This window comes from Triturus cristatus, chromosome 9 (assembly GCF_964204655.1).
Source record: "Triturus cristatus chromosome 9, aTriCri1.1, whole genome shotgun sequence".
In the NCBI taxonomy this organism is placed as follows: domain Eukaryota; kingdom Metazoa; phylum Chordata; class Amphibia; order Caudata; family Salamandridae; genus Triturus; species Triturus cristatus.
Window position 1 is genome coordinate 109542897 of NC_140592.1, and position 144179 is coordinate 109687075.

A 144179-nucleotide genomic window follows, 5' to 3' on the forward strand; every position below is an offset into this window, starting at 1 on the left:
AGAAAGGGGGGTGTGTAATATATATACTCTTTAGTTTAGACTTAGAATGTTGTGAGGTCATTTAGAAAAAGAGCTAAAATGTAGAATGGCAAGGCTGTGAAACAAATCTATGACGTTACTTCGCATGCGTTTAGTACGCATGCCATTACTACGCGGTCGTTAGTACGACCGCGTTTTTAGTTCGCATACCTTTCCTACGCAATTCGGAACAACGAATTGCAGTAGGGGGTGCTGGATGTTGGAATAGTATAATTTACTATTCCAACTCCAGTCTATGCGGACACTAGGGAAGGTGTTGGATTTTAAATCCAACACCTTCCCCCCCCTAACTCAAGTCGCTGTTCCGACTTGCTTAGGAAAGGTATGCGAACTAAAAACGCGTGCATACTAACGTCCGCGTAGTAATGGCATGCGAAGTAACGCATGCTAAGTAAACGCTGTTTACCCTGTGAAACAGAAGGAGACTGGAGATCAGTTGATGTGGTTGGATGAGACGTTTGAAAAGAATAAATCATCTTGTTATATTGAACAATCTTACTTCAAAATGACTATTTCCTCACCCTGTTACACCCCCCCCCCTCTATGCATAGCATCAGCATGCAATAGTATGGGTCACTGGAGTGTGTTAAACTAGTCAGCTCTGCTTTTGTGTTTCAGACATCCCAGAGGTCTGTGATGACACTTTTGTAGATGTAAATATTCATAGAGAATATATTTTTTGAATGTGATTTCCAGTTATTTGATGAAAAAGTTCAAAAGGAAGTCAAAAGGCCCGCACCATATTAATCGCCATGCCTTCATTTTCGGTCTGGCTATGGAGAGCTTTAGCTGTATAAAAAACTAATGTTATCCATTTTTCAGAACATACAAAAAGAAACACAGAGAGAGATTGGGTTTTGTGTCATCTCCCTCCTTCCATTGACAGTAGTGTGTTTTTCATGGTTTGTGATTGCTTTAATGGGCTGTGACGTTTTGATGAAGTTACATTGTTCTATTTTTCCCAATTAGGTTTCAGTGCTGGGTCATCAAGTAATCCTTTCGTTAGAATGTGTTTGTGACATGTAGCTTGGAGAACAGTTTGTGTTTTTTGATGTCTGATTTATTAAGTTTATAAGCAACACCTATTCACTGAGGCATTATTTATACATGTATCAAATCAGTTGGGCGACACTGTGTTTTTGTATAGGAATGTATAAATTACTCTTCACAATCATTATAATTGTTATTGTATCCAAAGAACGGCCATGAATGTATCGTTGCTCGTTTACTTTGATCGCATCTCTGTTCTTCCCCCTGCGCTGGCGCACACTTTGCCGCCATGCGCCAGTGCAGGCACCCTTGCACCATGGTGCAAGAATGCCTGAGTCGTGGGGAGATTGTTTTTGTGTAGGAAGGGACACAGGGAGGTTATTTCCTCTTCCAATGTGTACTGTAGAATGCAGCCCGCATTGAAAGAGAGAAAAAACGAGGAGAAATGAAAACATTTCTCCTCGTTGCACCTTGCTAGGGTGGCGTGGCATTCTGACGCATTTCCAGATTTACGATTCCTTGTTAATCTGGAAATGCATCTGCGGACATGGGTGTTGCGTTGGAACACCCACAGCAACATCCATGTCACACCCTTAACACGCAAAGTGTTGTGTGAAAAGGGGCGATATTTACAAGCACAGGAAAAGTCACGCAGGGTTGTAAATATCACTCAGCAGGTTGCGCCGACGGTGTGTCATGCAACGTGATGCACCGGCAGCGCAAGGGGCTTGTAATTCTGCCCCAAGGTATTTACTTTGTTCTCCCAACATTTTAACTGCTGATTTATGATTTTTTTGTTCTTTAGGAAGTGATTGCCCTTGCCTTAGACTCTCATTGAAACACAGTGTTTGCTATTCACCATTTGTCCTTCACTTTACTGTCATGAAAACATGTTGGGCTCACAGCTTTTTTGTTCACCAAGTAAAGATGTGCACGCTGCAGGCTTTCTAACAGCTCCAATCAAAGCACTGATTTCTTTTCATGATATTCTATTGAAGTCCGCTTACCTTTGCTAATGTAGTCTGTTCAACAAAGGAGCCTGATTGCCCGCTCCTTATTGTTGTAGGCAAAGATTTCGCTTCATTGTTGGATTGTCTTTCTAGGGCAAATGGGGACAATACACACAAAGTCGCCCAAGTACTCAAAAAGCACTTTCCCGAACTAAAAGCCAGACAGACGGGCTTTCTTTGCCCGTGCTTTGTAGAAGTGTGTGCGTTTTTTGCTAAGCTTGCGTTTTTGTCTCTACTGCGCAAGAATACTAAAGCAAACCACAACGCCTTTCTGCAAGAAAAGGTCATGTTATAAGTCCTGATAAATCTGCAGTGTGGCCCCTCCCAAGAGACATAATCCTTGGGAAAACACAGTGGGTCCCATTTCAGCTGGATGAATGTGGTGTAGGTAGAACCACAGTCAGCACTCGATTTCCAAAGCACTTAGGAGTGATTCCATTTGCGGACAATCACAACAGGCAAATATTGTCTACATGCTTTCTACAATGCCAATTAAGTAAAAATAATGACCAGCACTGTGGGCAGAGAGGAATGTCAATGTTGCTGGAGGGAGGGGGAGAGGTATACTTAGAACTGTCCATGACAGAGGCACTTTGCTAACACATGAACAGTAGGGCACACACTGTCACGATCAAAGTTAATGACCCGTGAAAGGTAGAGATGCAATTGACCACATCAACAGCTAATGCATACTGAGCTGTGAAACACTGAACTGAGCACTGCCTTCTGTCTGATGACTAACACATTAGCAGGGCACCCATCACAATCATAAGCAAAAAAAATGCTCCCTTGCACACTCATAAAAACACTGAAACTTTCTTTACGGAAAAATGCATTGATAATTACTCAAACCATTCTAAAACAATACTCCCAATTCAATTTAATATCAAAGCAAGAAAAATAAACACACAAATATGGCTAACATCAACCACTTACTTTACCAAATGGACAACTGATATCCCAAAATTAAGCTATTTGTTGCTAAACTCAATATCCAGGAAAAATATTTCAGCCTTCCTTTAGTTCTCAGTTTCACAAAATAATTCTCAGGATATGAAAAACACTAGAACTGTTGACTCCTGACCATCAGAGCAGCACAACGACCACAAACCATTCACTAAAGTTGACTTACAGCATGCTCCTAGCGCATTATCGAGTCTTGTGACTGTTGTTTGGCTGAAAGATTGTTCAGTCTTAGCCTATTGTTTGAGCAGCACATTCTGAACACTAACTGGCTTCAGGGTGGTCACAGCTAGGGTAAAGGAACTAAAAGCACAGAGCAACAAAGTGATTTTGTGATATTGACTCTACATGGTCAGGTAAGGGAGATAGAATTTTAATCACAGTTCCCTGATACTGAAGTATGCAACCTATTTCCACACTCCTTGAAAAAACTGTAGCATTTCGTTGCAAAAGACTACATTTAATATTTTCAAAATGAAATAGTGAGCAACTCACACAGAATCTGTAAAGTAAGCACCGTAACCATATATACAAAGGGACCGATTCCGATCCGGGTAGGAAAGCACTCCGACCGAGCCGGATCCGGAGTGTTTTCCGACCGAGCCGGAGTCCTACAGTCCGACCGAGCGATTATGATGCGGCCGTATGTTGCCAGACTCGGTTCGGTCGGACTCCCATAGAAGTCAATGGGAGCCGGTCGTACGACGCATACATGGGCTCCCATTGACTGTATGGGTACGTTGCGGACAAGTGCGCCCTCTACAGTGGGTACGCGTCGGTGCCATCCGCACCGTACATGCCTGTGTTGGGGAGACCCATGGGTCTCCCCCATGTGTCCGAGTTGTAGGGCTGCGGGTGTCAGGGGGTCCGACGCGGACCCCCAAAGGCAACCACCCAGATGTTTTGCGAGCCGGACACTCCGGCTCGCACAGGCTGTCAGACGCATGCATCATACTGGCTCGGTCATAAATCGCATCCATTGCACGCCACGGTTAGCTTCCGACCGAGATGTACGGAGCCGTCCGGACCCGAGAACGACTCGGTCGGTGAATTTCACGTAGCCCGCATCGTACTTGCTCGCTCGTACAGCTGTACGAGTCGGCCGGAAAACACTCGTACGGCTCATAGTTTTTACGGCCGGAGCGCGTTCGGTGCCCTTCCGACCCAGAGTGGAATCGCCCCCATAGTGTATTTGAGGAATAAAATAACCCGAAATATATACTATGAGGATAATACAAGTCACCTGAGAGTTGCACTCGGCTTCGTGCCTATAGATGGTCACTGAGCTAAAGAACGTACAGTGTGTGAGAGGTACATTATCGTATAAATTGTTATAACTATTGAAAATGCTGCTGATACTTAGTTACATATGAAGGTCTCTGATAACCCAAAGAATCATGGTCAGATGATGACTGCTGCACAAATGCTCAATGTTTAACATATAGTAACTTGTTGTGCTTGAATGCCTAAAGTGGTAGTAAAATGATACCTCACTTGTGTGGGTGGGCCAAGGGCCTGCGATTGGGAAGGACCAAAAACATAGAGATTGAGAGGACAACACAGCAAGCTCTAAACGCTATGTATTTTTTATATACGTTTTTAGGCGATTCTGCATTAGACACCCAAACAAGTGAGGTATCATTTTTATCGGGAGATCAAGGAGACCGCTGGGTGGTAGGAAATTTGTGCTGGCGCGGTGATCTTAGACAGAAATGTAAGGAAAATGTGATTTTCTTTTAGCTAAATTTGAGGTTTTCAGAGGATTCTGGGTAGGAAAACAAAGGGGGATCCACACAAGTCCCACCTCCCTGGAGCCCCCCAGGTGTCTAGCTTTGAGAAATGTCTGGGTTTGGTAGGTTTCCTTAGATGGCTGTCTAGCCCGGTACCAAAAATGCAAGTGCGCCCCTTGCAAAACCAGATCGTTTTCTGATACAAATTTTTGATGCTTCCACAATCCGTTTTGGGCCCTTCCCTTGGCCGACCCACACAAGTGACGCCCCTTTTTTATTGGGAGAACTGGGGGAACACTGGGTGGTAGGAAATACGTGTCGGCTTTGTGATTCCACAACTTTCCCACACAGAAATGTGATTTCTTTTTTAAAGCACATTTGAGGTTTGCAGGGGATTGTGGGTAAGAAAACAATGAGGATCCATGCAATCTACACCTCCCTGGACTCCCCCGGGTGTCTTGTTTTCCAAAATGTCTGGATTTGGTATGTTTCCCTTAGATGGCCGTCAAGCCCGGGACCAAAAGTGCAGATAACTCCCTTGCAAAACCAGGTTGTTTCTTGAAAAATTATTCTGATGTCTTCACAATGAGTTTTGGGCCATTTCCTATTGCAGGCACTAGGTCTCCCCATACCAGTGAGGTACCATTTTTACAAGCAAACTTGGGGGAATGCAGGGTGGGTGGAAGTTTGTGGCTAACCACAGATTCCAGAACTTGCCACCACAGAAATGTGAGGATTTTATTTTTTTTAACAAAGTTTGAGGTTTGCAAAAGATAGCAGAACCAGGTGAGAGCCACACAGGTCACCCCACCCTGGATTTCCCTGGGTGTATAGTTTTCAAACTTGTACAGGTTTGCTTGGTTTCCCTAGGTGCCGGCTGAGCTAGGGCCCAAAATCCAACTATGCACTTTGCAAAAAAAGGGTTCAGTTGTCTGTGGAAAAATGTAATGGGTCTATGTTGCGTATTGGACTGTTTCCTGTCACAGAGACTAGGCCTACCCACACAATTGGGGTACCATTTTTATTGGGAGACTTGGGGAAATGCTGGGTGGGCGGAAGTTTGTGGCTCCCCATGGATTTCAGAACTTTTCAACACAGAAATGTGAAAAAAATGTGTTTTAAAGTTTGAGCTTTGCAAGGAGTCTGGGCCTGGTGGGAGCCACACAAGTCACCTCATCCTGGAATCCCCTGGGTGTCTAGATTTCACAAATGTGCAGGTTTGCTAGGTTTCACGAGGTGCCAGCTGAGCTAGGGTCCAAAATCCACAGCTAGGCACTTTGCAAAAAAAGGGTCAGTTTTCTGAGGAAAATCGTGATAGGTCCATGTTACTTATTGACCCGTATCCTGTAGCAGGCACTAGGCCGACCCACGCTAGTGGGGTACCATTTTTATCGGGAGACTTGGGAAATGCTGAGTGGTTGGAAGTTTGTGGCTCCCCACAGATTCCAGAACTTTCCATCACAGAAATGTGAGGAAAATGTTTTCTTTTTTTTACAAAGTTTGAGCTTTGCAAGGGATTCTGGGTAACAGTACCAGGTGCCCAGACTGTACAAATGTACAGGTTTTCTAGGTTTCTCTAGGTGCCAGCTGAGCTAGGGTCCAAAATTCAGAGCTAGGCACTTTGTAAAAAAAGGGTCGCTTTTATGTGAAAAAACGTGATGGGTCTATGTTGCGTATTGAGCCATTTCCTGTTGCGGGCACTAGGCCTACCCAAACAACTGGGGAAGCATTTTTGTTGGGAGACCTAGGAGAAAACAGAATAGTAAAACAAGTGTTATTACCAACTGTCTTTCTATGCATTTTTCCCTTCCAAATGAAAGACAGTGGATAAAAAAGAAAACATTTTGAAATATGCCCTCTAATTCACATGCTAGTATGGCTACCCCCAAATTCAGAGATGTGCAAATAACCACTGCCTCTAAACTTCATATCTTGTTCCCATTTCTGAAATATATAGGTTTCCTTGGTGCCTATTTTTCACTCTGTATATTTTACCAAATGAATTGCTGTATACCTAGTACTCTATGGAAAACCATTGCAAGGTGCAGCTCAGTTATTGTATCTGGGTACCTCGGCTTCTTGGTGAACCTACAAGCCCTATATATCCCTGCAACCATAAGGGTCTCACAGACATAACGGTATATTGCTTTTAAAAATCTGCCACAGTTAGAAGTTACAGGTGAAAATGTAGCCACAAATGACTGTTTTTTTCATCTCAATATCATTATTTTTTTATTTCAACTGTTAGTTTCTATAGGAAAACCTTTAAGGATCTACACAAATGACCTCTTCCTGAGTTCCGAATTTTATCTACTTTTTTAGAAATGTATAGGTTTCCGGTATCCATTATTGGTTCCACACCTATTTCTACCACTAACTGAAAGGGGATTGAAAGCACAAAAAATAGGAAAAAAGCTATTTCACAGTAAAATTTCAAAACTGTGTAGAAAATGTTAGTTTTCTGAAAAAAGTGTGCCTGTTGCTGACAGCTGGGAACATGGTGATTTTAGCACCACAAACCCTTCGTTGATACCATTTGCAGAGAAAAACAAGATGCTTTCTTCAGCAGCACTGTTTTCCCATTTTTCCCCCCAAAAACCAAATTTTGCTGTATTTTGCCTCTTTTTTTGGTCCCGCAAATTTGGCGAGGGTACCTTATGTGGATAAAATCTTATGGGGGCCTAAGCGCAAACTACACCAAATAGTCAAAAAAAGGGCATAGCACGGGGGTAGACTTGGCAGTAAAGGGGTTAAAAAGCAATCACAGACATGGCGGTCTGCTGACCTCACCAGGCAACCATCCCTGTGATGGTGGCGATTCCTAATGGGTCCCAAACTGTGACCGACCTTATTAATATTCATAAGGTAGGTCAATTTGGGAGCCATAAAGAATCCCTAAATTAAACTAAAGTAGTTTCATACATTAGCAGTACCGATCTCCTGATTGCGATTCAGAGGGAATTAGGAAATTGGTATTCCTAATGTATGTACATCTGGCGCTAAATGTCATCATGCTTTGTAAAGTACTCTAAATTTACAAGTTTAGGAACAAAATGGAAAGCAGAGCTTTTGAGTTTCCCGAGACCATGCATTAATAGGTGATCCGGACCAGGATTTTGATCTGAATTCTGGCATTTGAAGTGTTGTTTATCCCATTATAAATCTAGGCTATTCATGTCAGGATGCAAATAAAAATCCTGGACTGGATGAGCTTTTTAATCTTGGACCTGAGAAAGTTGGCATGCTCAGAACAGCCAATCAAATGGGTTGTTCACATTGAAGACAGGGAGTGGGGAAGTGAGAGAGTGTCAGAGAAAATATTTCAGACTACAGAGATTGGATCGTGGGTTACCGGGGTCGCAGTTCTATATCAATTCAATGGCCAGTGATAATTTGAATAAAAAACCCATAGCTAGTGTAAAATGTGGATTGTGGACCCTGGCTCCCCTTAGCTGAGGTCAGACGAGGTGAAGTCTAACCTTAAGTGATACTAATAAAACTTGCTGTGTATTTTATTCCACTTAGCTGTGGTCACTGAGTCGGAATAAAACATAAATTCTAACTTCATGTTAGCAGCATTATTTTTGCTTCACATGCCCAAGTCTCTAAGACACTACCCCGGGGGCAGGAAACTAGATTAAGAGCTGCATTGACTGAGCACACGTGATAACAGGGTTTCAGAAATTTAAAAAAGAAACTTCAGCAGAAAAAAATCAAGCAGACTGCAGTTGGAGATATTTTGTTTGCACTGCATCTCTGCAGGAGTTTTTTCTTCCCAGGAGGTTTCCGTGCAGGAATTGTTGAGTATTTGCAGAGTGAGGAAAGGTGTATAAAAAGCTCGCCTGAAAACGCTGAAAGTGTCAGAGTGTTAGAGTGGACACTAAGGTGCCGATCACAATCCGGTAAAAAATTCCCCCGTGCGACTCGTATCGGGTCTTTTTACCGTACGAATCGTACAAGTGCCGTACGAACTGGCAATCACGATTCGCATGGTAAAAAGTCCATACGAACCGCACTGGGAATCATTCCCCACACGTCCTCGGGTCGGAAAATGTGTCCGACACGTCCTCGGACGATTTACCTTACAAACGTGAAAAGCCAAGTCCGACCGAGGAATCACGATCCATCCCGTGCGTCCGACCGTACAACCGTATGGAAAAAACACCGTCCGCACCGAACACCCATAGCAACCATGGAGACATGTGCCCGCATACGCGCCCAACACTCCCCCCAGCCCCCGTACGTCCGACACGTACCCCCTGTGTATGTATACCCCCACCCGTCTAGGTACACCCCAGTACGTTCCAGTCGAACCCCCACCCCAGTACGTGTCATACCCCCGTCAATGTACACCCCCCCACCCCTGTACGTGTCGTACCCCCGTGTACCCCCACCCCAGTACGTTCCAGTCGTACCCCCACCCCTGGACGTGTCGTACCCCCCGTGTACCTACACCCAAGTACGTTCCAGTCGTACCCCCACCCCAGGACGTGTCGTACCACCGTCAATGTACACCCCCCCACCCCTGTACGTGTCGTACCACCGTCTATGTACACCCCAGTACATTCCAGTCGTACCCCCACCCCAGTACGTGTCATACCCCCCGTGTACCTACACCCCAGTACGTTCCAGTCGTACCCCCACCCCAGTACGTGTCGTACCACCGTCAATGTACACCCCCCACCCCTGTACGTGTCGTACCCCCCGTGTACCTACACCCCAGTACGTTCCAGTCGTACCCCCACCCCAGTACGTGTCGTACCCCCCGTGTACCTACACCCCAGTACGTTCCAGTCGTACCCCCACCCCAGTACGTGTCGTACCACCGTCAATGTACACCCCCCCACCCCTGTACGTGTCGTACCCCCGTGTACCCCCACCCCAGTACGTTCCAGTCGTACCCCCACCCCTGGACGTGTCGTACCCCCCGTGTACCTACACCCAAGTACGTTCCAGTCGTACCCCCACCCCAGGACGTGTCGTACCACCGTCAATGTACACCCCCCCACCCCTGTACGTGTCGTACCACCGTCTATGTACACCCCAGTACGTTCGAGTCGTACCCCCACCCCAGGACGTGTCGTACCCCCCGTGTACCTACAGCCCAGTACGTTCCAGTCGTACCCCCACCCCAGTACGTGTCGTACCACCGTCAATGTACACCCCCCACCCCAGTACGTGTCGTACCCCCCGTGTACCTACACCCAAGTACGTTCGAGTCGTACCCCCACCCCAGGACGTGTCGTACCCCCCGTGTACCTACACCCCAGTACGTTCCAGTCGTACCCCCACCCCAGTACGTGTCGTACCACCGTCAATGTACACCCCCCCACCCCAGTACGTGTCGTACCCCCCGTGTACCTACACCCAAGTACGTTCGAGTCGTACCCCCACCCCAGGACGTGTCGTACCCCCCCGTGTACCTACACCCAAGTACGTTCCAGTCGTACCCCCACCCCTGGACGTGTCGTACCCCCCGTGTACCTACACCCAAGTACGTTCGAGTCGTACCCCCACCCCAGGACGTGTCGTACCCCCCGTGTACCTACACCCCAGTACGTTCCAGTCGTACCCCCACCCCAGTACGTGTCGTACCACCGTCAATGTACACCCCCCCACCCCAGTACGTGTCGTACCCCCCGTGTACCGACACCCAAGTACGTTCGAGTCGTACCCCCACCCCAGTACGTGTCGTACCACCGTCAATGTACACCTCCCACCCCTGCACGTGTCGTACCCCCCGTGTACCTACACCCCAGTACGTTCCAGTCGTACCCCCACCCCAGTACGTGTCGTACCACCGTCAATGTACACCCCCCACCCCTGTACGTGTCGTACCCCCCGTGTACCTACACCCCAGTACGTTCCAGTCGTACCCCCACCCCAGTACGTGTCGTACCCCCCGTGTACCTACACCCCAGTACGTTCCAGTCGTACCCCCACCCCAGTACGTGTCGTACCACCGTCAATGTACACCCCCCCACCCCTGTACGTGTCGTACCCCCGTGTACCCCCACCCCAGTACGTTCCAGTCGTACCCCCACCCCTGGACGTGTCGTACCCCCCGTGTACCTACACCCAAGTACGTTCCAGTCGTACCCCCACCCCAGTACGTGTCGTACCACCGTCAATGTACACCCCCCACCCCTGTACGTGTCGTACCCCCCGTGTACCTACACCCCAGTACGTTCCAGTCGTACCCCCACCCCAGTACGTGTCGTACCCCCCGTGTACCTACACCCCAGTACGTTCCAGTCGTACCCCCACCCCAGTACGTGTCGTACCACCGTCAATGTACACCCCCCCACCCCTGTACGTGTCGTACCCCCGTGTACCCCCACCCCAGTACGTTCCAGTCGTACCCCCACCCCTGGACGTGTCGTACCCCCCGTGTACCTACACCCAAGTACGTTCCAGTCGTACCCCCACCCCAGGACGTGTCGTACCACCGTCAATGTACACCCCCCCACCCCTGTACGTGTCGTACCACCGTCTATGTACACCCCAGTACGTTCGAGTCGTACCCCCACCCCAGGACGTGTCGTACCCCCCGTGTACCTACACCCCAGTACGTTCCAGTCGTACCCCCACCCCAGTACGTGTCGTACCACCGTCAATGTACACCCCCCCACCCCAGTACGTGTCGTACCCCCCGTGTACCTACACCCAAGTACGTTCGAGTCGTACCCCCACCCCAGGACGTGTCGTACCCCCCATGTACCTACACCCCAGTACGTTCCAGTCGTACCCCCACCCCAGTACGTGTCGTACCACCGTCAATGTACACCCCCCCACCCCAGTACGTGTCGTACCCCCCGTGTACCTACACCCAAGTACGTTCGAGTCGTACCCCCACCCCAGGACGTGTCGTACCCCCCCGTGTACCTACACCCAAGTACGTTCCAGTCGTACCCCCACCCCTGGACGTGTCGTACCCCCCGTGTACCTACACCCAAGTACGTTCGAGTCGTACCCCCACCCCAGGACGTGTCGTACCCCCCGTGTACCTACACCCCAGTACGTTCCAGTCGTACCCCCACCCCAGTATGTGTCGTACCACCGTCAATGTACACCCCCCCACCCCTGCACGTGTCGTACCCCCCGTGTACCTACACCCCAGTACGTTCCAGTCGTACCCCCACCCCAGTACGTGTCGTACCACCGTCAATGTACACCCCCCACCCCTGTACGTGTCGTACCCCCCGTGTACCTACACCCCAGTACGTTCCAGTCGTACCCCCACCCCAGTACGTTCCTGGCGCACCCCCAACACAACCTCCTAAGTACGGAGCGCACCCCATGCCCCAACATCACAACCGCATGTACGAGTCTTACAAAGCCACACACAAGGACAAAATCGTACAACCAAATGGCCCATGTACACACCGTACACACGCTCAAAACGCACGTACACAACCAGGACAAAATAAAACAACACAAGAATACACCAGTCGAAAGGCACACAGCCACTAAACATGGCCAACAACCACTTAAATAACACAACACTGACCTGCAACTGCCAAAAACAAACAGAGACCCAATACACCACCACTCCTTATAACACACCCACCCAAAATTCAAAAACTGCCACACCCACCCATGGACCAATAAAAAGGGCCCACACACACAAACCATGAGCCTTTCCAACAGACTCACTGCTGCCAGACACCACAGAACCAGACTACAAGCTACACCACACCTTACACTTGCACACCTTCAAACGACCACCCTCACAAACACCCTCTCATCACATTCACACACACACACAACCATCCACACCCCCCCCCCCAACATCCACACCCCCCCCACACCCACACCATCCCCACCCACACCCCTCACCATGCCCACTACCAAGAATCCAAAGTTCAGTCACCGAGAGTTGGAGGTCCTTGTTGATCAAATCCTCAGAGTCGAGCCACAGATCTTTGGAACATTGGTCAGAAGCACCAGCCAGGCAGCCAAAACAGCCATGTGGCAGACCATCGTCGATGCTGTGAATGCTGTTGCGGACACCAGGAGGACCAAGCAGGATTGCCAGAACAGGTGGTACGATCTGCGGAGGAGGGTCAGAGCCAAGAGGCAGGAGGAACACGACCAGGCCAACGCCACCGGAGGAGGGCCCTCCCGCAGAGCCGTACAGTACCATCCCTGGGAGGAGAGGGTGATGGCCATACTGCCGGTGGAGGCAGTTGAAGGAGTAGAAGGACTCCGAGACCCGGGTGAGTACACAAACAACGCACCTCACATGGGGGGAACTGCAACCACAACCAAAATCAATAACAGGCACGCAACCACCACAAGCCATCGCATTACTCAACCACACTCCATGAGCAGGCACATGCCACTGCTGCCACCATGCCCCATGCACCCAGCTGGACAATGTCAAGTCACAGGCCACAGAAGACAACAACACATGACACGGTAACCCGGATGGCGGGAGGCTGGGCACCAAGAATCACATAGTGCGACTCCAAAGCAGACAACAATGCCCTCTGCCCATATGGCCTAGGTCACAGCCAGACAAACACTGTGTCCCAACACAGGAATGACTTGCCAGCAAATGGCGGACGCCTTGCATCAACACATGGGGGTGAAGGCACTGTTTTGCACATGCCAGCAGCTAATGAACAGCCAACAGTGTGAAAGAGTGGCAGCACACACCACCACAGCAGCAGCGCACAGACACACAGCAGACAAAATGGGTGCCTGGAGATCAGAAACAAACTCACATCAACAGGCCAAGGGCCACTCAAAGATCTGCTAACAGTGTGTGCCCAGGAAGCTGGGCCAAGGTGACAGAGGGTGACACACGGAGGGAGGGAGAGGGGGACACAGAGGGAGGGAGAGGGGGACAGAGAGGGAGGGAGAGGGGGACTGAGAGGGAGGGAGACGGACAGAGGGAGGAGGCTGACACACGGAGGGAGGGAGAGGGGGACACAGAGGGTGGGAGAGGGGGACAGGGAGGGAGGGAGAGGGGGACTGAGAGGGAGGGAGACGGACAGAGGGAGGAGGCTGACACACGGAGGGAGGGAGAGGGGGACACAGAGGGAGGGAGAGGGGGACAGAGAGGGAGGGAGAGGGGGACTGAGAGGGAGGGAGACGGACAGAGGGAGGAGGCTGACACACGGAGGGAGGGAGAGGGGGACACAGAGGGTGGGAGAGGGGGACAGGGAGGGAGGGAGAGGGGGACTGAGAGGGAGGGAGACGGACAGAGGGAGGAGGCTGACACACGGAGGGAGGGAGAGGGGGACACAGAGGGTGGGAGAGGGGGACAGAGAGGGAGGGAGAGGGGGACTGAGAGGGAGGGAGACGGACAGAGGGAGGAGGCTGACACACGGAGGGAGGGAGAGGGGGACACAGAGGGAGGGAGAGGGGGACAGAGAGGGAGGGAGAGGGGGACAGAGAGGGAGGGAGAGGGGGACAGAGAGGGAGGGAGACGGACAGAGGGAGGAGGCTGACACACGGAGGGAGGGAGAGGGGGACAGAGAGGGAGGGAGAGGGGGACAGAGAAGGAGGGAGACACAGGGAGAGCAAATCAGTCCTTTGGTGTGTGGGAATGTCTGCTCGTCAGCAGGTGGACTGCGTGCATGTAGACAAGGGTGCCCAGTGCCAGAACCCCCCCTCTTCATCATGGCAAAACGCAGGGCCATGTTACAACCTATACACGAGCACAAGGACAGCCACCTGCATCATATGAGTGTGTGGATCCACTCCATGTGCACATGTACAGTGCTACAAGGAAGGCGCAAACGCATAGCTCGGCACACATGCACACTCCACTGCTGACTGCAGTCACACTTGACGCAGCAAGTAAGACTGTGCCACACATAGTTAAAGGGGCCAAATTGGTGCCCAAGGGACACACACATGCACAAGTGCACTGTGAGTGGAATGCAAGACAGATCCTAATTCCAAGAGGAAATGTGCCAACTTTGTAACGGATGAAACATGGATGTTGCATGGATCAAAATTAACATTGTCTCTCTCACACACAGGTCAACGTCGTGCTGCACCCCCCAACACTGGGGGGGAACACTCACAGGACCCGGATCTGCAGGAGACCGATCCCACCGGCAGCGACCACTCTCACCACTCTGCGGACGACCCCGACCGACCTGGCCCCTCTGGTGTCCAACCACCTGCAGCACCTGCGTCAGGTACAACCGTGCCAACCACCACCCCCACTCCTGCCACATCCCAGGAGACACCCAGGATCCCTGCCCCAACACCACAATGCAGCCAGGCTCGCCAGGAGGGACACGGTGTCCCGGGCACCCAGGAGGAGGCAGGCGACAACGCCAATGCCACCCCTCAGGGGTCCCGGAGACCCCATGTGCCCACAAGTGCAGGCCAGACGCAAGTGGGCAGGGGTGGTGGGAGTGGAGAGCGGCGGAGGCGCGAGCCTGACCAGTTGGCTGGGGATCCGGTATTTTCCCATGTCCGTAACATCCTGGACTCATACCGGCAGGACACCACGGGCATGGCCCAGGTTGTGTCCGTCCTCGAGGGGATCAAGGTCCAGCAGGCCCAGCAACATGCGGAGCTAATAGCCTGTCTACAGCTACACCAACGGGGGATGGAGGACAGACAGGCTGAGCAAGTGACGGCGTCCCAGGGGATTCACGCTGAACTCCGTCGGATGGCCGACACCATGGCCGACCCTCCCTGTGCCAGAAGGCGGAGAACATCACCACCCACAGGGAGGGATCATGAGGAGGAGGAGGAAACATCCGACGGAGCATCCCAGACGTCGTCACGGCCTGCTGCTGAGGTTCCCCGCAGGAAGCCGGGTCGTCCACGGAAAGGACCGTGAGGGTGGCTGCTACATCACCATCTCCCAGGACACCTGGCCTGGCACCTGGCCCACTGGAGCAACAGCATCACAGCATCAAGAGACATTCTCTGCCACATGGCCCTGCTGGTCACTGGCTGACCAATGTTGACAAAGACTGTGGCATGGACTCTGAGGATTTCCAATGGCAAGGACACCAACTCCCCTACTGAACTTTGGATTCCCTAATCCCGGAAAGCCCCTCACTTTGTCCCCCCCCCCCCCATAATAAATCACACTATTAAGAGTAGATGCCTGCTGGTAGCATTATTACCTAACATGTGTCTTGTACAGTCTAAACATGCCTGAGTCATCTGTTCACTTCAACCATCCACACCCTGGGGCCTGAGTCTGGCACAGGACACATGGGTCACAGTTTATTAGGCAAGACAGACATGGAGCACCATACACACCCGTGATGGTCAGAACCAGCTGAGGGGGTGGCCGAACAACCGTGCTGACAGACACATTGAGTACAGCAACAGTCATGCGCAGAGGTCAGGGAACCTGGCCCGTGTCCTGGGGGGCACCCAGGTACGTGTAGACAGGTGGCAGAACCATGTCCTGCAAGCTTGAGTCCGGTGGATGCAGAGAATGGGGTCATGGACAACGTTGGATGCATGGGGATGGCACATGTCACAATACCCACACAGTCATGGACATCATGCCCATTACACAGTCTCAGCACACACACACAGCTTGCATCTTGCCACTCGACACATTGACACATAGCCACAATCAGGGAATACCATGCCAGACATGCAGGATGCACCGTGCCAACACACCAGCATTGACTGAGAAGAGGCACCTTGGAGGCATAGGGACACCTTTAATAGTCATGTGTTTGGGATTGCAGAGGCAACTTGAAGTACACATGAACACATCATGTGGAGTAACATGTGGCTCCAACACTGGCACCCCCCTTCTGCAGCACAAATGCGTGATAGCCATGGAACTGGCACACAAGTGTCGGATAATAGCTAAATACCCACAGCTGCTCACGGAGAGCCTGCCATACACCATACATCCGCTGATGTGGAAGTCCCACGCCATGTCAAGACAATGTTAACCGTATGTGTCCGAGGGCAGTGTCACACACATTGATGCCTTCATCACAATCCACCATCCCATCACTGATGACTGACAACCAGGCAGCCCATCTATTCAGGTGTACCCAGCTGCATGTCGTGTCCCATGGGGATGCCACATGTCTGCAGAGGACCCAAACCCCGACCGGGGCAGTGTGCACACATCGTGAACAACTGCCACACCCAATACACCCCAGATGCATCCCTTACCCCATGGAGACTTCCAAACGTGTCCGTGCCTGTAACGCTGAGTCAGCCCACGATGCCATGTCCATGAGGAATAGCAGTGCCACAACAATGCAACCAGCAAACGGCATGCGCAGGTACCTGGGGAAGAGAGACACACAAGAAGTCAGCCACAAGAAGCACAGCCACTTGCATGTGCATTTACTCGACACATGTATGTATGACAACATGCTAGGTCACAATTATGCCTGGGGAAATACTACCATCACTGGCACCATCACTCCAGTGACACACCCACACACACCTCTGACCCACGTGCCATACATGCAGGTGGAGACACACATCACAACGCATGCCACACGGGGACCAATGCGTGCACACTCAGACCCTGGTACTCACCACTAAGCAAAGAAGTCGCGTATGAGCCGAGTCCGGATGTCCTCTTGCGGCTCCACATCCTCCACATCACTAGCCCCATTGCCAAGCCCTTCGTCCTCCACGGGTGGATGGTCCTCGTCATCTTGATCCAGGATGAGGGGCACAGCTCTTTCAACTGCCATGTTGTGCAGCATGCAGCAGACCATGAAGATCTTGCAGACCTTCGCCGGGGCATATGGGAGTGCGCCGCCGGTCTTGTGGAGGCACCGGAATCGGCTCTTCAGCATGCCAAACGTCCTCTCTATCACTCGCCTTGTCCGGCCATGGGCGGTGTTGTAGCGGAGCTGGGCCGGCGTGATGGGGTTGCGGAGAGGTGTCAGCAGCCAAGGCATGTTGGGATAGCCAGCGTCCCCTAAATGGAAAGCACATGGATATCGTTAGAACAGGCGAAGCGGTAGTGCTGCTCGGCCAAACAGAATACAGGACAGACAGACTGTACCCACCAACAACACATGCACGTTCGTTGCGCAGCTGCATCATCATATCAGGCATCCCGCTACGCCTCATGATGTAGGCATCGTGTGCTGATCCTGGAAAACGAGCACAGACATGTGAAATCACCATGTTGGACAGACACACCACAAGGGCATTGATGGAGTGGTAGTGCTTCCGATTGCGGTACGCCACCTCCCGTGCGTGTGGTGGTACCAAACCTACATGTGTCCCATCTATGGACCCAATGACATGGGGCATCCCTCCCAGGGCATAGAAACCACGTTTGACCTCAGTCATCTGTTCAGGGGTTGGGAACTTGATGAAGTCATCCAGGTGAATCAACATGGCCTCCAAGAAATCATGCAGCACACCGCTGAACATGCTCTGGGACATGCCACCAACATGAGCTATGGTATATTGGAAGGTACCCGTGGCAAGGAAATGTAGGGCAGCCATTACCTTCAGCTGGGGTGTCAGTGCCGTAGGATACCTGTGCTGCGGTTGCAGGTGTGGTGCCAGTCTCGCCGTCAGCTCCAGAATCAACGGTTGGGTGAAGCGGTAGAGCCGGATCCTGTCATTCTCCTGCATGGTGGCCAAGTCTGGAATTCTTCGGGCAACAGGAGGCGCTCTGCAGTAATTTGGAAGTGACAAGGAAGAGTGAGTGCACTACGAGAACAACTCATGTCTACTGAGCACATGTAAATCTGCCAATACACACATGCCACATAGGGAGTCAGGCATGTGCTACATGCCCAGGACACGTATGGATGCAAGGTGACACTCCTTCCAAGACCCAGCTACACACGGTGATTGAGAACCTCCCCATGCCACGCCATGGGAATAGCTGTGTCCCAGTGCAAGTGCACTGCCCGACGCAAGACAGGAGTGACATACACCCACACATCAGCAGAAGTGTGATGCTGATTGCAGAGACTGGCAGCGGAACACTTGAGCCACAGGTCACATGACATTACACTAGTCCAGCCCACACACCTTGCCATGAAGGTGCACATGTCATGACTCCCCACACATTCCTTGTGAGTTTGCTGACATGGCCTTGTCACGCTACTCCGTGTCCCTTGCATACATGTGCACCTCACATCCGGTAACACATGTGGCATGGTGTTGGGAACAGTGTGCAATGACAATCTACACACAGCCACATGTTGGTTGCTGCAACGGCTGCAGCTTTTGAGGGTGCAACAACATCAACCCGATGTAAATCCCGGACACATATATGGCATAGTCACATTGTGCACTGTGGGTAGTGATGAGTCATGTGTCATGACCCCTGTACCGGGCATCATGGGACACTTCCGTGTGTTGGTGTCCGTGCCATGCCAGTGACGCTCACCCCAAGTGCGCAGTCCCACATGCACACATGTCAAAGGAGTCAAGGGCATGCCTGGCACACATTGCACCCTCACACAGTACACATGTACACATCTCATCATACATCTGGTGCCTTCTCCACTCAGGAGGCATGTTCCACATCACAGCCTGTGACACCTGTGCCCAACACATGTGGTAATGCACAGACGATGCCTTGGTGTCCATTCCTGGACAAGTATGTCCATCCATGGACAAGTATGTCCGCCCTATTCCGACATGTGTGTCGCCTATCACCACAGTGATGTGTAAAATCCGCCGTACTGCTGCTGAGAGGGCCTGTGCATGTTCCCAAATCACTGTGGGAGTGCTGCCGTATGTGTACCCATCGTGATGGCGAGCGTAGATGCGAGTGTACGGTCCGTACCACTACGGGTACGCATACGCGTGCAGACCCATAGTGATAGTGAGCGTAGATGCGAGTGTACGGTCCGTACCACTACGGGTACGCATACGCGTGCAGACCCATAGTGATAGTGAGCGTAGATGCGAGTGTACGGTCCGTACCACTACGAGTACGCATACGCGTGCAGACCAAAAGTGATGGAGAGCGTAGGCATGCATGTACGGGCCGTTGCCATGCATTTGGGGTGCCCTAGGGCCCCCACACGCACCGTACCTGTGTGTGATGCTCCAAATTACATGGGGGACAAGTATTAAGGCCTACATGCATGCTGGTTGTCATGGAGACCAAGTTCAAAATTGGAAATTGTTCTGGAAGGTGCACAGCAGAAGTCAGTTGGGATTTGTCTACTTTGTTGCAATGTGTTTGTGGGGCTGACATCATGCAGGAGAATGAAACCGATAGAGAACCCACAGACTGCTAGGTTTGAAGGGATTGGTGGAAACATAGGATGCAAATGTGAGTGACCAATCTCTCTGTACTCCTGTGCATGAGACTGGGCAGAAGGGCACATATAAGGCAGCCAGGTCCCATGAGGGAGCACTTGCCTGCACATCTTTGCATTCGTCGACCCAGCTGCTGCTACTGATTCCCTGGAACCATGTCAAGGGCTGTGGAGAGGACACAGCCATTCACCCTGGAGGAGTACATGGCTCTGCTGGATGTGATCCTCCCACAGTACTCCATGCTGTATGGGCGACCAGGTTATCAGGTGAGTGCATAGGCCACTGCCACAGACTGTCCCTATGTGGTGACTGTGACTTCTGCCATTGCGTCCAGGTGTAACACACATGCCATGTACTGTCGGGGGGGTCCCAGGGGGGGGGTGCCTGATGTCTCCCAGCAGTGCCCTGAGACAGGAGGGGTGGGGGCCTATCACTCACAGCAGTGCCCTGAGACAGGAGGGGTGTGTGCAGAGTCCTCCCAGCAGTGCCCTGAGACAGGAGGGGTGGGTGTGGAGTCCTCACAGCAGTGCCCTGAGCCAGGAGGGGTGGGTGTGATGCACAGTGTGAGCCTAGATCATTGATTGTGACATTGCCATCATTCCACCTGTGTACCCACTGTGGCACGTACTGCTTTTTCCCTCACCAGGGGATGATGTCCCTATGACAAAGGTGCAATGCGTTGGCTGCATGACATGCCTTGTTGTTACCAGCTAATTTGTACCCATATGTCTCTCTGTGACATGTGGCTGGTGTATTGATGTGGTGTCACTTGTTCCTCCTCACAGGTAGGCGCCACTGCCAAGGAGCAGATCTGGCTGACCGCCGTCAGTGCCGTGAGGGGTGTGGATGGTCGGAGGCGGCGCCTGGCCCAGGTGAGGAAACGCTGGCAGGATATCCGGTGCTGGACGCGGAGGATTGCACGGCTCCTGCTGGGGGACTCACCTGAGAGCCACAAGAACCGCGGCCGCCGCCGTCTGAGCCACCTCCACAGGCGTGTGCTGCCGGTGGTCTTTCCAGACCTGGAGAGGCGCTTACAGGCGATGCAGCAGCCGGAAGGGGGTAGGTACATGTGTGTTTGTTGTGTGTCACCGGCATTTGTAAGGGCACAGTAGCATGAATCCACTGGCAGGGTTTAAAGGTGCTGTGCAGATCCTGTTTGGCCCAGTATAGCGCTGTGCCCCTGCCACCCTTCCCCTCCTTGCAATGTGTTCCCTGGTCTGTGTGTAGTCACTCCTTCCCAGGGTGATGTAGGCTGGCGCTTTGTCCACGGGAACAATGTCTGTAGCATCATGTGTGGGGGTGGTGTGTAACAGGTTGTGGGACCTTGCCTGTGCACTGTCAAGTTCACTGCATGTGGGTTCCATGTCAGTTGGCACTGATGCTGACTCCAGACATGGGAGTTGGTCTCTCATGTGTCATGCCTTACAGCGCGCATGTCCTATGTAGTGGCCTGTGACATGATGTGCATGACTGTGCGATACACATAGTGCAGGGATGGTGACGTGTGTTGCTGTCATTACCATTCAGTAGCATGTAGTTGCGTGCCCACTACTGTCCCCTGGGGCACCTTTTCCTCAGTGGTGTATGTGTCATCATGAACGTGGCCACTGTCAGTGTCTACAGCGTAAGTTGTGCTCTGTGCCATTGTCCCCTGTCACCATGTATATAGACGTGCTAATTTGTACAGGTGTCCACTGTGCAGCCTGACCTGATTGTCCTTCTTCATACTCACAGTTGCCAGTGCCTGTGTGTCTTGTTATACTCATCTGAGGATGGGCACTGGTACCTCATTATTTGTACAGGCGCACCTTGGCTGTTTGGCGTCCAATCTTGCTTTTTGCCTGCCCCTGTGTGTATCACCCAGACCATGAGATGTTGGTGCCACCTGTGTCTCCACAATTTGCCTCGTGTAGGGTCTTGTTGGGGCGGGCAATGCCTATGTGTTAAATCCTGATTACCACTTGCTGGGTCTGGGCAGTGTGTGATGTGCCTGGACACACACGCAATGTGCAGTGACCGAGTCATGTTGTGCATGTTTTCAGCATTACCTATGCAGCATGTGTCTCAAGTTCATGGATATGGTCCCTGGTCATCGGTATTTTTGCAAACGCTGTGTGGTGCAGATGCAGTGCTGGATTGTCCCCAGGACCTGGGTGCTATGTCAGACTCCTTTTCCTGTGTTTAGCTATTGTCTCATGCTCTCCATGGTATTTCAGTGGCATGGTGGCTCAACCAACTGTGTGTTGCATGCCCTACATCGGTACCCTGTTCAGTAGATGTTAGGGATCTTCCTTTTCAGGCCATGCAATGTTACCTATGTAGATTGGACTCATGTGACAGATGTGTACAGGTGTCTGAATAATTTCTGTCTCTCCACCCTGCCCACAGCATCGTCGGGGGACACAGAGGGAGACATGGACACAGACCAGGCGGAGGGACCGAGCACCAGTGCCAGCCGTGACATCGGGGCTGGCACATCGAGTGGGACAGAGGCGGAGGAGAGTGTGGCCGAGGACCTGTCGACTGGCACATCAGACTACGAAGCTGACAGGTCCGGGGACGATGTCTCCGAGTGGGCGGAGGCTGCACCAGCAGCTGGAAGCGGAACAACACCTCGCACCGCCCCCTCAGTTTCCACCAGCCGCCTCCCACTTGCTCGTGTCCCTTCCCAGCGTGCCCGGTCACAGCATGTCTCCTTCCTGCCAGGCACCGCGCCCCCTGCCCCTGTCTCCACTGCTGCCGCCAATGCAGAGTCTGTGGACATCCAGCGGCAACTGCAGGTTGGTCAGGCTGCGATCCTTAATGTCCTCCATGCCCACGGCAAAACCCTCACCAACATCGAGGCTTTCTTGGAGGGCATTCATTCATCGCAGGCTGACCAACGCAACTTGCTGAGGTCCATCGACTCCACACTGACTGCAGCAGTGGGTCTCCTGCAGCGCGACCTCCCCCCACCTACCCCTGCCCCATCCACACTTCCCACTCCCATGCCTGTCACACGTACACCCAGACGTCGGCATGCACCCACATCAACGGACACGGGCACCACACCAGCAGGGAAGGTCCACCGCACTCCTCCTGACACGCACACACAGGGTGAGGTAGGCACACCCACTGGGTCGGGGGGCAAACGTGTGACACGCAGCCATAGTGGGAGTCCGCATTCCACCCAGTCCACTCCCTCCAAATCCCCTCCCCTCAGCTCTCCTGGCCACATCTCCCCCAAGGACTCCTTCATGGCCGCTCTGTCCCTGAGCCCCACAGTTACACCACCACACAAGCGGTCACGGAGGTCCCCGGTCAGGGTGGTTGAGTCTCCCCCCCTGTCTCCACCCTCCCCCGGTGGCGCTGCGACCCATCCCTCTGACCCCCCCCCCTCCTTGGGGCCTGAGGTCCCTTCGGGTGCAGGGGACTCCCTGGATGACCTTGCAAAGGTGTGTAGTGCCATCCTGGCCTCCGCCTTTGGCACTGACCCACCCCCTGTGGTGGACTCCTCCATCCCTGCACCCACAACGCCGCCCCTTTGCCCTGATGTCCCTGCGGTGCCTGTTGCTCCCCCCCCCCCTGATGCCCTCACCAGTGTGGAAGACGATGCCATTTGACTGTGCAGGCAAGGTAGGGGACACGCATCCCACTGTGTCCCCCATCCAGCTGAGAATCATTGACTGCCCTATGGGCTTTGTGAAGATTGAACTGCCTGCGATCCACGGACATTGTGCTCCTGCAGAATAAAGCTTAATTTTGTTTTCATTATCACACTACTGCTATGCTGGTATTGGTGTTGGTGGGGCTGCTACATGGTTTTGGGTGGTGTGTAAGGGTTTGTGTGTGTGGGATATGTAGTAGTGTACTGCTCATTGGTGGGACCCTGTGATCTGTGTGCCATCACAAGGTGTTGGCTAACTTTCTTTGTTCATGTAGGCAGTTACTGCATGGTGCACTTGTCTAAGGGTGTATTCCTTCCTCTGTGTACCCAGCTTTCTTCCCTGCAGGGTGTTCCCAATGTTTAGCGCAGAGCTGTGTCTACATGAGCTGTGTGTGTGACGGAGCCCTTCTACTTTGGCCATGCATGCAGGGCCATGTCTCCACCTGCGACAATCGTGGCATCCTTGGTGATCACTGTACTTGTGTGTGGAGTCTGTTGACATGAGTTCATGGGGACATGTTCCCTTGTAGCCAGTATGCATGTGGATAATTCTGGCCTCACACACATGTGTTACACCCCTCCAGTCTCAGGGCACTGCTGGGAGGACTCTGCACCCACCCCTCCTGTCTCAGGGCACTGCTGGGAGGACTCCACACCCACCCCTCCTGTGTCTGGGCACTGCTGGGAGGACTCTGCACACACCCCTCCTGTCTCTGGGCACTGCTGGGAGGACTCTGCACACACCCCTCCTGTCTCTGGGCACTGCTGGGAGGACTCTGCACACACCCCTCCTGTCTCTGGGCACTGCTGGGAGTGATGGGCACCCACCCCTCCTGTCTCAGGGCACTGCTGGGAGGACTCTGCACCCACCCCTCCTGTCTCTGGGCACTGCTGGGAGGACTCAGCACCCACTCCTCCTGTCTCAGGGCACTGCTGGGAGGACTCCACACCCACCCCTCCTGTGTCTGGGCACTGCTGGGAGGACTCTGCACCCACCCCTCCTGTCTCAGGGCACTGCTGGGAGGACTCTGCACACACCCCTCCTGTCTCTGGGCACTGCTGGGAGTGATGGGCACCCACCCCTCCTGTCTCAGGGCACTGCTGGGAGGACTCTGCACCCACCCCTCCTGTCTCAGGGCACTGCTGGGAGGACTCTGCACACACCCCTCCTGTCTCTGGGCACTGCTGGGAGTGATGGGCACCCACCCCTCCTGTCTCAGGGCACTGCTGGGAGGACTCCACACCCACCACTCCTGTCTCAGGGCACTGCTGGGTGGACTCTGCACACACACCTCCGATTTCTGGATATGTGCGCTTGGCACATACACGGTGGGGTTACGCACACTGCATTAGAGGTGAGGGTACGAGTCTACTGACACTGGTGTGGTGGGGGTACGCTCCGTACGTCCGCGGGTGTGGGTACGGGTCGTACTTACACTGTTGGGCAGGGGGGTACGCTCCTTGCATTCGTGGGTGGGGGTTCGAGTCGTACTTACACTGTTGGGCTGGGGGTACGCTCCGTACGTCCGCGGGTGGGGGTACGGGTCGTACTTACACTGTTGGGCTGGGGGTACGCTCTGTGCGTCCGCGGGTGGGGGTACGGGTCGTACTTACACTGTTGGGCTGGGGGTACGCTCCGTACGTCCGCGGGTGGGGGTACGGGTCGTACTTACACTGTTGGGCTGGGGGTACGCTCCGTACGTCCGCGGGTGGGGGTACGGGTCGTACTTACACTGTTGGGCTGGGGGTACGCTCCGTACGTCCGCGGGTGGGGGTACGGGTCGTACTTACACTGTTGGGCTGGGGGTACGCTCCGTACGTCCGCGGGTGGGGGTACGGGTCGTACTTACACTGTTGGGCTGGGGGTACGCTCCGTACGTCCGCGGGTGGGGGTACGGGTCGTACTTACACTGTTGGGCAGGGGGGTACGCTCCTTGCATTCGCGGGTGGGGGTACGGGTCGTACTTACACTGTTGGGCTGGGGGTACGCTCCGTACGTCCGCGGGTGGGGGTACGGGTCGTACTTACACTGTTGGGCTGGGGGTACGCTCCGTACGTCCGCGGGTGGGGGTACGGGTCGTACTTACACTGTTGGGCTGGGGGTACGCTCCGTACGTCCGCGGGTGGGGGTACGGGTCGTACTTACACTGTTGGGCTGGGGTTACGCTCCGTACGTCTGCGGGTGGGGGTACGGGTCGTACTTGCACTGTTGGGCTGGGGGGTACGCTCCTTGCATACGGGGTGGGGGTAGGGTCCGTACATATCCGTCCCCACGCTATGTGATGTTTGTGCGGCCCGTACCCAGGCCTTTGCCACGTGGGTGCGATCCGTCCCGCCATTGTTGGGGTGACGTGTGTGGGCGTGGTCCGACTCGTACCCACGCTCTTCAGGCGTGGGTACGGGACGTACCTGTCTGGTTGTGTTGCCGGTTCGCGTGGTGACGGACTTCCGTTGTGGCGGTCGCTGGATTATCAGGACACGCCCCCACCCCCTCGTGGTGACCAGGGCATGGGAGTCAGGTATGTCCAGGCCATGTGTAGTGTGTCACTCATGTGGTTGTTTTGTGGCCTGCCCTGGTCGTGCCACCCCCACCCCACCCCACTTTCCCCCCTCCCTTAGTTATTCTGACCTTCTGCGGCGTCTGCGTCGTAACCTGTAGAGGAGGTGTACTGCTATGAGGGCAGGGATGACTCGTAGGTTCGGGTCCATGTCTGTCCGTCGCGTACTGGTACTCCTTGCTCGCGTCGTCCTGTCGCGTACGGGTCCTCCTTGATCGCGTCGTCCTGTCGCGTACGGGTCCTCCTTGGTGGCGTCGTCCTGTGTGTCCGTCACGTACTGGTCCTCCTTGTTCGCGTCGTCGTCTGTCCGTCGCGTACTGGTGGTCCTTGTTCGCGTCGTCCTGATTTCCCGGCAGTTTTTGGCTGCCGCAAAATATTCACCGTGCGGGGTGACGTCGGTGCGAATCGTGATTCCTGGGTCGTGAATGGCTGGCTGCGTGCGTCCCGACGTCAGGTCGGCGCTTTCCCGGATCGCATTGGTAGGTGTTTTTTGTTCGGTCGGTCTTTTTTACGATTCGTACGGTAATGGTGTACCCGTGCGAATCGTAATTCCATGTTTGTATATTTTGACGACCGGGTACGCGTCGGACGGAGAATATGCTCCGTCCGACGGTTCGTACCCGGTTTTTAACGGATTGTGATCGGCACCATAGTGCAGGCACTTAAGACATGTCCTGCCTCAGTGCCTCCCCAATCTCCATACAAGAAACAAGAAAGAGGTATGGTGGGCGGAATTTGCGTAATCGCGTTACGCCAATCTCCTCGAAACGGTAAAAAATCTCCGCGAACATGCAGAAATTCCGCGAACACGCGGAATTGCATGTTCGCGGTGCTTTTTTCCTGTTCGCAGTTGCTGTTTGCGTGCTCAGGGAGAAATATCTCGCGAACACGCATTTTGAGAACGCGAACAAGAAAAAATTTCGCAAAGTCACGGAAAGCAGAATTTTGGCCAATTTCGCGTTCTCTGCGGAACGCGAAATTACCGAAATTCCGCAAATTCCGCGAGCGGAACGGAGTTTACCGCCCAGGCCTATGGATATTGATTTGTTAAAACACCAGTGGTAGAGGAAGTGACATCACACACCCTTTGACCCACCAATGACATCACGATTGAACGCTTGTTCCACCTATAACCAGACGTGCAACGCCCATAGGGCTAAAAGGGCTTTAGACACCCCACCCCACCCTTCGTGTTGCTCAGCCCCAGCTGCTGCAGCTTGAGTTGCTGTATCATCGACTGGGCAGTGTCTGGAGTCTTATCTCCATCACACCCGAGTTTTTCACAGGTCTTTTAAACGCCATTTCCAAGCCTTTGTGAACTGGTTAACGAGGCTTTGTTTTTTTCACTGGTTACTATACCTCCTAGGTCTCCACTCTGCCTTTTCCTTACCTTTGTATTTTACTTTTACTGCCACAGTGGGAGAATGTACTTCATGAAACGGAATATCACCAGTATGGATGCCACCATTCTAAAAAAAATTTAGGCTATTTGTTTTTTAAAGATCCTGCAAAGGCATGGCCTTGACACTAAATAGGGTTGTGAATAAAATCGTATGTATTCATTTGTAACATTCCTTTTCTGTCATTGTTTCCTTTAATTATTAGTTATGGATCATTAATTCAGCTCTAGAATACGTTTAGAATTACTTTCAATTTATATTTGCTGTTTGAAGTATGCACAGATAAATGCAAAAAAATACCTGCCACTCAGATCTGACAAAAAAGGCCTAATCCTAGTCCCAAAGATCAGGAGATCACGAACGGGAGGCCATCTGTTTTCATATAACACGACCAAGCTTTGGAACCACCTGCCGGACCACATACGGCTCGAACCTAATTATCTGAACTTTAGGAAACAACTTAAAACTTTCCTTTTTCCTCGATCTGTTTAAAGCCTAGGAGTGCCACTGATAGCGCTGGGATGCCCACGGGTAACCATGCGCTCTACAAGGGCTTTTTCATTCATTCATTCATTCATTCATTCATTCATGTGATTCTGAGTATTTTTGTACCAGCTGAGATATAAAATTCTAAGCTAGCAACTCCAATCACAAGACTGAAAGATTGTTGCAGGATCAGCACATTATTTATTTCTTCCACCCTCCATCTCCGATTGATGCCATTATAGCAATAGTTAAACTTTTAGATGAAACCCTATGCCAGCCGTCAATAAGGTACTGTATTACTCCATGTGTCTGGGAATACATCCTGGATTCAGACAACTCACTCCTCATTCTCACTTCTCACCCTTCACTTTCACAGCCACCCGGCACTCACAGTGATCACACTGCACTCACACTGCTCACCATGCACTTATGCCATTCACCCTTCTCCTATCCTGCACTCATAAAAGCACACCGCTCACCCTGCACGCACATGACACTCCACTCACCTGTCACTTTCACCGCTCACCCTACACTCACAGTAATCACACTGCACTCACGCCACTCACCATGCACTCATCGTGCACTCGCGCAGTTCACCCTGTACTCACCCTGCAGTCACACAATCACACTACTCACCTTGCACTCATGTGACACTACACCCACCTGTCACTCTCACTGCTCACTCTGCAATCTCACTCAAACAAGCACATCACAAACCATGCATTAATCCGTCCCAATCTGCTCTTTCACCCGCACCCGCACCCAAACTCTTATGGTCACATCACTCACTCTGTAGTCACTCCTCTCACCACACCCAAACTCATATGGTCACATCACTCACCCAGCAGTCACTCCTCTCACCCTACTCTCACACTGTTGCATCCATCACCGTGCAATCACATAGACACACCTGTCACATGGGCACAGGACGGATGTATGACGATACATCGTCGGCCATTTCAACGCGGTCTGTTAAATCGCGGTTTTCACTACGCAAGTCGTTACATCGACTTGCTTTGGAGGGGCGCTGGACTTAGGAATAGTGTGAATTACTATTCCAACTCCAGTCGACATACAGTATCGAAGGTGTTGGAAACAGTAATTTACACTATTCCTTAGTCTACAGCGCCCTCCAGTGCAAGTCGATATAATGACTTGCGTAGTGAAAACCATGATGTAATAGTACCACGTTGAAATGGATGCGTGGTAAACGATGTCTCCCCACAGCATTCACCCCGCACTCCCACCAGGAAAACAAGCACAATACTCACCCTGGAGTCAAACCACTCACCCGTCACTCGCTCATCTCACCCTGCACTCACACAGACAAACGTCTCAGCCGGCACTCATACAGGCACTCTGTTCACCCTGCCAGCACATTGGGACAATAGTCTGCCGGAACTCATATGGACGCACCATCAACCTGCACTTACTCCTCTCACCATGTACTCACCAGTCACTCTCACAGATCACCCGTCACACTCGCCGCTTACCCTGCACCACACACAGGCACACCACTCACCCTGCATTTACACCACTCACACCACCCTGCACACACTCCTCTCACTCTGTACACACTACTCTCATCAAACATTCACATGGGCCCTATTCTCACATTGCATTCATGCAACTCACCCGACACTCACATCGGCACATTTTTCACACTACACTTGCACCACTCACACAGCACTCACTCACACTATTCACCATCACCCAGCACTTACATGAGCACACTTCTTAGTCTGCACATATAAAATTACACAACTCTCATGAATATGCACATATTTTTACAAAGGCACCCTCAGAATGCATGCTCTTTCCGTAGTACTAGATACCTACTTAGTTCCATCTGCAACAACAGGGCTGGTGCAACAGGACAGATTGGACTGATAATGAGGAATGGCACGAGAAGGGAGAATAGGGCTGAGGCGTTGGTGTATGGTGCTGCATTGAGGATCGTGTGTCACCTTCAGCCAGTCCTGGCTTTCCATTCACCAAAATACTTAATTCCGGGAAATGCAGTTTTTTTTTACATTGTAAGTCATGTCTAAAAATCCCAAAATGCAAAGTCTTACTGGATAAAATCCATGGTAGCCGAAGAAGTCAAGCATTTCAGAAGATCAGTTGGATGCTGTGTTATTACATGTTAGAAAGTGGATTAATTCATTTCCAATACTGGAACTGCTTGATCCGCATGTGAAACCAAATATAAGCTCTGTACAGCTATTCTAAGGAAGTGCACTTTCCATTCACATCATACTTGTAACAAACATTGACAAGGCAATATATTATTATTTTTGAATAGTGTATAGAACATGTTTTATTAAGCTGCACTAAAAGGCAAGACAGGTATAGCAGCAGCAGCACAGCAAGTTTTTCCAACACAAAGAAAGCAGATTGATTAATGGAAGTGCGAGTGGCAGTGTGTCTCTATGTGAGTGTGACAGAGTACAAATGTACAAAAGAGTGCAAGAGATATAGTGAGAATGAGTGTGTGAGAGAATGTGTGTGTGTGTGTGAGACTGTGTTTGTGTATGAGTGTATGTGTGTTATGAGTGCAAGGGTGCTGGTGGTCTAGCATACTGGAGATTATTCTTACCTTATAGACAGGGGCAATAATAGCATATGGATGGGAGTTGTTACCTAGGTCCTGACATGCTTCTCTTAAGACACCATCATTGGATGTGGGGACTCGAACTGTCTAATTGAGAAAGCTGCTAGCCCAGTCATACCCAGCGACAGGAACACAGAACACGTGCTGTTACTCCTGGCCAAAGACCCTCACATGATGCACGTGATTCTTAGCATATGCGGTGGATCCATAGAAAAATGTTGGAACTGATATTTGAGGGCACTGTTTTTCATAAGATGTACTGCACTCATTTTATAGGGGGCATCAATGGCAAACTACTGACTCTTGTACCGGAGGGAGTTTTTACAGGTACCCATGACTATGGCTGAAGTATCCATTGCAGACTTCTGACATTTGAAAAAAATGGGATCTACTCATAGGAAAGGACAGGATTCCTTGGTACACCATGAAAGTACTGGAATGCTTCATGAATGCCCGATACCGGTCTGCAGTGTTTTAGCAAATTTGACCCCAAAAGTTAACAACAATTCTCAGGGGAGAAGTCTACTCTCTCTTAAACAACCTATAGGAAGTTTATTTACTGTTTTGCTTGCTGGAATTTGGGAGAAGCATCACACCCCACCACTAACATAGATTTTTAATTTGTAGGGTGTAGGGGGGACAGTTTAAGAGTTGAAGAGTTGAGTGTGCACTGTCTCCGCAGAAAGGACAGGAGCAGAAAAATTGGTAATTAAATTAAAGCATTATCTGGTCGTAAATTGGATATAAATGCTTGCATTTAAAAAGTGGCTAAGCCTGTCGCTCTCTTAAGCTATCTGTGGCTTTCCCTAATTTATGCTCAAAAGTGAGCCTTGTAGTCCGGGCTTTCCCAGTAACTGTGTATTTGGCTCCCACGGCTCCGGGGAGCAGCATGTGTGCAGGCAGCTACAGTTGGGAGAGCAAACTGAGGCAGTGCATTGACGCAGCAGGAAGGATCAGCATGAGGCATGTTGGGGCTACAGCAACAGGCATGTCCATTTGAGTACTGAGATGGAAGGGCAGAACCGATTACTTATACTTCACAGCGCAAATGTAAATGGAGAAGAAAAGACCTGCACAGATGCCTTTGCAGCATTAATGTGGATGCCACAGCCAATTTGAATGAGGCAACATCATTAATGAAAACCTCTATTCGCTAATAGGATTAGCCTATCAATAAAAACAAGGTCCACAGGGAAGTTAATGCACACAGTGAGCATGTCACGATGGCTTAGGACTATTATTTGCCAATACTATTATCACATAGTAAAGAAGTCTTCCCATTGCAGACTGCCTCATCATTACATTTTTTATAGGTGACAGAACTTCCCTCAAGATCCAACAGGAGTACGACAAGCATTGCTTCTCAACGGCAGCACACGCCTTCTGCCCATCAAATATTGTGCTCAAGATAACCAACATGTGGGTGGAGACAAAGCCACTATCTTAAGTGAACTTCTTAAAGCTCTTTTTCGGTTGATCACATATGGTCAAGTGACTGCTGCGATGTGCATCCAGACCTACAAATTAAAACTCTGAATCTCAGAAGTTCTGAAACACATCTGTTACCCAAGGTGTTGTGAACAAAAGCGCATCACAAGACTATACAACTATGTTGACTTTTCCAGCCTGTGCATGGAGTTTTGTCAATGGTTGCAGAGTATTAGTCATTTTTCAGAAGCAGTGCCCTCGTTTGATCACACTCTGCTTTATTCAAAATCACATTGTTTTCAATTATTGCCAAAAATCTTGCACAGTTCCTGTCTGCACCAATTCTACCCTTGATTAATTGAAATCTTAGTATGTGGATGACAGTGACTACAAGGAGCTAGGTAGTGCATAGTTGTCCTGTCGGAATATTTATCTTTTCTAGTAGAGCATATTCATGCAACATTATATTTTTCCTAAAGTAATATGGGCTGCACTTATGGTTTGTTCATTCTGTATATGTTTAGTGGACTCTATTAAATGTGTCATTGCATGGATACTAAACTGATGCATATGTGTGCTTTTGTGTGTACACATTGAACGAATGTAGCACATTGCAAAGCGTGCTTTTACCACGAGGTAGGTAACAACGCGGTTGTTACAAAGACCGCGTTGTTACCATGCGTGGCATTACATCGCAAGTCCTTGTAACGACTTGCGCTAGGTGGCGCGCTGGATTTAGGAATAGTATAAATTACTATTCCTACTCCAGTTAGCGCAACAGCAGGGAAGGTGTTGGATTCAAAATCCGACACATTCCCTGGTGTTGCACGCCACCTAGCGCAAGTCGTTGAAACGTCTTGCGATGTAATGCCACGCGTGGTAACAACGCGGTCGTTGTAACGACTGTGTTGTTACTTACCTGCGTGGTATTGACAGCATTGTAAACGCTGTTTCCCTCATTGAACTAAATATATATTCTTTTCAACAGTTGCCAATGACTAAGCAGCAAACACCTACGGGAATAGCCACTGCTCAACCTTTATATGGTGAGCAGCATGGATGCTGAATTGTCTTTTCTTCTGAAGATCAACCCAGGAGCATGTAGCAGAAAAACCTGACTGGAGCCAGGAATGCCATGAGACCTAATGCCTTCCTTGTTTCAGAGTAACATGCCCAGAGTTGCCTTGTCCTGGAAAACTGACCTGTGGCCTGAAGAGTAGACAGTGGTCAAAAGACCTAAACAGGAGATCTGATCTGAACAGGGAGAGCTGATGATGGACCTCAAGGTCACAAAAACAGACCTGCTGGAAGAATTCACAGGAAGAAGGGTCCTCCAACCACGGTACCCGAAGTGGCAGTAACTTTGGACATTGTGATGCCTTGGCAGCACAGTCAACGGCCTTACCACTTGACCTTGCTGTGAACTTTCTTCTGCATCCAGTATCTCTCAGGCAACAATAAAAATGTCAATGTAACTCTCATCACTAATGTTCCTACTTGTGAGATTTTAGACTGTATAGTGGCAGTTTAGGCTCATTGTAAAGTAGCGCAGAGGGTTATCGTGCATGCTGCAAAGAAGGTGTACCATGCAGATCACAGAATTGAGTGAACTATGAATAGTGCTATAAAAAATGAAATGTAGGTAAGAGAGAGGCTACGGAGAGATGACGTGCACTGTTGAAGAGTGGAAGTGAGGGAATGCATGGAGAAGGAGTTCATGAGGAGGTGGCATTAAAAAAGACTATCGCACCGGGTGCCACCAGCGCTAAAGCTGGCCCTGGCTGGTAGTGTTAGCCCCCCGAAGTTCGGGTGTAGTTGCACCCCTGCCTCTAACCATAGTAGCTAAATACCCTGGGGCAGATTTATAATAACTGGTGCATCCCCGCATATTAGCAGGGATGCTCCAGTTATTTTGCGTGACTCAAAAACCCCCTTGCGCCACCATGGATACAATGCGGTGCACCATGGCACACGGATAGACAGATGCGTGATGCATCTGTCGCCGTAAGGGTGACGCAGTGCTTTAGTTGTGTCGCAAGCGCGACCCAACTCCAGCACTGCTCAGGGGTGCCCTATACCTGATATGCTGACTCAGTGAAATCTTGTAGATTTCACGGCATCACTTTTACGGGGCTTCCTTGCAACGGAACGCCCACCCTGTATACATTATTCGTGACGCAGGTATAATGTAGCTCAGGGCTTTACAACGTGACGCATCTCACTAGATGCGTCACGTTGTAAATATGTCGCATAGTGGCGCATTGTTTACGCTGCCGCTGTGTCACAAAAGTGATGCAACGGTGGCGTAAAACTGTCGCAAGGGGCTTGCAAATCTACCTCCCTGTTGTCATGTTTACACCTTCAGCCTGTCCTAGCTTTATTGCAAGCCACATGCTGCATTCGCGGATCGTAGTTTTTCTTTTAACATAGCTTTTCAAAGTGCTGTTGCTTAAAAAGTCAAGACTGGCTGAGGACATCATGCATGACAGGAAGCTTGTGGCAACTACGTCTTAACCCCTCAGCATTTATCTCAGGGGCGTAACACAGGCGCCCGCATCCCCCGCGGTGCGGGAGGGCCTCCCAGCTGCAGGGGGCCGCCTCAGCACAGCGCTCGGGTCTGAGCGCTCCGGATAAAATCTGGAGCAGGGGCCCCTCTGAGTACATTGCAGGGGGGCCACTTAAACTTTCACTACGCCGCTGATTTACCTACTTGATACCGTGGCACGAGGAAGAGGGCAGAGAGTGCAACTTACATAAAAGCAACAGGATCATTGGTGCCCTGTGCACTGTCTGTTCCTGTGCCTTCCTTTATGAACGTTGTTGCCATGGGTAGCAAGAGTGGCCTAGTGGTAGCAAATGTCAAGTCAGGGCTAGAGGCTGCTCTCCCAGGCTCCTCTGAGTGAAATGCATGACTACAGTGCCCATGAAGTGCCTTCATATTCGGCCGAACTCCAGGACCTTAGACTTTGCAATTACAATGTTGTATCATTTGTATGTGTTTTATGCTGACGTGCAGGGGTAAAGGCTGATGAACATAAACTTATAAAACTGAGGGGTATTTTTACAAGTCACTATCGCCACCACGTCGTACTTTTCACGACGTTGTGGTGACGCTAGGGGCTTCGCCTTGTTTACAAGGCAGCGGTATGCCACTTAATGTGGCTTAACGCTCCCTTGTAAATAAGGCCCCCTTTCACGCTATGGTTAGCGTGAAGGGGAGGGCAATGGGTGTTGCGGTGGGCATTTCACCGCACCACCCAATAATTTTGACGCTGCCCCCTATGTACAAGTGTGGCGTAAATATGGGGCAGCGCCAAAACTAAAACCAGGGAAATCCTGGTCTTACATTGGCACAACAAGGAGAAATATTTAATTTATCCTTCTTTTTGCTGTTGCCATGTGTGCGCCGTTGTACAGCACACATAGAAACAGCAAAACACCATTGATTGTTTATGTGCAGGAAGGTGCCCCTTCCTGCACATAAACAATAATTAAAAGCATTACGTTTTACAACTTCTATGTGTGCTGCATTAAGCAGCACACATAGAAGCTATAAAACGCCATTTAAAGATTTTTTATGTGCGGAAGGTTATAAACAATCTTCCCCTGCCTTGGCGCTAGCCAGCTAAAGTTAGCGCCAGCGCAGGTGGAAACGCAGGGCTGCACCATTTTGTTGTAATATGGTGCAGCCCTGCATTTCAGAAGTGGCGGAGCGTGGCGTTAAGCCAAGAAGGCTAACTCTATTGTAAATATGCCCCTAAATATTTCTAGATCACGGAATTCCGAAGTGCCACGAAGCTGAAGAATTGTGTCTGAAAATAAAAGGCATTTTACAAGTGTTCACATTTTGCAACATTTTTAAAATTTTCTTTTTAATTCTTTATTACATTAGTCGCTGTTGCTATGGTGGTTTTTACATTGTTTAATATTAATCATATAGTTCTACTAGATTGCCTGCACTCAAAGTTAATCTAATTGCCACTTCCCATCAGCGTTTATGGAAGGATATCAATCCATATGGCCTTCCGGTCCTGAAGGTGGAGACTGGCCTGGCAGATGGGTGGTCTGGCAAAGCTTGAGGTCAGTTGAACGACACACAGGTGGACCCACTCCATGCATCTATCAAACTCCCAAAAAATCAACAGCTTCCCGATACATAATAGTGCCAGTTCCATGCCTCAGTGTGTGCAGTCTTTGGAGTGTACTGTGCTCAGCACACCAATTTTAGGACAAAGCAGTAGCTAATATGATCTGACACCAGAGCAAAGGGATCCATCAGTAGTGAACAATTTTCTTTGCTAGACCCATGCATGTTAAACATTGAATTCCTGGCCATGGGAGGAAAGCACAAACTACTTGTGTCTTTAGAAAGACTCGTTTAAGATGACCCTTGTCTTCTAGAAGACCCCTTACCGAACCTGAGCCTCACAATCAGCCATTAGACTCTGACCTCCAGCTGTTGGCTATACCTCTAAAATACCACAGCTGACTAACTTCATGAATATGCCAACCATAACCAAAGCAAGAGAAGATGTGCTACCAAAAGTGTATCATAGATATTGTTGACAGAACTTGCTCCAAACAGGCTAAACCATAGAGCCCTAAATCACATTACTCAGTGTCCCTATTCAAGGAGAGGGCCTTTGTAAGGCCAGAGTATTTAGGGTGCTTTTCATGTGCAAATTTTTGACCCTACTGTTTCTGCTCTCTCTTAAGCACACATACTACCAGGTAGGGCCATGTTTGGTGTGAGATAGGAATCCACCCTCAGGGAGCCACACTCCTCTTGCCAATAGTGTAGGCCTGCCAGGTAAGTATGGAAGCAACATCACCAATGTTTAAGACCTCATGACCTACTGATTGGGTCCAGCGGTCAGGCTGGAGGGGTATCAGAGGTCAACTGCTCTCTAATGCTGCCCATGCGTAGTTGAGGGTATGCTGCACCACGCCAGGGCAGCACTTTGGACAGATAGTTCCACCAGCATGCATCACTCCAAATCACAGTTGCCATCAGATTTGTATACGTTGGAAAGGAAATGGAACGGAATACTAGACTCCGGGCAGTTCTACATGTCAGGTGACCATCCTGACATTTAGAGCACTCTTCGTCCAAGATGTAGCCCTCTCCGGTTCAGCTTAGTTTTTCGTATGATTTACCTTTTCCCTATGGTTGACAGTTTCCCCTGACAATAAGCCTAGACGTTGGAGGGTGCATATTTTCCCTGTGACGAAGGGATTGTTCTTAGCCTGAGAGGGTTTCTACATGGAGAAGCTGTGTAGCTAACCTTTTCTTCTGGAAGTATAGGACATGCACTCACTGTTCTGCTAAGAGCCTGAGTGGTGATGAAGAGGAATGAGAACCTCTCAGACCTGTGTGCCTTGCCTGACAGGGCACCCTTTTCAGTAAAGGGCCTGTAGATCACCTGGCTTTAGATACAACCTGTGCCACCAGCGCATGCTCATTTGCGTCTTCAGCATGATCCTCAAGGCTGCTATTACAGCCCGTATAAATGATCCTTTTCCTTAACTATGCGAAGGACTCACAAAGGGGAACTCTGACACTGGGCCCCAGTCAGCAGTCTCACCGCCCAGACACTATATGGATGTTAAGCTGCCTAACCTACCATCTTTGGTCCTCCAACTAACTTTGTTCCCTGCTTTCTCGGGTCTGTGGCTGAGACTCCTTCACCATCTTCGAACAAACACAATGTGGCTGTGCTAGCTTGCATTCTTTCGGTAAACAACGTTTATAACAAAAGTTTTTTTCCGCAGGGAATCACAACGCGGTCATTACAACGACCGCGTTGTGATTCCACATACCATTACTCCGCAAGTTGGAACAACGACTTGCGGAGGGGGGGGGAGGTGTTGGATTTAAAATCCAACACCTTCCGTACTGTCCGCACAGACTGGAGTTGAAATAATAAATTATACTATTCCAACATCCACCGCCCCCCCTCAGCAAGTCGTTGTTCCGACTTGCGGAGTAATGGTATGTGAAATCACAACGCAGTCGTTGTGACGACCGCGTTGTGATTCCCTGCGTAAAAAAATAATGCGGGATAAGGAGGCATATTCCATTCTTTCTGCTCTTCAGACTAGCCAGTCTGCCATGCCCGTCCATAGTGCCTTTATCATCCACCTGCGACTACACTTCTCCATTTATGTGCTGTAGTGTTGGAGCACCAACAAGCCTAACTGTGAGGGCAAGAGTCCATCCAGAGATAAAAATGAGTGCACCACAGACGCCTGGAATTGTGATGTGGTTGAACTAATATTGATAGGGTTGCACTAATATTGATGGGGTTGAACTAATATTGATGGGGTTGCACTAATATTGATGGGGTTGAACTAATATTGATGGGGTTGAACTGACATTGATGGGTTTGAACTAATGTTGATGGGGTTGAACTGATAGTGATGGGGTTGAACTAATATTGATGGGGTTGAACTGATATTGATGGGTTTGAACTAATATTGATGGGGTTGCACTAATATTGATGGGGTTGAACTGATATTGATGGGTTTGAACTAAAAGTGATAGGGTTGCACTAATATTGATGGAGTTGAACTGATATTGATGGGTTTGAACTAATATTGATGGGGTTGCACTAATATTGATGGGGTTGAACTGATATTGATGGGTTTGAACTAATAGTGATAGGGTTGCACTAATATTGATGGGGTTGAACTGATATTGATGGGGTTGAACGGATATTGATGGTTTTGAACTAATATTGATGGGGGTGCACTAATATTGATGGGGTTGAACTAATATTGATGGGGTTGAACTGATATTGATGGGTTTGAACTAATATTGATGGGGTGCACTAATATTGATGGGGTTGAACTGATATTGATGGGTTTGAACTAATATTGATGGGGTTGAACTGATATTGATGGGTTTGAACTAATATTGATGGGGTTGCACTAATATTGATGGGGTTGAACTAATATTGATGGGGTTGAACTGATATTGATGGGGTTGAACTGATATTGATGGGGTTGAACTGATATTGATGGGGTTGCACTAATATTGATGGGGTTGAACTAATATTGATGGGGTTGAACTGATATTGATGGGGTTGAACTGATATTGATGGGGTTGAACTAATATTGATGGGGTTGCACTAATATTGATGGGGTTGAACTAATATAGATGGGGTTGAACTCATTTTGCTGAGGTTGCACTAATATTGACATGATGTCCAGAGTTCCTAATATGCTATCACTGGTGGAAGAACAAATATGGTTTTAAAAAGTCTGAAAGTACTTACAGTTATTGTTGAAAGTAGGAAACAAGCTGGACAGACTAACTCACAAACGACAGGTGGGTTGGCAAAAGACCACTCAACAAATTTACTCTCAAATGCAAAGCAAATTCTGACCAACATGTGCATGCAGCTTTTCATGCATCTGGAGAGATTCTAAGAATTTTAAAAAGCATTGGCAAAACTAATGGGTATATTAATAAAAAAAAAACCCACTTCTTTATGGAGTGTCAATTTTGTTTCGGTGGTTGAGCAAATTTTTCAGTGACGGAATGTGAAGATTAGTTAAAGGGTAAATTGATGGATGGATCTGTGATTTGATGCATGGAAGGATCAATAATTTACTGCATATAAGAATGGTAGAATGCATGGATGGATGAATGAGTATGTGAATGAATGCACAGATGACTGGATGACTAGACGAATCTATGGATAGATGAATGAATGTGTGAAAGTCATGGAGAGATGGCTAAGGCTATGGTTGAGTGCATGGGTAGCTACAATCTTGTTGGTGGCAGGAGGTGTTCGCCTCTTCTGTCACTGCTGCTCAATTATCCATGCACTTACATAGTCATCCATCAATCCATACGTGCACTCACTCAATCATTCATCCGGCCACAATCACCCACATTCACCCACTCACTTACAGTCAGTGACACACCCATTCATAATTCCACATAAACACACACACATGCCCACCCATCATTTCCAGGCACTTTCAGTAACAGAAACCTGACCCATAAGCTTAGCCAAGGTGCGTTTTCGTTCATTATGTTCAAAGGTTCTGACATAAAACGAATCTATGAAAAAGCAAGAAGAAACACGCTGCTGTCAGAGAAGATAGTGCTCAATAAATCAAACTTATTATGTACCGAAAGCAACCACTCCAGTCTGACCCTATTCTGCGCATGCTCAAAACCAAACTCTCCAATACAATCCACAAATCTGTGCATGCTCACTGTTGCCTGTTCACTGTGGGCCCGATTCACAGAACTAACTTAAGACAAAATCCTAAACTTACTACCATTTTGGTATTCACAGAAGGCACTTACTCATTTCGGTATTCACAGAAGTTAGGAGTTCTAACTTTAGGACTCCTAAATGCCTTCTGTGAATACCGAAAGTCTTAAAGTTAGGATTTTTCTCAGTTTAGTAGTAGTATAGTTAGGACTCCTAACTTTAGGACTCCTAAATGCCTTCTGTGAATACCGAAAGTCTTAAAGTTAGGATTTTTCTCAGAGAAAAATCCTAACTTTAAGACTTTCGGTATTCACAGAAGGCATTTAGGAGTCCTAAAGTTAGGACTCCTAACTTCTGTGAATACCGAAATGAGTAAGTGCCTTCTGTGAATACCAAAATGAGTAAGTGCCTTCTGTGAATACCAAAATGGTAGTAAGTTTAGGATTTTGTCTTAAGTTAGTTCTGTGAATTGGGCCCTGTGAGATGAAACCTGTATTTGCTGTAGAGACACTAATCTCTGCATACACACTGACTCACGGCTTCACTTTACTCTATAGTGTTAAATCCAGACGTGTACAAACTAGAGAGATACTAATCATCGGACTGTGCTCAAAATATACCACCCATACAATCTGTTCAGGCAGTAGTTGGAGGAGATCGAAGGATGTATAATGCTTAAAGAAGAAAAGGCAATTCTGACCACATGCCTAGAGAAAACATTAAGCGTTAGATAGCATCAGCCCTTGAGAATTTGCAGATAATTTCAATGTCTTCTTGGCATGCATTTTTATGAGGCATCCTTCCTGAATTTAGGAGTGTGAGCTTTTCCAGAGAAAAATACTGAACATTTGTTCACGTTTTAAGATTCTGCAAAGGCCCGGACGTAATACTTGAATAGAACTTTATAGAAAATTGTTTGTACTCATTTCTAGGCATTGCTTAAGACATCACATGCACAGTTGGCAAATATTTTGTAAACAAAAAAAGCTTAAAATGGGTTTAGAACCTGACCATTACTTACCATTACTTAGCATTGGTTGGCTTCCACGTCACTCTCGTGTTCTTGCTTCTTATTGGTGAGCACCTCTTGGTTGTACGACAGTACAAAGCAGATAATTACTTCCAATGCCTTTGCCATGCATTTTTTTAGCGTGCATGTTTTTACCGCGAATATGCATTTACAACACATGCCAATACCACGTATTGTTTTTAGATTTAAAAAAAATGTATTTGTGGGGGGAGACATCCCCACTCCGCCAACTTACCTTAAATGCGTGGTATTGACAGGCGTTGTAAATGCATATCCGCGGCAAAAATATGCGTGCTAAAAAATGCATGGTAAAGGCACAGTGAGGTAAAAACCTTGTTGTAAAGGCTGTTTCCCCTGGGGCTTCAGTGTTTGTCCCTTCTGCCCTTCACTGGCTGTGCGCTTCTGCTGATACTTTTCTTTTTATTTTCTGCTATGCACTCTACAGGCCGTCTCCCTCCTCTGCCCCTCCCTCGTGCTCTTGCTTGTTCCACCCCGCCCTCCTCCTGCTGCCTCTTGTTGCTGCTCTCTTCCTCCCCTGCCATCCCTCCCTCATGTTGCTTCCCCCCACACCCTTCTCCTGCTATCGATTGTTGCTGATTCCTCCCTTCTCCCCCACACCTCCCTCGTGTTGCTTCCCCCCACACCAATCTCCTGCTATCCATTGTTGCTGATTCCTCCCTTCTCCCCCACACCTCCCTCGTGTTGCTTCCCTCCACACCCTTCTCCTGCTATCCATTGTTGCTAATTCCTCCCTCACACCTCCATCGTGTTGCTTTCCTCTGCCCGCTGTTGCTCCTCCCTCCCTCCTCTCCCGCACCTCTTTTGTGTTGCTTTCACCCCATACTTTTTTTATATATTTTGCAGCTTCGCAGGCAACTTGGCTCAAAGAAAGAAAAGTGCTAGGACACGGTTAACACTGGCTGTGTCATAGCACTTTTTCTTTACTTTAAGTCATGTTGCACAGTAAAGACAGACATAGACAGTGGAACCCTATGGGACACAGCACCTGACCCCGCTATCCCTATGTAGTATATTTACGCTGGGAATACTCAGAAATCTGTGTGCATACTGTTAACGCACCCACTGTCACAGTGCAATTCCAAGAACAGAAATGTCACAATTTTAAACTAAAGCAAAGGTGCACCACCCTAACATAAACAAGGAAGAAATCAGATCCGTGTTCAAAAAGTATGTTCTTTAAAGTTCTTCTTTTATTCACAGAGGATTAAAAGCGATCAAGATGAACTAAACAGCCGACGCGTTTCGTCCATACACATTGACTTCTTCAGGGCATAGTTTATTAACATATGGGGATTGACGTCATTCTGTATGTAACATCTCAATGCAGCAGGGGATATCACAAATTCCGTCCACTTCACTATTTTAATAGACAAGCAGAGTACTCTTCACATAGGTTATGCAATCGATTGTGGGTCAAGACATGTAGCGCTGAAACTCCGGACCAACCAAGATAGGGTGGGCCAAATATTAAAGGCAGAATGCCATATACAACCTCGATAAGTCGGCAGTCGCAGTCGGAGCGTCTCCTGTCAAATTGCGTCAGGACGAACATACTTTTTGAACACGGATCTGATTTCTTCCTTGTTTATGTTTGGGTGGTGCACCTTTGCTTTAGTTTAAAATCATGTTGCACAGTAGTTCGCACTGCTATGCAATATGGCTTTAAAGTACAGAAAAAAAGTGCTATGATGATCTAAATTTATATAGCTCAGCAAATGCCCAAACGTGCCAAGGCACTAATCCTGAGAGTAGACTTGACCCAAAATAGAGAGCCTATAATGAAGCATTTAATCTTCTTACAGAGAGAAGAGAATTCCAGAGCCTGTCATCCACAACCGAAAAGGCTCTACCTCCCCATCTCTTTCTTGGAACTCTGGAAATAACAACTAAACTGTGGGCTGCTGAGTGAAGGTGTCCGCTATGGGAATACCATTGGAAAATGGTTTTGATTCTTCCCGGGCTGGTACTGTACAGTGCTTTATGAACAATGGACATAGCTTTAAAAGTAACGTGCTGGGGGGCGTGGTCTGGCCACGCAGGAAGATGGCCGCCTGACGAGTGAGCTCCGCCGCGGGATGGGCTCTTAACAGAAATATCTTTCTTCTTACCTGCTTTGGAGCCCTCTTCACGTGCCCTGTGCTTGCTGGAAGGTGGGGGGGCACGACTTGAGCGTGTTCCAGGGATGTGACAGCGCAGTTTTCTTGATGTTGCTCATCTTGACGAGATTGTGCGGCGCTGCTCACCTGACGCAGCCCGTCTGACGTGCTTCCTTCGGCTGCATCATCCTCCCCTCAGAAGCCGCGCCTTTGTTGCTGTTGAGGAGCATCTGCTTCCTTATGAGGCCGGGCTCCTGTGGATGTCGTGCGCCCGCCTCCTTATGAGGCCGCGCCTTCGCTGCTGCTGTCAGGCGCCTTCCTCATGAAGTCCCGCCCTTGCTCTTACTGCTGAATGCATGCCTCCTCATGTAGCCGCGCCTCCTTCAGTTTGCCTGTTTTATTCTCCTCAGCAATATTACCTCACAGGAGTCATGGTTCTTGTCGTGCCGCTGGACTGCTGCTGGTAGGATTAACTCCTTTTCTAACTTTATTGTGGCGCCTTGTCATTTACCTCAGTCAGTCATTTTGCGCCACACTCTCTGCAAATTAATGTTTTTCTTGCAAGAACAAGCCACGACTGTCACCCACAACTGAACTTTTCGAATTTTTTTTTCCATCCTCTTATGACTGGCCTCATAGTTTCGCCCCTTCGACTGGGGACGTCTGGAAATGACTCTTTTAATGCAACATGGGTGACGTATATAATGGCATGTCTTAACTTAATGTTATCATAGTGCTTTTGTCAACTTTTTCAGTCAGGTTGTGTACTCTTTGCTCTGATGTGGCTCATGACCTCCCTGTTCATTCTGCAAATTCAATTGTGGTTTATATGCTGTTTCACTCTATTTATGCGTCTTTGAGCATGCCGACAGCTACACTTTTTTTCATCAATGCTTTCAACCTTTGCTTGTGGTTTTGGGGATAACTAAGCAGGGGGTTTTCCCCTTCATGTGATGTACTCTTACCTTTTAGTGTCTGGAATTGTTGTAATTTTATGTTTATACACAAGAACTGTCTACCAGCAAGACGCCCGCACGCATTTTCAAAGTTTCTGTCAAATATTTTCCTCAAATGCCTGCCCCTAGGCAAGGAAATAAGTCTTCTAAACCACTTCTCTTTGCTGAAGCTCTTAAGCAGACCATTAACATGCCAACGAAAGGTACTGCCTCCTCTCCTCCCGCTTTATCCTCGGCTTCGACCTCTAATGGGGGACAGACATCGGCGGTAACTCTGCAGCGAATTTTACACGAAATATCTGAGGTCAGTCGCCGACTAGATGACATGAAACTCACAATTACATCATTAGCTGAGGAGACCAAATCAATAAAAGCAGAATTCACCAGCTTTAATGCGAGGATTGACTCTCTTGACTCCAGAGTTCAGGTGGTGGAGAACCACTTGGACTCCCTTCCCAACAAGGATCGAGACCTCCTATTCTTCCGCAGCAAACTTATTGATTTGGAAGACAGAAGCAGGAGGGATAATGTTCGTTTCTTTGGTTTTCCAGAGCGTATTGAAGGGCAGAGTTCCAGTGCATTTCTGTGTCGCATACTTCCTCAGATGACTGGTATTTCTTTTACCCCACCTCTGGAGATTCAACGGGCCCATAGAATTGGTCCTCCTCGTGATGATCCTGCCGCGCGTCCTCGGCCGATCATTGCTTGTTTTCTCCGACATGACCAAACAAGACAACTACTGTCTGCTGCTCGACTTCGAGGTTCCTTCTCTTTTGAAGGCCATCGCATTCATATGGCAGCTGATTTCTCAAAGGAAACCAATGAACGGCGGAAGGCCTTTCTCTCCATGCGACCTCAGTTACGTCAATTAGATATCAAATATGGCCTGTTTGAACCTGCACGTTTTCGTGTCACCAAAGATGGAGTCTCCAAGGACTTTTTTGATCCAGAACATCTTCAGCAATTTTTGGATTGCCTTCAACCCCAAGATATGGAGGTTCTCGCTGCATCCTCACAGCCAATTCCGTCCCAATCACTCCTTAAATCTTCTACTTCAACGTCAGAACGTAACAGGCGCCCTCCTAGTAGCCCTAGATCTCGGGGCAGGGACCTCGAACGACTTCATCGCTCACAAGAAGATAGGAAGTCAGCAATACAGTCGGTCTCAGCAGCCACATTCCCACAAGACTTACAAAGGGACAAGTCCCGCTCTCCTCTTAAAACCCCTTCGGATGCGGACTGAATAATACTTCCTCATGTGGGGAAAAATCACCTCTTGACCTATTGGCAGCTTATCGTAGACTTTCGGTCCTTGCGGGCCTTGTTTATATTGTTAAATCATTATTATATTTTTGGCATTTTTAGCTGTTATAATATCTGATTGCCTTTTCTTTTTCACCTCTTTTCTCACTAGCTTCTTATCTTACCTCTTTTCCTTTTCACTTTGCCTTCTGCTATATCTCTGCCTTATAATGCTATTCTTTTTTCTCCCTGTATTTCTTACTTTTCATGTTACAATTTTAATGCATATTCTCAACTGGTTTTGCAGTTACTCGGGTGCATTGGCGCCTAATTGTTTGATTATAGTTGTATCACCTTATTTGCTCGTATGCATATTGGTATAGATTTTTGATATATGTGTATGATATGTTTTATACGCTTAGGTTACCTCACATTTAATTACTGTAAGATTTCTCCTCTTATGTAGTGTTGCTTCTCAACCTCTATTTGGCTTTCTCTACCTTCTTCTGTTCTTTTTATATTGCTCTTTTTGGGCTCCCCTTCTATATTATGCCTTCTTAATTGCTTCTCTCTTTCTGTGGGGTCTTTTCCCGCGGCGGCGCTCTAGTGCGCCCAGACCCGCGGGTAACAGTTTTACGGTTTCTTGTTCTTTACTCGCTATTATTCTATAGTTTCTTTATTACTGTACTATTTTCTAAATTTTACCTCCTTTCGTCTTTATCTTTTTATTGTTTTCTTTATGCATTTCATCTAGATTAGAAGTACTACTTCCACTTATATTCTTTCTGTTTCCTCTTTCTTTTATCATCTCTCTTCCTTTTCTTTTTGTCTGATTCACTACGTTGTTTTGTGCTTTATATTATTTTCTCCCTCCTGACTTTTGCTCTATTTTACTATGACACAGGCACATTCTCTGAATGCGATCACTTGGAATGTACATGGCCTCACCCATTACATAAAGCGGAAGAAAGTACTCTCCTATCTCCAGACCAAACATGTAGATGTGGCCTTGCTTCAGGAGACCCATTTGGATGCTCTGGAGTCGGATAAACTTGGCAGAGACTGGGTGGGCAAGGTTATCCATAGTAGTGTTCAACAAGACGATTCCTCAGACACAGGCCCTCTCCGCAAATGTGGAGTAGCAATCCTTCTTCGCAAATCCCTCCCGGTCACTGTCTCTAAAACATGGTCAGATGTAAATGGCCGTTATGTATTTGCCAAACTTAAAATTGGAGAGTCTCACATTTGTGTAGGGTCTGTCTATGCCCCTACGGGTACCAAAAAAACATTCTTTCTTCAACTTTCCCGTTTGCTGCTTGAAATTAATGCATCACAATATTTGATTGGCGGAGACTGGAATGTGACGCAAGATACCATTCTAGACAAAACTGGCCCATTAGATAGGGGCAATGCGTCAGACAGAGCCTTGTTGGGGGACATCATATCAGATATTGGACTGGTTGACCATTGGCGTTTTAGCCATCCAACAGATAAGGAATATACTTTCTTTTCTTCGGCCCATGGAACATTTTCTCGTCTTGATTACTTCCTTATTTCTCATAACACAGTTCAATTCGTTACAGACTCCTGCATCCTGGAAGCGGCCTTGTCTGATCACTCTCCGGTTCTCCTTTCCCTTGATCTGGGTCTCTCTCGGCCTGGACGTAAACCATGGCGAATGAGCATCCAACGCCACAGGACTCCTGCTGGTAAGGCCCAACTGCAATCACACCTTCAAAATTATCTTTCTACTAATCAGGGGTCTGTCACTTCCAGCAGGACTCTTTGGGCCGCGGCGAAGGCTACTTTGAGGGGGCAATTAATGCGTGATGCAGCGATTGCTAATAAACAAAATGCAAGGAGACAAAGTGAGCTCGAATCTGATATACAAATTTATTCTCGCTTATACACCACATCTCCGTCTCTACAAAACCGCAAATTATTAGAGCAAGCTCGAATGGCCTTAAATAGCCTTTTTACATCTAAAGCAGAATACGCTTTACAGAAAATGAAAGGCCGGCATTACGAGCAAGGGGAAAAGGCGGGAAGGTTATTGGCCGCGCAGCTGCGTCAGAGGGAGGCGTCCATGGCCATTCCGGCCATTAGATCTACGCAAGGTCACCTGTGCACGAAACCTCAAGACATCGTTAATGAGTTCGCCTCCTTTTACGAATCTCTTTACACCTCCGATAGTAGAATGGACTCGGATAAAATGACAGCTTTCTTGCAAAAGTACATCTTCCTTCTCTTTCGGCGGAGGGCAGAGCCATCTTAGAGGGTGAAATAACCAGGGATGAGGTCTCTAGTGCGATTACTGCCCTGCCCTATCACAAGGCCCCTGGTGAAGATGGATTTCCCCCTGAGTTCTATCGCTGGGCAGGTCACAATATTATTGATACCCTGCATGCCGCATTCCAGGAGGCGGATGGTTCATCTTCACTAGGACCTCTTTCTAACAAGGCTATTATTGTTGTGCTTCCAAAGCCAGGTAAGGACCCCCAGCTCTGCAGTAGCTATCGCCCCATCTCTTTATTGAACACTGATATTAAAATTCTGGCCAGCATTCTTGCTTCGCGTTTGCGTAAGGTCTTGCCTTCCTTGATACACCATTCTCAAGTAGGCTTTGTACCGGGTCGATCCTCTCGGAACCATCTGCGTTCTCTGGCCCATGCATTATGGTCGGCTCAACATCTTAAGGATGATGCGTTAGCCCTTTCACTTGACGCAGAAAAGGCGTTCGACCGCATTGAATGGAATTATCTTTTCAAAGTCATGGATAGATTTGGTTTAGGCACGAAATTTATTGATAAGGTACGCTTATTATACGACCATCCTTCTGCTCAGGTAAACTGTGGTGGGTTTCTATCAGACACCTTTACCATTAAGAGAGGGACACGTCAAGGATGTCCACTATCCCCTCTTTTGTTTCTTCTGGCTATGGAGCCCTTGGCCGCCACCATTCGTCAATCGGATGAGGTCTCTGGTGTCCCCCTTCCAATTGGACATTCTAAAATATACTTATATGCTGATGATATCCTACTCACCCTTACTCGTCTTCCCCGGTCGATTCCTTCTCTTCTTCACATTATTAATGATTTCTCCTCTTTTTCAGGATATAAGATCAATTGGGACAAGAGTGAGGCTTTGCCCATCTCTAACGGTACCACCAAAGCAGCCATTTTTGGATTTCCTTTTCATTGGCAGCCTTCACGCCTTAAATACTTGGGTGTCCTTGTTAATAAAGGATTGCAAGACATGGTTGCAGATAATCTATCTCCTCTTATATCCCAAATGCAACGGGATTTTGACAAATGGAAGGCTTTGGGCCTTTCTCTTTGGGGCAGAACTCAGGCGGTTAAAATGGTTACCCTTCCGAGATTTATATACATTCTAGGTATGCTTCCTTTGCAGATCCCTCTATCCTTACTTCGATCAATAGATGCCCAGATTAAAACTTTCATCTGGGGTACTATGAAGCCGCGACTTGCTATCACTAAGTTGAAGGCTCATCAATTATCTGGCGGAATCGGTCTTCCTTCTATTGAACACTACTCTTTGGCGTTACATATTTCCCAAATCTCATATTTTTTACCTGGCATCAAAGATTTACCACAATGGGTTCCAATAGAAAGACACCTTCTATCCTCGGAATCAAACCTTTCTCCCCTGTATGGTACTGGCTCTAGTCGTTCTGACCCAAAAAACCCGATACTATCTGCCATGCATAAATCCTGGCAGAGAAGTCATAGATTATTAGGCTCAAACTCCAGAATACATGCTAAAGCTCCCTTGTGGAACAATTCGGGGATCCGTATTAATGGCCGTATGTTATCCTGGCCTGAATGGCGAGCTGCAGGTATTCTTTATCCGGATCAACTCCTACATGATGGGGATTTTAAGTCATTCTCTCAGCTCAGGGTAGAATTTGATCTTCCCCTTCATCATTCTTCCAAATATCTTCAACTCCAACAATGTTTAAAGACCCATATGGGAACATCACCATGGCTCCTGCAGGATTCCCCTATATTATCCTATTTGCACATTTGGGGGAAATTTAAGGGTGTTACTTCTGGTATATACAAAATTTTTTCATCTCATCTTTTTTCTAAATCTCTTTCACATGATCTCCAGCGTAAATGGCAATCTCGTCTCTCCATTTCCTTTTCCGATGCTGAGTGGGGTTTGATTCTAGAGAATTTAAATAAGGGAGCTCGTGAATCAAGGCTTAAATTTTGTCTTTTTAAAATTCTGCATGATTGGCACTGGTCCCCTGTCAAACTACACCAAGCTGGTCTTCTCTCTCATTCTAACTGCTGGAGATGCTTCAATTCAGGTTGTGATATTACTCATATCATTTGTGAATGTCCTAGTATTCAACCCTATTGGACTTTTATCGGTGCTACCTTGAAATCCACTATGCCCCTAAAATTGCCACTTACATCTACTACCATTCTCCTACATGACTTACGTCATTCCCCAAAGCTCACGAAGCCACAACTCCGTCTTTTTCATACTTCAATTGCTACTGCCAAAATATGTATACTGCGTCATTGGAAATCAACTTTGCCTCCCTCACAGGAAGACTGGTTGGTGGCAATGATGCAAACTGCTTCCCATGAACGTACAATCTATAATCTTCAAGATCAAAACGACACCTTTCTTCGAATATGGTCTCCATTTCTTAAATCAAATGCTGCTGATTCTCCGGCCTCCACTTCTACTCAAACACGCTAATTAACTTCCACTTTTCTGTCCTTTGTTTTTTCTCTTCTCTCTGTTCCCTCACAATCCTTTGCTTCCTCCGTTGTGGTATTCTTCTGCTTTTATTTATTTATTTTTCCTTTTGTTCTATTTCTTTATATTTCCAGCACTCTTTATTCTACTATGTTTTTCTTCTCTCTTTTTCTTTTTTTTTTTTTTTCCCTATTGCTCACTCTTATTACATGTTATTCTGGTTTTGATATCTTTGTTGCATTAATTTGTATTTATCTATTTAAACGCATATTTATATCGTATTTATTTATCAATTTCTTATTCCATGATTCCTTCTAACATGTAATTATTCTCTTTTATTTACTATTGCATATGCTCTAATGTATTTGTCTTATAAAATTCAATAAAAAATTTCAACACAAAAAAAAGTAACGTGCTTTTGTACAGGAAGCCAGTAAGCAATCCTCTTTAGACTGATAGATGCTTGTGGACATCTAATGTCAGCCTTGTCACTGCATTTTGTACAAGTTGCAGCCTGGCTAGAGTTGTCTTATTAGCACCAAGATAGACCGCATTGCAAAAGTAAATTCTGAAAGAGATTAGTGTTAAGGTTATCTGTTTCTGTGCAGGGGAACGGATAAATGGAAAAATCTTCCCCAGGGTTCTGATAATCCAGAAACAGGTCAACACATTATGATTGACCTGGAGGTCCAGCAGAGACAGACCACAATTCAGGATAACTCCTAGATTTTTTGCTGAGCTCTTTGGGGTGGGTAGACTCCCCAGGCTGTCTGGCCACAGGTTCTGAATCCATACCGATGATTGACTCGCAAACATGAGCACCACAGTCTTCTTGCCGTTCAACTTTAGGCAATTCTTGCCCATCCACGTGACCATCGCCTTCATACAGTTGTTGAAGCTGACGGCCGTGGCATCGGTGTCTTTTGAGATGGACACGATGATCTGTGTGTCGTCCACATAGGACACGACCTGTAGCCCGAAGGAGTGAATACGTTTGGCCACGGGGAAGACATATAAGTTAAACAGGGTAGGGCTCAGGGAAGATCCCTGAGGAACCCCACATAGCTAGGAGAAAGGGTTGGATTTAAATTCATTTATGATTACCATCTGGGATCTGTCCGTAAGGAATGAAGTAATTCAAAGCCATATCTCCTATACCCAAAGCTTGAAGCGTTCAGCGAGTAGGGTAGGGGAGATGATGTCAAAGGCTGCGAACAGATCCACAAGGATCAGGGCCACGGCCTGCCCTGCATCAGCTAGACACCTAATACTGTCTGTTGCAGATACCCGGACAGTTTCTGTTCCATGATGGCATCTAAAACTGCACTGTGAGATGTCCAACAATCCCTGTTCCTCCATGTGTGCCATCAAATGGTGGTTAAGATGTTTCTCCAAGATGTTAGCCAGGATAGGAAGCAGCAAGATGGGCGATAGTTCTTCAGGTCAGTAGCTAAGAGGCTCTGCTGCCGTGAGGCAGTAAGGCTGGAGTCTGTGTGCTCATCTTGATTAGAAGATGCAAATTCTTCATAGATGTTAGAATCCTTCGAGTGGAATAATTCTGCCAACTTGTTCCAAAACTCTATAAAGTCCTCAATTTCAGAGGAAACCAAAGGAGACAGGAGCTGATGAGTAGCTTTGAACATCTCCTTAGAGGAGTTTTCAGGTTCAATTTTATGAGTACAAAAGAGAGATTTTCTTCACTAATGACTCTTTTGTGCTCTAATGGCATTCTTGTATGAGATTTTCTCCTGCTCCTCATACTGTTTCCTCCAGCCGTGCTCCTGCCATCAACAGGCCTGTCTCAGTAGTCTTAACCTTTCAGTAAACCATGGTGCTGGAGGCATCTTCCTGCGAGTTCCAATTCCCCTAATGGGTGCAACCATATCTAAGGTCGAGCTCAGCCAAGCTGCAAATTCATCAGCTCCCATGTCGGTGTCCTCGAACTCAGTGCAATGCTTGCTTCTAAGGACACTGGAAAAGGATTCCACCAAGATTCCCTTTCAGCTCCTTTTAAGTGTGATGGTGGTGTCAGGAGTGTCTTTGGTCTGAGTGCAAGGAATATCTAAAATAAAGGCTACTGCCTGGTGATCAGATCAATGTAGAGGTAAAACCTCTCGCACCGACAGCTGGGAATCATCAGAAAGAATCCTGTCTAGGTTGTGACCTGCTGTATTTGTGGGGGCTCTAAACAGTTGTGAGAGTCCCAGAGAGGTCATGGTATCAATCAATACTCTAGAATCACTACAGTCAATGCTGGCCGCACTTTTCCCCTTTACTTGAAGCAATGTTGCCCAGCAACCTGCTGTTGTGCAATATATCTAAAAAAAAATGACGAAACCAATAGATCTCCATAGGCGAAACCTCTGGGCTTTGCCAATGCTTGCTAAGATGGTCTTTCTGACTTTGTTGACTTCAACTATCAGTCGGGGATCATTAAGGCAGCTGTAGAATACATTTTAAACTGATTTCTTTTATTATGTAGTGTTTAAGTTATGTACTGCCAGGGGAAAAAAATACCAGCTTTAAGTGTTTTTCCTAATTTTCCTCTCTGTTTAGGGATAAATATATCTGACTTCCCGCAGCAAGTTCATTCCCACGAATATGTCTCATTGGTCCCTAGGGGATCCTTCAGACCCATACGCAGCTCACAGGCCAATACCATCCTTTCCAAGGGGAAAGTAGAGTGACTCTGCAATAACGGACTGTATTGCTCAGATACCTATGGCTCCAACTCCTCGAACCAGAGGGATTAAATAGACATCTACATACTGTACATACCATGTACTGCTTCTCTCTACATGGTGCTTCTACAGAGACCCACATAATCTGGCATTGTCAGCATATTCTGGCAGGATGAACAATTTAATGCAAATATGTGCTCTCTGGAACCTCTTCCTCCAGTTACTCTCCTATGCATAGCACCCTATAAGATGAAGGCATTACTCTGGTCACCAGTGGCGTACACAAAATGCTGAGGCCTCCCTGCAAGATGTGATGAGGGGCCCAACGTCACCTAGATCTCACAGACATTCATTGGTCTTGGGCTCAATGGGGTTCCATTGAAGGGTTGTGGCCCCTCCTATTCTGCAGGTGGCCTGCTTGGGAAAAGGGCCCCCTATGCTGTAGGTGGCCTTGTCAGGAAAGCAGAGTGACTTTCCTGAGTTTTTTATCTATTTCTTAGTCCATGAGATTGCGTGCATTCTGCAAGACGTGCAATGGCATGGCTTTGGGAGTTGGGGGGGGGGGGGGCTCCAAAACATAGAACCCCGCCACCCCCCTGCATGGCGGGGCCTCTATTACGCCCCTGCTGGTCACTCACACACAACACAAAAATACTTTCCACAAGGCCATACTGCAATTTACAACACTCTTACAACCATGCATTCTTTTAGCGTGCTAAACCAGTACCCCACAGGAGGTGGAATAATACACCCAATAGCCAGTAACAAAGAGACTTTGCAAATATTTCTCGCTGTTGAAGCCAAAGCCCATTCTCTGCTTAGTACAAAGAATTGTTAACACAAAGCATGGTAGATAGCGAGAGCTGTCTGTAGTCGGATCTGAAAAAAGGAGCAGCAATTACCCTGCAATAACAAGTGGCGTGTGGAGAAGATAAATCACACGATATTTTTGAGTTTAATATTCAGATGTTTTAACAGCTCCAGTTTATTAAACTAAAGGAGACAGATATGGGAGTTTGCTTATGAAAAACCATTTTTCTTGTACTCAGGGCTGGAGGAAGCTGTGAAACATTCCACAAATAAACAGTAAGAGTGTGTTGCCAGAGCATTGTAATTGTTTATCTGTCTTGATGTAGAACCTTTTCATTCAAGCTACTGTACATAAAAATGTTTCATGAATAAATTGAAATAAATCCATTAAGAGGCTGATTATGAGCTGCACAGTTAAAGGATGCTAACATTGCATAGGCAAGAATCGAATTTTAGCAGGTAATTGCATCCCTTCACTGTGCAATTATGAAGCTTTGTCCCTGGGATGGGAAATGATCATACTTACATGAAACGGCCAGGTCCTTCTCTGCATGGTTATCTGTGATTGTCCTCTCTCATACAACATCTGCTTTAAGCAGGAGTCAAATGGAAGCAGCAGGGGCCTATGTGGGTCGAGGGGTACGGGGTAGGGTTTTTGGCAAGGACCGGTGCATGCGAGGTCTAGATATACTGGTAGGAATTGGGCCAGTGGTGGGAGTGCAAGTTATAGTTTCCTTAGGGCATGAGTTATAGTTTCTTGAGATAAGTATAACTATAACTGCTGAATTTCTTTGGTTTTGTGTGTAAAATCTGAACCTAACTATAATGTCCCTGTAGCTTTGTTCTCTATGTGAAAATAAAATATATATATATATATATGTTCACAGAAAAAAACAAAGCTTGCAGGGATGTTATAGTTAGGCTCAGGTTTCACTACTACAAAACCAGTGAAATTCAGCAGTTATAGTTACCTGAGCTAACTATTACTTACGCCCCCACAATGTACTGCTTATGACCACACATATTATGTCACTGATGACATCTCAAAGGACATCACTGATAGCATCACTGATGACATTATCCAGTGATTGTGAGTGTTTCCTAAATGTTTCTGAGGGTTGAACATATGTACTAAGGCACTACAAATGTTAAATGAGTATAATTTGTGTACTGCTAATGAGTGATACTATTTCTAACATATATTATGTAAGTGGCAGTATGACTGTATGCATCTGTGTGTGAGTGGATCTAAGGATGTATACGTGGGTGTGTGACTAGCTGTATGGGTGAATAAGTGGATGTGTAAATAGCTGTATGGGTGAGTGACTGGGTGCGTGAGTAGCTATAATGGGGAATGAGTGGCTGTGTGAGTGACTGTATGGTTGGGTGAGTGGCTGTTTGAGTAGGTGTTTGGTTAACTGAGTGGGTGTGGGAGTGGCTGTATTGGAGAATGACTGTGAGTGGCAGTATGCATGAGTGAATAGACATGTGAATGTTTGTATAGATGTGTGAATGGGTATGTACGTGGTTGCGGGGTGAATGAGTGGTTCTATTGAGAGGCTGGTTGGGAGAGTGACTGGGTGTGTGAGTAGCTATATTGTAGAGTGAGTGGGTGTGTGGGTGATTGTATGGAGGAGTGAGTGGCTGTGTGAGTATGTTTATGGGTAAGTGAGTAGCTGTGTATGTGAGTGGCCCTTTGGGTGAGTTTGTGGGTGTGTGAAAGGTTGTATGGGTGTGTCAGTGAGTGTATGAGAGGTTGTGTGGGGCTGTGAGTGGTTCTATGGCCAATATCATCAGTGGTGTCTTTTGAGATGTCATCAGTGATGTCATCTGTGATGTCACTGACCATGACATGAGTGATGTAATATGTGAGGCCATAAGTAGTGCATTACAAAGATAAGTTATAGTTAGCTCAGGCTATAACTGCTGAATTTCACTGGTTTTTTTCAAGTGAAATCTGAGCCTAACTATAACATCCCTGTAACATTTGTTTTTTTTTCAGTGTCTTTCTGTGGTTTTTTAAGTTCTTCTTTCTAACTATAACCTCCCTGTAACTTTATTTTTTCCCAATGAATTTCAACCTTTATTTTTTTTTTATTTCCTAACTGTAACCTGTAACATTTAAGAGTAGGTGTGTGAGTGGCTGTATGGGTCTGAGTGGGTGTGTAAGTGGTTTTATGGGTGTGTGAGTGGTGTTATGCATCTGTGTGAGTGTGTGAGTAACTGTATGGGTGTGTACATGTCTTTGAAGGTCTGTGAGTGGATGGATGAGTCTCTGAGTAGGTGACTTAGTGGGTGCGTGATTGTCAGAGTATGTCAGTGAGTGGTTGTGTGAGTCTCTGAGTGGATCTGTGAGTCATGAGTGAGTGTCTGAGTGGGTTAGTCAGTGGATGTGTCAGTCTCTGAGTGGATCTATGAGTGGGTGTATGAGTGTCAGACTGGGTCTCTGAGTGGGTGCATGAATATCTGAGTAAGTCTGTGAATGTCTAAGTCAGCCTGTGAGTGGATGCATGAGTCTTACGATGGATCCGTGTGTGTGTGCATGACTCTCTGAGTGGGTTTGTGAGTAGGTGCATGAGTCTCTGAGTGGGTATCTGTCTCTCAGTGGATTTGTGAGTAGGTGCATGAGTGCTTGAATGGATCTGTGAGTGGGTGCATGAGTGTATAAGTGGGTCTGTCATTGGGTGCACAGTAAAAAAAAGTAGGGGGACACTCGGGAGCAGGTCCTCATACCAGCACATCCTGTGACAGTTCACCTGTCCAGCTTGGCTGCAGTCTGCTATCCTCTGGTGCCTTCAGTTTTGTGCCTCCCCTGTTGGTTTTCTGCTCTTTAGCTCGCACCTGCCCTCTATTTTTCCTCTTTCTGCTCATTCTGCCCGTTATTTTGCCTCTTGCTGCTCATTTCTGACCTCTATTTTGCCTCTTCCTGCTAATTCTGCCTGTTATTTTGCCTTTTCTGCTCATTCCTGACCTTTTTCTGCCTCTTTCTGCTTGTTTCTGGGACCACTGACAGAATATCGAGGAGAAGAATATGGAGCTGCCACAATATCGAGGTAAATATATCAAGTGACAGAATATCAACTTCCTATCTACAAACAGGTAAGTACAAAAATATCAAATCCTAAATATCGTTGTTAATAATATAGTTTGCTAAAATATCGACTTTTTTAAATGTCTTAAAAGTCATATAAAATGAATCAAATAATAAATATAATTAAGTAAAACGTACTTAAAATTATTTAAAATCTTTAAAAATTAATAAATAATAAATGTAATGTAAAAAACATGCATTTTTTTATATATTAACTTAATAATATAAAAAAATAATTAATATGTTTAATTATAAAGGTGCCGATTCCGATCCTGTAATTTTTTTTCCCGTACGACTCGTATCCGTATTTTTTACGTACGAATCGTACAAGTACCGTACAAACGATGAAGTACGATTCGTACGTGAGAAATACATACGAATCGCATCGGGAAAAGGTTTACGAGAGGGATCCGGACAGTTTTACGTACAAATCGTAAAACTGAAGTCCGAGCGCGCAAGTACGATCCGTACCACCCTTCCGAAGACACAAGCGCATGGGAAAAGCCCCCTACGGGGCGAACGCCGTACCACTCGTATCCGGGGACAGTTGTGCCCGGGATACGAGTCGTACAGGCCCCCCCACCCCAGCCCCATATGTACGCGCCGTACGGCGCTGGGGTGGGGGGGGCCTGTACGACTCGTACCCCTTGGAAATCAGCATTTACGGCTGTTTTTTGCTCCCGTAAAAAAAGAGCCCTACGGAGTGCCGTAGGGACGGATCGTACTTGCTGGTCCGTAAAACGCTGCTTACATTCGTACGAACGGCACGTACAGGCTGTTCCGGAGATGATTCGTAAGGTAATTTCCCCCATATGGTCTTTTCTACGATTCGTACGGAAATCGCCTTTCTGTACGAATCGTACTTCCTGGGTTGCAATGACAGTTTACTGGGTACGTGTCGTACGGAGAAAACGCTCCATACGACGATTCGTAGGGCCTTTTTACCGGATCGGAATCTGCACCAAAATGTTTAAAACATATTTTAAAATATAATTACAGCTATACATAAATAAACCTATAAGTCAAAACATTAAAATAAAAATTAAAAAAAAAAATATTATTTTACACTACATTAAATTTAACAATACTGAAAATGTTGCATAGCGTAGGGTATAAAACTACTATTTCCACTCCAGCGAGTGGAACAGTAGGGAAAATGTTGGATAGCGGGTGGGTAAAAATTACTATTCCCACTCCAGTGAGTGCAACAGTAGGGAAAGTGTTGGATAGCGGGAGGGTAAAAATGACTATTCCCACTCCAGTAAGTGCAACAGTAGGGAAAGTGTTGGATAGTGGGTGGGAATAATGTACTATTCCCACTCCACCAAGTGTAACAGTAGAGAAAGTGTTCGATAGCGGGAGGGTAAAAATAACTATTCCCACTCCAGCGAATGGAACAGTAGGGAACGTTTTTGATAGCGGGAGGGTGATAATTACTATTCCCACTCCAGCAAGAGTAACAGTAGGAAAAGTGTTGGATAGCGGGTGTGTAAAAATCACTATTCCCACTCCAGTGAGTGCAACAGTATGGAAAGTGTTGGATAGCAGGTGGGAATAATGTACCATTCCCACTCCACCAAGTGTAACAGTAGGGAAAGTGTTAGATAGCGGGAGGGTAAAAATTACTATTCCCACTCCACCAAGTGTAACAGTAGAGAAAGTGTTAGATAGCGGGTGGGTAAAAATGACCATTCCCACTCCAGTGAGTGCAACAGTATGGAAAGTGTTGGATAGCGGGAGGGTAAAAATTACTATTCCCACTCCAGTGAGTGCAACAGTAGAGAAAGTGTTCGATAGCGGGAGGGTAAAAATAACTATTCCCACTCCAGCGAATGGAACAGTAGGGAAAGTTTTTGATAGCGGGAGGGTGATAATTACTATTCCCACTCCAGCAAGAGTAACAGTAGGAAAAGTGTTGGATAGCGGGTGTGTAAAAATCACTATTCCCACTCCAGTGAGTGCAACAGTATGGAAAGTGTTGGATAGCAGGTGGGAATAATGTACCATTCCCACTCCACCAAGTGCAACAGTATGGAAAGTGTTGGATAGCGGGAGGGTAAAAATGACTATTCCCACTCCAGTGAGTGCAACAGTAGGGAAAGTGTTGGATAGCGGGTGGGAATAATTTAATATTCCCACCCCGCCAAGTGTAACAGTAGGGAAAGTGTTGGATAGCATAGGGGAATAATTTAGTATACCCACTCCTGCAATATAATTAACATTCAAAATTAATTTACCTCCCACCATTTTCCCCTATAAACGTCACCTACAATATTGTAAAATAATAATAAATTAACATAATTAATTAATGAATTAACTAATAACAATTAACAATAAAATTAATAACTATCAAATCTAAATTAATTCACACAATTAACACTATAAAATAACTTTGAATAAATATTATAAAAAATAATAATAAAAATTAAATTAAAACTAAATTACTTCCTACCCTACTCCCCTATCAACCCTCAACCCACTCCTAAAAAAAGTACACAATTACCATATTTACAAATTAATATTCATAATTAATATCAAATTAATTACTAACTAATAAAAAATGTTTTACCACAATTAGCATAATTACCAATTAATTATTAATTGTTGTTAATCAATTTATAATGAATTAATAATAGATTAATATAAATTTTTAAAATCTTAAAGTATTAATTAATAAAATAATTAATTAATTAATTTCAATTAAATTACTTCCCACCCTATTCCCATATAAACCCACAATCCCACTACAGAATTACCTTACGCAAAAAGTAATTAACATATAATTAATTAATTCTAAATAATTCTTAAAAAATATATTATAATTAAATTACTTCCCACCCTATTCTCCTATAAACCCACAACCCGCTACGGAATTAAATTACGCAAAAATTAATTAACATAAAATTCATTACTTTAAAAAAATTCAAACATACGTTACAAAAATAATACATACTTTTCACACATATACTAACATTCAAAACACACACAAAAAACCATAATATTAACAACGATATTTTTACAAACGATATTACTAACTTCGATTTTATAAAAAAACAATATTTCTTACCTGCATGTCGATATTCTTAACCACTATATTTTTGCAGGTCGATATCCGGTCCACTCGATATTCAAAACTTGATATTTTGTCCACTCGATATTTTAACTTCGATAATATGACTAGTACCTTGTTTCTGACCTTCATACTGTCTCTTGCTGCTGGTTTCTGACCTCTATTTTACCTCTTTCTGCTTGCTTCTGACTCTTAGGGGTCTATTAGGATGGCAGGTGGATGGCCGCTGCCGGGCTGGCGGTGGCAACTGCCGGACCGGCCGCGGACATCCGCCTGTGAACGCAACCCTGAAAACCGCCGGTCCCATTAGCATGGCAGTGACGACTGTGGTGGTGAGAATCTCCGCCCACCACTTTTCTGCCAGTACCAGTCCGCACGCATGCCTAGTGGGCGGAACTGGACCGCTACAATGATGCCGGTGCAGGGCCAGGCTCCGCCGGCATGATTATGATGCTGGCAGTTGCCAGCATTTCCGCGGCAGTGGAACTGCCATGGAAAGGCATGTGGAGAATGTCTCCAGGGGCCCATTGCGGCCCCCAATGTGTTGGGGGTGTGTGGGTGCACTACATGTCCATGTACCAGGTGGCAGGCACTGTGCAGTGCCTGCCACGCAGTGCAGTGACATGCATGACATGCTCCTTTTCACACCGCGGCGGTGCTGCTGGCAGCAGCAACCGCCGTAATGTTATTCGCCAGAATCCGACCTCTGCGGTCGGATTTTGACTGCGAAGCATCCTAATTGGACCGGCGGTTATGTCGCGGTCCTTGCGGGCAGTCTTTTCCCACTACCATGGCGGTCATCCTAATAGGCCCCTTAGTCTGCCTCTTTTTGCTTATTTTTAACCTGTAATTTGCTTCTTTCTGCTCATTTCTGACCTTTATTCGGCCTGTTTCTGCTTGTTTCTCACCTTTACCCTGCCTCTTGCTGCCCGTTTCTCACCTTTATTCTGCCTCTTTCTGACCTTTATTATACCTCTTTTAGCTCGTTTCTCACCTTTATTTTGCCTCTTTCTGCTCGTTTTGCACCTTTATTCTGCCCATTTCTGCTTGTTTCACACCTTTATTTTGCCTCTTTCTGCTCGTTGCTGACTTTTATTCTGCCTCTTTCTGCTAGTTTTTTACCTTTATTCTGTCTCTTCCTGCTTGTCTCTGACCTTTATGGTGGCATCACTGATGACATCTCAAATGACATCACTGATGACATCTTCCAAAGAACCACTTACACACCCACTCCTACTCTCACACAACCCATCGCATACCCATTCACAGACCCATACCAGTACTCATTTAACCAATCACTCAACCATAGAGAAACTCACACAACCACTCAATCATACTGCCACTCACACACCCACTAACTCACCCATACAGCCACTCATGCCCCCACTCACTCACTAACATAGCCACTCACACATCCAGTCATACAGACACACAGACACTTACATACTTACTCATATACCCTTATGCCACTCACACACCCACCCATTCACCTATATGGATACTCCCAAAGCCACTCAGTCCCCCATACAGGTACTCACATACCAACACACTCACACATACAGCCACCCACTCACCAATACAGCTACTGACACATCCACTCATGCACCCATACAGCCACTGACACAGACACTTACTCACCCATACAACTACTCACACACCCACTGACTGAAACTTACAGCCACTCACACAGATATTCACTCTCCAAAACATCCACTTATACCCACTCACCCATACACACACTCAAACTGATGCTCACTCCCCCATAGAGCCACTCACACAGCTACTCAGTCACCCATATAGCAACTCACACTATGCATCCACTCACACAGCCACTAACTTGACCATACAGCCACTTACACACCCACTGACTCTCCAAAACAGCCACGCACACAGCCACTCACTCACCCATACAGTTACTCACATACCCACTAACACATCCATACAGCCACTTATACACCCACTCACACAACCATACAGTCTCTCAGACATCCACTCACACACTGATACAGACAGTCAGACAGCCACTCATATTAGATATGTTAGAAATAGTATGACTGATTACTAGTACAGAAAGAATAGTAACTTAACTTATGCTGTAGCTTAGTATATATCTTTAAGTCTCAGAAACATTTACAAAACACAGTCACAGGATGATGCCATCAGTGATGTCATCAGTGATGTAATTTGAGATGTCATCAGTGATGTCACTGACCATGTCATGATTGATGTAATATGTGAGGTCCTAAGCAGTGCATTGTGGAGGTGTAAGTTATAGTTAGCTCAGGTAACTACAACTGTTGAATTTCACTGGTTTTGTATATCTGAGCCTAACTATAACACCCCTGTAACCTTTGATTTTTCAATGAATTTTTTTAAGGTTTTTTAAATTCTATTGCCTAACTGTAACATTCATGTAACCTTTATGTTTTTAGTAAATATATGCATGCCTTAAGTAGGGATTAGGCAAATGTGTTACAGATAGTAGGAATGTGTGATGCAAAATGCTTTCGCGTTTTTCTAATGCTAATTTTATTATTTATTATGACTGCTGCAATTACAATAATAATTCCCACCATTCTGAATCTGGAGGAGCATAAATTATCATAGGGAAGAGTAAGAAACACCTGTCTGATTTTCTTTCCTGCAAAGGGTGTGCAATATGCAGTATCCTCTTGGGCTAAGGTAATCTATCTAGGTGTGTCCAAAATTATGAGATTCACAAGAAGATCAAAATCAGTCCCAAAGCATATGCCACATCAACTTTCTAAGAATAGATGCTAATCAAATCCAAGGGCACAAAAGCACTAAATCACACAAAAGCAGCCCTGCATAAATATGTTGTCCAAAACAAGAATGTGCACACATGTATAAGAAAGATGAAAAAATAATTCCCTTCCGAACAGAGGTATGCAAGTGCATTTCACGCAATTGATACATCTGACAGTGCTGCTTATAACACAAGGGTGTGTAGCTCCCTGATGCATGTGTAAAATACATGAGTGTGCAGAATCTAAAACACATATATGTAGACTCTACGCATGCTTGTGTATGGTAGAGAAAAGTGGGAGTAATCTGTTATGGTGAAGTTCTTCAAATGTACGCAACTGCTAGTTATTAAATATGCTTAGTGGGATTATGGGATAGGAGGTGACAACTGATGTTCATGGAATATTGAGACACATCCCCCTAAGGGGGTCATTACGATGGCGGAAGGACCGCCACCGCCAGCCGTGTGGTGGTGGGCCTTCTGCCATCGGACTGCGATTTTTCCCCCGCCACAATACTTCAAATCACACAAGAGAGTTGTCCTCAAATTAGAGGAAATAATTGCACAATTTCTTAGATTATCCAGAAATACTATGATTAGCACTAACAGAAATTATCAGTATACATTGTTAAATCACATCATGAAAGAGATATCAAAGCAAAAAGTCAAATAACTGGGATTTTAGATATTCAGTTTACAAATTATACAGCTATGTATTGAAAACAAGAAACCTCAGTTAAACAGAGTTAACAAAGTGCAACTTCCACTAATCAGAAGAACCAACTATATTAACACTTCTAAAATGCCAAACATTTTTATTAATGCTGTTCACATTATTACCAGTATTTAAACATGCACCTCGATGAACCAGGCATACACAGTGCAGTAACTTTGGCCATTTCATTAAAGGTACAGATGAAGGAAATATTTGTTTAGAATAAACAGCAAAAATACATTACAAACATGATCATCAAACCCATGCACTGCGGATAGGAAAGGTAAAAATTGGGATGTTATTATATTTTTTCTCTCGATATTTTTGTACTTACCTGTTTAAGTGTAGGGAGTCGATATTTTTGCATTCTATATTTTTACCTCGATATTTTTTACATCTATATTTTTTACATCGATATTCTGTCAGTGAACCGGAAATATGAGGAAATCTATGCAGAATGAAGGGGCATACATGCACTGTGAATTTGCCTAAAAGGTCGATAAAGGAGAAACATGCCAGAATTGTTACATTTTTCTGAAACACCAGACCCATAATAGTGTTATGAAAACTTTTCTTTTTCTGCCTAGCAAAACTCCTGAAAAGGCTGGATAGTAGATAGAACTCTGAAATTCTCTGCTCCCGTATTATATGTAAAAGAGTTGTCGAAGCAGTGGTTACATGATCCTTGTCTAGCCCTGTGTATCTGCCACTCCATCTCCTAAAGTCAACTACAGACTTGTTGACCCATGTGGTGTCTCAGGATTTTGTGAAAGAGGGTGTGTGAGTAAAGTTCGCAAAAGCCAACATGCAGATCGTCATCAGGACTAGTGGAAACATCTGCCTGGACCCTCCCTACTCTTCTCACATTGTATTTAGTAGGACTGTGGACTGGATCAACAAAACTTCGTAATACAGGGAATGAGTCTTCTTATATCATCAGTAAATGTTGGTCCGGTTAGCTCACGGTACCACATCTAAACTCCTAAACCTCCAGAGTTATAAATGCTGTCTCCAACCCCGACCTTGACAACCCTTATTTCAAACGAATTCATGGAAAAAAATCGAACCCTTTCGTATGCCACTTCTGCATTACCAAGGTTTCACAGAGAGAAGAGAGAATACTACATGTTCAAAAGTTTAGCGAAAAGATCTAATGCTTGTAATTAGAACATGAACTGCGATTGCTAGACAGATGAGACATCATTATCAGCATTATTATAAAATAAGAATAATTCAACCATGTTGATTATTCCTAAAATTACTCCTATATATTACTACCACCCCTACGCTAGAGAAAACATTGTGGGAGTAACCTTCTGCCAGACCCAGTTGGAATGATCTAATCCCATATCTTGGTGTAATGTCTCAGGAAGCCAGCCTCAGTGCATTAAGGAATGTATTCCGTCTCTGTGTGCCAGCCCAAACACCTCTGCCTTCGCAGCTATCTTACTTCATAGAATGTGTGCCGGGGCATCTAAGCTCTTTGCAATACCCATGATAATTCTGGCGTGAAGACCCTCTCTCTCCTGAATTCAAAATGGATGTTGCTTAAATAATAAAATACCGGCCTCATACGGCAAGAGACACAGAAAAACAGCTTTACTTAGTCTGGGTAAAGGAGTTGTCTCCTACAAGCACTTAATAAAGCAAGGACATTGCTTTCTAGTATGTGTTCCTGAAACTAACAGTGAAGACTACAGAACAACAATGTCTAACTATAATAAATGTGTGCGTGGCATTATGTCATGTTAGTGAAAAGTATTTTGAAACCACCATCTCGGAAAGATGCTAAGTTAGAAAGGAAAACTGAAATGGAGACAAAATGTAATCCCTATAACACCCTCAGGTATTCCTGTTATTGACGATCATTTATGGTGCCACAGTTCTGCTGAAGAAAGCAAAAGACACACAATTGGTGGACGTAATGCAGAACAAATCAAAACATTCACCCCCAGTCAAGAGATGTGGGTTAAATCCATCATTCTTTTGCTCACCATGCCATCCCAGTTTAGACCTGGCCATATGCAAATCAGTCTTGACCCTGTGTCTCATGGGAACAGTCCAGCCCGAACTGCCAAGCCAGGTCCTCCCTGGACTGGAAACAAGCATCCTAGGACCGGTGTCGGGGTTTCACCCCTCTTCAGCCAGAATAGCTTGATTCCAGTGGCACAGTGAGCCCAGGACCAACGTCTGGGCATACCTGGCGCACTTAGGGCGAGAAAGAAAAAGACACACAATCGATGGACGGAATGCAGAACAAATCAAAACATTCACCCCCAGTCAAGAGATCTGGGTTAAATCCATCATTCTTTTGCTCACCATGCCACCCCAGTTTAGACCTGGCCATATGCAAATCAGTCTTGATCCTGTGCCTCATGGGAACAGTCCAGCCCGAACTGCCAGTTCTTCTGCTGTCAAATCCTAAAGGATTTGGGGCAGATTTACAAGCCCCCTGCGCCACTTTTGCGTCACTTTTAACATGGGAAAAGTGACGCAAAAGTGGCGCAAGGGGCTTGTAAATCTGCCCCTTTGTTTTTACCTCGCTACACTTGGGACCCTTGTGTGGATCATTGTAGGACTGCATGTGATAGAAATGATTCATCTCATCAGAGTAACATCTCCATAATGAGTGCTAACAGGTGAGATAGTGTCCTATGTCTAGCAGAGATGGGTAAGCAAGGAACCACTAAAAAAAGAATACCCCTTCAAAGTTGAGATGACAGAGGGACATGGCTACAAATTAGAGTACTTATGTATTTCTGTTCATTTGGGATCAGAAAGGCTCACAATACCTCCATGTGACTGCTATTAAAAAGCTCACGCTTCATACACTATGTTTAACAACGCTTGTTATAATCTGTATAAAAGATGGGTTTGATTAATAATAAACCCAGGCCCCCAAGTGATTGTGAGACATAATTAGAGAATGGTGAGAGGAACACTTGGATTTTGACTACAGTGTTGCTCTGAATCACGCACCTTTCTGCCCCAAATGCCATTTAGCAACACAGACCTTGCAGTCGCTACTGTTGGCACCATTGCATTTGTGGATTTTCCAGGGGCTCATGACTACAAATCCGTGAGAGAAAGTTCAGCGTAAAAGGTGGCAAGATCCTTTGAGGGTCAACACTTCATAAAGTTCCTACAGTAGAATCCTATGCAGCAGTAGCAGTGGTAACGGAGAGCGGTGAGTGGCGAGTGCGGTGCATTGCGTGCATCGCGGACCTGCCAATGCCCGCCTGCCTGCACCGCGCTGCACATTATTGTCCCACCTTCTCCTGCTAATCCAGTGCTATTCCAGTGCGGCCAAAGAGGAATGGCTATCTCCGCACCACACCGCACTGTACCCCAAAGTTGTGCCAGCCAGCTCTGCCCCTCATGCCCTGATGCCTCTAGCGTCTGGTGGAGGAGAGGAAAGGAAAATATATTAAACAATAAACCCGGGGCTTCGTCGTGGATCGAGCATTAGCGCCAACCTTTTATTCGGCCCTCTTGGCTCCTGGCATCTTTTCAAACTTTCAAAACTTCTCCCTCTGTTTGTCTGCTAGCAAAACAGTAAAAAGAAACAGTGACTTGTCATCCAGTGTGCCACATGGCCTCTGTCTGTTTGGTGAGTGCGAGTGTTGGGGATGCTGTTCATTTTGCCTGCTACTGCCTACTTGCTATTGCACACCGCGATACCAAAGGGGATGATGGACGGAGCATTTGAGCAAATCAAACACTCACCCCCAGTCAACTGATCTGGGTTTAATCCATCATCATTCTTTAGCTCACTCCACCACCCCAGTTCAGACATGGCCATATGCAAATCAGTCTGACCCTGTTCCTCATGGGAACAGTCCAGCCCGAACTGCCAAGCCATGTCTTCCCTGGACCGGAAACAAGCATCCTGGGACCGGTTTCGGGTTCATAACCCTCATCAGCCAGGCTATCTTGAATCCAGTGGCACAGTGAGCAAGGGACCCATGTCTGGGCACACCCTGCCAACTTAGGGCGACCAAAGCGACACCAAAGGGGATAATGGACGGAGCGTTTGAGCAAATCAAACACTCACCCCCAGTCAACTGATCTGGGTTTAATCCATCATCATTCTTTAGCTCACTCCACCACCCCAGTTCAGACATGGCCATATGCAAATCAGTCTGACACTGTGCCTCATAGGAACAGTCCAGCCCGAACTGCCAAGCCATGTCTTCCCTGGACCGGAAACAAGCATCCTGGGACCGGTTTTGGGTTCATAACCCTCATCAGCCAGGCTATCTTGAATCCAGTGGCAAAGTGAGCAAGGGAACCACGTCTGGGCATACCCTGCCAACTTAGGGCGTACAAAGCGATACCAAAGGGGATGATGGACGGAGCGTTTTAGCAAATCAAACACTCACCCCCAGTCAACTGATCTGGGTTTAATTCATCATGATTCTTTAGCTCACTCCACCACCCCAGTTCAGACATCGCCATATGCAAATAAGTCTGACCCTGTGCCTCATGGGAACAGTCCAGCCCAAACTGCCAAGCCATGTCTTCACTGGACCGGGAACAAGCATCCTGGGACCGGTTTCGGGTTCATAACCCTCATCAGCCAGGCTATCTTGAATCCAGTGGCAAAGTGAGCAAGGGACCCACGTCTGGGCATATTGCACACAGCCACTGCCTGGTGTGGACTACAAGCCCCCGAACTCTGTGCGCGCCCAGGAGGGAGGAGCCTGCACTTGACAAGAGCTTTAAAAAACGCCAACGAGACCGCAGCGAGGGCCGCGCCCGGGCCCGGCTGAGCCCGTCAGAGACTGAAGGAGACTGGGCTGGGCCACCTTATTAACGTTTAACCTGTAAGCTGCCTTTGCGTGTAACTTCATATTCGGTATTGTAATTGTTGTTGGGGTTTGGCAACATGAGCAAACACATGGTGGGAGTGGGCTCTCGGGTTGTTTGGACACTCAACGCATTTCTCACTAGGGCAGAAACAGCGTTAATTCACAAGATTCAACTAACCGAACGCAGGTTATCGCTACAGCCACATTCACATCCACTCCCCTGTAATTCAGTGTCCCCATCCCATCCTCTTCGCAATGATTCAAGCGAATGAATTCCCCATCACAGCCAGACTTCCTCGGCACCTTTAGATCCAGTGACTCTTACTTCTTCTAGCCTGGAAAGTAGCTCCCGCTCTGTAAGGGTTTCTACCAGGGGGAAGAAGTCTAGTCAGGCTAATGGCTGTGAACCACCGTCCAAAAGAAGGAAAGCTAGAGAACCACCTAAGTCCAAAAAACAGGTTTCTAAAGTAGTAAAATGCAAGGGTGCCACTACAGAGAGCGATGGTAGCCAGGCACCCCCTAAACTGGCAACTAATCTGGGCGTCCCTATAGGTATTAACAAATCTTCATTCCGGTTTAATGAGGATGAGCTAAGCAAACGGCTAGTATTAAAACTTTTGGTTTTGCTTGATCCCCTTTTACAAAAGTTAACCCTGATAGAAGATAGACTAACCAAAATAGAGCAGAGTATTCTTGCCTTTCGCAAAGCAATCCTGGTGTCCGGAAAATAGACAGGTCTGATACGTATACAGTGAGGGGAGCAAATTCAGACCCCAGGGGCCCCCCAACTAAACCACTCTGTCCCGCACTCACAGCTGGGTTAGATACGGAAGTTATTCATTCGACCCACTTATTTCAGGGTGGTACACTTCAACCTTCAACCTCGATAGAGGGGACGAGTTATATGGACCTCCCAGCAACATGTTGGTAGTGCTCAGAGTGCTCAAATGTCCCTTCACCTTCCTCCGGAATCAACCCCATACACAGTTGTTTTGGCCAATGTTCCAGTGCTATCTCCTAATGCACAGAAGCATTGGTCGACACTAAGGAACAGGGCCTTACACTTGTTAAGCAATAGGATTGGCTCAAATGATCACCTTTTTTCGGAATTTAAAATGGCTCGCAGAGTATCATGGCTTGGAAAATCACGTAAGATTCTAGATGGTGACTGTGTGGTCTTGAGGTTTAGGTCACCAAGTCTGGTTCAGTTTATATTGGAGAGGGCAGGTAATCATCATATCAGGGTGGACGGCAGTAATGTCTTCCCCTTAGGGTTCTTTTATCAACCAAATAGTGATTCCTGCCACAGTGTGAGGAGGGGGGCACCGCTATCTTATGGTCGATCTAATTATTTTGTCCCTTTAAGCAATCGCTTTGAAACCCTTGCTTCTCTAGAAGACATAGACTGAGCACCTGCTTGTTTTACCATGACCAGCACCCATGAATCCAAGCGACTTCGAGAGTCTGACCCTGAAACAGCTATATTCACCTGTGATGATTTTTTTCAAAATAGGGACGACCTAGGGGCAGTGGTTGTGTCTGTTCATAGTAACAGTATTTCAGGGGAAGTTCCCAAAACTGGGGTGGATATGAGTTTGGTGGTAGTGAGGGAGAAAGGCCTTATAAAATCTCCTCTAATAAGATCTCCCTCACCTAATAGCACCTAATAGCACCCCTGGACTGGAAGCTTTGGGTAATGTCAATACGCCCATCACCCCTGTAAATTCTGAAGCCACAACCCAAGGGCATTCAAAACCAAATCTGTCCATAGTCTCTTGGAATATAGCGGGATTATCTTCTAAAACTACCTCAACTGAGTGGTCAGCATATATTGAAAATCACGATATTTGGGTATTCCAGGAAACTTGGTTCTTGGAGCAAGTTTACCACCCTGGGTTCTTAAATTTCTCTAAAGTAGCATTGGGGGGACAGAGAGGTATACCTATAGGTGGACTCACCTGTTGGGTCAGACAGCAAGCAGGTTACAAGGTGGAGGAAGTATATATTGATAGTCCGGACATCATGGCTATATGGCTACGGTTGGCTCAAACACCAGATATATTGGTTATTAACGTTTATGCAAGAGGGATGCCGGGCGGTAGAGGTTCGAACATAGTCACCCTTCTTGACAGTTTTATAGAAAATATTAGGGGATGTTCTAACTTGATAATAGGTGGAGATTTTAACTGCTCCTTCGAGCCCCTAGATCAAGATGATGGTAACCTTAGTGTAGAGGAGGATGCTCAGTGGAATATTGTGCAACTGAATTTATGTCCAATTAAAAAATGGACGGAGGCTGCATTGCAGCTGAAGGGGCTGTGTTTGGAACGAGGTGTAAGGGCAGTAAATGGGAGGTCCCAGTCGGACAGAATGGGTTCTCACACATTTAATAACGGCCTGAGAAGTAGCCGGATAGACTACATAATCCTCAACATAGAATTCTGGTCATCCCTATTGGATATGGAAGTCCAGGAGCGGAATGAAAGTGACCATAATCATCTGGTGTTATCATCGCAGGTATTGGGTTTAATTAACGCCAACCACCAACCTGCTGAGCTGCCTATAACAGATGTCATGCTTACTAACGACACCAGGTGAGTTCGATGGGCTGTGATCATTGATAATTATGGGGATCTAGAACAGATGAAGATAATGGTTGCTCGCTCGATAGACACCCTCCAAAATTGTGATACGCAGGAGGACATTAATCTAATTGTTCTCCAGATAAATAATGATCTGTTTTCGAAACTTACATTTTTTTTTATTAAACCGAAGAAACGGATGACAAAAATGAGCCCAAAGGCACAACCTGGTATACCAAATCGTGTAGAGAGGCTTACAAGTTACTCTCAAGAGCCATTAGATCTAAAATCATGGGTGATATTAAAAAGGCAAGAATTGGGTATAAGAAAACTAAACATCAAGCAAAGAAGGATTGGGACGAGCAACGTTGGCAAGATCTGCTCATAGCCAGTAAAGAGAAAAATATGGCCAAATGTTGCCAGCTTGTTAAATGGGGTAGTGGCGTACTAATTCAAACACAGGCTAACCATGTAGCTCCTGAGTTGTGGGCCTAGTTTTATGAGGTGCAGTTTACCGCTCCTGCTCATAGTAATGACCTCTTTCAAATGCCTATTCCTACTACTGCTTTGCATTTCACTAGATTAGTGGTCGCATCTGTCCTTAAAATGATCCCGAGAGGCAGGGCCCCAGGCCCTGATTGCATTCCGGCGGATCTGTTTTTGCACAACAAAGAAGTTTGGGTAACCTATATACAGATACTTGCCAATGCTATAGCCAGTGGCGCTCCCATCCCAGACACATGGTTTGGTGTTGAAATCCTCCCGATATATAAAAAGGGTGATCGTTCCCTACCAGGCACTTATAGGCCGATAAGTCTTAAAGATTCCATCCAAAAGATTGTTGCTAGGCTAGTATTGTACAGAATCCAGGCCTGGATAGATGAAATGGATATCTTGACTCCTTTACAGGTGGGGTTCCACCCATATACTAGCACTATAGATCAGGTTTTTAGACCTATGTAAATTTACTGGCGGGTTATTATTATCGGAGGGGGCTCAATTTATGCGGCTTTCGAAGACCTCACATCCGCATTTGACTTGGTCCCTCTAACCCAATGTGGAGTGCTTTCGTGGATATGGGGATGCCATTGGAACTATTGGCCATCTTAATTAAATTACATGAGTTTAATTATGCACATGTTCGCTGGGGTATGCAGGGGAATGTTACGGACAGGTTCTCTGTTACTAAGGGGGTAAGACAAGGGTGCGTGTTGGCACCTACCCTGTTTTCTTTATTTATTAACTGGGTGGTTCAGTACTTTTTTACTTATCATACAGATGCAACTACATTAGCTGGAATGAAGATACCCCTACTCATGTTTGCGGATGATACCTTGATTCTTTCAAAAACTCAAAAAGGGTTGCAGTCCGCCCTGTCTCGCTTTGAGGTATTCTTCCGCGATAATGAGCTAGTGGTAAACTTGGAGAAAACCAAGTTTATGGTTTTCCACAAATACAAATCTATAAAAGGGAGAGTCTTTATGAACAACATCCTCCTGAAGCAGACAGACGTATTTACTTATCCGGGGATTACATTAGGTAGGAGATTGAATTGGAAACCCTAGCTCGATATGCTGGTTCTCAAACACGCTCAACTAGCTGGTGCACTCTTAAAAGAACATAGGCTTTCACAGACTAAGCCCATTGCCCCTGCCCTAAAGATTTAAAATACTAAAATTAGCTCCTCAGTATTGTATGGTGCTGAACTTTGGGGCTTTGAGGATTTGTCATCTCTCACTGTAGCTCAAAATACATTTTTGAGAGCACTAGTAGGCCTCCCGCAATCAACACCACTCACGCCCTTATACTTAGATATGGGTTGTAACACCATTGAGGCTACAACTCGTTTTAGACCCATTGCATTTTGGAGAAGGCTCTGGACTACTTCCGAGCTATCCTTGTTCGCTAAAGCTCTGTATGAAGTGCGGGTGGCAGATTGCCTACGTAGGATTTCTTGGCTAAATAAAGTAAAAATTACATTACTTGACATGGGAATGAGCAGTCTGTGGGAGGACCCTGACAATAACCTATTTCTGCCAAAAAAGAGTTTAAGGTAGCATACTGGAACATAGTTAAGATTAAGCGCTCCTCAACTGTAACAAGATCCATTTTGTTAAGGGGATTTCTGGAGTTAAAAGATGATACTGTGCGTGAAGCTTATTGGGATATCGTTATTAAACCCAGTGACAGGAAGTTGTACCATCAATTTCGGGTGGGTTCCCTCCCTATTAAAGCTTTTACAAGTAGTTGGCATCCCCCGTCTGATGACAAATGTATCACATGTCCAGCACAGATTGAAACCTTAGCTCACATTTTTTTTGTATGCCCAGCCTATAAGATTCCTAGAAAAAAGTGGCTCAAACCAATTTGTTCTAATCTGGGAACAAGATCAGGCGTGGAGGCATTAAGGATTTTGAAGACAAACACACAGGAAACCTTAGTGATTGCAGTTGCTAAGTTTTTGAGTTGGATGTGGGTCATCCACGCTAAAAAGATGAGGGCATACCATTCTTAACAGATTTAACTAATGTTTTAGTCCCAATGCTTGGTACTATAGTCCTACCTCTCTCTGAACATATGTATTGGTACTTCTTTTTTTTTTTATTCTTTTTTTATTGAATGTTCCACAGAAAACCACATGGGGATAACAATACGACTGAAATTTTACAAAGACAGGTGACAGAATAAAGGGTTACAATAAAAGGAAAAAAAAGAAAAAGAAGAAAATAATTAATCAGATAGATAATCAATTAATGGTTGCCAAATTACAATACCGAGTTTCCTCTTGTGTGGTTTTTTTAGTCTATACATACTAATTTCTAAATTATACAAGTTGAGTAATTTGGTCCGCCACAAATCGAAGCTCGGAGCCTCAGGTTGTATTGGTACTTCTTATGTGTGTTTATCTTATTTTTTATGCTTAAAGAAGGGTCTACAGTATCGAACAACAGTGCGAAAAGTACTTGCTGGTCATGCCCCCTGGTTGTTTATGTATATTACGATACATTTATTAATTTTTAAATTATGTTTTATAAAGAATATGTGTTTTAATCTATTGTGGGTCGTTCTTAGTTATATGTCGATCATGGAATTTTATTATCTATTTTAAACTGTAGAAATGTTATGTTTTTTATGATTGTTATAATCGAAATAAAGACTAACTGAACTGAACTGAACAGAATCCTATGATGGAACATTCAGATTACAACACAGACAGAATGGTCAAGTGTGAAAATAAAGCTTTGCTATACTGTATGTTAGACCTGGCCCTTTCTGCAGGTTTACCCACAAACTTTTTGCCTTGTACCTTATTTTTCTGACCCTGCTTTTGTAGGCTATAGGATTCTGGGCACTTTACCACTGCTATCAGTGCTAAAGAGCATATGCTCTGTGTAAATTATGATTATGATTGGTTATCCATGATCATCATATTTGATTTACTGGTAAGTCCCTACTAATGTGCACTGAGTGTTCCAGGACCTGTAAATCAAATGCTACTTGTGGGCTTGCAGCACTGGTTGGGCCACACACTTGAGTAGCCCCGTAAATGTGTCTCATACCTACCACTGTAGTGTCTGCACACACAGTTTTAAACTTTTTTTTAAAGTGCACTCTCTTGCCAGGTCCAAACCTTCACTTTTCTTAAATGTAAGACACCCCTCAGTTAGGCCCAATGTACTCCCCCTGGGCAGGATGCAGTGTATGCGAAAGGCAGGACATTCACTGGTGTGTGTTACATGTCCTGATAGTAAAATACTGTGTATTTCATTTTTCACTATTGAAAGGCGGTCTGTCCCAAAGGATAACAATGGAGCTGCACTGCAACATTTTACATGTGTAACTTTCTATTGGGACAAGATGAAGAAATGGAGTTTAGACTCCCTGAACTCAGAATGTAATAACACACTTTTTAGTGAAGGTGGATTTTAAATTATGTGTTTTTGTAAATGCCACTTTTAGAAAGTGGGCATTTTCTTGCTTTACATCCTGTTTGCCTATGTCTGGTTGTGTATTCACCGTCTGGTTTTGGAGTGACAGGAGCTGGGGGGGGGGGTTGCTTCTCTCCAGACAGTCACAGCTTGAGGTGTGTCCTGCCTTGCCTGTGTGACTCATTGCTGGGCTGAATAGACCTCGTCTGCATTTAGAGTGGTGGAAGAAGTTTTGCTAGCACCTGAATAGACTGTGTCTCCTTTGCACAATGCTGTCTCCACTCCTAGTGGTCATTCTGCACCAGGGAGGTCAGAACTGGTTTGGACTGGGCTCAAAGACCCTTGCCACAAAGAGAACAATAAGATAATGAGGTACAAGTAATGGACCTAAAACCCCAGGACTTTAGATTACTTCTGGAAATAAGAGGATCCCGCCAAGAAGAAGAGATGAAGAGCTGTGTGAGGAGCGCCACCTTTTCTGTGTGAGGGGTGGGTTGGCCTGCAATTTCAACTTCTGTCTGTGGAACACGACTGACTCTTTTTGCCCTGTTGTGGTATCCTGCTTGTGAAGAACTCTCCAAGGGCTTGTGTGTGCTTGCCTCCTGTTGGAAGTCTCAGGGAGAGGAAAGACTTTAGCGATGATCCTTGCTGGATCTAAAAGTAACCTGCCTGGAAGGAGGGCTGGGAGCTGTGTGAGGAGTGCTGTCCCTTGTGTGTGGGGGGTAGGAAAGCCTTTAGTTGCTGCTCCTGTCTGGCACAGGAGAAGGACTGGACTGTTCTTCACCTTTTTGAAAGAAAGCCAGCAAAGGGGGCTTTATTGTGTTCTTCCTCTCAATGTGCATGTGGAGTGGTTTACTCTTCATTCCAAGCTGACAAAGTGCAAACAAAACAGACCACAACTAGCATGTGTGCTTCTATTACCTTGTATGTTTCATCCCACACTGGGCCTACCGCGCCACGCCATCTTCTATTTAGATTCACAGCTGGGGCTCTGCCTAAGTGGCCCTCTGCTGTTGAGGATTGCTGTGAAGGAAGACCATGCTGCAGGCACCACAGTAGGGTGGGGTTCTCCCTGAGGCTGCGCAGGGGCGAAGGGAGTCCAGCACAGACCCAGGGAAGAACGTGAAGGGAAAGGAGAGGAGCTCCATTGGTGTCTGGCTGGGGGGCTGACGAGGAAGGCCGTGCCCACCCTTCATGGCTGGGAAGAGGAAGTTGGCGTCACTTGGTTGAAGAAGGTAGGACCCGGCGAGGTCTCCCCATGGCATCCACAGTGTGGGACCCTCCTCCCCAGGGGGCCTGCATCAGAGGAAAGCGAGGCCCTCCAACAAGCCACGGGAGGCCGATGTCAGGATTCTGCCAGCCGGATTAGATCCCGGTGTGGTAGCTGCAACCCAAGGTAACAGGCAGTCAGCCCTTTTGTGAGGGGAGGTCTCTGTGCCAGCGTGGGCAGTGCGGGTTCCTCCCCCCCTTGTTGTACATGTACCTGGGGGCTTGTTGTACAGCTGCACCACCCGCACGCGGGTAGCTGCCTTGATTCCTTGATCGTGGGCGGAAGACCGGGTGAGGTCTCCCACCATTTGCCCTGTACTTGGTATTCTCCCCTTCAACCAATGGGAAACACCAGGGGGAGGAACACCTAGGTGTTTTGGTAGACACCTGTTATCAGTGGGCATTGCAGGATGGGGTAAACCCTCAACGGAGGTTCCAATCCTGCTGATCCTACACATTACTATATTGGTATAATAGGCACTCCGGTGCCTCTGGGACATGCTTGGGACCTCACACTCACGTATAACTTGTAATAGGCCCTGATGCTAGCGCTTAGGTGGTCTTGCCTTACATTAGTTAAGGAGTTACATTGATATGTACAGTGATGATCTTCTTTTATGACATGTGCAACTTCTAAGTATTTGCTTTATTGCACTAAATGTGATGTTATGACAATTGCCTAGCTGGCAAAGTGATTTATGTGATTGTGGTCTAATGTGCTGATATACAATAAAGGTGATATTTTTATATAACCTGGTGTGCAGTGTGTCACTGAGGTGTGTGTGTACGTGTGTGTGTGTGTGTGTGTGTGTGTGTGTATGATGCACAAGCGCTTTACACATTACCTCTGGGATAAGCCTGACTGCTCTGCCAAGCTAATAAGGGGGTGAGCGGGAGTTCTCTTGTGTGTGTAACTCCCTTACCCTGACTAGAGTGGCGGGTTCTGACTGGCTTAGATGCATACCCTAGCCAACCGGAAAACCCATTTTTAACACTGTGGCAATGCTATGGTACTGCATGCCATCATACCTCAGGGTGAACACAGTGACCACCACGAATACTGTAATATAAGCCTTTTCTGTCCATGGCCCAGAGAAAAGGTCCTACAATGCCCTACTCCCCTAAAGCATACATGCACATCTCTAACACACGCGCACACACAAATCAGTGCAGGCATTAAGGTTGATCAGTTGGATCCATGTGAAATATACCGAATTTATGCAAGTGTTATTTGCAGACACTGAGACATACTCAGCAGTGCCTGCATGTTGCATGTTTTCTGTTCAGAGTTGCAACCTTCATCGAGTGAGGGGGTTTCTTATTTCACTTTCAGCTGTGCACAAAACAAAGCAGGGGCGTAACACAGGACCCCGCATCCCCCCCAGTGCTGGGTGCCCCCGAGCTGTAGGGGCCCCCTCAGCCCAGTACTCAGGCCTTAAAGCTCCGGATTAAATCCAGAGTGGGGGCCCCTCCATGTACATTGCAGGGGGGCTCCCTCATCTTTAGTTTTGTTCGAGTATCATCCAGGCTGGGAGCTATCTAAAGCCAATACTGATGCAATGGCGGGAAACAAAGTCACAAAAGTTGTTATCACTTCACAAGTACTTAGGAGAAACTAAGATTTGGAGACAGGGTTTTAAGTTTGATCATCCCCTGAATGAGAAGCATGCACAGTAAGAATGTCAAATGTAGCTTACTTAATGAGGAAATACACTAATAACAATTTAAATTCCATTTACAAATTACATTTTTATTTAATGTTTTTACAACTCTACTCATCCTATTGTAGGGTGTCAGAGCCATTCACAGCAAACTTCATACAGAGACAATAAATCATAGAATTGTGCATATCGATATCCATGAAATGGTACTTAAGACTAAGGGGCACATGCATCAAGGTAGGCTTTTGCAATTCCTTAATTGCGATTATTAAGGAATCGCAATTAAGGAATCGCAAAAGCCTATGCATGTAGAAATCGCTAAAAAATTAGCGATTTCTAAACATTCCTTAATTGCGAGTCGCAATTAAGGAATGTCTTCCCATTCATTCCAATGGGCCCCATGGGAATTGCATTCGCAATTTGCGAGTACCCTATAGGTACTTGCAAATTGTGTATGCAATTTCAAGGGTGCAAGGGTTCCAAAAGAATACCCTGTTGCACCCCTGAAATCTGCATATGAGTACATGTTGCACACACACATGCCCAAAGGGCATGTGTGTGTGTAAAATGGAACTTTGAAAAATGCACTTAAGTGCATTTTTAAACATTTTTGCAAATTACCATCAAGTACAAATTGATGGTAATTTGCGACTCTTGTTAGCGAAATCGCAATTTTTTTACTTTAATGCATTGCATTTAAGGAATCTCAATTTGCGATTCCTTAAATGCAATCGCAATTTAAGTAATCGCAATTTAGAGCTTACTTAAATTGCGATTTTTGCATTTGGGATGATGCATTCAAATGCAAAAATACCGGTCGCAAAGGGGCAGATTCTCAGAATCTGCCCGTTTGCGACCGTTTTTTCTTTTGATGCATGTGCCCCAAACAGAATTACAGGGTAATCGAGCTATATATAGCTATATATTGTCCATACTGGTAGGCATTATATGTTAAGCAATAAAGCCAGTGTACAAGAAGGGGCACTCTAATCAATGTGCAACATCGATCAATCGAGCAACGAGCCTCAGATTCCCTGTGAACCGTTATGTTCATAGGAAGTAAGCTTGGCAAATTTGGAACAATACCCAGTGGGTATGAAAAAAGCCCTCACTCACCAACCTGGTTGGTGACATGCTTCATCATTGGGCTTCCACTGGGACGACCGAATGTCATCCCAGTGTGCTGCGACGCCAGGTTACTGCGGAGCTGGGTTGGTTGTGTGGGGAAAGTGAATTTAAAATAACCAATCAAGTCAAAAAAGAAACTTTATTAATTTTGCTTAAAGGGCAAGGAATAAAAAGGAGTGAGGGTCAAAAAAATAAAAGGCCTGGTTCACTCCGTGGCGGTCAACATGTTTCTGCCTCATAGATTGTTAATCGGGCATTCGTCAGGACCAGAGGGGGATGTGCGTAGCCCCGGTGGTGTGCACGCACTAAGGTACACCCAACCGTGGGCTGATGTGTGAAAAAATCAAAAAACACACTGAGTAGTGTGAACTCCGCCAGGAAAGTTAATTGTGGGGAGAGGAACGAGTTTACTCTGGTGATATCAAGTGACAAACAAACACAAAGACAAAACATGAGAGAGATATCAATGTCTGTCACACAAAACGTGATCTACAGATCAGCAAATTGAAACTGATGTGCTCGAAGGACAAGTGAGTGCCTTTAGGTCTACCACAGGTGCAGTCATATGTGAGAAGCTGTGCACCTAGGTATAATAGAATATCGGTGTAGGGGCAACGAAACGTTGTCCTCTCAATGGTGACTAATAGTCAATGCTCGGATCGCAGGTGAAATGTGGCAGTGACACTCAATGCGAAGAAATCGCGCTAGGGATTAGGTTAACTGCACGCGATGCTCAGTGTGCAGAAAAAGGGGACGGGTCTTACAGCGAGGCCTGTCCGTTGGAAGCCTCATGGGTCCCGGTAGGGGGGTGGGAGCAAAATGGCACACCCTGCATCAAGAAGAGAAGGAAGAGAAACAGAGTTCGTGTCAATATCACGAACGAGTGAGACAGCGAAGGCTCGCTTACCTTATTGGTTGAGGAGCGGAATTGGATTACTTACGCCCTTGCTGCTCTCAACCCGCGTTAAGCCTAAACAGCCTCTTGCTGCCGGGTCCGGATAGTATTGCACCCGGGCCGGACGTACGCTTAAAAGGACCCCACGGCAAATCCCTGGTGAGGTGGAAAAAACAGAGCTTATCCCTGATAGGGTGGAAAGCTCTAGCTCGCACGCTGGTTGGCCCACAGAGAGCCAATCAGAGCGGCGATAAGAAAAAACAGAAAGGTTCGTTGCGCTAGGTAGCGATGGCAACGAAGGATGAGGAGAGAGAGATTGTGGAACTTTATTGGCACAAGAACAGCGGGAGTCTAAACAGACCAAGCACACTGCCCCGCGCGTGTGCATCTGAGCCTTGGAAAGGAAACGGAGGTACTGTTGGGAGCTCGCGCAAGAGGTCAGAGGGATCTGGTTACGAGTGCATGGACAGTCAGAAGTGTGTCATGTTCAGCACGAGAGCGAACAATGTTAATAAAGTACCAAATAGTATTCTTTGCAACAGTTAGGATGACATCTACCCATTGACCAATTGATGTTAAAAGATGGTATAAGGGGATTAGTCAGTGTACAATGATATTCAGATAAGATGGGAGCAATTAAAGGATATTACCCCAAGGGACATTATCATTCAGCCCGTGGAGGTTAGTCCCCAAACGGTACACCCACCTCTGTTCCCTTTCAAAAAGCACCTTAGGGATGTTGTTACCGCTTGAAATCTCTTCTATCACTGTCCATCTCAGATCATTGGTAGTGTGGTTTGCAGAGAGAAAGTGTTCACTCATTCTGGTTGTAGTGCGTTTGCACCTAATGTTACTCCGGTGTTCACATATACGGAGTCTCACCTTCCGTGTCGTCATCCCTACGTATCGTAGACCGCAGGGGCAGGTAATGAGGTAGACCACATTCATAGTGTTACAGTTCGTGTGACCTCTTTGGGTCCAGGTCTTGTTGGGTTCTAGGTCGAGGGTTTTGCTATGTGTGGTCAGGTGACATACACTGCAGTCAGAGCAGGGAAAATGCCCAGTGATCTTAGGGAGGCCCCAAGCTTCCGTTATAGATCTCTGTGGGGTCTCTCGTGGCATCAGTGGTCGTGTGTGTACCAGATTGTTGCGGAGGCTTTGTGCGCGTTTGAATGAAAAGAGGGGTTTGTCCCAGTTGCGATTGGCGCTGTTGATTATACCCCAATGTTTATTGATAGTCTTTTTGAGTTGGTTAGAAAGGGTACAGTATGTGGTGACACAGGTAAGTGGGATAGACGCAGTGTCCTTTGTGTAGTCCGTTAGGAGTACATCCCTCGGTTGATTCCGAGACTCCGTATATGTGAACACCGGAGTAACATTAGGTGCAAACGCACTACAACCAGAATGAGTGAACACTTTCTCTCTGCAAACCACACTACCAATGATCTGAGATGGACAGTGATAGAAGAGATTTCAAGCGGTAACAACATCCCTAAGGTGCTTTTTGAAAGGGAACAGAGGTGGGTGTACCGTTTGGGGACTAACCTCCACGGGCTGAATGATAATGTCCCTTGGGGTAATATCCTTTAATTGCTCCCATCTTATCTGAATATCATTGTACACTGACTAATCCCCTTATACCATCTTTTAACATCAATTGGTCAATGGGTAGATGTCATCCTAACTGTTGCAAAGAATACTATTTGGTACTTTATTAACATTGTTCGCTCTCGTGCTGAACATGACACACTTCTGACTGTCCATGCACTCGTAACCAGATCCCTCTGACCTCTTGCGCGAGCTCCCAACAGTACCTCCGTTTCCTTTCCAAGGCTCAGATGCACACGCGCGGGGCAGTGTGCTTGGTCTGTTTAGACTCCCGCTGTTCTTGTGCCAATAAAGTTCCACAATCTCTCTCTCCTCATCCTTCGTTGCCATCGCTACCTAGCGCAACGAACCTTTCTGTTTTTTCTTATCGCCGCTCTGATTGGCTCTCTGTGGGCCAACCAGCGTGCGAGCTAGAGCTTTCCACCCTATCAGGGATAAGCTCTGTTTTTTCCACCTCACCAGGGATTTGCCGTGGGGTCCTTTTAAGCGTACGTCCGGCCCGGGTGCAATACTATCCGGACCCGGCAGCAAGAGGCTGTTTAGGCTTAACGCGGGTTGAGAGCAGCAAGGGCGTAAGTAATCCAATTCCGCTCCTCAACCAATAAGGTAAGCGAGCCTTCGCTGTCTCACCCGTTCGTGATATTGACACGAACTCTGTTTCTCTTCCTTCTCTTCTTGATGCAGGGTGTGCCATTTTGCTCCCACCCCCCTACCGGGACCCATGAGGCTTCCAACGGACAGGCCTCGCTGTAAGACCCGTCCCCTTTTTCTGCACACTGAGCATCGCGTGCAGTTAACCTAATCCCTAGCGCGATTTCTTCGCATTGAGTGTCACTGCCACATTTCACCTGCGATCCGAGCATTGACTATTAGTCACCATTGAGAGGACAACGTTTCGTTGCCCCTACACCGATATTCTATTATACCTAGGTGCACAGCTTCTTACATATGACTGCACCTGTGGTAGACCTAAAGGCACTCACTTGTCCTTCGAGCACATCAGTTTCAATTTGCTGATCTGTAGATCACATTTTGTGTGACAGACATTGATATCTCTCTCATGTTTTGTCTTTGTGTTTGTTTGTCACTTGATATCATCAGAGTAAACTCGTTCCTCTCCCCACAATTAACTTTCCTGGCGGAGTTCACACTACTCAGTGTGTTTTTTGATTTTTTCACACATCAGCCCACGGTTGGGTGTACCTTAGTGCGTGCACACCACCGGGGCTACGCACATCCCCCTCTGGTCCTGACGAATGCCCGATTAACAATCTATGAGGCAGAAACATGTTGACCGCCACGGAGTGAACCAGGTCTTTTATTTTTTTGACCCTCACTCCTTTTTATTCCTTGCCCTTTAAGCAAAATTAATAAAGTTTCTTTTTTGACTTGATTGGTTATTTTAAATTCACTTTCCCCACACAACCAACCCAGCTCCGCAGTAACCTGGCGTCGCAGCACACTGGGATGACATTTGGTCGTCCCAGTGGAAGCCCAATGATGAAGCATGTCACCAACCAGGTTGGTGAGTGAGGGCTTTTTTCATACCCACTGGGTATTGTTCCAAATTTGCCAAGCTTACTTCCTATGAACATAACGGTTCACAGGGAATCTGAGGCTCGTTGCTCGATTGATCGATGTTGCACATTGATTAGAGTGCCCCTTCTTGTACACTGGCTTTATTGTTTATTGATATTCTACTGAGGGGACTAGCCGTGTCGATCCCTTCCTCTCCTGTTGTTCTTGATAGTTCAGCAGCGCACAGCTGTGAGAGACTTTGCTGTTTCTTTTCCTTGTCCCCCCGAATCTGAGGCGGGGTTTTTTCCTGATTGCATCATCCCTCCTGAACCCAGACGGTATGGCCTCCCTTGGCCTTACTTTCTCTGACTCTGAGGTGGATGCTATTCTAGCACGCCCCTCACTTTTTGCGGACCCATCCATATCACAAACAGTGACACATGCTAGCGAATGGGAACAACTCTCTGAGTTGAAGAAAAACCGAATCCGCACGATTCTTCATGGCACTATCCTGACGGAGTACTTACGGACCAACACGGCCCCAAGGGGCTTACTAGTGACCAACGCCCCACGCATCTTTCTGGAGGATGCCACTTTCAGAAAAGATTGGGCTATGATAGCATGGCACTGTACTAGAGACTGGTTAGTCTTAATCATTAAAACAGCCGTCCGACTTTCTGAGGCGATTATGATTGAGATTACTCAAACTGAAACACAATTTAAAGCCACACTCACTGGTTTTAAAAAACGACTTGATGAACTTAACAAAGACATCAATGAGTACAAAGATAACCTCACACAGAGTAAGGTAAATCAATTTCAGAAAGACCTTAAAAAATTTGAATTCAACAAAGTATACCCCTATGCTGACCCGGCCTTTGTGTCCATACGTAGAACTGAAACTAACTCCTACGGGACAGATGATGATTCCTCAAACAGCAGTGGCTCAAGCAGTGGCAGCTCCAGACCATCCAGAAGGGGCAGACAAAGAGGAAGGTCACGTCCCTTCCCTAATCAAACGCCCTGGGCAACCTTTCCCCAACAACAAGGTGCTATGGGCCCACATCCTATACCATTCCATTACCCATTTGGCCCGCAGATGGGTTGGAATCCAGGGTATACTTCCCCAATGTACCCCCCTAACCCCTTTCCACAGCCTCATTTTTTAGAGAGGGGCCAAAGGGGAAAAGGCCGGCGGAGAGGGAACAACCAAAGAGTACACTGGGTACAAGACGATCCAGTGGGCAACCACACCCGGAGCAAACAAGCCCAGGAACTGCTGGCCTCGGGACCGAGCACTTCGACAGCCTGATCGTCAATCTGTCAAACAAGACATTGACAGACCCTGAGAGATCGGTTTTGGAAAAGGGATTGGGCTTTGTTCCATCAGCCCGCCCTGACAAATTTCGCCTTCATTGCGAATTGGCAGCATTCTTTAGGAAGCTTAAATTAGAAGCTTTCTTCGAAAGTCGAGTTAACGATGGTACTGACTTGGACGTAGGGGACACCCCCCTCCGACCACCGTCGACATTTAATCCCCCTCCACACACCATTCCTGTGGAGATTACGACCTTCGAAAGAGCAGTCTTCACTGAAATTGAGCACACAACCATCCCCACTACCTTTAAGAATCTGAGAGCAGAGGAGTATAGAGCGATCACCTCTCTCCGTGCGGACACAACCCTGACTATAAAACCCGCAGATAAGGGAGGCGCTGTTGTGCTACTCAACACTACCGATTACGATCAGGAATGCCTCCGCCTATTGAACGACCGCCACAACTATACACCACTCCCCAATGATCCATCTGAGGGGCTCAAAAGCGAGATCATTAGTGTGGTGGAAGAGGCACAAACACAGGGTGTCATTACCAGAGCTGAAGCACGATTCCTCACTGAAGGCCCGGGGAAGATCCCCTATTTCTATACACTCCCCAAGATCCATAAAGAGAGAGTCCCACCACCTGGACGCCCCATTGTCTCGGGGATTGACTCTCTCCTTGAACCTCTTTCCCGGTTTTGTGACCACTTCCTAAAACCTTTGGTCCAAAAATCGACCACCTATCTAAAGGATACAAAGGACCTTCTGAAATTACTCAGCGACACCACATGCTCAGAACACACAATACTGGCAACATTGGACATAGAGAGCCTATATACAAGCATTCCCCAGGACGAAACCATCAGGGTCCTGGAAGAATCACTTGACTCGATTCCCTGGGAATACCAAACAACAAAAGAGTTCGTGATACAATGTGCCACTTTGGCTTTGAAGAGAAACTTCTTTGAGTTCCAGGGCCAACTATTCCTCCAAACCACGGGTACTTCCATGGGGAGTACCTTTGCTCCAAGTGTAGCTGGACTGTACGTCTATGCTTTCGAACAGAAGTTCATCCTCCCGACTTCAAACCCCTATCGCTCTTCCATAGCCTTATGGAAGCGATATATAGATGATGTGCTTCTTATCTGGCAAGGTAGTAACAACACCCTCCAGTCCTTCCTACAATGGATCAATGCTCTGAACCCACACCTGAGGTTCACATATACATATGACGACACCGAGGTTGTATTTCTGGACGTGGTGATAACAAAAGTACGAGGGTCCTTTCAAACTAGGACCTATTACAAGCCCACCTCAAGGAACAATCTCCTCGAATTCACCAGTTTTCACCCACGTCCTCTGAGGGAGAATCTACCCTACGGACAATACCTCCGCCTACGACGGAATTGCACCACCTTGAGCGATTTCAAGAGCCAATCTCAGGATCTAACAACTAAACTGAGTATGAGAGGGTACCCTTCACCCCTTCTGTCCAGAAGTTACAAACGTGCGAGGAATCAACCGAGGGATGTACTCCTAACGGACTACACAAAGGACACTGCGTCTATCCCACTTACCTGTGTCACCACATACTGTACCCTTTCTAACCAACTCAAAAAGACTATCAATAAACATTGGGGTATAATCAACAGTGCCAATCGCAACTGGGACAAACCCCTCTTTTCATTCAAACGCGCACAAAGCCTCCGCAACAATCTGGTACACACACGACCACTGATGCCACGAGAGACCCCACAGAGATCTATAACGGAAGCTTGGGGCCTCCCTAAGATCACTGGGCATTTTCCCTGCTCTGACTGCAGTGTATGTCACCTGACCACACATAGCAAAACCCTCGACCTAGAACCCAACAAGACCTGGACCCAAAGAGGTCACACGAACTGTAACACTATGAATGTGGTCTACCTCATTACCTGCCCCTGCGGTCTACGATACGTAGGGATGACGACACGGAAGGTGAGACTCCGTATATGTGAACACCGGAGTAACATTAGGTGCAAACGCACTACAACCAGAATGAGTGAACACTTTCTCTCTGCAAACCACACTACCAATGATCTGAGATGGACAGTGATAGAAGAGATTTCAAGCGGTAACAACATCCCTAAGGTGCTTTTTGAAAGGGAACAGAGGTGGGTGTACCGTTTGGGGACTAACCTCCACGGGCTGAATGATAATGTCCCTTGGGGTAATATCCTTTAATTGCTCCCATCTTATCTGAATATCATTGTACACTGACTAATCCCCTTATACCATCTTTTAACATCAATTGGTCAATGGGTAGATGTCATCCTAACTGTTGCAAAGAATACTATTTGGTACTTTATTAACATTGTTCGCTCTCGTGCTGAACATGACACACTTCTGACTGTCCATGCACTCGTAACCAGATCCCTCTGACCTCTTGCGCGAGCTCCCAACAGTACCTCCGTTTCCTTTCCAAGGCTCAGATGCACACGCGCGGGGCAGTGTGCTTGGTCTGTTTAGACTCCCGCTGTTCTTGTGCCAATAAAGTTCCACAATCTCTCTCTCCTCATCCTTCGTTGCCATCGCTACCTAGCGCAACGAACCTTTCTGTTTTTTCTTATCGCCGCTCTGATTGGCTCTCTGTGGGCCAACCAGCGTGCGAGCTAGAGCTTTCCACCCTATCAGGGATAAGCTCTGTTTTTTCCACCTCACCAGGGATTTGCCGTGGGGTCCTTTTAAGCGTACGTCCGGCCCGGGTGCAATACTATCCGGACCCGGCAGCAAGAGGCTGTTTAGGCTTAACGCGGGTTGAGAGCAGCAAGGGCGTAAGTAATCCAATTCCGCTCCTCAACCAATAAGGTAAGCGAGCCTTCGCTGTCTCACTCGTTCGTGATATTGACACGAACTCTGTTTCTCTTCCTTCTCTTCTTGATGCAGGGTGTGCCATTTTGCTCCCACCCCCCTACCGGGACCCATGAGGCTTCCAACGGACAGGCCTCGCTGTAAGACCCGTCCCCTTTTTCTGCACACTGAGCATCGCGTGCAGTTAACCTAATCCCTAGCGCGATTTCTTCGCATTGAGTGTCACTGCCACATTTCACCTGCGATCCGAGCATTGACTATTAGTCACCATTGAGAGGACAACGTTTCGTTGCCCCTACACCGATATTCTATTATACCTAGGTGCACAGCTTCTCACATATGACTGCACCTGTGGTAGACCTAAAGGCACTCACTTGTCCTTCGAGCACATCAGTTTCAATTTGCTGATCTGTAGATCACGTTTTGTGTGACAGACATTGATATCTCTCTCATGTTTTGTCTTTGTGTTTGTTTGTCACTTGATATCATCAGAGTAAACTCGTTCCTCTCCCCACAATTAACTTTCCTGGCGGAGTTCACACTACTCAGTGTGTTTTTTGATTTTTTCACACATCAGCCCACGGTTGGGTGTACCTTAGTGCGTGCACACCACCGGGGCTACGCACATCCCCCTCTGGTCCTGACGAATGCCTGATTAACAATCTATGAGGCAGAAACATGTTGACCGCCACGGAGTGAACCAGGTCTTTTATTTTTTTGACCCTCACTCCTTTTTATTCCTTGCCCTTTAAGCAAAATTAATAAAGTTTCTTTTTTGACTTGATTGGTTATTTTAAATTCACTTTCCCCACACAACCAACCCAGCTCCGCAGTAACCTGGCGTCGCAGCACACTGGGATGACATTCGGTCGTCCCAGTGGAAGCCCAATGATGAAGCATGTCACCAACCAGGTTGGTGAGTGAGGGCTTTTTTCATACCCACTGGGTATTGTTCCAAATTTGCCAAGCTTACTTCCTATGAACATAACGGTTCACAGGGAATCTGAGGCTCGTTGCTCGATTGATCGATGTTGCACATTGATTAGAGTGCCCCTTCTTGTACACTGGCTTTATTGTTTATTGATATTCTACTGAGGGGACTAGCCGTGTCGATCCCTTCCTCTCCTGTTGCTTTTGATGATTATATGTTAAGCTCCTGTGGTCTGGAGAAACAGAAGGTCAGAATTTAAAATATTTTAAAACAGTGGTTGAGTTTTTCTATATCAATAAACCTTTATTACTACCCAAATTAACTCTTTCTGTCAACCTCAGAATAACAAAAGATTCATTAAAATACAATAAGGTGCCGATTACGATCCTGTAAAAAAATTCCCCGAACGACTCGTATCCGGTCTTTTTACCGTACGAATCGTACAAGTGCCGTACAAACTGCCAATCACGATTCGCATGGGAAAAAGTCCATACGAATCGCATTGGGAATAATTCCCCACACGTCCTCAGGTCAGAAAATGTGCCCGACACGTCCCCGGACGATTTACCGTACAAATGTGAAAAGTGAAGTCCGACCGCGGAATTACGATCCATCCCGTGCGTCCGATGTTACAACCGTATGGAAAAAACACCGTCCGCACCAAACTCCCATAGCAACCATGGAGACATGTGCCCGCATACGCGCCCAACACCCCCCAGCCCTCCTATGTACGAGTCGAATCCCCACCCGTGTATGTACACCCGTGTATGTATGAGATGTACCCCCACCCGTGAATGTATGGAGCGTACCCCCACCCCAACCGTGAATGTACCACCCGTACCCTCACCCACGTACGTATGGAGCGTACCCCCACCCCAACAGTGTATGTACCACCCGTACCCCCACCCGCGTATGCATGGAGCGTACCCCCACCCCAACCGTGTGTGTATGGACTGTACCCTCACCCACGTACATATGGAGCGTACCCCCACCCCAACCGTGTATGTACGACCCGTACCCTCACCCGCGTATGCATGGAGCGTACCCCCACCCCAACAGTGTATGTACGACCCGTACCCTCACCCGTGTATGCATGGAGCGTACCCACACCCCAACAGTGTATGTACGAAACGTACCCCCACCCCAACCGTGTATGTACGACACGTACCCTCACCCGCGTACGTATGGAGCGTACCCCCACCCCAACCGTGTATGTACGACACGTACCCCCACCCGCGTATGCATGGAGCGTACCCCCACCCCAACCGTGTATGTACGGACCGTACCCCCACCCCAACCGTGTATGTATGACACGTACCCTCACCCGCGTATGCATGGAGCGTACCCCCACCCCATCAGTGTATGTACGACCCGTACCCTCACCCGCGTATGCATGGAGCGTACCCACACCCCAACAGTGTATGTACGAACCGTACCCCCACCCCAACCGTGTATGTACGACACGTACCCTCACCCGCGTACGTATGGAGCGTACCCCCACCCCAACCATGTATGTACGACCCGTACCCCCACCCGCGCATGCATGGAGCGTACCCCCACCCCAACCGTGTATGTACGGTCCGTACCCCCACCCCAACCGTGTATGTACGACACGTACCCTCACCCGCGTGTGCAAGGAGCGTACCACCACCCCAACAGTGTATGTACGACCCGTACCCTCACCCGCGTATGCATGGAGCGTACCCACACCCCAACAGTGTATGTACGAACCGTACCCCCACCCCAACCGTGTATGTACGACACGAACCCCCACCCGCGTATGCATGGAGCGTACCCCCACCCCAACAGTGTATGTACGACACGTACCCTCACCCGCGTACGTATGGAGCGTACCCCCACCCCAACGGTGTATGTACGACCCGTACCCTCACCCATGTATGCATGGAGCGTACCCCCACCCCAACATTCTAAGTACGGAGCGCACCCCAGGCCCCAACACCAGCACCTTCACACAACATCGCGCATGTACGAGTCGTACCAAGCCAGACACAAGGACAGCACTGTACAACAAAATTCCCCAAGTACACACCGTACACACGCTAAAAACGCACGTACACAACCAGGACAAAGCACAACAACACAAGAATACACCATTCGAATGGCACAAAGCCACAAAACATGTCCAACAAGCACAAAAACAACACATTCACTGACCTGCAACTGCCAAAATCCCAAACAGAGGCCCAAAACACAACCACTCCTTATAACACACCCACCCAAACTTCAAACACAGCCACACCCACCAATGGACCAATAAAAAGGGCCCACACACACAAACCATGAGCCTTTGCAACAGACTCACTGCTGCCAGACCCCACAGACAACCTACAGCACCATACTAGAACCTTTACTACACCTTACACTTGCACACCTTCACACACACACCTTCACAAACACCCCCTCATCACATTCACACACACACCTGCACAACCACACCCACACACCCACAACCATCCACACCCCCCCCATCCACACCCACACCCCTCACCATGCCCACTAACAAGAATCCAAAGTTCACTAGCCGAGAATTGGAGGTCCTTGTCGACGAAATCCTCAGAGTCGAGCCACACCTCTTTGGAACATTGGTCAGACAGACCTGCATGACCGAAAAAACAGCCATGTGGCAGAGGATTGTTGATGCTGTGAATGCTGTTGCGGCCACCAGAAGGACCAGGCATGAATGCCAATCCAGGTGGTACGATCTGCGGAGGAGGGTCCGAGCCAAAATGACCGACGACCAAAACCAGGCCAACATCACTGGAGGAGGGCCGCCCCGCAGACCCGTACACTACCATCCCTGGGAGGAGAGGGTGATGGCCAAACTGCCGGTGGTGTCAGTGGACGGATTAGAAGGACTCCGAGACACGGGTGAGTACACAAACAACTCACCTCACATGGGGGGAACGTCATCCACAACCAAACTCACAATCATGCACGCAACCACCCCAAGCTATCGCATGACTCAACCACACTCCATAAACACGCACATGCCACTAGCGCCACCATGCCCCATGCACCCAGCTGAACAATGCCAAGTCACAGGCCACAGAAAACACCAACACAAGACACGGTAACCCGGATGGCAGGAGTGTGGGCCACCAAAATCACATAGTGCAACTCAGAAGCAGACAACAATGCCCCCTGCCCATATGGCCTAGGTCACAGCCAGACAAACAGTGTGTCCCCACACAGGAAAGACTTGCCAGCAAATGGCGGACGCCTCGCATTAACACATGGGGGTGACGGCACGTTTTCGCACATGACAGCAGCTAATGAACAGCCAACACTGTGAAAGAGTGGCAGCACACACCACCACAGCAGCAGCGCAGACACAGACACCACATCCAATGGGTGCCTGGAGATCAGAAACAAACTCACATCAACAAACCAAGGGCCATTCAAAGATCTGCAAAAAGTGTGTGCCTAGGAAGCTGGGCTGAGGTGACAGAGGGTGACACACAGAGGGAGGGAGAGGGGGAGAGAGAGGGAGGGAGACACAGGGAGACCGACAGAGGGAGGAGGCTGACACACAGAGGGAGGGAGAGGAGGACAGAGAGGGAGTGAGAAAGGGACACACAGGGAGACCAATTCAGCATTGGTGGGTGTGGGAATGTCTGCTCGTCAGCAGGTGGACTGCGTGCATGTAGACAAGGGTGGCCAGTGCCTGAATCCCCCTCTCTTCTCCATGGCAAAACACTGGGCCATGTCTCAACCTGTGCACGAGCAAAAAACGCCAGCTACCTGCATTATCTAAGTGTGTGGAACAACTCCATGTGCCTGTTAGAAATGGGATTTCTGGTTGGCTAAGGCTTGCGCCAAAGTCAGGCAGAAACCACCACTCTAGTCAGGGCAAGGAAGTTACACACCAAAGATAACCCCTGCTCACCCGCTTGGTAGCTTGGCACGAGCAGTCAGGCTTATCTCTGAGGTAAGGTGTAAAGCGTTTGCGCGCGCACCCAGCAACAACACCCAAGGCCCACCACAAAGGAAACTCCACACAAGGTAGTCTATAAAAATAGCCTTTGTATTATACAAAACACATTAGATAAAAACACACACTTTACAATGTGCCAACAGGCACGGGCAGAATTTACAAGGGATTATATGTACAGGGGACAGGGCCACATGGACCACTGTCAGGAATTAGCACTTTTAGAACTTAGCACAAATCACCAATAGTAGATGTAGAACAGAACACAAAGTAACTGTAGAGCACAACCAGTAACTACTGGCGCAATAATGACCTCAGCGTCATCACACTAGCATCAGGTATAAAACCTATCCTGCATCTATCACAGGGGCATAAACACATTTATGCAACTTCTCATGAGTCTAACGCATTAGACCTAACCACCTAAGTATAACTACTCTAGGGGCGTACATAACACAGGGAAGTACATTCTCCCTACCATCAACCTGAAAAGGTAAAACAACCTCCTAGGCAGGAATCCTATCTAGAGGTATGAAATACAGGGTGCGCAAAACATACTATACACAGTACATTTCCTAACCCCCATAAGCATGAACACAGGGTGCGCAAAACATACTACACTGTACATTTCCTAGCACCAAAATCCCATTATAGTCCAGGTTGCGCCAAAACCTAAACGTAGCAGCTGCCCACTACTTGCTGGGCAGCTGGGGACAAGGCAGGGCCTAAACGCTGCAGCTGGCACTACGTGCTGCGCAGCTGGGGGAGGCAAATAGGCGTAGGGGGGCTCTCATTAGCCCTTCAGAACACACTGAACAACCTGCGCCAATCCTTGGAGCCCTCTAGGCTCTTGTAATACTGTCCAAACTTTGGAGCCACCTAGGCTCTGAAAACAACATGCCCCCATAGCGTTGGAGCGGCCCACTGCACACACGGGGCCGCTCTGACTCTGTGCCTCGCACCGAACACCAGGGAAATGCCTCAGATTATACCGTTGGAGCCTCGTGGGCTCAGAGAAAACAATGCCCCGTAATGTTGGAGCGGCCCGCTGCCTTCCGGGTCCGCTCTGAGTACCAAACGAACTGCCCCCGTATGCGTTGGAGCCTCGTGGGCTCCCAGGCAGAGAATGCTGTCCCCTTTGGTGGAGCCTCCTCGTGGGGGGGGGGCTCAGACACGCACATAGACCACCCCGAGCCCTCTCCTTACCGGGGTCTCCTACGCGCCGGCTCTGCTCCTAATGTCGGCTCTCCTGAGGCCGGGCAGCCGAGTCGTGCTGCCTGGCTCTCTCCACGGCCGGCTTGTGGGGCGTTGGCCAGAGCGGGGTAGGCTCCCGCCTGGCTTCGTGAGGCTGTGAGGCTTCCCAGCTCCCGGGTGCTTCTCGATGGAGCCTGCGAGGCTCCGGGACTTCAGTTTGCCGGCAATGGCCGCACTTCCCCTTCCGTCCCACGGCCCCGCCCACAACCAGGCGGGCCGCGGGCTCGGCGATGCCTTTCAAATGCAGCTTGGGCCACGGCGGTGATTTCTTTTGCGGCGGCAAAGTGAGGGGTAGGCTCCCTCGGTTATTTAAATCGAGAGCGGGGTGGGCACCCGCGATTAAACTACAATAAGCGGGGTGGGCACCCACATTAGTCATAAACTGGAAACGAAGACGCAGGGTGGGCACCTGCATAAAATTAGCGCAAAAGCAGCGGGGTGGGCACCCGCGAGACCAGTATCATGGGGGAATCCCTACGTCGGGATTCCCTCGGCGGCGCTCGCAGCCCAGCGCTGCCAAGGCCCACATGTTCCTCCTTCCTGGGGGAAAAGATAGCGCTTTTCAGGCGCTAGGTCAAGGTCCTGGAGGCATCAGGGGGGCAATGTAGGGCCCAGGGGCCAGCACACAGGGCCCTCCAGCAGGGAGGCAGCCCCCATGGCGGTCCCTCCTGGGCCCCACCAGCAGCAAGCCCCCTCCTGCCAGGATCCAAAGCAGAACAAGCAATAAAGCGCTCACCAGGCGCTAGAAGTAAAGTCCTCCAGTGTCCAGGGCATCCAGGGGCTGGGAAGGGCCCAGGGAGGCAAGCCTTCCCCTGGGCCCCAGCAGCAGCGCGCCCCTGGTAGATTCAAGTGCAGAACAAGAACATTTTCATGGGGTCACAGCCCCTCTTTTATACACCAAATCCCTTTGTTCTGGGTTCAGGGTGAGGGGGAAAACCAGTCGCAGCTGGTTGGGGAGCACCCTTGATGTGCTCAGCCCCTCACTCTATTCACTGGCAGGGCTAGGGTCGTCAGTCGCACCACAGGGGGCGGAGCCAGCATTGTGTGGGGAAAGCCCTGGCCTATTCAGGACCCAGGTGTACTCCTCCCACCCACCTAGCTGCTGATCTCCCTATTCACCACCGGGTGACTCCTCCTGACTCTGGGGAATCCCTAGCCCGTCACATGACCTCAGCCAGCCAATCACGCGACAAGGCACACATTTTACACTGCACACCGAAGTGCCCACTTCTAGAAGTGGCACTTCCATACTAGCTACACGCATGCCGCACGCATCATTGCGCAGCATTTAACCACACGAATCTGTACATACCAGACTCGACCATGCACACCCCACGCATCAGGAACTACCAGGGACGCATACATTCCCCATGCATTCCGATGGGAGGGCAGGCCTATCTCACCACATGCACTCAGAGTGCGCACGCACTTTACCCTGGGACCCAGGGAAAGTGCGCAGGAACCAAAAACCACTATCACCAAGTCACCAATAAAAGCAAAAAAGTTTCAGGGGTGAACTTGCCAGAAGGGCCAAGTCCAACACAACCCCCTTCCAGCCAAAACGCAGGGCAGACCAATCACCACCGTGATGCACTTCCCTGCTTGGGGCGATAGAACACGGACGCAGGCCCGCACTGCAGGGACACTCTCCGGTTCTACGCCATTCTCAATCAACATGGTTCCATCTGAAAAAAAACAACCGAAAAGAACTCAGGCCCAACTAGGCTACCCCACTGGTACTACCTAGTTGTCCACGGCCAGGACCAGGCCCTAGGCCACCCAGATACCACTGGTCCTTGCCAAACCCAGAGTGGGGGGTAGTAACCCCTGGCATACAAGCCATTCTCCACTCTCCCTCTCAGTGTAGTTCCCAACTACCACTGATCCTTCAACCTAGGGTCCGCACCCTCAGGCTGACCAGAGGTCACGGGCAAGAATGCCCCACCCTACCTCTATTTCTGGGGTTCCGCACCCTCCCAGGGAAGCACCCACCAGAACACAACTCTCCCACCAGTTCAGGACCTCTCTCCACCAACTGGTCTACCACCTGGGATCCAAGGGGTCAGAGGCGAGGACTCCCTCCCTCTGCACCCCCTTCCACTGTAGAGCAGGGTCTCTTCACTTAAGATGAGCCCCACCTGCCCTCAGGACTACAGCTGCCCTTACGTCCAGATCCGGAAACACCAACTACTGGCTCCCCAACCGAGGGACGTACCCTTTGGTCAGATGCCTGGCGAACCAGGACTTAACGAGGGTGACACATACCTAATGGGTCGTGTGACAGTCTGCCTGGCGCTAATCTCACGACCTCCTGTCCATCTGACAGTGCGTGCAGACCCCCCAGGACAGAAGTGGCGACACCACGGTCACTCAGTGGCGACTCAGCCATCCCGGCTGGTCCCTGACAAACTGGTTCCCACTGGGGAATCCCTCTCCCTCTCACCCCTCCCTCTGGACTTCCGCACCCTCCCAACTGGAGCGGTACCGCCAGACACCAGGACTACTGGAGCTCTGATTACAGACGCTCCACGTCCTCTAGACACTGGGAGATCCTCCTCAAATGACCTATTGGTACAGCCTAGGCCCCCAACCTGATGTTCCCTAAAGAAACCATCAAGGCCCTGACACTGGGTTTCGGGCACCTGGAGACACGCCGTCCCACCCACTCCTTCTCCGCAGAGACAGGACGTGAGCCCCTACACCGAGACCTAGCTGGGCTACTCTGAACCTCTTCCACCACGCTGGGCAGGAAGACACCTCAGCCACTACTTTTGGAATCACTCCCCAATGCGAGTTCCCTATCCCAGAGAACTCACACCCAATCAACCAGCAAGCTCCTTATTTCAGAGAACTCACACCAAAGTATTCAGCAAGCTCCTTATTTCAGAGAACTCACACCCTTCATCCACACACACACCCCCCAGACTAGTAAGACAGTTTCTACCGCCCCTGATTTCTCAACCTGACCACCACGTGACACAGGTACTATTACTCTGGGAACTGGGAATGGGACATTCACATTCATCCAGCGCATTACACATTCATCCCCAAACCCCTCCCAAGACTGGTAAGACAGTTTCTACCGCCCCTGATTTCTCAACCTGACCACCACGTGACACAGGTACCACTAACCCGGGAACTGGGAATGGGAATACATGCACTGGACACACATCTGCTGCCACCACTGGATCCCACCCTCTGGTGAATCCAGAAAACACAATGCACTTAGGGGGATGATCTACCCTCCCGAGCTAGGGACACCCAACTCACAGTGCGCAAGAAACACATTTCCAAAGAAATGACATTTAAAAGCAAACTTAGAACAATAATCCCTATACCATGCGATTATCTAAATGCAGAGTTTTGTGGTGCGGCCAGTTGCTACTGCGGTACAGCGCAAACGCAAGTCCAAATCCCACCGCTGATCACCAATGTTAGAAATGGGATTTCTGGTTGGCTAAGGCTTGCGCCAAAGTCAGGCAGAAACCACCACTCTAGCCAGGGCTAGGAAGTTACACGCCAAAGATAACCCCTGCTCACCCCCTTGGTAGCTTGGCACGAGCAGTCAGGCTTATCTCTGAGGCAAGGTGTAAAGCGTTTGCGCGCGCACCCAGCAACAACACCCAAGGCCCACCACAAAGGAAACTCCACACAAGGTATTCTATAAAAATAGCCTTTGTATTATACAAAACACATTAGATAAAAACACACACTTTACAATGTGCCAACAGGCACGGGCAGAATTTACAAGGGATTATATGTACAGGGGACAGGGCCACATGGACCACTGTCAGGAATTAGCACTTTTAGAACTTAGCACAAATCACCAATAGTAAATGTAGAACATAACACAAAGTAACTGTAGAGCACAACCAGTAACTACTGGCGCAATAATGACCTCAGCGTCATCACACTAGCATCAGGTATAAAACCTATCCTGCATCTATCACAGGGGCATAAACACATTTATGCAACTTCTCAGGAGTCTAACGCATTAGACCTAACCACCTAAGTATAACTACTCTAGGGGCGTACATAACACAGGGAAGTACATTCTCCCTACCATCAACCTGAAAAGGTAAAACAACCTCCTAGGCAGGAATCCTATCTAGAGGTATGAAATACAGGGTGCGCAAAACATACTATACACAGTACATTTCCTAACCCCCATAAGCATGAACACAGGGTGCGCAAAACATACTACACTGTACATTTCCTAGCACCAAAATCCCATTATAGTCCACTACTTGCTGGGCAGCTGGGGACAAGGCAGGGCCTAAACGCTGCAGCTGGCACTACGTGCTGCGCAGCTGGGGGAGGCAAATAGGCGTAGGGGGGCTCTCATTAGCCCTTCAGAACACACTGAACAACCTGCGCCAATCCTTGGAGCCCTCTAGGCTCTTGAAATACTGTCCAAACGTTGGAGCCACCTAGGCTCTGAAAACAACATGCCCCCATAGCGTTGGAGCGGCCCACTGCACACACGGGGCCGCTCTGACTCTGTGCCTCGCACCGAACACCAGGGAAATGCCTCAGATTATACCGTTGGAGCCTCGTGGGCTCAGAGAAAACAATGCCCCGTAACGTTGGAGCGGCCCGCTGCCTTACGGGGCCGCTCTGAGTACCAAACGAACTGCCCCCGTATGCGTTGGAGCCTCGTGGGCTCCCAGGCAGAGAATGCTGTCCCCTTTGGTGGAGCCTCCTCGTGGGGGGGGCTCAGACACGCACAGAGACCACCCCGAGCCCTCTCCTTACTGGGGTCTCCTACGCGCCGGCTCTGCTCCTAATGGCAGCCGAGTCACGCTGCCTGGCTCTCTCCACGGCCGGCTTGTGGGGCGTTGGCCAGAGCGGGGTAGGCTCCCGCCTGGCTTCGTGAGGCTGCGAGGCTTCCCAGCTCCCGGGTGCTTTTCGATGGAGCGTGCGAGGCTCCAGGACTTCAGTTTGCCGGCAATGGCCGCACTTCCCCTTCTGTCCCGCGGCCCCGCCCACAACCAGGCGGGCCGCGGGCTCGGCGATGCCTTTCAAATGCAGCTCGGGCCGCGGCGGTAATTTCTTTTGCGGCGGCAAAGTGAGGGGTAGGCTCCCTCGGTTATTTAAATCGAGAGCGGGGTGGGCACCCGCGATTAAACTACAATAAGCGGGGTGGGCACCCGCATTAGTCATAAACTGGAAACGAAGACGCAGGGTGGGCACCTGCATAAAATTAGCGCAAAAGCAGCGGGGTGGGCACCCACGAGACCAGTATCACGGGGGAATCCCTACGTCGGGATTCCCTCGGCGGCGCTCGCAGCCCAGCGCTGCCAAGGCCCACATGTTCCTCCTTCCTGGGGGAAAAGATAGCGCTTTTCAGGCGCTAGGTCAAGGTCCTGGAGGTATCAGGGGGGCAATGTAGGGCCCAGGGGCCAGCACACAGGGCCCTCCAGCAGGGGGGCAGCCCCCATGGCGGTCCCTCCTGGGCCCCACCAGCAGCAAGCCCCCTCCTGCCAGGATCCAAAGCAGAACAAGCAATAAAGCGCTCACCAGGCGCTAGAAGTAAAGTCTTCCAGTGTCCAGGGCATCCAGGGGCTGGGCAGGGCCCAGGGAGGCACGCCTTCCCCTGGGCCCCAGCAGCAGCGCGCCCCTGGTAGATTCAAGTGCAGAACAAGAACAATTTCATGGGGTCACAGCCCCTCTTTTATACACCAAATCCCTTTGTTCTGGGTTCAGGGTGAGGGGGAAAACCAGTCGCAGCTGGTTGGGGAGCACCCTTGATGTGCTCAGCCCCTCACTCTACTCACTGGCAGGGCTAGGGTCGTCAGTCGCACCACAGGGGGCGGAGCCAGCATTGTGTGGGGAAAGCCCTGCCCTATTCAGGACCCAGATGTACTCTCCCACTCACCTAGCTGCTGATCTCCCTATTCACCACCGGGTGACTCCTCCTGACTCTGGGGAATCCCTAGCCCGTCACATGACCTCAGCCAGCCAATCACGCGACAAGGCACACATTTTACACTGCACACCGAAGTGCCCACTTCTATAAGTGGCACTTCCATACTAGCTACACGCATGCCGCACGCATCATTGCGCAGCATTTAACCACACAAATCTGTACATACCAGACTCGACCATGCACACCCCACGCATCAGGAACTACCAGGGACGCATACATTCCCCATGCATTCCTATGGGAGGGCAGGCCTATCTCACCACATGCACTCAGAGTGTGCACGCACTTTACCCTGGGACCCAGGGAAAGTGCGCAGGAACCAAAAACCACTATCACCAAGTCACCAATAAAAGCAAAAAGTTTCAGGGGTAAACTTGCCAGAAGGGCGAAGTCCAACAGTGCCCACGTACAGTGCAATACGGAAGGCGCCAATGCATGGCTCGCCACACCTGCTCACTCCACTGCTGACTGCAGTCACAATTGACGCAGCAAGTAAGACTGTGCCACACATAGGTAAAGTCGCAAAAGCTGTGGCGAAGGGACATACCCATGCACAAGTGCACTGTGAGTGGAATGCAAGACATATCCAAATTCCCAGAGGAAATGTGCCAACTTAGAAACCAATGAAACATGGATGTTGCATGGAACAAAAATAACATGGTCTCTCTCACACACAGGTCAACGTCGTGGATCACCCCCCAACACTGGGGGGGAAGACTCACAGGACCCGGCTCGGCGGGATGACAGAGCCACCGGCAGCGACGACTCTCACCACTCTGTGGACGAACCCGACCCCGACCAACCTGGCCCCTCTGGTGTCCAACGACCTGCAGCACCAGCGTCAGGTACAACTGGGCCAACCACCACCCCCACTCCTGCCACATCCCAGGAGACACCCCGGATCCCTGCCCCACCACCACAATGCAGCCAGGCTGGCCAGGAGGGACACGGTGTACCGGGCACCCAGGAGGAGGCAGGCGACAACGCCAATGCCACCCCTCAGGGGACCCGGAGACCCGATGTGCCCACAAGGGCAGGCCAGGTGCAAGTGGGCAGGGGTGGTGGGAGTGGAGGACGGCGGAGGCGCGAGCCTGACCGGTTGGCTGCGGAACCGGTATATTCCCATGTCCGAAACATCCTGGACACATACCGGCAGGACACCACGGGCATGGCCCAGGTAGTGTCCATCCTCGAGGAGATCAAGACCCAGCAGGCCCAGCAACATGCGGAGCAACATGCCTGTCTACTGCGACACCAAGGGCGGATGGAGGACAGACAGGCTGAGCTCGTGACGGTGTTCACGGGAATTCACAGTACACTCCGTCGGATGGCCGACAACATGGGCAACCCTCCCTGTGTCACCAGGCGTAGAACATCACCACCCACAGGGAGGGATGAGGAGGAGGAGACATCCAACGGAGCATCCCAAACATCGTCACGGCCTGCTTCTGAGGGTCCCCGCAGGAGGGCGGGTCATCCACGGAAAAGACCGTGAGGGTCAGCGCAACAGCACCATCTCCCAGGACACCTGCCCTGGCACCTGGCCCACTGGACCAACAGCAGCACAGCAGCAAAAGACATTCTCTGCCACATGGACTTGCTGGTCACTGTCTGACCAATGTTGACAAAGACTGTGGCATGGACTCTGAGGATTTTCAATGGCAAGGACACCAACTCCCCTAGTGAACTTTGGATTCCACACACCCGGAAAGCCCCTCATGTCATACCCCCCCCCTACGTACCCCAACCAAAATAAAAAGTTACACGATAAAGAGATGATGCCTACATTTTGCATTATTACCTTACATGTGTCTTGTAAAGTCTAACCATGCCTGAGTTCTCATTTGACTTCAACCATCCACACCCTGGGGCCTGAGTCTGGCACAGGACACACATGGGTCACAATGTATTAGGCAAGACGGACATGGAGCACCATACACACCCGTGATGGGCCCAACCAGCTGAGGGGGTGGCCGCACAACCGTGCCGACAGACATATTGAGTACAGCGACAGCCATGCGCAGTGGTCAGGGATCATGTGGAGTGTCCTGGGGGACACCCAGGTATGTGTGGACAGGTGGCAGAACCATGTCCTGCAAGCTTGAGTCAGGTGGATGCAGAGAGTGGTGGCCTGGCCAACGTTGGATGCATGGGGATGGCACATGTCACAATACCCACACAGTCATGGACATCATGCACAATACACAGTCTAATCCCACACAAACAGCTTGCATCTTGCTACTCGACACATAGACACATAGCCACTATCACGGAAAACCATGCCAGACATGCCGTATGCACCGTGGCAACACACCAGCATTGACTGAGAATAGGCACCTTGGAGGCATAGGGACACCTTTATTAGTCATGTATTTGGGAATGCAGAGGCAACTCGGAGTACACATGAACAGGTCATGTGGAGTAACATGTGGGTCCAACACTGGAACCCCCCTTCTGCAGCACAAAAGCGTGATAGCCATGGAACTGGCACACAAGTGTCGGCTAACAGCTAAACACCCCCTGCTGCTCACGGAGAGGCTGCCATACACCATTGATCCGCTGATGTGGAAGTCCCACACCATGTCAAGTAAATGCAAACCGTATGTGTCCGAGGGCAGTGTAACACACATTGATGCCATCATCACAATCCACAATCCCATCACTGATGACTGTCAACAAGTCTGACCATCTATTCAGGTGTACCCAGCTGCATGTCATGTGTCCCATGGTGATGCGACATGTCTGCAGAGGAACCAAACATCAACAGGGGCAGTGTGCACACATCGTAAACAACTGCCACACCCAATACACCCCTGATGCATCCCTTACCCTAAGGAGACTTCCACACTTGTCCGTGCGTGTAACGCTGAGTCAGCACACGATGACGTGTCCATGAGGAATAGCAGTGCCACAACAATGCAACCAGCAGACGGCATGCGCAAGTACCTGGGGATGAGAGACACAGAAGAAGTCAGCCACAAAAAGCACAGCCACTTGCATGTGCATGTACTCGACACATGTAAGGATGACAACATGCTAGGTCACTATTATGACTGTGGAAATACACTCATCACTGGCACCATCACTCCAGTGACACATCCACACACACCTCTGACTCACGTGGCATACATGCAGATGGACACACACATGGCAACACATGCCACACGGGGACCAATGCGTGCACACACAGACACTGGTACTCACCACTAAGCGAAGAAGTCGCGTATGAGCCGACTCCGGATGTCCTCTTGCGGAACCACATCCTCCACATCACTAGCCCCATTGCCAAGACCTTGGTCCTCCACGGGTGGACGGTCCTGATCATCTTGATCCAGGATGAGTGGCACAGTTTTCTCAACTGCCATGTTGTGCAGCATGCAGCAGACCATGAAGATTTTGCAGACCTTCGCCGGGGCATATAGGAGGGCGCCGCCGGTCTTGTGGAGGCATCTGAATCGGCTCTTCAGGAGGCCAAATGTCCTCTCTATCACTCGCCTTGTCCGGCCATGGGCGGTGTTGTAGCGGAGCTGGGCAGGCGTGATGGGTTTGCGGAGAGGTGTGATCAGCCATGGCATGTTGGGATAGCCAGCGTCCCCTACATGGAAAGCACATGGACATAAGTAGGACAGGAGAAGCGGTCGTGCTGGGAGTCTACGCAAAATACAGGACAGACAGAGTGTACCCACCAACAACACATGCTCGTTCGTTGCGCAGCTGCGTCATCATTTCAGGCACCCTGCTACGCCTCATGATGTAGGCATCGTGTGCTGATCCTGGAAAACGAGCACAGACATGTGAAATCACCATGTTGGACAGACACACCACAAGGGCATTGATGGAGTGGTAGTGTTTGCGATTCCTGTACGCTACCTCCTGTGCCTGTGGTGGTACCAAAGCCACATGTGTCCCATCTATGGACCCAATGACATGGGGCATCCCTCCCAGGGCATAGAATCCACGCTTGACCCCAGTCAACATTTCAGGGGTTGGGAAATGGATGAACTCATCCAGGTGAAGCAACATGGTCTCTAAGAAATCATGCAGCACACGGCAGAACATGCTCTGGGACATGCCACCAACATGAGCTATGGTATTTTGAAAGGTACCCGTGGCAAGGAAATGTAGGGCTGCCATTACCTTCAGCTTGGGTGTCAGTGCCGTAGGATACCTGTGCAGCGGTTGCAGGTGTGGTGCCAGCCTCGCCGTCAACTCCTCAATCAACGGTTGCGGGAAGCGGTAGCACCGGATACAGTCATTCTCCCGCATGTCAGCCAAGTCCGGAATTGCTCGGGGAAGAGGCGGCGCTCTGCAGTAATTTGGAAGTGACAAGGAAGAGTGAGTGCACTACAACAACAAATTTTTGGTGCTGAGCACATGTTAATCTGTCAATACACAAATGCGACATACGGAGTCAGGTATGTGCCACATGCCCTGGACACGTATGGCTGCCAGGTGACACTCCTACCAAGACCCAGCTACACACGGAGATTGTGAACCTCCACATGCTATGGCATGGGATTAGCTGTGTCCCAGTGTAAGTGAACAGCCAGACGCAACACAGGAGTGACATACATCAACACATCAGCAGAAGTAGGATGTCGATTTCAGAGACTGGTAGCGGAACACTAGAGCCACAGGTCACATGACATTACACTAGGACAGCCCACACACCTTGCCAATAAGGTGTACATGTAATGACTCACCACACATTCATAGAGAGGATGCAGACATGTCCTTGTTACGCTACTCCGTGTCCCATGCATACATACGCACCTCACATCCGATACCACATGTGGCCTGGTGTGCGTAACAGTGTGCCATGTCCATCTACACACAGACACATGTTGGTTGCTGCAACAGCTGATGCTTTTGAGGGAGCACTAACATCAAGCTAATGGGAACCCCCCACACATACATGACATAGTCACATCGTGCACCGTGGGTAGTCACATGTCTGGTGTGGTAACCCCTGTAGAGGGCATCAGGGGACACTTGCGTGTGTTGTTGACTGTGCCATGCCAGTGACGCTCATCCGAAGTGTGCAGTACGACATGCACACATGTCAAAGGAGTGAAGGGCATGCCTGGCACACATTGCACCGTCACACATAACATCTGTACACATCTCATCATACATCTGGTGCCTTCTCGACTCAGGAGTAATGTGCCACATCACAGCCTTTCACACCTGTGCCCCACACATGTAGTACTGCCCAGACAATGCCTTGATGTCCATCCATGGACAAGTATGTCAGCCCTATTCCTTCCTGTGTGCTGCCTGTCACCACTGTGATGTGTGAAAGGCACCGTACATTCGCTCAGAGGGCCTGTGTACGTTCCCTATCACTATGGGAGTGCTGCCGTATGTGTACCCATAGTGATAGTGAGCGTACGCACGCGTGTACGGTCCGTACCACTATGAGTACGCATACGCGAGAACACCCATAGTGATACGGACCGTACATGCGTGCGTACGCTCACTATCACTATGGGTGTTCTCGCGTATGCGTACTCATAGTGGTACGGACCGTACACACGCCTGTACGCTCACTATCACTATGGGTGTTCTCGCGTATGCGTACTCATAGTGGTACGGACCGTACACACGCCTGTACGCTCACTATCACTATGGGTGTTCTCGCGTATGCGTACCCATGGTGGAAGTGAGCGTACAGCACGCGTGTATGGTCCGTACCACTATGAGTACGCATACGCGAGAACACCCATAGTGATAGTGAGCGTACAGGCGTGTGTACGGTCCGTACCACTATGAGTACGCATACGCGAGAACACCCATAGTGATAGTGAGCGTACAGGCGTGTGTACGGTCTGTACCACTATGAGTACGCATACGCGAGAACACCCATAGTGATACGGACCGTACACTCGTGCGTACGCTCACTATCACTATGGGTGTTCTCGCGTATGCGTACTCATAGTGGTACGGACCGTACACACGCCTGTACGCTCACTATCACTATGGGTGTCCTCGCGTATGCGTACTCATAGTGGTACGGACCGTACACGCGTGCGTACGCTCACTTTCACTATGGGTACGCATACGCGAGCACACCCATAGTGACACGGAGCGTACACACGCCTGTACGGGCCGTTGCTATGCATTTGTGGTGCCCTAGGCCCCCGGTACGCACCGTACCTGTGTGTGAAACTCCAAATTACATAGGGGACACATGAGGGACAAGTATAAAGGCCTACATGCATGCTGGTTGTCATGGAGACCAAGTTTAAAGTTTGAATTTTTTTAAGCAGGTGCACAGCAGTAGTCAGTTTGAATGAATCTACTTTGTTGCAATGTGGTTCTGGAGTTGACATCATGCTCAAGAAAAAAACACAATAATAACCCACTGACTGTGCTAGGTTTGAAGGGATTGGAGGAAACATAGGATGCAAATGTGAGTGACCAATCACTCTGTACTCCTGTGCATGAAACAGGCCAGCAAGGCAGATATAAGGCAGCCAGGTCCTATGAGGGAGCACTTGCCTGCACAACTTTGGATTCGACGACCCAGCTGCTGCTACTGATTCCCTGGAACCATGTCAAGGTCTGTGGAGAGGTCACAGCCTTTCACCCTGGAGGAGAACCTGGCTTTGCTGGATGTGATCCTCCCACAGTACCCCCTGCTGTATGGGCGACCAGGGTATCTGGTGAGTGCAGAGTCTACTAGCACAGACTGTGTCCCTTGTTTGTGACTGTGACTTCTGGCATTGTGTCCAGGTGTGACACACATGCTATGTACTGTAGGGGGGGTCCCAGAGGGGGGAATGCCTGATGTCTCCCAGCCAGTGCATGCTGTGGTGCATGTCTGCCGTCCTCACTTGCATTGTGTTTACTGTGACAATCACTGCATGGTGCATGCCACATTTTGGCTGTCTTGTCCTCCTGGGAATGTAGCCTCTACAGTCTTCATTTTATTATGTGGTCAGCCCAGTGTGACAGGTGACTGTACCCACAGATGTGTGTTAGTTCTGTGTACCTGTGCTGAGAGTGTCCACATGATGTGTTCGTACCCTGGACATCGGTGTGTGTGTAAGTCCCCTGTCATGTGGGTGGGTGCATATGTGGAGTGTGGCACCCAGCCTGCATGAGGGATGGATATACCCTGCCCATGTGATGTGAGCAGGGAGCAGTGCTGTGTGTCTGACGTGCAGAGCCAGCCCCACACCTGTGAGCCCCCCGTCTAGTGGCACATGTGCAGAGTGAGGTTTGTCGCTGCATTTGGCAATGGCAGGTGAATGTCCTGTGCCTGTGTGTGTCTGTGTACTCTGCTGCGGTAGCGTCAGTGGCCTGTGGCATGTGACTGCTTAGAGGTGCTGCATATTATCCTGGTGTACCTTCTGATGCACAGTGTGAGCCTGGATCATTGATTGTGTCGTTGCCCTCATTCCACCTGTGTACTTTCAATGGCACGTACTGCTTTTGCCCTTCCGCAGAGGATCATGTCCCTATGACAAAGGTGCAATGCGTTGGATGCATACTATGCCTTGTTGTAAACAGCTAATTTGTTCTAATATGTCTCTCTGTGACATGTGCCTGGTGTATTGATGTAGTGTCACTTGTTCATCCTCACAGGTAGGCGCCTCTGCCAAGGAGCAGATATGGATGAACGCCGTCAGTGCCGTGAGGAGGACGGAGGGTCGCAAGGGGCGCCTGGCCCAGGTGAGGAAACGCTGGCAGGATATCCGGTGCTGGACGCGGAGGATCGCACGGGTCCTGCTGGGGGACTCACCTGAGTCCCATAAGAACCGCGGGCGCCGCCGTCTGACCCACATCCACAAGCGTGTGCTGGCGGTGGTATTTCCAGACTTGGACAGGCGCTTACAGGAGAAGCAGCAGCAGGAAGGGGGTAGGTACATGTGTGTTTGTTGTGTGTCACCAGTATTTGTAAGTGCACAGTTGCATGGATACACTGCCAGGGTTTAAAGGTGCTGTGCAGATCCAGTTACCCACAGTATAGCGGTGCTCTCCTGCCTCCCTTCCCCTCCTTGCAATGTGTTCCCTGGTCTGTGTGTAGTCACTCCTTCACAAGGTAATGTAGGCTGGCGCTTTCTCCACGTGAACTATGCCTGTAGCATCATGTGTGGGGGTGGTGTGTAACAGGTTTTGGGACCTTGCCTGTGCCCTGTCCTGTTCAGTACATGTGGGTTCCATGTCAGTTGGCACTGATGCTGAGTCCAGACATGGAAGTTAGTCTCTCTAGTGTCATGCTTTACAGCACGCATGTCCTATGTTGTGGCCTGTGACATGATGTGCATGAGTGTGCGATACGCATAGTGCAGGGATGGTGGCGTGTGTTGCAGTCATTCCCATTCAGGACCATGGAGTTGTGTGGCCACTACTGCCCCCTGGGGCATATTTTCCTAGGTGTCATGTGTGTCATCACAAAACGTGGACACTCTCAGTGTCTACAGCATAGGTTGTGCTCTGTGCCATTGTCCCCTGGCACCATGTATATTGACGTAAAATGTAGTACAAGTGTCCACTGTACAGCTTGACCTGATTTTCCTTGTTCATACTCACGGTGGCCAGTGCCTGTGTGTCTTGTTACAATCATCTGATGATGACCATTTGTACATGATTATTTGGACAGGCGCACCTTGGGTATTTGGCGTCCAATCTTGCATTTATGCAGCCCCTGTGTATTTCACCCAGACTAAGAGATGTAAGTGCTTCCTGTGTCTCAACAAATTGTCTCATGTAGGGGGTGGTTGGTGCGGGCAAAGCCTACATGTCAAAACCTGAAATCTCCTGGCTAGGTCTGGCCAGTGTGTGATGTTTGATTGGACATACACTCAAGGTGCAGTGAGCCAGTCATGTTGGTCATGTTTTCAGTATTACCTATGCAGCATGTGCCTCACGTTCATGGATATGGTCCCTGCTCATCCCTATTTTCAGCAACGCTGTGTGGTGCAGATGCAGTGCTGGATTGTCCCCAGGGCCTGGCTCCTCTGTCAAACTCCATTTCATGTCATTTGCTATTGTGTCATGGTCTCCATGGTTTTTCAGTGGCATGGTGGGTCAACCAACTGTGTGTTGCATGCCCTACATCTGTACCTTGTTTTGTAGATGTTACAGATCTTTCGTTTCAGGCTATGCTCTGTAACCTATGTAGATTGGACTCATGTGACATATGTATACATGTGTAAGATTAATTGCTGTCTCTTCACCTTGCCCACAGCATCGTCGGGGGACACGGAGGGAGACATGAGCACAGACGGAGCGGAGGGACCGAGCACCAGTGCCAGCGTTGACATCGTGGCTGGCACATTGAGTGGAACTGAGGCGGAGGAGAGTGAGGCCGAGGACCTGTCCACTGGCACGACAGAATATGAAGCTGACGGGTCCGAGGATGATCTCTCCGAGTGGGCGGAGGCTGCACCAGCAGCTGACAGCGGCACAACATCTCACCCCGCCCCCTCCATTGCCATCAGCGGCCTCCCACTCGCTCGTGTCCCTTCCCAGCGTGCCTGGTCACCACATGTCTCCTTCCTGCCAGGCACCGCACCCCCTGCCCCTGTCTCCACTGCTGCCGCCAATGCCGAGTCTGTGGACATCCAGCGGCAGTTGCAGGTTGGTCAGGCTGCGATGCTTAATGTCCTCCATGGCCACAGCCAAGTGCTGAACAACATGGAGGCATACTTGGAGGGCATTTTTTCATCGCAGACTGACCAACGCAACTTGCTGAGGTCCATTGACTCGACACTGTCTGCAGCAGTGGGTCTCCTGCAGCGCTACGTCCAGCCCCTACCCCTGACCCATCCACACTTCCCACTCCCATGCCTGTCCCACATACACCCAGACGTCAGCATGCACCCACCACAACAGACACAGGCACCACACCAGCAGGGAAGGTCATACGCACACCTCCTGGCACGCACACACAGGGTGAAGTAGGCACACCCACTGGGTCGGGGGGCAAACGTAAGTCACGCAGCCAGAGTGGGAGTCCGCATTCCACCAAATCCACTCCCTCCAAATCCCCTCCCCTCAGCTCTCCTGGCCACAGATCCGGCAAAGACTCCTTCATGGACGCTCTGTCCCTGAGCCCCACTGTGACACCACCCCGCAAGCGGTCAAGGGAGTCCCCGGTCAAGGTGGTTGAGTCCCCCCCCATCCACACCCTCCCCCAGTGGTGCTGCGACCCATCCCTCCGCCCCCCCTCCCTCCTTGGGGCCTGTGGTTCCTTCGGGTGCAGGGGAGTCGCTGGAGGACCTTGCTAAGGTGTGCAGCGCCATCCTGGCCTCCGCCTTTGGCCCTGACCCACCCCCTGTGGTGGAGTCCTCCATCCCTGCACCCACGACGCCTACCCTTCGCCCTCATGTCCCTGCGGTGCCTGGTCCTTCCCCCCCACATGTTGCCCTCCCTGCTCTGGAAGACGAAGGAGTCTGACTGTGCAGGCAAGCTAGGGGACACGCGTCCCACTGTGTCCCCCACCTGGATTGGAACTTTGGATTGCCCTATGGGTGTTGTACTTTGTGAACTTTCAAGGGACAAACATATTTTTGGATGCTGATTAAAGCAATTTATTTTTCCTTAGTACACTACTGTCTGTCTGGTATTGCTGTTGGTCGACCTGCCCCATTATTTTGGGTGGTGATTATGTGTTGGGTGTGTGGGAATTGTCGTCTTGTGCTGGTCATAGGGTGGATCCTGGTATCTGTGTGCCATCACAAGCTGTTGGCTACATAACTTTGTTCATGTAAGCAGTTACTGCATGGTGACATCGTCCCAAGGTGTGTTCCTTCCTCTGTGTAACCTGACTTCTTCCCTGCAGGGTCTTTCCAATATGTGGTGCTGAGCTGTGTCTACATTGGCTGGGTGTGTGACGGACTCGTTAGACTTGGCCCATGCATGCTGAGCGATGTCTCCACCTGCATCTATCGTGGCGTCCTTGGTGGTCACTGTACTTGTGTATGTAGACTGTTGCCATGACTTCATGTGTACATGTATTCTTTTAGGCGCTATGCATATGTATACTTCCAGCCTCGCACACATGTGGTACATGTACTGCAGGATCTTTGTGCACCTGACTGACATTTGTGGGCATTGGATCTGTGGGTACTCCACCCTTTTCTTTGCTGGGGCACTGCTGTGAGTGTTAGGCACCCACCCCTCCTGCGTCTGGGCACTGCTGGGAGGACTCTACACCCACCCCTCCTGCGTCTGGGCACTGCTGGGAGGACTCTGCACACACCACTCTTGTGTCTGGGCACTGCTGGGAGGACTCTGCACCCACCCCTCCTGTGTCTGGGCACTGCTGGGAGGACTCTGCACCCACCCCTCCTGTGTCTGGGCACTGCTGGGAGGACTCTGCACACACCACTCTTGTGTCTGGGCACTGCTGGGAGGACTCTGCACACACCACTCTCGTGTCTGGGCACTGCTGGGAGGACTCTGCACCCACCCCTCCTGCGTCTGGGCACTGCTGGGAGGACTCTGCACCCACCCCTCCTGTGACTGGGCACTGCTGGGAGGACTCTACACCCACCCCTCCTGTCTCTGGGCACTGCTGGGAGTGATAGGCACCCACCCCTCCTGTGTCTGGGCACTGCTGGGGGGACTCTACACCCACCCCTCCTGTGTCTGGGCACTGCTGGCAGGACTCTACACCCACCCCTCCTGCGTCTGGGCACTGCTGGGAGGACTCTGCACCCACCCCTCCTGCGTCTGGGCACTGCTGGGAGGACTCTGCACCCACCCTCTCCTGTGTCTGGGCACTGCTGGGAGGACTCTGCACCCACCCCTCCTGTGTCTGGGCACTGCTGGGAGGACTCTGCACACACCACTCTTGCGTCTGGGCACTGCTGGGAGGACTCTGCACCCACCCCTCCTGTGACTGGGCACTGCTGGGAGGACTCTACACCCACCCCTCCTGTCTCTGGGCACTGCTGGGAGTGATAGGCACCCACCCCTCCTGTGTCTGGGCACTGCTGGGGGGACTCTACACCCACCCCTCCTGTGTCTGGGCACTGCTGGGAGGACTCTACACCCACCCCTCCTGCGTCTGTGCACTGCTGGGAGGACTCTGCACACACCACTCTTGTGTCTGGGCACTGCTGGGAGGACTCTGCACCCACCCCTCCTGTGTCTGGGCACTGCTGGGAGGACTCTGCACCCACCCCTCCTGTGTCTGGGCACTGCTGGGAGGACTCTGCACACACCACTCTTGTGTCTGGGCACTGCTGGGAGGACTCTGCACACACCACTCTCGTGTCTGGGCACTGCTGGGAGGACTCTGCACCCACCCCTCCTGCGTCTGGGCACTGCTGGGAGGACTCTGCACCCACCCCTCCTGTGACTGGGCACTGCTGGGAGGACTCTACACCCACCCCTCCTGTCTCTGGGCACTGCTGGGAGTGATAGGCACCCACCCCTCCTGTGTCTGGGCACTGCTGGGGGGACTCTACACCCACCCCTCCTGTGTCTGGGCACTGCTGGCAGGACTCTACACCCACCCCTCCTGCGTCTGGGCACTGCTGGGAGGACTCTGCACCCACCCCTCCTGCGTCTGGGCACTGCTGGGAGGACTCTGCACCCACCCCTCCTGTGTCTGGGCACTGCTGGGAGGACTCTGCACCCACCCCTCCTGTGTCTGGGCACTGCTGGGAGGACTCTGCACACACCACTCTTGCGTCTGGGCACTGCTGGGAGGACTCTGCACCCACCCCTCCTGTGACTGGGCACTGCTGGGAGGACTCTACACCCACCCCTCCTGTCTCTGGGCACTGCTGGGAGTGATAGGCACCCACCCCTCCTGTGTCTGGGCACTGCTGGGGGGACTCTACACCCACCCCTCCTGTGTCTGGGCACTGCTGGGAGGACTCTACACCCACCCCTCCTGCGTCTGTGCACTGCTGGGAGGACTCTGCACCCACCCCTCCTGCGTCTGGGCACTGCTGGGAGGACTCTGCACCCACCCCTCCTGTGTCTGGGCACTGCTGGGAGGACTCTGCACCCACCCCTCCTGTGTCTGGGCACTGCTGGGAGGACTCTGCACACACCACTCTTGTGACTGGGCACTGCTGGGAGGACTCTGCACCCACCCCTCCTGTGTCTGGGCACTGCTGGGAGGACTCTGCACACACCACTCTTGTGACTGGGCACTGCTGGGAGGACTCTGCACCCACCCCTCCTATTTCAGGATATGTACGCTTAGAACATACACAGGTGTGGGTTCGTTACATGCATACGAGGTGGGGGTACAGTCCGTACATACACGGTTGGGGTGGGGGTATGCTCCATACATATGCGGGTGAGGGTACGGGTCGTACTTACACTGTTGGGGTGGGGGTACGCTCCATACGTATGCGGGTGAGGGTACGGGTCGTACTTACACTGTTGGGGTGGGGGTACGCTCCATACATACGCGGGTGAGGGTACAGGTCATACTTACACTGTTGGGGTGGGGGTACGCTCCATACGTACGCGGGTGAGGGTACGGGTCGTACTTACACTGATGGGGTGGGGGTACGCTCCATACGTACGCGGGTGAGGGTACGGGTCGTACTTACACTGTTGGGGTGGGGGTACGCTCCATACGTACGCGGGTGAGGGTACGGGTCATACTTACACTGTTGGGGTGGGGGTACGCTCCATACGTACGCGGGTGAGGGTACGGGTCGTACATACACTGTTGGGGTGGGGGTACGCTCCATACGTACGTGGGTGAGGGTACGGGTTGTACTTACACTGTTGGGGTGGGGGTACGCTCCATACGTACGCGGGTGAGGGTACGGGTCGTACTTACACTGTTGGGGTGGGGGTACGCTCCATACATACGCGGGTGAGGGTACGGGTCGTACTTACACTGTTGGGGTGGGGGTACGCTCCATACGTACGCGGGTGAGGGTACGGGTCGTACTTACACTGTTGGGGTGGGGGTACGCTCCATACGTACGCGGGTGAGGGTACGGGTCGTACTTACACTGTTGGGGTTGGGGGTACGCTCCATGCATACGGGGGTGGGGGTATGGTCCGTACATATCCGTCCTCACGCTATGTGATGCTTGTGCGGGCCGTACCTAGGCCTTTGCCACGTGGGTACAGCCGTCCCGCCATTCTTGGGATGACGTAGGTGTGGGCGTGGTATGACTCGTACCCACGCTCTTAAGGCGTGGGTACGGGACGTACCTGTATTGTTGTGTTGCCGGTTCGCGTCGTCAAGCACTTCCGTTGTGGCGGACGCTGGCTTTGCTGGACACGCCCCCACCCCCTCGTAGTGACCAGGGCCTGGGGGTCAGGTATGTCCAGGGCATGTGTGCTGTGTGACTTTGGTGGGGGTTTTGTGGCCTGCCCCTGGTCCTGCCCCCCCCCTTTCCCCCCTCCCTTTGTTGTTCTGACCTTCTGCGGCGTCTGCGTCGTAACCTGTAGAGGAGGTCGACTGCTATGAGGGCCGGGATGACACGTAGGTTCGAGTCCATGTCTGTTCGTCGCGTGCAGGTACTCCTTGTTCGCGTCGTCCTGATTTCCCAGCAGTTTTTGGCTGCCGGAAAATATTCACCGTGCGGGATGACGTCGGTGCGAATCGTAATTCCTTGTTCGTGAATGGTAGGCTGCGTGCGTCCCGACGTCACGTCGGCGCTTTCCCGGATAACATTTGTATGTTTATTTTCGTCGGTCGGGGTTTTGTACGATTCGTACGGAAATGGGATTTCCGTGCGAATCGTAATTCCATGTTTGTATATTGTATATTTTTTCGACCGGGTACGCGTCGGACGGAGAATATGCTCCGTCCGACGGTTCGTACCCGGTTTTTACCAGATCGTGATCGGCACCTAAGTGTCTAAACCCATGCTTTGCAGTATGCATACAGCTCCCTGATGCTGATTCATAGCTGTAATCCACAATAAGAGCTGCTCCTAGTATAGTGACCACTGTGGGGTTTGGGTTATATTGTGAGTGCAGGCATCTCACAAAATGTGACGGACTGGAACCACACACCACCTGGTGTCATGCTTCATCATTGACCAGTCCTCGCCCTCTAAAACCTTGGTTTGATAGAGGGCGGGCATACACCTGACGACAGGGATGCACTTGTAAACTAAGTGGGGGCCCATGAGAAAGTGAGTGTGAGTAAAAATCATTATAGTTATCAAATTATGTTTTAATGTGGTTGGTAACTATATGATATTAAAATCAATAAACGGTGTGTGGGGAAGTTATTGTCCCCTAACCGTAGTGTAAGCGGTCGACATGTTTCTGCCGTGTTGGCCTCCGTTCTTACCAACTGGTGGCAAGAAGATACCACTGTGCTAGTGTGACCTGTGTTACTCTCCACTATTGGATGGCTTCAAAGTTCAAGCCTGTAACAGAAATTTGAAAGGAAGAACATATAACAACATCGAACCATATCTGACGTATGTCCAGTCACAGTTTGAGCGGGTTTTATTGACCAGATTTAGGTTAAACATCTTCCACAGGATAGTTGCCTTCCCTTCTAAAAACACTTGGGAGGAACATTTGCCGGTGTGCCCATGTGACGAAATAGCAGAGCAATCTACAATGCACACTATTTTGTTCTGCAAATATTATACTTCACACCGCAAACTCTGGTTAGTTCCTGTGTTGAGACGGTTAGGTTTTAGAAGGTGCCGGCCAGCTATGTTACGGTTGCAATTCCTGGACTCTGAATTTGTCTCCACAAGTGTTAGTACTTTTCTTAAATGCATTTTTTATCATAGGAAAAATCTTTGAGGATGTATAGCCGGTTATTTGAGGTTATATGGTATAATATACTTTTAAATTGTATTAATAATAATTCTTTTCTTGAACATTTTAATCAAATCTATTTTATGGATTATTTTTATCAAATTGTATGTTATTGTTGAAATTCTTTTATGGTTTTTTCTTCTTCAAAAACCGAATAAAGAAGATTTATTATTATTATTATATAACAACATACCTTGGTCATGGTGAGGTACTGAACACAATACATTCACTGATTCAGTAATAAGTGAGTGACTTCTCGTGTGACATGTGGCACTCTATATGTGTACATGATTTCAAAAAAGCATGAAGTGAGATAGGATCTCACTGTTCTTACCCTAAATACCAAACCTACTTGCCCCATAGGAGGAGGGGAGGGGAAACCCCTGTTGTCAAACCCTGTAAAGAGAAACACAGACCATGATCGGCGTGAAAATGTGGTCTGAGGAAAAAAGGAAATTAACTTAAAACAATCAATCACAGTTACACCTGGAGTGGTCCGTCAGACAGAAACACAGTCATTCTTCATTCAAACAGACTCTTACTGCCTCAAGGAAATTTTCCCGCGTTGCTCCTAGGTGACTGCTCCAGTTCCTCCCCGATGTAGGAATGAGGAGAAAGTCATCGAGCTATACATAGTATGGCAAATTGTGGTGATCGATGTTAAGTGGATTGGCAAATTGGTAAAGTTTTGCCACGTGCGCGATTTCCGGTGTCCTCGTGAGAACAGTGATCGCTAGAAAAGAAAATGCCTGGTTGAGTAATGGCGGGGGTTTGCGCATGCTCTGTGTCACGCGCTGAGGCTAAGTCCTCCCATACATGCGTATGCTCGAGTGGTACCAGGGATGAGATTGTAACGCCCTTTCGGTTGTGGCTCCGCAGCTGTGGGAGAGGCTGCGCGAGTCAACTGATTCTGAGTGCAGCCGGGACCCGCCCGAGTGTGGGCGTGGCTGCGCATGTGTACTGAGTCAAGGAGAAGTCGGGGGTTCGCCCAAGTATGGGCGCGGATGTTATGTACACAAATTTCGGGATACTTTTCATGAATAGTACCTCTGAGTTTAAACCCTGAAACTAGTGGGAAGGTAATCGGGACGGTGATCGGTACAGTGAGTTATAGCCCCGAACTCGGTTGCATTAATCACACGGAAATAAAGGAAGAGCGCTATGTGCGCTAGTGTGAGCAAAAGGTTTTTTGAGGTTGTGCTGTGCCCATCTGTTGAAAATGTGGCAGCATCTAGAGGGACGTGACTCAAAGCGTATTTGCTGGTGGGAGAACTACGCAGCAAACGTGTATGTCGGTATGTAAGAACTGTGTGCTGTATGAGAGCTGACACCATTGGGAATATACAATTGGCCAACAAAGTTAGATAGTCTCTGAAAGTTGATGACGACCCTAGTACTGTAAACTGACAAATGAAAAAGGACGCCATGATGACGCTTTGAGATGGGCTAAATGAAAAGGCCAAGTGTGTGTGTATCAGAGATTAATAAAGTAAAGTATCTCGCCAGGAATGTTAAGACTGTGTGTGGTGTCACGTGTTTGCCTGCGGAGGGTGGGTCAAAGGTTGTTAGCGTCCCATCTGTAGCCATGGGATCTCATCATTGAGTCCCTTCTCCCAGGATCGCAGCCGGTAGACCCATCGTTGTTCCCTAACATGTAGGGCTTTCGTCAGATCGAATTTGCGTTTCTTCATCACTTCCAGGATAGTCCACCTGAGGTCAGTGTCCTTATGGTTCTTCTCGGTGAAGTGACGTGTCAGTTTGGTATTGGTCTTTTTACACTGGATGGTGCTCCGGTGTTCATTGATGCGGACCTTTATTTTTCTAGTGGTCATTCTCACATATTTGAGGCCGCATGGGCAATTTAAGAGGTACACGACATTCTCCGTGTTACAGTTGCTAAATTCTCGTAACTGCCAGGGTTTTCCGGTGCCTATGTCCACCTCCTTGGTGTTGGTCGTTAGTTCGCAGGACGTGCACTCACCACAGGAAAAATGACCGACCGTTCGTGGTTGACTCCAAAGGGTCTGCTGTTCTTCTCCTTCAGCGGCTGGCATTTTAGCATGTACCAGTTCATCGCACAAGCTCCTGTTGCGCTTAAAGGCAAACAGAGGTGGTTTCCACTGGTTTCCTGCACTGTTTTGGATGTGCCAGTTTTTTCTGATAATTTTTTGTACTGTGTTAGAGGCTGAGATGTAGTGGTAACACATACCAATCTCTTGGTGTCTTCTTTTGTCACTTGTTTTTTTGCTCTTCTCACCATTTTTTTCGGATAGTGACGTTCCAGGAGTTTTTTCTCCAGTTGTTCCGCCTGTTCCTCCAAGGTTACTGTATTCGAACAGTTCCTTCGGACTCGAAGGAACTGTCCCACCGGTAGATTTTGTCTCAGAGCCCTCGGGTGGTAGCTCTCAAAGAGGAGTAAACTGTTTTTGTCAGTGATTTTGCTATGTACCTTCGTCGTGAAACCTTCTTCAGTAAGGGTGATGTCCAGATCAAGAAATATTGCATGGTTCTTGTTAATTGTATGTGTGAACTTGAGGTGATTGTCTTTAGAGTTAACCCATTGGCCAAACTCTGTTGCATCCTCCTCTGTCCCGTGCCACACAATCAGCACGTCGTCAATGTAGCGCTTCCAGATTTTCAGATGTTTCAAAAATGGGTTATTTGGGTTGAGGATGTAGTCATTCTCAAATTGTTGGACATAGAGGCATGCCATGCTGGGGGCAAAAGTGCTGCCCATGGAAGTCCCTGTAATTTGGTGATAGATGAAATCCTTGAATTCTAAGAAATTCTCTGTCAGGGCCAGTTTGGCACATTCTATCACAAAGTGTTGGGGAGTGACGAAGTCCCAGTCCATGTTCAAGATGATATGTTCCACCACTTCCAAAGTTCGTCTCTGTGGTATGCTCGTATATAGAGCTTCTATGTCCATTGTTATGAGTAGATTCTCAGTTGCATCCACCTCCAAGTCTCGTAGCAAGCAAAGGACATCCTTAGTGTCCCTGAGGTAAGAGTGTGATTTCTTCACAATTGGTCTAAGGAACCAGTCGCAGAACTTGCGACAAAGGTTCTAGAACTGATCCAATCCCGGATACAATGGGTCTTCTGGGTGGGGGGTCCGGTTCTTGTGGATTCATAGCTCACTGGGCTCTAGTAAAAGGATTGCAACTTATGAACCTCAAGAAATATGATCTCTGTGACAAAAGCAGTGACCCACGGAGCTAGCTATATAAAATGTCTATGATCTGCATGTTACATGATGTGCTTTGCAGCAGACACATTAACCCTCTGTGATATTATATGAGCCAACTGTGGCTAGAAAAAGCATACATCTCTCCTGCAAGTGCATTAACCACCAGAATGATCTAACCATTGCTCTTATCGCCTGAAAATTGAGAGATGCACTAAGATCTCTGCAGCAGGTGCCTTAACCATGTAAAGATAATCAAAAATGCCTCCTGATTGTGCTCAACTGAGTAAGCCAGAACAAATTTACTGTTACGTTTTTCCCTTGTTACCAATTTCTGTCAGACTCCACCTCTTTTCCGCTGCAACACCTTGACCACCAATTTATGGATTCCAGGAGTACATTTTTTCCATTTCCACCACTGATACTAGTGCAGGCAAATTTGCGCACACACAACTAGACTGCGATATGCAGGTACGCAGAGACGACCCACACACCAAACATGCAGGCGTGCAAACGCACACACAATCATAAACGCACCAGAACGATTCAGAAACTCATACAACGAGACAGCCACACTCAGTCATACACACAGTAACACCAGATACACGCCACACATGCCTGCAAACATACACGCCTCGTCAGGGTTTGCTATATGACTGTAATATGCTACAGACGCGCTCTCTTTCCGGCTACCATTTCTTTCTAGATGTCTCGCCTCTCTCTATCTCTCCCTCTGGTTTTCTCTTATTGTCTCCTACCCCTCCCTTCCCTCCTGCACATCCGGGTAGTGTTGTCATGGCAGATAATCTGACTGTCCCCGCTGAATTCCAGAATTCATAGGCTGACACATTTTGCCAATAAATCTCTTGTATGGAAAACGTTTGCTGAGAGGAGGATTAGTAATGGCGGCCCCCGCTGACAGAGTTAATATGAAACTGAAAGATGAAGGGCCGTTCGATGGAATCCGGATTTTATGGGCCTCGTTTCAAGCGGCAGCTGACGACTGTGCATCAGTAGATGCGCCGGGCATCACAGCTGTCAGATAAGCAGTATCGGTAATGTAGGCATTCGCGTACAGTTAAAATGAAACGCAGTCAGTCTTCTAGTTTACTGGAGCCACTCGCCGCCTGTTAATTGGAGCCATTATCTAGGTAATTAGACCCACTCACATCCACTTTGTATGGTCATTCACTTCCTGGAAAGTGAGTCAGTCACTTCAAGCGAGTGGTGGCACTCATCTTCATTTAGCCTACTTCCACGGCACCTGTGAGTGGACTGACTCCAATCCAGCTAGCAGATTGATTTATACCTAGTAAGAAATAGTTGACCTTTAATTAGTGCAGTCACTCACATCTAGTTAGCAGCAGCAAACTTCTAGTTACGGTTCTCACTCTCCTCCAGTTCGTGTAATCACCGACCTCCAGTCACTACCCCACTTCCGTCTTGCGAGGTAACTCGACTCATTTAATGGAGTCACCATTAGGCTGTAAAATCACTTGTCTACAACTAGTACAGTGAATCACCTCCAATCTGTATTGCCTTTCACCTCAGGATAGGGAAATCACTCACCTTAGGCTAACAGAATGACTTAGGGGCATATGTATCAAACGATTTTGTATTTGCAAACGCTGCGAATCGCAAGAAAACAGAGTTTGCGAATACAAAATCGCAAAACGCGATGTATGTGCCATTTTCGCATCGCATTATTAAGGAATCGCTAATTTTGTGATTCCTTAATTTTGCGTAAGCATTTAAGGAATCGCAAATTGCGATTCCTTAAATGCTATGTAACACGGACCCAAGTTGTGCGATTTCTCCTTAAGAAATCGCAAATTACCACCAACTTCAAGTTGGTGGTAATTTGCGATTTCTTTGAAAAATGCACTTTTTGGCATTTTTCAAAGTGCCATGTGGCGCACATACATGCCCTTAGGGGCATGTATGTGCGCCATATGCGCACACATGCTCATTTCAGGGGTGCATCAGGGTGTCAACATGACACCGTTGCACCTTTGAAATAATTCTCAATTAGCGATTAGCAAATTGCGAATCGCAATTTGAGAATTACTTCCCTTTCATTCCTATGGGCCCTCTGGCCCATAGGAATGAATGGGAAGGTATTCCTTAATTGCGATTTCGCAATTTGCTAATCGCAATTAAGGAATATTAAGGATTCGCAAAATATGTGCGATTTTTTAAATACATCCCGTTTTCCAATTCTCAAATAGCGATTCTCAAAAAATCGCTATTTGAGAATCGCAAATACGGTTTTTGATACATATGCCCCCAAGCCCCCAGTTGGTTGAATCACACCTCACTTTAGTAAAATCACTTACCCCAGTCAATACAGTCATTCATCGCCTCTAATTAGGAAAACCATATAACTCCAATTAATGTAGTCAGTCTCCTCTAATATATTCTGCCTCTCAACTCAGGTTATTGGAGTCACCCACCTTGAGTAAATGAAGTCATTAAACCTGTTTAGTGCAACCACTCACCTCCACTGTGTCAAGTGACACACTTCCACTAAGTGGGTGCACTTATCGCTTGATAACAGATAAACTCACTTCTATTTACTACCTCCACCTACATTTAGCGCAGCCAATCAACCAAATGTAATGGAGTCACTCACTCCCGTTTACTGGAGTCAAGCGCCTACAGTAAGTTAAGCTCCTCATCTCCAGTTAATGGCAGCACTCATCTCTCCCTAGCAGAACCTATCATCTACAGTTTGCAGAGTCATTCAAAAGTAGTCATTTTACTTAACCACTTCTAGTCAACCCGGCCACTAACCCTCACTAAGTAAAATAAATCACCCATCCTAAATGTGGTCAACTGCCTCCTGTTACCGCAGTCTCTCATTTCCAAATTATAAAGTCACTCACCTCTAGTTATGAGAACACCTCTCCTCTAGTTATCCTATACCCTGACCAGGGGTGAAATGCAAGTAATCCCCTCTACTTAGCAGAAGCTGTGACCTTCAACCAGGAGAATGACTTACCTCAAGTTACTGGCGTCGACCAGCTCTAGTTATTGGAGTTAAATACCTCAAGTTAAGGTAGTTTCTTCCCACCAGTTTGTATAGTCACTCACCTCTACTTAGAGGGCTCACTTATCCCCAGTTGGTGGGGTTTTACCACCTTAGGTTAACTGAGTCATTCATCCCCAGTAAGCAAAGCAAATCAATCCAAGTTAGCAGATCACCCAACTCCAGCTAATTTCGTCATCTCCAATTAGTAAAAAATATCTACCTCTAATTACTCCAGTCATTCACCTCCCATTTAAATAGTCAGCCACCTCCAGTTAGGAAAGTCACTCACCTCCAGGTGGGAAATCAGTCAACCTGGTTGTGCCAGAACTGGCATCCAGTTATTGGAGTCCAAGAATATTAGAATAATCTATGAGGGTATCCTTTCATCAATGTAAAGCCTTAAAAGCCCATAAAAGGCAATCCCTGGTGACACAAAAGCAGTCAGAGAAGATGACAGGCTAAGAGGTGTCCCTCCTTGCAGGACAGGTCACCTCTCCACGGAAGAGAGGCCCAATGGGTCTGTTGCCTTTTCCATACTTCTAGCACCTTGCGCCCCTGACTTGCCATCCACTGCTCTACTGAAGTACATGAATGTACCCTTTGCTTGATGAGTCCATGACTTTTCAACTTCCCTGAGTTTTTTTCCTCTTCTCATTCACATGTATTCATGCTATCCTGAAAACCGACCGTGGCTAGGAATTTTGAGTCGTGACTTTCGATTGGATAGGTATTGTTACAACAATATCGATGGACAACATATTGAAATGTAGTGCAGAGAAGGGGGTTAGATTTTCTATTTTTAATGTACTATATATATTCTTCAGAGTCGAAACGCGTCATGCTGCTGGTGCTTGTTTAAATCAAAATAAATTTACATCTGCACCTACTTGTGGTCCGTGCACATGTTATAGTTAGCTGGACATTTCACTCGTAAAAAACCAATGAAATTCCCCCCTTATAGTTACTGCAGGCAACTATAACTCACGCGACCGCAATCCTCTGCTGATGACGTCAGATATTACATCACTGTATTTAGACACTTATTTACCCATGTCTTCTTCCATTAATCTTTAGCTATACATATATTACAAATATTTATTTTTCATAAAGACACATATGTCATCAGTGATGTTATATCTGACGTCATCAGCAGAGGATTGCGGTCGCGTGAGTTATAGTTGCCTGCAGTAACTATAACGGGGGAATTTCATTGGTTTTTTACGAGTGAAATGTCCAGCTAACTATGACATGTGTGAAACCTATGGTTTTTTAAGTGAATTTGCAAGGTTTTTAAAATGCTAATTCGTAACTATAACGTGTGTGAAACCTATGGTTTTTTCAGTGAATTTGTACGTTTTTTTAAATGCTAAGTTATTTATTTATTATTTTTTTTTTTCAAGTTTTTCACCGTGCGCGCACCGTTAAATTTTATTTATTTTTTTATATCGCGAGGTGCGCGCACCGTGATTTTATTTATTTTTTTAAATCGCGAGGTGCGCGCACCGTGCGCGCAAGGTGCGCTCCACGCACCGTGCGCGCTCTGTGGGCGCTCGGTGCGCTTCGTGCACCGAGCACCCACGGGTCGTAGTCCGTGCCGTGCGCGCTCAGTGCACGCACCTCGCGATTTAAAAAAATAAAAACAAATGTTTTTTTCTCCCTTGGGGGTCCTTCTGTGACCCCCTGACCAAGGCTAGGGGGTCAGGAACTGTCCACTCTGCCCCCTTTTCAAGTTCTCCACCTTTTTTTTTCACCCCCTCAGACTGCGAGAGACAAAATGGCGGCCGACACTTCCTGGTTTCGACCAATTTGAATGTTTACCGACATCTAACAACCAATCAGAATTGCGCTCGTGCCGGGCAGGGTGCGCGCACAGTGCGTGCACGGTGCGCACGTATAGATATTGATATGCTTTTAAATGCTATTTTCTCAGGAAATACTGAACAGATTTACACCAGACCTGCAAAAGGCACTTCCTTGACCTTATGGCTACCTCTCTGCCAAATTTCAAGTAACTCTGTTCAGCCGTTCGGGCTGTAGCTGTGTCTAAAGGTCCTATGGAAAAATGCATGGGGAAAACGCGTTTTGGGACCCCCCCTGTTTCTCGGCCCCCGCTTGACGAATCACCCCGAGACTTTCAGGGTAGGAGCTGAGTGGAGCGCCTCATTAGTTTTAAACATTTCGCGAGGATTCGTCAACCGGCGCCAAAGTTATTCAAAATAGAATTTTGAGATTTCCTATGGAAACTAGGTTGTAACTATAACTATCTACTGGCGACCGCCAGTAGATAATTATCTACTGGCGGTCGCCAGTAGATAGTTATAGTTAGGATCGTTGTGGCAAGCTGCGGCGAAACATGTGGAATATCGCCAAGGTTGGGGACACCACTGTGTGTTTTGGACTTTCTTGATCACTTGATTAAGTCTCCACGAGTAACTACATGAACCAGCATGCAGCCTGCCTTCAAACGCTGTGAGAGGAGGTACTAACCTGGTAAAAGGAGGAGGAGTTAAGAACTCAATGTCTTAATAAACTCCAGGTGAATCAATCATACCTGTGATTCCGGCACTGATGAAAGCCGTATCCCGGCTAGAAACGCGTCTGCCCCAGCGTTTCACGGATTTCTTTGCACGCTTCATTTGCTGTATTAAAATCATTTAAACCCCAGAGCTGTGTCCTGCCTACTTCGTATCAAGCAAGTAAGCACTTCGTGTGGATGTATAGCCGGTATTGTTGACACCGGCATAGGATACGCCCTCTCGATCAGGCGCTCTGCGTTAGTCAACGAACTCTTTTGGACGGCGCAACAAAATTGCACACGCAGAGCCCCCCCAAGCGGGTAATTGCCACGGAGCAGTACTTTACTGCAAGGGGAGAGAGGAGGCAAAACTGTATTGCCTGAGAAGGGGCTACGTAAGGCATGAATCGGACAAATTTCTGTTGTGGCAAGCTGCGGCGAAACATGTGGAATATCGCCAAGGTTGGGGACACCACTGTGTGTTTTGGACTTTCTTGATCACTTGATTAAGTCTCCACGAGTAACTACATGAACCAGCATGCAGCCTGCCTTCAAACGCTGTGAGAGGAGGTACTAACCTGGTAACAGGAGGAGGAGTTAAGAACTCAATGTCTTAATAAACTCCAGGTGAATCAATCATACCTGTGATTCCGGCACTGATGAAAGCCGTATCCCGGCTAGAAACGCGTCTGCCCCAGCGTTTCACGGATTTCTTTGCACGCTTCATTTGCTGTATTAAAATCATTTAAACCCCGGAGCTGTGTCCTGCCTACTTCGTATCAAGCAAGTAAGCACTTCGTGTGGATGTATAGCCGGTATTGTTGACACCGGCATAGGACACGCCCTCTCGATCAGGCGCTCTGCGTTAGTCAACGAACTCTTTTGGACGGCGCAACGAAATTGCACACGCAGAGCCCCCCCAAGCGGGTAATTGCCACTGAGCAGTACTTTACTGCAAGGGGAGAGAGGAGGCAAAACTGTATTGCCTGGGAAGGGGCTACGTAAGGCATGAATCGGACACATTTCTGTTGTGGCAAGCTGCGGCGAAACATGTGGAATATCACCAAGGTTGGGGACACCACTGTGTGTTTTGGACTTTCTTGATCACTTGATTAAGTCTCCACGAGTAACTACATGAACCAGCATGCAGCCTGCCTTCAAACGCTGTGAGAGGAGGTACTAACCTGGTAAAAGGAGGAGGAGTTAAGAACTCAATGTCTTAATAAACTCCAGGTGAATCAATCATACCTGTGATTCCGGCACTGATAAAAGCCGTATCCCGGCTAGAAACGCGTCTGCCCCAACGTTTCACGGATTTCTTTGCACGCTTCATTTGCTGTATTAAAATCATTTAAACCCCGGAGCTGTGTCCTGCCTACTTCGTATCAAGCAAGTAAGCACTTCGTGTGGATATATATATATATATATATATATATATATATATATATATATATATATATATATATATATCCACAGAAACAGGAACCCCATTGAAGAAAGCCACAGGAAGTTATATGATCTGCTCACTTCGTTTATTACTTGGCAGCTTGCCGGCAGGCCCCCTGCCCAGGAAAACACATCAATAGTTCAAACGCCAGATGCGTTTCGGCTGATAAAATCCCTTAGTCAGCGGCGTCGGTTCTTAAAGAAATGGATGCAAAGTTAATTACGTACTCTATTCTTATACACACCTGCCCCAGCGGGCGTGGCCATCACTCTGGCGTTCTGGGATGTGTAGTGCCAAATTGTAATCCAAGTGGGTGCGCTGTCCTTTCTTAAAAATAAAACCAAATAAAACCCAAGATGGTCGACATGAAGTCCTGGCGGGCGCTTGCCTTGCTTTGTAGATGCCAATTCGAGCGTCAAGCAGGCAGCTCTCTGCAATGCGCCAGCTTGCCTTCCTTCCAAAGTTCGAACACCAGTGTGGTGTCAGAACGGACCCGCAACAGCGGTGGGCCTCCATTCACGACCGGGTAGGCCGTTATACATCCACAGAAACAGGAACCCCATTGAAGAAAGCCACAGGAAGTTATATGATTGGCTCACTTCGTTTATAACTTGGCAGCTTGCCGGCAGGCCCCCTGCCCAGGAAAACACATCAATAGTTCAAACGCCAGATGCGTTTCGGCTGATAAAATCCCTTACTCAGCGGCGTAGGTTCTTAAAGAAATGGAAGTACAGTTCATTACGTACTCTTTTCTTATACACACCTGCCCCAGTGGGCGTGGCCATCACTCTGGCCTTCTAGGATGTGTAGTGCCAAATTGTAATCCCAAGTGGGTGCGCTGTCCTTTCTTAAAAATAAAACCAAATAAAACCCAAGTGGGTCGACGTGAAGTCCTGGCGGGCGCCTGCCTTGCTTTGTAGATGCCAATTTGAGCGTCAAGCGGGCAGCTCCCTGTAAAGCGCCAGCTTGCCTTCTTTCCAAAGTTCGAACACCAGTGTGGTGTCAGAACGGACCTGCAACAGCGGTGGGCCTCCATTCACGACCGGGTAGGCCGTTATACATCCACAGAAACAGGAACCCCATTGAAGAAAGCCACAGGAAGTTATATGATCGTCTCACTTCGGTTATTACTCGGCAGCTTGCCGGCAGGCCCCCTGCCCAGGAAATAAATCAATAGTTCAAACGCCAGATGCGTTTCGGGTGATAAAATCCCTTCCTCAGCGGCGTAGGTTCTTAAAGAAATGGAAGCACAGTTTTACGTACTCTTTTCTTATACACACCTGCCCCAGTGGGCATGGCCATCACTCTGGCCTTCTGGGATGTGTAGTGCCAAATATACATTCACTGAAAAGAACAAAGATTAAAGTAATGTTATAGTTAGATGAATATGTCAGTGATAACATTAACGTTTTGACAGTGGCATAGCTAGACCATTGGCTGCCCAGTGCGGCACCGGCGTTTGCCGCCCGTTGTGGCATGTAAGAGAGGTGGAAGGGGAGGATGGATTGCCGTGATGGCTGGGGAGTGCTGGCGCGATTCCTGCGTGTCTGCTTCCACGCAACTGACACTGGAACCAGCGATGGGATGGGAAGAGACCGCCGCCCCCAAAACTCGTGTCGCTCGGGCGGATGGCACCCCCTTGCTACGCCACTGCGTTTTGAACAAAAGAAAGACAGAAATTCACCAGTTAGCAGAGCAGAATGCTGTCACTCACATTTAAGCCAGCAGACAGACAGACAGAGATAGATAACATTTTAGTAAAAACAAAAGGTCTTGGCCAATGCCAGACCTAGTTAGGGGACCAATTCTTAAAGAAAGTCACAAAAGTGCACCCATGGTATATGCCCTTGCATTAGTGCAGATTTACGGCTTTCATGAATTCATAGGAATTTACAGAAGTAGGCCATGAAATTGTACTCCTAGAAAATATTTGTGAACTGCATTTTAGCACAAGCAAATATGCATGTGTAGATTTGTTCATGCATAAATCTGTTGACCGTTTACAAGTTCACTTTCCCGCCAACCACTTTTTTCCCCAATCCTGGAAGAAGTTTTACTCTGCTCTTGTCAGGAGTTAATTTCCAACCTTTCTCAGTATGGGAAAATATTAAAGAAAAGCTGGTGATACCCCTAAAACATGCAAGTCAGATCATGCAAGTTAGTAGGTTTGCATAGACTCAAAAAGGGCATTCCAACCCTGGACTATTGCTTACCACTACCTCTAGCCCCAGTATGCCGATCTGCGTAAGGGTGGCAAAATAAGGGAATTGCTAATATTCAAACCCTACTATAATATAAGCCCTGGCATAATCAGAGAGGCTACTATCAGAGCTCTTATATCATGAGATTGCTGCCATACTGCATCGGCGCTTTACATGGCCCCAAAGGGACGAGTGGATTCTGTTACTGGACAAGTAGATTTATGAAGCAACCTGTCCCATGAACAAGTAGATATTTTATTAGATTCCAACCCCTGGGGGACCCCATCCCCCAGAGCCATATATATTTTAAAGGGTCGGAGGGGGCAATGTGGCCCCCACCCCAAGCTTTTTTAGGCACTGGGGACTCCATCCCCCAGGGCTACTATAAAGATTAAAGGGGACGTTGACCGCGTGGCCCCCCTCCCAGAGGCTTTTTAGGCTCTGGGGACCCCATCCCCAATGACACTATTAAAATGAAAGGGGAGGGAGCCGTGTGGCCACCCTCCCCAAGGCGTGCTACACCCTTGGGACCCTATCCTCCAGGGCCACTATTAAAAATAAAGGGGAGGGGGACAGCATGGCCCTCCTCCTCGAGCTTTGTAAGGCCATGGGTACCCCATCCCCAGGGTCATTTTTAAAAATAAAGGGGAGGTGAGCCACATGGCCCCCTTCCCAAGCCTTGATAGGCCCTGGGGACCCATCCCGCAGGCCCATTAATTAAAATTATTGGGAGGGGGTCTTGCGACCCCCCTGCTGGGGCCAGTGTTAGCCCTGGAGACCCCATCCCCCGGGGTCTGCCGCTGGAAAAGGTGGGTGCCCGGGTGTCCACACAGGACACCCACCATAGAGTCATTGGGGGCCACATCCATCAAGAACTGGCATTGTTCCGCCCGAAGGTAGCAGCTAATAATCTTTTGAAGCTCCTGCCCGCTGGGAGCAGAATTTATGTTTGCTCCTCCTTGGTGGGAGGCTAAAACACACAGGTTTCCGGGAAACCGCTATGTGCCGGGGTGGGCTCCCTGGGACATAGTCTGTGAGCCGGCCCCTGGGGATGGGGTCCCCGGGGCAATTAATGGCTCTGGGAGGAGAACCGCACAGCCCCGCTCCCTTTCAATTTAGTTTTGCCATGCCTGAGGTGGGCTACCTGGGGCCTTTAGAGGCCTCTCTCCCCTTAAGAATTACACCAGACCCCAGGGAATGGGTCCATAAGCGGCCTGAGGAAGGGGGCCGAGTGCCACCCTCCCCTTCAGGGGGCCATAATACCCCCTCCTCTTCACAAAAGCACCGGGCTACAGGGGATGGCATCCCCAGGGCTGGAATCGGCCCGAAGAGGGGGGCTGCATGTAACGCCCCCTCACAAATGCGCAGGGCCCTGGGAGATGGGAACGCTGGCTCCAGAATTGACCTGAGTAGGGGTCCACATGTGCTCCCTCCCCCAAAAAGAAATGTCTCCCCAACACCTCCTTCCCCGGGCCCTGGCCCAGCTTGATTTTTTAATTTTTTTTTGCAGCGGATTCTCTGGGAATTTGCAGCAAATTTTATTCAAAGACCCGAGTCATAAGATGGCTGCCACCACTTCCGATTTGAGGTGGTGGTATCCAATCAGATCTCAGCTTGAGCTCTGTCGAGGTGGCTCCTTGTCCCTAGATATTCAAAGTTTTTGAGCACTAATTACTCAAAAACTACTGAATGGCTTTACACCAAATTACAAAAAGCACTCTTTCTGGACGTAGATCTAGCTTGCTACCAAATTTGGTGTAAATCCGTTCAGTTGTTTAGGCTGCAGCTTTGTGTAAAATTCCTACGGGAAAGTGAATGTGGAAAACTCGTTTTGGTACCCCTCTTTCTTGGTTCCCTCTTGAGAGATCACCCCAAAACTTCCCATGCACAAACTAATTGAAACATAACACTTTTTGGGAAAGTTTCATGGAAATTTGTCAAACGGCATCAAAGTTATTTGCAACACAAAAATGCATTTCCTATGGAAACATGATCCAAACTAACTATGACCTCTACTTTTTTGTTCACTGAAAAACAAAGTTTAAAGGGAAGTTATAGTTAGGCGAAAGTGTCAGTTAAAGCACACTGTTTTAAACTAACCAAACCCCTTACATTTACCAGTTATAGCTTTCTCAAGTATCTATAACTTGTGCCCTAAAGTAACTATATGATGTCATTTCTGATGATGCAGTGATGTTACCAATAATGTCATAGAACATGTCATGAGTAATGTAATGTGTAAGATAATTAGCAGTGCATGGCAAGGGTACAGTTTATAGTTACTTTTGAGCTCGAGTTATAGTTACTCAAGATAACTATAACTGTGTTACTGGTGAATTTCAGTGGTTTTGTTAATTTAAACTGGTACTTCTTAAATGTAATTTTAATCTAACTGTAACATCCCTTTAATCTTTATTTTTTTCAGGGGATTTCAAAGATTTTTTTTGAATGATTAATAGATTATCACCAGGCCTAACTGAAATGTCACTTCAACCTTTGTTTTTTTTTCAATGAATTTCTACTTTCTTTTATATAAAGTAAGATGTTGATTTCCAAGCGCGTCATGGGGTTGGATGCAGAGCCTGGCCTGTAGCAAGGCACTACCCTAGCCAACTGCAATCACCCAACCCCTGCATCGCATGTCCTTTGAGCGTGCACAGTGGAGGGTTGAGTGTAAGACCTGGCCTACAGCGAGGCCCTGCATACAACCCCCGCGGGTGCCCTACCCGCACTGCGCAAGTTCTTGTGCAGCTGGGGGTTGGGCACCATACGCCCCGCCAGCACACGGCCTAGGCCCGTGCACAGCGGGTGGTTGAGTGCAGGGCCCGGCCTCTTGCAGGCTTGGGCATTTGAGTGAAATACCCCCCAAGTGTGCGTTCCTGGTGTTTCTTGACACTAGGGGACGGGAGCGCGCATGCAACCCTCCCCTTTATTTGAAAGATGGCCAATTTGGATAGGGTGTCCGGAGCCTTAAGAGGCTCAGTAGGCACATGTGGATGGGGTCTCCGAGGTTTGAATGAGGCTTGGGGAGACGGGCAGCATGCCCGCCTCCCTTGCTAAATAGATTTTGCCACTCCCCCACCCCCATGGACCCCGGCCTACTCAGGCTTTTTTTAATGCCTTTTTTAAAAACATTTTTGCCACAGATCCTCCATGAACTTGCTGCAAAATTTAAATTAAAAAAATATGTTTTTTGGCCCCAAGATGGTGTATGTATTTAGCACAAAGGTACGTATATGTGAGGTTAGGTATAGAAAATGTATAGACAAGTACTTTTCAATAATTTGTGATTGAAAGGGCCCTCCACTGATCCTGAGGAATGCTATTCCAGATCTTGGGTGCCGCCTGAAGAATGATGATGCAGAGTCAATATCCAGGTCAGCATCCAAGATCAAAGCTTAAACATTTGAGCAAAGCATATAATAATAATAATAATACTGGATTTTATAAAGCGCAAACAGCTACCTCGCGAGGAGGTGTCCCGGCGCTAGAAGAACCATAGAAGACCTGGGGCGGAGATGGAAGACCTAGCGTGGCTGTGAGAAGAGCCAGGTCTTTAGCATCTTCTTAAAGCAGTGTTCAGATGGAGCCTGCTGGATTGCTTGAGGTAGAGAGTTCCACAGAACAGTGGCGTTTGCTGAAAAGGTGCGTCCGCCAAAGCGGGCCTTTTTTGCTCGTGGGACAGCCAGTAAGACACGGTCATTTGACCGTAGTGCCCGACTTTGGGAATATCTTGGGAGGCGTTTTTTTAAGGTAAAGTGGGCAGGAGCCATGCAGAGATCTGAACGCAAGTGTCAGAGCTTTGAATTTTATCCGGTTGACCACAGGGAGCCAATGCAGGGTTCGAAGATGCGGAGAGACTGACTGCTTGAAAGGAATTCGCAGTAGCAGCCTCGCAGCCGCATTTTGAACTACCTGCAGTTTATGGGTTAGGAATTTTGGGAGGCCCAGGTAGAGGCCATTAGCATAGTCAAGCCGTGAGGTGACTGTTGCATGGACTACCAATTTCCTACAGCTCTCTGGTAGAAGTTTAAGAAATTTTTCGGAGGTTTCTTAGTTTACTCAAACAGCAGCCAACCACTTGTTGAATATGGGAAGTAAAAGACATTCTATTATCCCATCTCACTCCAAGGTTTTTTGCCGAGAGACTGGGCGAAGGGGGGGAGCCCATCTCCGTCGGCCACCATAGCTCTGGGGCGGGGGTGGGACCTTTACCGAAAAAGATAACTTCGGTTTTATTGGCATTTAGTTTTAACTTGTTGATATTCATCCAGTGAGCAATGTCCTGGAGACAGCCTTTAAAGTTTGCGAAGGATCCCTGTGTCATCTCAGAGTAAGGAAATACCAACTGGGTGTCGTCGGCGTAGGAAATTGCCTTAACACCCCAGTTGGCAATTAGCGTAAAAAGGGGGGCCAGATAGACATTAAACAAGAGAGGGCTCAGGGCCGAGCCCTGCGGGACTCCACAGTTGAGGGTTTTAGGTGTGGAAGAAAACGTCCCAAGTGCCACCTTCTGCGTTCTCTGAGATAGGTAAGAGTTTATCCACTTCAGTGCGTTGTCTTGAATGCCTATCTCTGCCAGTCGACTAAGTAGTCTAGCGTGGTCCACCGTATCGAAGGCGGCCGACAGATCCAGGAGTACCAGCATAGCTGAACGTCCAGCATCCATCGACCACCTCACTGACTCGGCTACCTCTAGGAGCGCTGTTTCTGTGCTGAAGCCGGGTCGAAAGCCAGATTGAGTTTCATGGAGAATGTTATTAGTCTCCACGAATTTACTCAATTGGCGTTGTATCACTTTTTCCAGCATTTTACCCGGGGCGGCTAGCAGGGATATTGGGCGGAGATTCGTGAGGTCATCTGGGTCCCCGTTAGGTTTTTTCTTTAGGGGAAGAAGAGTGGCATGCTTCCAAACGTCGGGGAAGATTCCTGACGTAATGGAAGAATTCCAGATACTCTGAAGTGTGGGCGCTACAGAGTCCGCTATGGTGCTCCACAGTTTAGCAGGGCAGGGATCATCAGGGGAGCCGGATTTACAGCGGCTGAGTTCTTGCCTCATCTCGTTCAGAGAGGTATGCGCGAACTGGGTGAGGGTTCCTCCTGACTCGCCATTATTCGCTGTGTCCTGTTTCACCGTACTTATTACTGGGCCAAAGGAGTCATATACTTTTTTAATTTTAAGATCGAAGTATTCTGAAATTTGCTCACAGAGTAATGGTGTGGGATCAACCTCTCTTTCAATGCATTGAGGTTTGAAGAAGGACTGCACTACTTTGAACACTTGTTTGCTGGACTGTTCTGCCTGTCTGATTGAGTCCGCATAGAAGCGCTTTTTATTTTTCCTAATGGCTTTGCGGAATTTTTTTAATATCTCTTCAGAATGTAATAAGATGGTTCATCAATTGCCACTGTAGGCCTGTAGTAGAATAGTTCAAGGTAAATACCCTGCTGCAGCTGGTTTAGGGACACCTGTCATACCCTTAAGCCGTGGATGTTATTTAGGGGTCACCATTGGTCGCAGCTGCAACCCGTGCCTTGCCCTTTGTGATCCCTGGCACTGCCCGTGCAACCCTTAGCTTCAGAGGTGGCAAAATCAGCACTAGGAGCAAAAGGGGAACAGCCATTACAACGCGGTTATTACCACGCTGTGCAGTTACATCGCATGCGTTACAACGCATGCGATGTTACAACGCTATGCCATTAGAACGCAAGTCTGTACATCGACTTGCGCTAGATGGCGTGCTAACATTACAAATAGTGTAGTTTACTATCCCAACACCTTCCCTACTGTTAAGTGGACTGGAGTTGGAATAGTAAATTACATTTTTTTAATGTCAGCACGCCATCTAGCGCAAGTCGATGTAAAGACTTGCGTTCTAATGGCATAGCGTTGTAACATCGCATGCGTTGTAACGCATGCGATGTAACTGCACGCGTGGTAAAAACCCGTGTTGTAATATCATACATCCGGAGCAAAAGGGCAGCACGTTTTATGGATGTCGGTTGGACTCCACTTTCCTTGTTTGCTGTCAACGTTTTATTACACTAAGATGGATAATATTTTATTGACTCAATGTAATAAAGAATGGAGTACAATTAACTGTAATATTATTCCTCAATCAGCTGAGGTAAGTAAAAAAAACATTTAAATGCATGTTGTGTTTGTGCATGCAGGTGATAGTATGTTCATGTGAGAGTGTGTATGTGTGAATGTGTGTGTGCATGTGTAAGCGATATCATGGACGTCATTTGGGAATAGTCAGGGGTCACAGCTCCGACCTCTAACTTGCTCCCTGCTACTCCTGAAGCAAACAACAATTTCTCACCTGGTATCATTAAATAGGACAGTTAGGCAGGCATGTGCAAGACATTACATGAAAGAAAAGGAGACTCTCAGTAGATTTTTTAAAAGAATGTGCACATGGCATCATATATTTAGAAACACATTTAGACAAAGGAAAAAGAAAGTTACAGTTGTCACAGCACTGCGGGCAAAATCAATTTTGCGTGAACAACCCGAATTGTACTTGGTGCTCAATTGTATTCGTGACACAACGGGTGGCGACGCAAGTGACAATGTGATATCAGCAAGGAACGGCGCAAGGTGAAATAAGTGAAAATTATGTACAGTGAAATTTGTGGTTCAGATCTATAATTCGCAATCTTTTAAGATCATTGGTAAACAGTTTCCTTTTTTAAACCATAAGAGACAAGCGCCATCAATTGCCCTGCTACTCCTGGCACTTCCTCTGTGACCCCTGGCCTTAGAGGAGCCACATTTTTTGGCTCCTCTGAGACCAGGGGTCACAGAGGAAGTACCAGAAGTAGTGGGGAGCAAGTTAGAGGTCCATAAGCTTGTGTGTGTGAATGAAAGTAAAGGTCAAATGGCATGTGATTTAACTTTTGCTGTCCCTGGCGTTCTGCCAGGTTCATGCCTTAAGCATCTTTTTCTAGATTTTGAACATTCACCCAAGGGGCAAAGCAACCGAGCTGTAAATCAGGAGGGAGTCAACGTGAGCCTCAAAGCTCTGAGGAGTGCTGTAAAGAAGTCACCTGTGGCATCAGTCCGTGATGGACTGGGAACTAGAAGCAGGCCTGGAAAACGAGTTTCTTCCAGCACCGTATTGCATCTAGCTAGAGTAAAGAGTGAGTCCAACAAACTCCAGGACTATGATTTATTTAATTCATTTAAAAGATTTATAAAGCACAGCTACCCAACAGGGTTTCCCGGCGCTAAGCAGGGCAAGCGAGATTGCAGATAGTTGAAACAGAGGGATTAAACTTGGTTATAAAGAAAAGTTTTTATCTTTTTGCAGAAGGCTAAAAGAGACAGCTCCTAGTTCCAAAGGAAGGGAATTCCACAGTTTAGTTTCAAAGTAGGAGAACGAGCGGCCGCTGGATGGAAATAATATGTGTCTAACAAAATGGCGTGTGTCCCCTCGGCCTTTTGCCAGACTGAAACCTTCCTTCTGTACAGCACAAAAAGCAGTTCCTGAGTCTCAGTCCAGCAGGAGTTTCCCTTTGGCTCAGTCCAGTGCATTAATTAAAGGTAAATCACCTTAAAGATGGAATTGAAGACATCTTGCTGCCAGATGTCACATCTAAGTATGTGTCTAACACTGCTTGCTCAGGTTAGAGACCTTCCATTTATCAGTTACTTTTTCACCTGCAAAACTGCACTGCAAAACTGTAATAGGACCAGGTCGAAGCAGTAAATATATATTAACTTTATTACTTGGCTCTGTAATAGCATTACAAGTCTCCTCACATTCGTTTTCTACATTCGAATCCTCCCGAGAGCTCATAGAACTCTTTTATATCAGAAAAAAAGAAAGTTCTATTACCACTGCTGCACAGAAAAGACATTCCACAATGGTTGGATTAGGAAAAATAACACGTCACATGAACTGCACAATATTTAAAAAGAGATGCATCAGCAGTGACAACATCTCGATGGCGAACGGAGGGGAAGGCCGGAGAGAGAATTGTGATACACTCTGATAAACAAGCACTGGCAAAAACAATAGGGTTCGTCTTTGAGACCTATTGACTTTGGCAATGATTTTTAGTCATGCTGTACAGCATGTAGAAATAAATAATGCAACAAAAGCTCAATGATGCAGGCGTTGAATCATTTTGTGTATGTGCGCCAACACAGATGCGCTCGCCTACAAAATGAGGCAAGCTTTTTTTCTTTTTAACTACCAATCCGAGATGGATTCGTGAATAAAAAATTGCATGCAATGCATCTTTTTTATATATCGCTAATGTGCACACAAAAAAATGAGGAGTGGTTGTGGTGGAACATGGTGGAAGGGAGGGCAGGAGAGAAGGAGCTTGCTGATTGGTACTCACCAGCTATGCTTCATGAAGCAGTATGCATAAATTGCAACCGGTTTTAATTTGAATAAGTGCACAAGTGATTAATAAAGTTGGTATCGGTTAATGTGCTACTTATGTCAATTTTACTTACACATGGTTGCATTCGTGGTAGTTTGTGATATATTCACTTCACGTTCTCTCAGCACCATTTTTGTTTGTTCTGGACACTTTCTTATTCTTTAAGGCATGATGGCTACCAATGATGAAACAAGTGGGCATAGCTGGTGAGTACCAATCAGCAAGCTCTATTGGTGGTGCGCACGTGAGGTGCCATCTTGCTGTTTCACCATTTTTCTACGTTTACACATATATGGATGTGTGTTGATATTTTCACGAATAGCTATACTCCTATTGGTTCATAGGGCTATTTTTACTGAAGTGACTGTCATCTGTAAAATACAACTTTTTAGTAATTTTGAGGCAATAAAGTGGGAGGTCACTACCTCTTATTAGAAGTGAGGGGTGTATTTGGAGAAAGAATTGAGAAACCCTAACCTCCACTTTTATAATTATCCTCAAAAGAGATGCCTCTGATGAACAGGTCTGGATATATTGATATTGCTCGTTGAATGGAGGGCGACCTGTCCGTCTTGCTTTCCCTTTTGAGCTCCTTATTGATTGAGTGTGTGGACTACCCAAAGCCAATCCGCCCAAATCTATTACGGTGGTTGGAAACAAACAGCCCATACACTGTCTTAGGCAAAACCTAAAAAGGAAAACAATTTCCATCCCATTAGGTGAAGCAAGAGTGAAGTTGTGAATAACAGAGAAGGGTTTGAAAGTTGTGTGTACGTAAGAGTTCAAATAGTTAAACGTCGGATGGTGCAAAAGGCAGGGGGAAAAAACCCTGAACCCCCTAAAAAGACCGGAGGCTGTAACAAATTATACACAGGTTGCCTATGCACACGTAGTCCATGTATTAAAGCATAAGTACAGTACGTAATGGAGAGAACACAAAATTATAAGGACAGTAAGCAAGTCCAGTAAGACGTATCTTTCTTGTTTTAATGCAGATCCGTTGCCCAGCCAGCTCGAAGGACTCTTCATGGTTTTATGGAAGCAGCAACTTCTTGAGGCAGAGGTGATAACATTTGAAGAAACCTACTGCCTCCTGGAAGAGCTATCACCATTCAAAGCATGCAGCCCATGAACTGACCAACCAGAATGCTTACCAAGAGGGCAAGAATTGCTGATAAACACCTGTTCACGAGTTGTACACCTTATGGCGTAACAATGCTCAACTAACTACACAGATTCTGAGTGCCATAACTGTGCAGATTCTGAGTGCCATAACTTTGCCTGTTACTTTGTGCTTTTCGTTTTCATCATGGTGTCTCAAACCAGGACTGTAAAAGACACAGCTTTCCAAGTACATTAAATAAACACTCACGTTTCTTGATAACACTTTTTAACTAACCCTATGTGGTTTCTTAAATCCCAGCTGCTTCCAGTGAGCACGTTGCATTCATGTATGTGATATTTACATATCGCTGAAGAGTGAAAGAGGACTCTGGCTGCATCATAATGTTGGAATTACACTTTTCAGTACTCTAGAAGGCATTAACTGAGATAATTTCCCTCTAGTGGCCAGGATGAGGAACTTGGCTGGTGTATAATTATCTCAGGACATTGCCTCTGAACATTCAGCGTAAACGTCAATGCTGGAAGAGACCAATTTTGCATAAACAAAATAAAACGCTGCATTGCTGTACTTAAGACTTCCCAGGGTATTGTATTAAAATGAGAACAATCCATCCACATTAACTTGCTTAATTGGTTAATGTCGCCCTGGTCAAGGAGTGTGCAGAAGTCACAATGTGCACATTTTAATGGATAAACAGCCACTGCCCTGTTAGAGCTTGGAATAATGCCACCCATAGTAGGCAGGAATTTTTGGTTTAAATGTTAAATCTGACTTTGTCAGTCAGACAGAAATTCCTCAAACATGTTCAACAGTCAGAGACGAGTAATGTCCTGTTTTGTCTTTCATCAGTTTAATGTAGATATGCTTTGAGAGTGACACATTTCAAACTTTGATAGACTGTCACACTTCATAAATATGTGTGTGTGGGGGGGGGGGCTGGTGTAACCAAATGGGAGCACAGCTTCCTGTATTACTTTGTATTCTTGTGCGTTTAAAAACTGGGAGTTGACAGAGTGACCATTCTGCAATTATGTGAGTTTGGCATATTCCCGATGGGCAGTGGGCTCTGGACTGCAGAGCAGGTTGGACTGATACTGACACAGGCAGTATGAGTGTGATGTTTGATGAACATTTCTTCACAGTTAAAATTAAGGATGCAGGAAATTCCACTAGGGAACTGTTCAAGACGGTCAACCTGCTGGCAAAACCCCAGCAGGTTAGTACCTTCAAGCCAGACCAACATTTCTGTAACATCCTTTGGACCATTTTCAAGAGAAGGTAAATAAAATATACAACCACTTCTCGCACACCACGAAGCCTCCGGATCCGACTGGGCCCGCTATATGCTCCAGCTTTACACTGACTAGCTTTCAGCTGATGAGTAAAGAAGAGGTTAACAATACTCTCCTCTCTTTAAAGTCAGGGGCACCTACCGACCCATGCCCACCGACCATTATGCATCAAGCTGTCGGCCCAATCACTGAACACCTCACCCCAATTTTAAATCAGATCATAAGCTCTGGACAATATCCCACCTTTTGGAAAAAGGTAGCCATTACCCCTCTGTTAAAAAAACCTAGCTTGGATCCCTGCAACCCCAACAATTACCGCCCTATTGCAGTACTCCCCCTTGCAGCTAAGGTCCTAGAAAAACATCTGAATAGATTCCTTAGTAAGGATTTAGATACAAATGGCCTGCTAGACCCTTCTCAACATGGCTTCCGGCCACGCCACTCGACTGAATCAGCACTAGTCAAAACTGTTGAACAGATTCGCAGGGTAGTGGATGGTAGCGGGAGGGCGGTCCTGGTACTCCTGGATTTGTCGGCCGCTTTCGACATCGTTAATCACATCGTTTTGGTGCAGTGGCTGAGGGACCTGGGAGTGGGAGGAACCGCCTTGTCCCTATTAGCCTCCTTCCTAGAAAACAGAGAGCACAGGTTGTTCTGGAAAGGTATGAGATCTGATAGCTTCCACCTCCCCTGCGGAGTGCCACAGGGGTCGGCCCTATCTCCAACTCTGTTTAATCTATATGTCACACCCTTAGCTGACCTCGTCAGGAAACATGGTTTTACGTTGGTATGCTGATGACTCCCAACTAATTATATCTACCACCAATCAGCTCAAAACCGTTGCATGCAGATTTCATGCATGTCCTACGGAAATCATGTCCTGGATGGGCCAGAATTATTTAAAAAGAAAACACTGACAAAACAGAGGTGATGGAGTTTGGGCCAGGCTTACCCCTGTGGAACCAATCATGGTGGTCGATGGAGGTGGGAGAATGTCCGTCCCCTGTAGAGAAGGTCAGAAACCTGGGGGTCCTTTTTGACAGCAAGCTCAATTTCGCTGCTCAAGTTAACAGTCTTGCGTCCTCGTGCTTTTTTCTACTGAAGATGCTAAGAAAAATCTTCCCTTTATACCTCAGGAGCTTCAAAAAACGGTAATGGTGGCTCTTTTTCTTTCAAAGCTGGACTATTCAAACGCCCTCTTCTTGGGGATCAATAGGTTCCAACTGTTGAAACTACAATCTTTGCAGAGCGCATCAGCTAGGCTGATTTTGGGTTTACACAGAGGACAACCCACTTCAGATGGGATACGTTCCCTACATTGGTTGCCTATAAAACACCGCATAGAATTCAAAGCGCTCACATATGTGCACAAGGCAATCTATGGTGGAGCTGCTGAGGACCTGGAAAGCTTCTTCGTACCATATGTCCCGTTGCGCACCCTAAGATCAGCCACTCAAGGTTTAGTCAGAGTACCAAAGATCAGAAGAGAAGGTTGGGGGGGCCGTACGATTACATACTGTGCGGCTAGACTTTGGAATAAGCTACCCCAGTCCATGAGGCTCCAATCCAACCTTCAGATGTTCAGAAAGAATCTAAAAACTAAGCTCTTTGCAGCCACATAGGCCGCTAAACTCCGCCTTCCCCTGCCACAGCACCCCCAGCGCCAAGACGCCTTGGCATTCGAGCGCTTTAGAAACATATAAACATAAACATAAACATAAGCACAGACATACTACACATGCAGTTTGTAAGCAGGAATAACAGTGCTGCTTGTAAGCACAGGCAGGCTACATGTGCTACCTGTAAGCAGAGGCAGTCTACAGGGCATGTTTACAAAACAATGTCAGAGCGCGGAGCTATGTCAGAATCAGCAGCGCCATGCTCTGAGATTTTTAAATGCAGGGATGCGTTGCATTCACAAGAATATGGCGCACCTCTGTGATTCCCCTAGCGCTGGTGCAAAAAAGCTGCAGAGTGTCAGCGCAGGCACCCTGCCTCCAGGGGCGATTGTTCATGTACAGAAAGGGACAACTTCCTGCACATAAACATTCTTCATGGCGGTTTGCTCTTTCCATGTGTGCTGCAGAATGCAACACACGTGGAAAGAGCAAAAAACGAGGAGATATTAAGGATTTCTCCTCGTATCGCCATTCTAACACTTGGTAATCCATGGTGTTAGAATGGGGCTATTTTTGGTGCTGCCTCAGCTTGTGGGGAACACCCACAGCAACACCCATTGCATGCCTTTTTGCTGCAGAGGACTGGGGCTTAAAGGGCCATATTTACATGGTGGCATTAAGACGCGTTAAGTGGCTTAGCACCACCTTGTAAATATGGGAAATGGCGCTACGCCACTGGAGCATCGTCAAAACAAATTACGTTCCAGTGGCGATTAGGGCTTGTAAATATGCCCCCACATGTTCTGAATGTAAACTGAGATAGATAATGTGATTGTAAACATGGTTTACAATGTTTGAAGCATTTCTTTGCTCTATGTGAGCATGTAAAAATTGTATAAGTTAATGATGTTAAAAGTAGAGAAAAGGAGCAGGAGTAAATAGGAAATGTGAGGTTGATGCTTTTGAACACTGAAGGGTGTGGTGGCAGAAGGGTGAAATCACAGAGAACAGGGGAAAAGCATGCACTTTTATGGGTACAAAAAGATAAAAGAGTTCCCAAAAAGCAGACACTTGTGTAAGGATAAAAGGAGCCAATCAGACACGAAAGGGACAAACAGAAGATGAACAGGCTAAAACAAATAAAACCATCAAATAGAAAGCAAGAAAATAAGTGTCAAAAAAGAGACTATGGAAAGGAATGGGTGGAACTGCTTTCCAGGTCAGCTAGCAACATGTCCCCAATTAGTCCCCACAAACCAAACAGCTGCTCTGTCTGGCTGGCTTCCCCCTAAAAAAGAGAGTGAGTGGAATAAGGCGTTAAGGCCTGGCGATGAATGACCAGTGGTTGAGTAAGGTACCTTCAAGCTCTCCGCTGGCAGCACTTGGTTTGTCTCCAAACTTCCAGAGGATCAGCACAGAAATCCACATTCTCCTCTGGATAAATCCTTTGAAATGCAGCTATAGCTTCTGCAGAGGGGCTCTGTATTCTCTTCTCTCCTGGCGGTGACTGACAGCAGTGACAGCCAATCCCCTAGAGGGAGCAGGACAAATCTCTACTGAAATCACCACTGTGAAGTGTACTGGGGTTAATCAAATGGGGTGAATATAGACAGGGTGAGCTATCTCGCTCTCGGTTCACGTGCTATTAAAAAGGGCCTTAATATCTGCCGCGGTGCTCTAAAGGAAGGAGGAATCACCCTGCACCCTTGAATTGGATCTCAAGGATCATTGTAACAATAAATACATAATACCCGAGCAAACACTAGATCATATCACAAATTATGCAAACAATTATTGCACAATAATTATTCTTCGTTATCTTTATTTTATTCTTTTTCCCAGCCAACACGTGTTTTGTTGTATAGGGAGTTCCCCACGACTTCTTCAGGGCTAAAATATACAATAAACACCACCAAACCGGTTGCAGTGTGCAGACAACGCACAGCAACAAAAACACCTGTGTCATGGTGTTGCATAGTTTAAAGTTAAAAGTTAAAACAAGGGTGTATAGCAGGTGGAATCTCATGCCCAAATGTTAAACATTCTTTCTGGTCTTTGTCATGTGAACCGACAAAAGTGGGACGTGGTACAGTTCTGAAAGATTGAAGTGGGCCCTCTCTGTCAGAACTAACCAGCCAACAACACACTGTGTACTATCAATGTCACATGCAAGATTAAAAGTGCATCACTGCAGAACATACCTGTCTTCTCTTGTAACGTTTGTCAAGTCAATCCTGTGATTCAATATTAAATGAACAAGATCTGCCATTTGATTTGTTAAGCAAAAACGGCAGGTCAAAATAATATTCTACAAATCGCCTCCTACCTTAAGACCGGTTCTAATTCCGTCCCGGCAATCTAAAATGTAACATCACTGTTTCCCATTTCTGTGTATTAGTAATACAGTATATTACACAACAGGTCATATAAAGCCAGCCACAGTTTTTTTTAACTCAGTAGTGAATTATATGCCAATGTCTATTCATCTCACCCGTATCCTGTCAAAAAAGAGATCTTGTGCCTCTTAATCCGTCACTCCAATTACTGGGTCAGTTACCCCTCCAGACTTACACTATATGTCCTTCATACCCTGTAAGTAAAAAACCTCTGTCACTTTCCATACTTGTTCTATCCATTGGTAATTTATTACAAGTCCATTATTTCAGAATGCGTAACCAACCTGAAAGTGAGTACGCTTCAAGGATTCATCCAGCGTCTGTTGACCGCCGTGTCCGAATTCACTATAACGAACCATTACCTTTGAACCCTCCAGGCTTTATCTGCATTTGGCGGTTCGCACTTCTGCAGGGTGTGTCCCCAGTACAAAATATTAGACCCGGCCTGTTGCCATGTTGAAAAAGCCATTAAATGTCAGTGTGGTGTTATCAGCTCTGATTCGGCATCCAAATATCATACTCGTCAGAGAGCCCATGCTCATATTCTAAATGTTGTTAATAAAAATCTTTGTTCCGTACACTTAGGGCCCGATTACGATGTCGTTCGGAAGGTCTCCAAATCGGATTTGGCTTTCCCGGATCCGATTTGTAGCCCTTGTTTCCGACCGAATCGTACACAGGTCTGAACAACCAAGTACAATGCAAAGATTGCGTACGCATCGACCGAATCGCTTCCGGACCTGAACCGCTCCGTACGATTCGTTCGTAGCCAAATCGTGCTGTGCAATGGAGCCGAATTCCAACCGAGTGGGTATGATGCATGATTCAGACAGCCGCTTCATTTCGGTCTCAGCTAGATGAAACGGCTGTCGGAATCGTACTGCGGGGGGCCGTAGCAGGCCCCCTTCACCTGGGGCCCTCCGAATTTATCACAGGGTGTGCCCATGGGTCCCCCCGATCCAGGCATGCACAGTGTGGCAGGCACCATGGGGTGCCCGCCACAGGGTGTACGCTTTTCCCCACCCACCCCTTTTCTGCTATGGGAGCCTGTGTACACATCTGTACACAAGCTCCCATAGAGTTCAATAGGAGTCCGAGCGAACCGAGTCCGTAAGCATACGGCTGCATCGTACTCGCTCGTTTGGACTCCCGGAGCGCGTTTTGCTTGGAAAGCCATCCGGATCCATGCTGTACGGAGGGCATTCCTAGCGAGATCGTAATCGGGCTCTAAATGTCAACATGTGATATTCGTTCTATCAAAACTGGATGTCTTGGGTGGGTGGATTTGTATTTTGGCTGGAATCTGAGAACTAAAATCACTTTTTAAGGTATGTTCTAACCTCTATCTGGCCAACCTCTTCCTGCCAGAAGGTACCACGTCCCTTGCAAAGACCTCAAATGTATCACAAAATTAGTTTTTAACACAATTGTTCGCATAATTTGTGATATGATCTTGTGTGGGCTCGGGGAATTTGTATGTAAGTGTACTGGGGTATTGTGCTAAGTCAGGGAGAAACCTGAAGCCTGAGACAAATCATCTCCTGTCTCCTTTCTTGTCCCAGAGCCTTTCTGTAAGGCCCATAGGGGCGTCATGAACCCCCCCGCCACTTTAGCAGTGTTGGGGGAGATGTTGCTGGAGAGTTCAGTCCAGGGTAAAACATTCAAATTGATGTTTACCATGCTTTAATCAAGCCTGAAGACTCAGGTCTCAAAATAGAAGCTCATGAATGCCAGGCAAGAGATTAGTATGGTGGAGCTGCGGTTGTGTTGTAAAAGAGAAAAAGAAGGAAGGAAGGAAGGAGAGATGATGTGAAGAAAGAATGGATGTATAAACAGATAAAAAAAAGACAAGAAAATGAATCATGAGATTTAAGCAAAGTAGAAAACAAAGATCACATGTATAGCTTGCTTGCTCATTCCTATTTCGGACATTTTCAGTGATTCCGGATTTAAAAAGCGCAGCTTATCACTCACAAGGATATCCAGGCGCTTTTTCAAAGTGGGTCATATTTTTTTTGTTGCTACTTCCTTGGAGGCCTACCCTGGCTCTAGGTTTTTCTAAGACGTGGGACTGAGGTACA